General features: G+C 46.8%; 18 protein-coding genes across 18 annotated transcripts; 11 read left to right on the top strand and 7 right to left on the bottom strand.

Moving 5' to 3' along the window:
- Nucleotides 1–16,044: 16,044 nt before the first annotated feature.
- HOO65_050434 (putative importin) lies at nt 16,045–20,757 on the bottom strand (the record flags this gene model as incomplete). The annotated part of the gene is made up of 6 exons (XM_071003084.1): nt 16,045–16,196; nt 16,257–16,380; nt 16,778–16,950; nt 17,026–19,566; nt 20,423–20,501; nt 20,668–20,757. The coding sequence occupies 6 exons, from the start codon at nt 20,755–20,757 to the stop codon at nt 16,045–16,047; spliced, it is 3,159 nt and encodes a 1,052-aa protein (XP_070858493.1).
- A 1,890-nt stretch (nt 20,758–22,647) lies between these two features.
- On the bottom strand, nt 22,648–24,624 carry HOO65_050433 (uncharacterized protein; the record flags this gene model as incomplete). The annotated part of the gene is made up of 1 exon (XM_071000891.1): nt 22,648–24,624. The coding sequence occupies one exon, from the start codon at nt 24,622–24,624 to the stop codon at nt 22,648–22,650; it is 1,977 nt and encodes a 658-aa protein (XP_070858492.1).
- Nucleotides 24,625–27,769: 3,145 nt separating this feature from the next.
- Nucleotides 27,770–29,123, top strand: HOO65_050432 (mating type 1-1-2; the record flags this gene model as incomplete). The annotated part of the gene is made up of 4 exons (XM_071003388.1): nt 27,770–28,507; nt 28,576–28,668; nt 28,736–28,792; nt 28,881–29,123. 4 exons carry the CDS (start codon nt 27,770–27,772, stop codon nt 29,121–29,123), a joined length of 1,131 nt encoding a protein of 376 aa, XP_070858491.1.
- A 2,993-nt stretch (nt 29,124–32,116) lies between these two features.
- HOO65_050431 (putative mating type MAT1-2-1 protein) lies at nt 32,117–33,786 on the bottom strand (the record flags this gene model as incomplete). The annotated part of the gene is made up of 3 exons (XM_071003318.1): nt 32,117–32,295; nt 32,347–32,645; nt 32,702–33,786. 3 exons carry the CDS (start codon nt 33,784–33,786, stop codon nt 32,117–32,119), a joined length of 1,563 nt encoding a protein of 520 aa, XP_070858490.1.
- Nucleotides 33,787–35,197: 1,411 nt separating this feature from the next.
- Nucleotides 35,198–37,190, top strand: HOO65_050430 (putative mating type 1-1-1 protein; the record flags this gene model as incomplete). Its single annotated transcript, XM_071003262.1, has 3 exons — nt 35,198–35,258; nt 35,369–36,142; nt 36,208–37,190. 3 exons carry the CDS (start codon nt 35,198–35,200, stop codon nt 37,188–37,190), a joined length of 1,818 nt encoding a protein of 605 aa, XP_070858489.1.
- Nucleotides 37,191–45,396: 8,206 nt separating this feature from the next.
- Nucleotides 45,397–49,014, bottom strand: HOO65_050429 (putative cytoskeleton assembly control protein; the record flags this gene model as incomplete). The annotated part of the gene is made up of 3 exons (XM_071003124.1): nt 45,397–47,888; nt 48,257–48,741; nt 48,854–49,014. The coding sequence occupies 3 exons, from the start codon at nt 49,012–49,014 to the stop codon at nt 45,397–45,399; spliced, it is 3,138 nt and encodes a 1,045-aa protein (XP_070858488.1).
- Nucleotides 49,015–49,830: 816 nt separating this feature from the next.
- Nucleotides 49,831–52,473, top strand: HOO65_050428 (Anaphase-promoting complex subunit 5; the record flags this gene model as incomplete). Its single annotated transcript, XM_071003187.1, has 2 exons — nt 49,831–50,828; nt 50,940–52,473. 2 exons carry the CDS (start codon nt 49,831–49,833, stop codon nt 52,471–52,473), a joined length of 2,532 nt encoding a protein of 843 aa, XP_070858487.1.
- A 1,854-nt stretch (nt 52,474–54,327) lies between these two features.
- Nucleotides 54,328–56,204, bottom strand: HOO65_050427 (putative DNA lyase; the record flags this gene model as incomplete). The annotated part of the gene is made up of 3 exons (XM_071003278.1): nt 54,328–54,557; nt 54,944–55,987; nt 56,075–56,204. The coding sequence occupies 3 exons, from the start codon at nt 56,202–56,204 to the stop codon at nt 54,328–54,330; spliced, it is 1,404 nt and encodes a 467-aa protein (XP_070858486.1).
- Nucleotides 56,205–57,057: 853 nt separating this feature from the next.
- Nucleotides 57,058–57,994, top strand: HOO65_050426 (putative cytochrome C oxidase subunit VIa protein; the record flags this gene model as incomplete). Its single annotated transcript, XM_071003488.1, has 4 exons — nt 57,058–57,217; nt 57,318–57,339; nt 57,623–57,790; nt 57,949–57,994. The coding sequence occupies 4 exons, from the start codon at nt 57,058–57,060 to the stop codon at nt 57,992–57,994; spliced, it is 396 nt and encodes a 131-aa protein (XP_070858485.1).
- A 2,760-nt stretch (nt 57,995–60,754) lies between these two features.
- HOO65_050425 (uncharacterized protein) lies at nt 60,755–62,981 on the top strand (the record flags this gene model as incomplete). The annotated part of the gene is made up of 2 exons (XM_071003231.1): nt 60,755–60,848; nt 60,979–62,981. The coding sequence occupies 2 exons, from the start codon at nt 60,755–60,757 to the stop codon at nt 62,979–62,981; spliced, it is 2,097 nt and encodes a 698-aa protein (XP_070858484.1).
- Nucleotides 62,982–68,731: 5,750 nt separating this feature from the next.
- Nucleotides 68,732–70,068, top strand: HOO65_050424 (uncharacterized protein; the record flags this gene model as incomplete). Its single annotated transcript, XM_071003391.1, has 2 exons — nt 68,732–69,932; nt 69,977–70,068. The coding sequence occupies 2 exons, from the start codon at nt 68,732–68,734 to the stop codon at nt 70,066–70,068; spliced, it is 1,293 nt and encodes a 430-aa protein (XP_070858483.1).
- Nucleotides 70,069–71,888: 1,820 nt separating this feature from the next.
- On the top strand, nt 71,889–76,518 carry HOO65_050423 (Vegetative incompatibility protein HET-E-1; the record flags this gene model as incomplete). The annotated part of the gene is made up of 3 exons (XM_071003085.1): nt 71,889–72,431; nt 72,499–74,415; nt 74,476–76,518. The coding sequence occupies 3 exons, from the start codon at nt 71,889–71,891 to the stop codon at nt 76,516–76,518; spliced, it is 4,503 nt and encodes a 1,500-aa protein (XP_070858482.1).
- A 218-nt stretch (nt 76,519–76,736) lies between these two features.
- HOO65_050422 (uncharacterized protein) lies at nt 76,737–80,054 on the bottom strand (the record flags this gene model as incomplete). The annotated part of the gene is made up of 3 exons (XM_071003143.1): nt 76,737–76,748; nt 76,810–79,124; nt 79,190–80,054. 3 exons carry the CDS (start codon nt 80,052–80,054, stop codon nt 76,737–76,739), a joined length of 3,192 nt encoding a protein of 1,063 aa, XP_070858481.1.
- A 994-nt stretch (nt 80,055–81,048) lies between these two features.
- HOO65_050421 (putative double-stranded RNA/RNA-DNA hybrid binding protein) lies at nt 81,049–82,306 on the bottom strand (the record flags this gene model as incomplete). Its single annotated transcript, XM_071003412.1, has 4 exons — nt 81,049–81,082; nt 81,175–81,809; nt 81,875–81,988; nt 82,214–82,306. 4 exons carry the CDS (start codon nt 82,304–82,306, stop codon nt 81,049–81,051), a joined length of 876 nt encoding a protein of 291 aa, XP_070858480.1.
- A 1,457-nt stretch (nt 82,307–83,763) lies between these two features.
- HOO65_050420 (Vegetative incompatibility protein HET-E-1) lies at nt 83,764–87,717 on the top strand (the record flags this gene model as incomplete). Its single annotated transcript, XM_071003107.1, has 3 exons — nt 83,764–84,306; nt 84,374–86,251; nt 86,446–87,717. The coding sequence occupies 3 exons, from the start codon at nt 83,764–83,766 to the stop codon at nt 87,715–87,717; spliced, it is 3,693 nt and encodes a 1,230-aa protein (XP_070858479.1).
- Nucleotides 87,718–93,628: 5,911 nt separating this feature from the next.
- HOO65_050419 (N-acetyltransferase eso1) lies at nt 93,629–95,946 on the top strand (the record flags this gene model as incomplete). Its single annotated transcript, XM_071003219.1, has 3 exons — nt 93,629–93,819; nt 93,872–94,499; nt 94,555–95,946. 3 exons carry the CDS (start codon nt 93,629–93,631, stop codon nt 95,944–95,946), a joined length of 2,211 nt encoding a protein of 736 aa, XP_070858478.1.
- Nucleotides 95,947–102,376: 6,430 nt separating this feature from the next.
- HOO65_050418 (uncharacterized protein) lies at nt 102,377–103,970 on the top strand (the record flags this gene model as incomplete). Its single annotated transcript, XM_071003330.1, has 3 exons — nt 102,377–102,547; nt 102,697–102,759; nt 102,855–103,970. 3 exons carry the CDS (start codon nt 102,377–102,379, stop codon nt 103,968–103,970), a joined length of 1,350 nt encoding a protein of 449 aa, XP_070858477.1.
- A 4,593-nt stretch (nt 103,971–108,563) lies between these two features.
- On the top strand, nt 108,564–110,066 carry HOO65_050417 (Phospholipid diacylglycerol acyltransferase; the record flags this gene model as incomplete). Its single annotated transcript, XM_071000890.1, has 1 exon — nt 108,564–110,066. The coding sequence occupies one exon, from the start codon at nt 108,564–108,566 to the stop codon at nt 110,064–110,066; it is 1,503 nt and encodes a 500-aa protein (XP_070858476.1).
- Nucleotides 110,067–110,390: the final 324 nt, after the last annotated feature.

Here is a 110,390-nt window from a genome sequence, read left to right as displayed (position 1 = left end):
TGTTACTTCCTCAAATAACTTTTAGGTTAGCCCCAGCTGTGCCAAACTACGACCTCATCAACAGCATATTGAAGTAGCCTAGTACTGTAAAATTGGAGGGTTGATTAGATGCTCTATATAGGTGCACACAACAAGAACGCCAGGCATCCCATGATCATTCAGACCACTTGAACTAATTTTCTATAGCGTAACATTATCAGTTGAAAACAAACTTGCCTACCTAGTCTAGTATATAAACCATGCTAAACCTATGGGAAGTGCTTACATAGCACTAGATAAGCGCGTTGATAGGACAACTAAATCACAGATTTATCTAGATTCTGCCTAGGTAAATGGTGGTAGCGCCAAGTGACTAACTAGGCCGGCTTTTGGACTAGCAACCTTTTCGTAGGTGTTCAAAATTTGGAGCGTGATAATAGCATGACGCACGTTTGGATCTAAGCTCATAGGACAGCTATAGTGACTGTTATGAGGGCATTTGCAAAGCATACTTGACACAAGATCAGGATTGTCGACTTCATACAAGGATTTCAACCTCCTAGTAGGTCTTGTCAACCAACTTTGCCAATATACTAACTTGATGCTTGCAGTATTAGGGGCCATGCGTCATAAATCTTCTACCCTTCCTCGATTTCCACATAACTGAGGACTTTCACCTAATCGTATTTATATCCACGACCATGACAAAGACCTTCCAGTAATGTGGTAACAGATGTGAATTATATGACGCTTTAGTTATGTTTAAGCAAGTAAAGGCACTTGGATTTCCTGTTTAGTGTGCAAAACAGGGCTTATTATAGAGAAAGCATCTCGAGAACATGCAGCAAGCAGTTGTAAGGAAGTGTCGACAAGCGAACTAGCCATGTCCCGAAATACCTGGAAGCACTACACTACGCAACACAATTAGTAATTGCAAAACCCACCATTCACATGGTCTATTGGTAAGGAGGGTGGATGGTTCTTCGGGTTTATTCTGGTGTCCAAGTGCCCGTTTATCGAAAGCAAATGAATCAGCAGATACAGTAGTACGGGAGAACATCTAGCCAGAAGAACATGCACATAGTCAGCAAATGTGGGCAAATGAACCGTGGAAGAAGTTACACGATCATTCTGAGTAGACATCAGGTGTTCATAAAATCACGGCTTATTGGAGAAAAGGGAGTCTATATAGGCGTAGGGAATCATGCCAGCTAAATTTTATAAACTAGGGAAAAAAAGTGGTGAATGATCAGTATCAGAACATGACTAAGCTGACGTACGCTACAGATACTGTCACATGACAATAAACTCATCCTCGAATAGTCGAGATTTCTGGTGTATAGAAGAGAGGGAAAAGATCAATCAATGTAAGGACCTTCTTCCTTGTCTATAGTTTGTCTTTATTATCACTTGGAATTAAAATTTCCACATCACATGTTACATGTCCATGGGTTACGGACTTGAATGGTTGTCCAAACACTAATGATCATCACAGGGCGCGATCGCGCCATAGACGTGCACTTTATCTTTAATAGTCCAAGTAAGAGCTACTTGTTGAACACACAACACATGTATACTTGCTGTTGGATGAACTACATGGAGGATGGGTTTTGTGGGGAATCCGCCTTTTGTCGGATTAACCCTGGGTAAACTCGAGCCTGAGCACTCCATCTTAAGTGGCATGATGGAAGAACTCAACACTTTAGAAAAAGACTAGAAAAACAAGCTTCAGCAATTCGATCAATCTGTAGAGTTGATCTTAAATGTTGAATCAGTTGATTTATTAAAGGGACTACTTCTACACTACGTCCTTGGACTTCACCCCTTTTATAATGCTCATGAGGATTCATGATAGGGTGTCAACCCTATCATGGATCTTCAGCCACAAGAGGTATGAATAAGTGGGGCATGTATGGGACGCCACTTAACCTGGATAGTGCGCCACGCAGCACAATCTGTACGGTTCCACGTGCGGTTGTACAGGATCACGAGTGACTTCGTGATATAACTCAATTCAGTAGATTGTTCCGACACTTGCTACAATAAAATATTTGTTCAATGCTTCGATTTTGTTGCTTCCTAGGTTTAAAATTTTCTTTCTCACACTCGCGCCTTCTTTCTTCACATAGTTGTAAGTGTAGAAGTAAACCCTTTAATAAACCAACTGATTCAACACTTAAGATCTATTCTACAGAACATGGCCAGGGTCAATAATCCTGATAATCTAGTAGTACTAGGAAGCTCCCTCAATCATAATAATCACGCTAACGAGATGGTATTTCACAATCTTCCAAGTCTGTCATATCCCTAAATTAATCATACACCACAAATCACCAGTTAGCATACATGCGAAGCTGGTCCGCTACCCTCCCTCTTGTCTTTGGTGCTAGTTCTATCGCAGCTACTCTAAGCAGCGGTAGAAGGGGCCTAACGTTGAAGGCACTCTTGGTGTACTTGAAGGGTGGGACAATTGCGACAGGGTTGACGGAATATTCAACTGCACAGTTCCAGACGATGCCCAAGGTGAAGTTTGCCCTGAGGTCGTCTGTACATAGAAGTTCTGTCAGCCCCTCATAAAAATAGTCTTGACATGGAGATAGCTGGTCAATATTTATGACAGATAAACCTACTGTGCTGCCTGGGCTATTCCTTCATACAATCCAACATAGTGTATTAGTCAATCGTACTAGCACAACAGCATATAAAACGAGACTAGCGGTATTACCAAGTTATATCACCTGGTTAAGCTTATACAAGTATTTCATGGTAAAAGCGGACGTAAGTATGTATATCTGATGATTCGGCAGACGGAGAAATTATAAGTGTAAGCAGGGCGCTTAACCCCTAAATCCCGGATTCGGAGAAAGAGATTCTTCTTGACGGGTGCCATATGTACAACAAGGGGCCATAGCTAAGGCCATACACCCTGCCACCGGGGTTAACAATGAGTGGGGTTTAGGAAAGCGTTTTGACTATGGATGTAAGAATATGAATACTGACCGTAGGGCACTTAGATACAATGTAAACACGTGATATTTTCTTATACAGCCAATGTTGAGACACACTTTGGCTGTAGTCATCGATACTATGTAAAACGCAAATCTCCGTCCCTGGGGTATTGACAAAGTATAGTTATATCGGGTAAGATTTGCGGTAAGCAGCTGGCCTGAATCAACTAATGACTTACAGTCCGCCACGAAATATAGAAACACTAAGAGCCTAGGCAAGAGGGGATTGATAAATTACGAGATGACTCTATAATATATGACTTGCTAGAAGCCGATCTGCTTGGTGGGAGCAGGCAGGCGGGGACGGTGGGTCAGTGGTTTGTAGGTCCCTCCGTCACCGTCTTACATTCCCAACTAGACGATCTATCTAAGGCTTCCCATGAAATCATTTCATCATATTCCCTTCGAGATGGGTTGAGCGGCATCCTGCCTTGACTTTATCAAACTTGATCAATCTCTAGACTTCAAAACAAATCAGTTGTAGAGCAAGTGAGGGCAACTTGCATCGACGGGCGATGTGTTGTGATGCAAGAATAAGACGGTATGGAGTTGAGAGTATCTCATAGTCTGCTTTAACACTACGACAGGCTTGGCTGTGATCTGTGCACTACTGCATGTTCATGTTATTGCAAGGCCTTGATCTCCCAAGGCCTCAGGTGATGTTAGTGCTGCTCTGAACAGACAACTGTGACTAGTTGTGTTTGCAAGTCATGTAGATATGAGCATTATAAGTAGGGTATCTCTTGCCCTTTTTCCAGACCAACACTGATTCTCTTCATTCCACACCTTTACTTTGCTTTTAGCTTTTTTCTTTAAAGTTTTGTTTTCTAGACATCACTTTCTGGCCTTGTCTCCGTGCCAAACTCTCCTACCTCTGTTCTACATTTACTTTGTTCTTATCTACTTTCAGCGAGTCAACCAACACTTTACACTTGGAAATCATGCAGCCTTGGGCCATTACCTTCATATTCGCCTTCATTGGCAAAGGCGTTGCAAAACCGAATGACCCTGCAGATGTTCCCATTTCTATGAACGATTGTAAATGGCAAAATCATCGATGCGTCTGCCGCGGAGACGATAGAAAGTGGTACTTTACTGATGATTTCTTTTGCGAATGATCTAGAAGGTTACGGGTGTGCAGACAGACCTGTAGGCCAATAATGACGAAGACCGTCCTAACCCAGTTAATCAGAGCTTGACGGCAGCAATGAAAGCTAGTCTGCCTCATAGCTCTTTCGTTACATGGTCGCGAATAGATATGGCCCCCACAGTCTATCGTAGTCATATTGCCATTTAGCGATGTATTTGATATCATCTTTATAAAGATTTCACATCACACTTAAAGCAACTTCACTTGTGAACAATATACAGGAGGGGAGAGATAGGGCTAATGCTGAAATACTTAGACAAGTGGTAATGTAGACAGCCAGCCTGAGTAGCCAAGAGATCTGCCTTTCCATGGCCTCATAGTAAACTCGCAAACGTAACATGCTTGCAAAAGAGTAGAAGTCGCACTTTCAAGGTCCCAACACATGATAGCGGTGAAAGACTAATCTGTAGCAATTAATAGGCCCCTCTTAGATCTTGATGCAAGCTTCCCAAAACGGTCCAACTCCAAGCTACAGCAGGGCTTCATAAATATGATGTTAAAGTGCGAGAGACGCTGCCATAGTATGGCCACTAGAACCAGGTAGTGTGGTAGTGTGGGAAACTTTAGTCTTGTTAATGCGCGAGTTGGTAGTGACAGGTTCGCAATGAAGATATAGATGCTGGTAAAAGGTCAGTGATGGATGTTGATACAGTTAGCTACTTGGACCCCTTAATAGTCGCTACCCATAAAAACGCTGGCACATGATAAGAGCCTAGGGCACCCGATATAGTACGATAGCCAGCAAATGGCCCTTGAATCCTAGTTTCCATCTTACCCCCCAACACAGGCAGCTCAGTCGGAGTTTCTTCATTTTCTCCATTGCCCTCTCAAGGGGAAGGGTCTGGGGCTGGCTTGGATTTTGTTAAGCTTAAATAACGTATATGATAAGCGGGCGCCCAATATTTCTCCGAGCCACCATTGCTTATCTTTCAAGTAAATCCTTTCCGCTACAGATCATGCCATTATCAATGAATGAGGCAAATATCAATCCTGCCTATCAAGCCCTTAAAAAAGACGCTCAACTACGTCCCTATCACGCTTCAGTAATCTACAAGGCTTTTCATCGTACTCTACGATGCCGATACACTAGCATCCCTTCACAGCACGATACTATTACCAACTCGTGGAGACTATCCAACTGAAAGAAGCTGATTATTGTCCAGTTCATTCTAGACCTAGATTCGTGAGGGCCCCTCCTGTGGCTGCGTAGTATTGAAAACATGGCCAACCAACTTCTCGTTGACAGTGACATCAGTAAGCACTGGGCTTCTAACTTCGTCAAGTGACAGCCAGACCTCAAGACATATCTGAATCGTAGATATGACTATGAGAGTGCCAAATGCCAAGATCCAGCTCTTATTCACAACGGGTTTAGGTTTGTGGAAAGCACAATTGTGAAGTAAAGCAGCCTAGCTGACCTCTATAACTTTGACGAGACCAGCTTTATCATGGGCGTTATTGCAAGTGGAATGGTTGTCAGGGGAGTGGAACACATAGACTTATGAAGATGAGTCAATAACAGCTGTGTTCACTCTGATGTCAAAGCAGATAACAAAGAATGTATATGATAAGCATGTCTGCACACCTAAAATCAAACTTTACTTTCTTACATTTGATCAAGCAAACCTCAGCAATTAAATATACCTCCGCTCAATAAACAGGGCCATATACTTCGTACTCGTCAATCCCTTCACAACGACCCAAAAATAAGCCTCCAGCAGGCTGCAAAGACACGAAGTGGGCTATTATAAGTTATGTCACTGGCATAATGGTATTCAATCTTAGCATGACCAGATCCCTAAATCACAGAAACTATCTGATCTAAAAGAAAAGATTATCGATAAGTTCCTTCTCGACCTAGATTCACGAGGATTTCCTCTATGACTTTGTGGTGTTGAAGACATGACTAATAAACTGCACATAGACTGTGGCACATGGCCTGTTAGTAAGCACTGGGCTTCCTGTTGATGTGATTTTGCGTAGAGAACTTTCTATCTAGTCTATCTACATAATTTCCCAGGACCGAATATAAACTATGTGATGTAGGTCAGAGGGCAAAAAGAAACCGACTATAGAGAAGAGGGGTAATGACAGTAAGGGAAGGAAATCAAGCAATTGATCAGATAGATGTTGATACACAGGTAGTGGCTGAATCGTCGAGAAGTGGTGGTCAAGGGAGGCTGGCGCGACCGTGGTTCGGCATTGTGGCGTCTGCAGCAAGCTCGGTCATACTGGCTTTCCCCATTTCTCGATGATTCGGCTGCTACTTGTGTATTGACGTCCATTTGATTAATTACTTGATTTCCTTCCTCTACTACCATTGCCCCTCTTTTCTATAGTTGGGTTCTTTTTGCCCTCCATCACCGACTTAGCATCTCATTTGCCTGTTCAAGGTCTTCGACCCTAGCGTATAACTATCTTTGTTTCCTTAGAAAAAGAGGGCATGGCCTGTAGAATTAATTCTGGATCGCTACCTGTGTGCCTTTCAAGCACAGTCTTTAGGTTCTTTGAAACCCAAGCAGTCCAGTTCAGCCTGCTCCTAGACAGTTCTTGGAGCCTATAGCTGCACATCAAGCTTCGAGATAGCATGTTCTAGGTCAAGAGGAGTAAGTCCAGCCTCTCTGAAGGCTGACTTAATACTCTTTTCTGTTGTAGTAGCCTGAAATGCAGAGTAGAATTCCCGGGCGAGCTCCAGTCAACTATGCGTCGCCTGAGAACACATTGGCTGCTCAGAGCCGGCTCTTAGACGATGTGCCTCCTGTTCAGTCTGACTGGAACAGAGTTGATCATGGCAAAAGACCCCTAGTATTCAGCTGTAGAGAAGGGGCTTGATATTTTTTTTGTATCGCAAATTCAATTGTTTAACAATGGAAAGATCCAAAATATAGAGAAAATACACAAAAGAAATATGATCAAATTAGGCTAACATCATTGTTGGGGTTCTGATATACAAACTATATCTTCACAGATGTGAGAGGAGAGATATATATTTCACATTGAAGAAGAAAGGGAAGAACTAGCTAACATAACTAAAAGGACTGATGTTCGTAGTTTATGCCCATGTAGAATAGGGGCACAGGCTGTGAGACCTTCTGCAAGATGTAACCCCAACAATCATGAATAGTGACTGAGCTAAATAATATTGATGAGAGTGATAATAGTAGGTGAGGTTAAACAAGGCAAGAATCAAGGTAGATATGGCAGTGCTTCTGAATAAATCTACACAGAAATCCATTCCATACAATTGGCTCATGCGAACATTCGAAGTCACACCTATTCTATATATAATATAGGGTCGTTTTAAATATCGTCGTACAAGCGAACTGGGATGGACTAGCAGTGCTAAAAAATACAGACGTAGTGAGTGATGTGATAGATATAGAAATCGGTTGAGATCCGCTCTTCAATCAAGAATTACATGAACAAAAAGAACAACACCAATGATCATGTATTTTCTCTTCTTCTCATTCTAAAGAACATCCAGTGCGTCCTCCTAATATGTACTGTTGGTAAAGGCTTGCAAGGGCTATATAATAATCAAGTGGGTATAAGAGTTGCTGGACATTGGAGCGATGTGTTGAATAGATCTTAGCTGTTGCGTGGCGCATTGTACATGTTAAGTGGCATCTCACACATGCCCCACTTCTTCAAAACCAAGACCCACACCTCTTGTGGCTGAACACCCATGAAAGGGTTGACACCCTATCATGAATCCTCATGAGCACAAAACAAAAGGAATGAAGTCTAAGGACGTAGGGTAGAAGTAAAACCTTTGATGAATCAACTGGTTCAGACAATAAGATCTATTCTACAGAATCAGTTTCTATATTTTAGTTTTCCTCCACTATATCCCAAGACTTCATTCCTCGCATACTATACTCATAAGGACTTGTGGTGGCGTGTCGGGTCTTTGTTTTGGAGAAGTGGGGCATATGCCACACAACATTTTATCTAATATTAACCCTAGCGTCTGGCCCCAACTTAGCCAGGGCCCACAACCCTGGTGATGCTAACCCAGGTTACCAGGTTACGGACCAGCACTAGAAAGCTCCCACAATCATCATCATATTGACGAGATGCTGCATTTCACAGCCTTTCAAGTCTGTCATATCCCTAAACTAATCATACACCACAAATCACCAGTTAGCATACATGTGAAGCTGGTCCGCTACCCTACCTCTGGTCTTTGCTGATTACTCCAAGCGGCGCTGGATGGGGCCTAAGGCACTTTCGGTGTACTTTAAGGGTGGGACGATTGCGACAGGGTTGACGAAATACTGAAGTGCACAGTTCCACATGATGGCCCAAAATGAAGTTTGCCCTGAGGACGTCTGTATATAGAAGTTCTGCCAGCCCCTGATAAAACTAGCCTTAGCATGGAGATAGTTGTTCAATATTTGCGACAGATAAACCTACTGTGCTGCCTGGGCTATCCTTTCATACAATCCAACATAGTGTATTAGTCAATCATAGTGTGCCGTTTCACTAGAACAACAACATATAAGATGAGACTAACAGTATTACCAAGTTATATGACCTGATTAAGCTTATACAAGTATTTCATAGTAAAAGCGAGTGCAAGTATGTATATCTGATGATTCGGCAGATGGAGAAATTAGAAGAGTAAGCAGGGCGCTTAACCCCTAAATCCCGGCTTCGGAGAAACAGGTTCATCATAGTGGGCGCCATACGTACAACGAGGGCCAGTAGCTGGCCATGCACGATGCCACCGGGGTTAACAATGAGTAGCATTCGGGAAAGCGTTTTGACTATGGAAATAAGATTTGGACACTGACCGTAGACCCATGAACACAGGCTCTCAGACATAAGGACTTCCGTAAATTCAACAATGAAGCGGAAGGCGGAATTCTCCAAATCCAAGCAGAGCCCCAATCACATGCGAAGGAAGTGCGTCTACATGGGCCAAACATTATTTGAAAATGGGTGTTAGCATGAAGTCCGTAGGATGGCAACTGATATGTTGAAGGATCCCAGCCTGAACAACGTTATTCCGATCGTTGATGCTCTAGATGAGTGTGCTGTAGATCATATGCGCCTACTTGTCTTCATCCGCAAATACATTGTATCAAGCCGTAATTAGCCAGATATTGGGAAGAGTCTGAATGATGCAAAGAAAAAAGTCAAGATACCCAGTCTGTAGCAGTCGACTTTTAAATCAAACTCAAGGGGGATCAACTTGTACGAAAGAAGAATTACGATAATAAGATGAAGATTGCTAACTTGGAACATTTACAGTCACATGCCAACAACGCCTTTCTGTAGGTAGTCCAGCTTTTCTAAAAAGCTTTCCGAACGAACTAACGAAAACATCGCATCTTGGAGACACTCGAGTCGACTGCACCTGGGCTCAGCTTTTTGCACAGGCGAATGCTCTACCAGATCTACGAGTCGCCAAATACACTGCTCTACAAAGGAGTCATTGCCAAAGCCCTGGTTGTATACCGACCTCTTACTGTAGAAGAGCTACATGTCCTTGTGAAAGAACTCAAAGGCTTAGACAGGTAGGGAGTAAAAAAAGCCATCGGATCATGCGGGTCTTTCTTGACTCTTCGTAACAATCATATCTCTTTTATAAACCAATCAGTAAAAGACTACCTCCTAAATAGAGCCTTAGACCAAGTCCTACCTTCTGGCATTTCACACCAGCATCAGATGCTCCTTGGACGATCACTGGATCTCTTTGCAAAATGTTGCAACACGAGAGTGTTGGACAGAGGGGAAAAAAGATCTCAGCTTCTTGCTCTCCTTTCTTAACAAGCCGCCATAGTCCGTAAGAGTCTGCAGACACGCCCCAAAAGTCGCATCCCAGATCTTGACTCTGTTGTCCCAAGACCCTGATGCCAGTTGCTGCCCATCATGTGAGCATACCATTGATACCATGCGATGATGACAGCCCTGCAGAGTCACTACGCTGGTCGATTTTCATCACGCATGGATTCCAAGACGCTCTTCTGACTCCCGGCTTATGTGATGCCGTGAAAACACAGCTGTACGAAAGAACTAAGGTTGAAATACTTAGAACTATAGTAGACCTGTAAAATAAGTTCCATTAAAAACCTCGTACGAACACCCTCCAACGCAGTGCTTACGAAGGTTTCTGCCGATTGGGAATACGATACGGGGAAAGCCTAATGATACAAGTGAGCTTTATTAGCAATACATATTAGGAAGACGCACTGAATGTCCTAGAATGGGAAGAAGGGATAAGTGATCAATGATTTTGTTCTATAGCTGAGCTTATACAAATATCTTATAGTAAGAGCGAACCGAGGTACGGATATCTGATGATTCGGCAGATGGAGAAATTAGAAGAGTAAGCAGGGCGCTTGACCCCTAAATCCCGGCTCCGGAGAAAGAGGTTCATCATAGTGGGTGCCATGCGTACAACGAGAGCCTATAGCTAAAGCCATGAACCATGCCACCGGGGTTAACAATGAGTAACATTCGGGAAAGCGTGTTGACTATGGATGCAAGAATATGGATACTCACTGTAGGCGGGCACTTAGAACCTATGCAAACATGCGATATTTTCATGAAGAAGCTGGAAATAAAGCTAATGTTGAGACACACTTCAGCTATAGCCATCAATATCATAAAAACCGCAAATCTCTGCCTCTAGCTTATTGACGAAGTATAGCTATATCAATTGAGATTTGTGATAAGCAGCTGGTCTGAATCAACTAATGCCTTATAATCTGCCTTGAAAAAGAGGAACACTGAAGGCTAGGGCAAGGAGTGATTTATAGATCACATGATGATTCTATAACATATGACTTGGTAGAAGCGGATCTACTAGGTAGGGGGAAGTAGGGACAGTGAGTTAGTAGTTCATGGGTCTCTCCATCATCATCCTACATTCCAAACTAGACGATCTATCTAAGGCTTCCTAACAAATCATTCTATCATATTCTCTTGGAGGTGGGTTAAAGGGCATCCCACCCTAGGCTTTGTCAGACTTGAGCAGTCTTTAAACTTTGATATGCGTCAGTTGTAGAGCAGGCGAGGGCAGCGTGTATTGGTCGGTGATATGTTCCGATGCAAGAATAAGGCAGTCTGGACTTAAGAGTATCCCATAGCCTGCTTTTACACTACGGCGGGCTTAGCTATCATCTGTGCACTACTACATGGTGATGTTATTGCAACGCCTTTATTTCTCATACCCTCAGGTGATGCTGGTGCTGCTTTGAACAGACAGCTGTGGCTAGTTGTGTTTGCAAGTCATGTAGATATGAGCATTATAAGTAGGGTATCTCTTGCCCTTTTTCCAGACCAACACTGATTCTCTTCATTCCACACCTTTACTTTGCTTTTAGCTTTTTTCTTCAAAGTTTTGTTTTCTAGACATCACTTTCTGGCCTTGTCTCCGTGCCAAACTCTCCTACCTCTGCTCTACATTTACTTATCTACTTTCAGCGAGTCAACCAACACTTTACACTTGGAAATCATGCAGCCTTGGGCCATTGCTTTCATGTTCGCCTTCATTGGCAAGGGGGTTGCAGGAGGAATTGGTCCTGCAGAACCTGATACTACCGTTTTGGCGAACAATTGTCACTGGCAAGGCAATAATTGCGTCTGCTTAAGAGCAGATGGAGGAGGTTGGGAGCGTGTTGAAGATCGTTTTTGCCAGTGATCTAGAAAGTTATGGGTGTGCAGACAAACCTGCAGGCCAATAATGATCAAGATTCTCCTAACTCAGTTAACCGGAGCTTGACAGCATCAATAACAGTTAGTCCGTCTCGTACCTCTTTGGTTACATAGTCGCGAATAGTTATGCTCCCCACATTCTATCCTAGTCATACTACTATATCGCAAGGCATTTGATATTTATTATCTTTATGAATATTTCGCGTAACACTTCAAGCAACTTGTGAAAAATATACAGGATGAGAGAACTAGTGCCAATACTAGAATACTTAGATAAGTAGTAATACAGACAACCAGCCTGAGTAGCAAAGAGCTCTCTCTGCCTTTCCACGGCCTGATAGTAGGCTCGCAAACGTAACATGCTGGCAAAAGAGCAGGAGGCACACTTGCAGGGTCCCAACACATGATAGCGATGAAAGGCTAATCTGTAACAATCAATAGGCCACCGATGCAAGCTTCCCAAAACGACTTGACTCAAGCTTCAGCAGGGCTTCATAAATACGATGTTGAGGTACAAGAGACCCTGCCATAGTATGACCTCTAGAACTAGGCAGTGGGGGAAACTCTGGTCTTGTTAGTGTGTGAGGTGGTAGTGACAGGTTCGTGATTGAGATATATATGCTGGCAAAAGGCCTGTGGTAGACTTCGATACAGTCACCTACTTGGACCCTATAATAGTCGCTGCCTATAAGACCTCCGGCATATTATAGGAGCCCGGAGCACCCTATATAGTACGATGGCCAGCAAATGGCCCTTGAATCCTGGTTTCCATCTTACCCTCCGACCCGGGCGGCTCGGTCGCAGTTTCCCAATCTTCCCTATGCACTACCGTCCGTGTGTCTTTCAAAATATGATCAACTGTATCATGCATTGGCGACGGTGGGCTTCCTTGATGACAAGCCATCTGACTTTTCAAGTACTTGAAACGTGAAACAACTTTTACGGGGTCGCGTAGCTTCAAGGAAACCAGATGACCAAAGGTATCAAGGGGGCCGATGAGCTATTCAATATTGAGACTATATGCTTAGTTGCGGGAGGGAAGATACTAGTATCAAGTGGCTGGGAAAGCGAGAGATAATACAAGCTAGAACAAAGTTCCTATCCTTGCGGAACTACTCGAACTTGGCGTATTAATGACTCGCTAATCTTTAGTACTGCTCTAGTTATTCGAGACAATATGTTTCTTGAGGTGTCGAACCCAACTAAGGTCAGTCTTGCTCTATCGCTGGTAAGTTCCGTAACCTAAGAGGACGGGCAGTCGCATTTTGCACCACCATTTTCAAGGCGGTAGGTCCCTTTAACGGCAAGTAATGGTGTCTCTACATTAGCTAGAATAAGGTCAGGTCTTGAATACTAGCCAAGACTCGAAAGCCAGGCTGAGGAATTCACGATTTGCTCTGTCTAATAGCACCTTTTCTTCATAGGGGACATACGCGCTTTAGTGGTGAAGTTAAGATTCTGCAGATTTTAGTGGTTTCTGTATCATAAAAGCCCCGACAAGGACCTTGTACAGAGCCTCTGAGTTAGCTAGACACCAGAACCTTCTATCTGATGGTGTACGCTCGGCCTACATATTTGCTCTTTTCCGCTGCCAAACCCTCTCCCATAGTGTTTTTCGGAGGCTTTGTAAAGATCTTTCCAGCAGAAACCATCCAAAGCTAGCACCATTACAAATACGTCTTATATGAAGAGCACCCTATGAGAAACGGAGAGCTTGGCTGGATCTGGAAGTGTAGCTTTCGTCAAGTTTGCGTCTTCTCCTCGTGCAGTATCCTCTCCTTTTACTGTTCTTCAACCTGCACGCTCCATATCAACGGAGGATTTAGACACACAAAACGCTGATAACACAATAGAAATTGCTCCAAAATGGACGCGAAAGGGGCGAGAAAGACTCTACAGTGCATGTTGCACCAAGCCGTGTGCGCTTTGTCCAATTTCACAAGCTTTTCCGTTTGCCGTCGTGATGAGACAGGAGAAATCGTCATATGCACAGGCTAGACAACAGTGAAAATGGAGATACTACTAGGACACCAGGACGCCTAACATTGCTAGGCAGAAAAGAAGTGCATGTCTGAAAACAGCAGGCTTAGTCATATGTGAAAGCATGCTTTCGGAATGGCAGTTACTACGTGGGCATCAGGTTTTTTCTACACGGGCATTGGGATTATGTGGGCATCAGGCTTCATGCACTCCAATTGGCTGGAAATATGTCTGTTAGTGCATTCTATGCTCTGGAATTCTGCCAATGTACCTCTCTCCCCTGGCCAATTCTATAGCTGATACTTGCACAAAGAAATGTAAAAAGGAAGGGATACTCATTGTGTTGAAGACTTCACTCATTACCCTGATATATGATTTCTTTATCCTATGTTATTACTCTTAAGTACTATGATGCAGCTGCCCCTACTCAGGATAACAACCTCATGACAGCCAGTAGAGTAAGGCAGAGAATAGCTGTATAGAGGCTGAGGTCACCTGGGAGCTGGGGGATAATCCTCTCAGAATAGGAAGAAGGGGTATAGCTGACATCTAGAGAAAGAATCCTTGAGATTTGGCCCACTGTTAGTGCACATGCTTCACCGCCTTTGTGGGGCTTGTACCTGTAAGCTAGAGCCAATCAGAGTGCATGAAGCCTGATGCCCACATAAGCCCGATGCCTGTGGAGAAAAAACCTGATGCCCACGTAGTAACTGCCTTCGGAATGGCCGGGTGCTTCTGCTTACATTAGGGCTCTATGATTGTTATTGTGGGCTGCAAATATTTCACAGCTGCTGTGTTGTTGTTTGAGTTATGCATGAGAAGGAAAGCAAAGCCCTAATTCTTTAAAATAAAATGGGCCACAAGAAAAAAGGAAGCGCAAACAGAATGTACAGGGAAGGAGGTGTCAGAGGTGGTAGGACCGGCTCTAGTCCCGGCAGGAGCGCGCAATATCGGCGCCATAGCTGTAGCACTCAAGGCACTATTCCAAGCTCCGTCATCTTAGTTTTAACCGCTACTGTGAAACGGACGGACTAAAGCTGGGGAAGACAGACAGCATCAGCACAGCAGAGCAGCGTAGGACAAAACAGAAAAACGGAAAGAGAGACGATGGGGCAGGGCAAAAATATGATGCATAGACATAAATAGATAGAAGGCTACAGGGTACTCATATCTTTGTAGACACCACTGTTATCCGTATTCCAAGTTTCGCTTTTGCAAATGTGACACACAAGCAAGCCTCACTGCGAGAAGCGGTACTAAAGCGTTTTTCTACAGCTTCAACAACAGCAAGAAATGCAAAACGCCTCAAAATTAGACGCTGAGCACCGCTGCAACCCAGGGACTCATCAACTAGTCTACAGCACTCTGCAAGCTGTGGCCAGTCAGTATATTTGTCGACATGCTACTACACTATACATCTGGACTAAACGGTACTAGTTCTTCAGAACGGAGGCTTTTTGTAGCTGAAGACACCTACTCACCTGATCGAGGGCTAGATTCTGGTCTGCACAGAAGAAAACGGGCAAAACTGCACCAGTGCAAAAGTGCAAAAGTGCAAAAGCGCCAAGTCCAGTTGCTTAGAAAAGAATTTGCCGCCAACGCAGAAACGGCTATGGACAGGTGGCAAACCTATGAAGTAGAGCCCTACTTTTTACGTATTTTTGCATGTCTCTCTGCATGTCTCTGCATGTCTCTACATGTCTTTGCATGCTTTGCTCTGAATAACTGACTCAACTTATTCGTTGCCGTGTTGCTTTTCCAATCCTCCCAGATCCTTGGCAATCCCTAGGCATCCTCCATTCGCACTGCTGCACTCTTACACCACTCAACCAACTCACTCTCCCCCTCTGTCCACGGTCCACGGTCTACGGTGTTTTTGTCTTCTCAGCGGCATTACTTATTGTTGTTCTTTCATGCTGCCGCGTCGCCCCCTCACCCACTCCCACAAACACATGCCGCAGTGTGATATTAGATAGTCATCCAGTGCCACTCAATTAATACGCGCCAACCCAAGCACCTCCCCCTCACTTAGGCAGCATACAACAAGCTACATCCATCCATCACAGACAGTAAAAATGAGTAGCAAAAAAAAACAGTACAACAATTTAAACTTGGAAAAAAAAGCACTAGAGAACATACTGCATAAGCAAAACAAAAAAGACACCATCTCATCACGTCAAAGCATACTACCCCCCCTTGCTAAGCCACTAGTCTTGTCCCCTCCCCGTTTTTTGTTTCCTCTGCATTCTTTTTATCTGTCCTTTACTGTCCAGCCACGGCGCCACCGCCAATTGCAGCTGCCTCCATGGCAATCTGCTGGGCCCGGTTAACAATGTTCTGGATCTCGCCCTGGTCTTCGGCTGGGATCTGGCCAACCAGACCACTGTAGAACTCGGGCTGCTCGGTTTGAAGCTCTGTAAAAAATACATGTCAGTAGACAAGCAAAACATACCAAATCTCATCTCTTAGCTTACTATTAATAGTGACAGCAAACAACTGGTAGGGCTCAATCTTGTCCAGGGGCGACTCCAGAATAGCGCTTTCCTCGCCAAGATCTTCGTCATCGTCATCGTAGTCTTCAACGCTATACTTGCGGGCCTACAAGTTAATATCCTTTGGTTAGCCAAAACAATAATTCCTGTAGGGATAAGCATCAAACAGAGGCGAAGGGGTGCAGCAGCAAGTTGAGCGTATGCAGGTGTGTATCCAAATGTGTGTAGGTGTGGGCATGTATGTGTGCCTGTGCCTGTGCCTGTGCCTGTGCCTGTGCCTGTGTTCGTGTTTGTGCCTGTGCCTGAACCTGAGCTTGAGCCTGAGTCTGTCTGTGTTTGTGTTTGTAGCACCAAACACCTCCAGAACAGCCAAGACCGTCGCATACAAGCAATGTGCATCGGGGCACGGGAAAATCGCCCAGCGGCACAACAAAATTGTAGCACCATTGCAACCAATGCCAAAAGCCAGTCATCTTCCACAAAAACCTCAAATTCTCGCTTACCTCTTCAGCAAGGTACTCAAAGTAGGCACCAGTCGTATCAGCCACCTCCTCAACCTCCTCGGCTTCTTCATCAAGGTTCCAGTTGGTGTCGTTATCGGCCCATTCCTCACTGTCACCATAGTCGTAGTTAGACGAGTCAAAGTTGAGGTCGTCCTTTAGTGCCTCGGCACGATCTATAGAGAAAAAAAGAAAATGTTAGCCATCAGATGCTTTACTCGTCTCCTTTAGTCAGCTTCCTAGCTCCTTACTCTTCTCAGCCTGCGGCAGCGTGCGGAACAACTCAGTCACCCCCTGCAACAAACGAGGCCATCCAGTAGATACGCTCGCCGGGACGTTCTGAGGTCCGATGCTCAGCAGAGCCATGATGGCTGCAATGCACAGCTTCTTGTCGTGGACCCGTGTAAACCACGCCATCTGCGTGAACCACATCGTAAAGAATGTGTTGGTCCAGTTGCCCTGCTCCAAAATATGCAGGGCTAGGAGTGGGTTGTACTTGATCGCTCCAATCACCATCTCCATCAGGTGAACCTGATAGGTTCGCGGCCGCGATGTATTTCCGTTGCTATTGTCGGCAAGAACCCCCATTGCCATTGCCAAGAATCCGCTGACACATTCGTCAATGCTACCACCAAGGCACAGCATCATAGACTCAGCTAGCTTACATGCGCAGATGCGATCGACCCCCGTAATCTTCGGGTCAATAAACAGGTCATTCACCATCGAAAACAGTGCCTGTACATACTCCGGCTTGGTGGCCAAAAACACGGCTCCATATTGCACATAGTTGTCGAGTGCAGGCAACATGTCCTCAAGATACAACTCAGCTCCACCCTTAAAGCTAGTGTGCATAAGTTCAAATGCCTTCCACATCGTTGGCGAGATAGCCTTGGCGGCAAAAGTGCAGCTGTCAATAATTTCAAATACCTCGTTGTACAAGTCATACAGCTTGTTCTCCAGAGTAATCTGGATAATAGGCATCAAGATAGATTCGATATGCAGTAGAACATCCGGTGTGCTTTCCAGAGTCAGAATAAGTGTGCCAATTGTCTGAAGCACGCCCAGAGCAGTAATGCTCTTATCATCCGAAAACTCTAAGTACTCATCATCGCTGACAATCTTGTCGTTCTTCTCAAGCAGCTCTCGGATAATACGGAGATACGTATCCCTCAGCTGCTCGCTCAGAGCAACAGCAAATGGTGTCAGTTCTGTGGCAAATACTTCGACAAAGTCTTCCATGACATTTGCCAGAGCGTCAACATCCGCTTCGTTTGCCAGCTTCAGCAGCTGCTGCATAATAGTAGGAATGTTTTGTTGCATGTTGATGCGAATCACATCATGCCGGATCAGAGGCTGTAGGGCTAAAGCAGCCGTCACTCGGACTGGCAGGGCTGGATCCGCCATGCACTCCAGTATGTTGTGGTACACCGTGATCAAGTTGCGCTCCTCCTTAAAGTCAAGAGCCTCGAACTTCTCAACAGTATCGCAGGCACGCGAACGCAGGTAGCCTTGAGGGCTCTTGAAATCCGGAAACACGTACCGCACAATAAAGTATTCAACCTCGTTGGCGATAGGGCTCTTCTTACCCAGTAGAATGGGTGCAAGGGTGCCAATCATGCGCAGGGCGCCTTCCTTAGCCACGTGATTCTTGACTTCTGGGGCTGCTTGTTCATACTCGTTGACAACATTGTTGATGAACTTGAGAATTTCAAACGTCTGCTTGCGGCGATGCTTGGTCAAGCTGCTCAGGAAATTGGTTGCGGCAACGTCTGGAGCTGTAGTCTCTTCAAAGTAGTTGAGTGCGCGGTGCAAGTACTCTTCGGGTTCGTCTTCAAACTTTTCAATATCCTCCTCCGAAAGACAAATCACCGGAAAGACAAAGTGAGTAATGATATTCTGCAAGTGCGGCTTCAAATGGGCCCACATCTCCTTAGGCCGGACTGATTCATCTAGGAAAACGAGGGTGTACGACAAGCACGGCCGAGATAGCCAAGAGGTTTTGGCCACCCATTTCTCAATCTCTGCGAGGTAAGCCTTGAGGATCTCCGGGGCGACGTTGGTCGTAAAGTCCTGCGCAAACTGCTGCTGACTGGGATCCGAGGACTTGCTGACCGTCGAAGTGTTGCCGTGTCTAATAAACAGCCGGTTCAGGTTAAAGTAGGCCCACTTCTTGGCCTTCCACCAATGGTGCTTCTCGCGCTCGTATGGCTCGCCCTCCATCGCGGTGGCTGGGAGAGTTTTGCCGATCGTACGCAAGAAGACCGAGCACCAGCCGTGACTCTGGGCCTGGCTTCTGAGGAAATCAGAAAGCTCCAGCCATGTAGCGTGCTTGTAGCACTTGAGAGCGAGGTGCAGCATCTCGCTCGCTTCATCACTCTCTTGATCAACAAGCTCAGCACAAATTGCAAGCAACCGGGAAAACGTGCCTTCAATGATTTTATCAAGGTGATGGCGAGACTCCGAATCGCTCGTTTTGTACCGGTACGTGCGACATATGGCCAGCAGGCACTCAAGCCCCGTCAGCACACTACGCGTGTCGTTCGTGTTGAGGAGTTGGATGGCAAAGTCCAAGAATGACGGCCACTTTTCCGGGAAGTCATAGTGCAAAACACGCTGCAGGATAGAGATCATCTGCGGACGGACAAGCCCCTCTGCCGTAGCCATGATTGGGAGAATGCGCTCGCGGAACACGGCCTTTTCAGCTTCCGGGATGAGAAATTCAGTTTCTCCGCCCGCCTCGAAAACACCTGCACCCCAAGCATGGTTCACTCGGTTCTTGATGTAGATGGCGGCTACATAGTAATAGTGTTAGTAGGGTAGAACGTGAGCATCTATAAGTCTGTGTTTGTGTTTGTGTGTTTGCGTGTTTTACGTGTGCAACCTTGTGTTCGTGTGTCCACATGTATATATGCAAATATATGCACATGTGGCTATGTTTATGTGTGTTTGTGGGTGTATCTGCATCTCCGTAGGGTAGTGTCCAGTATATCACATCTACGCGTACGTGCATAGCCTGTGCCTAAACATGTGCATGTGATGTGCGAATGTGGTGAAGGTGGTAGTGGATGTGTACATGATATAGGTGATACATGTAGTGTTTGATGGATGTATGATGTGATTTGTAGGACGCAGTGCCTTGTCTGCATCGTCTAAGACGTTTAGTACATTCAGTACGTTTAGTACATGATATGTTGTTGATTCAACTGGAATGTTGGCGTCGGTGTGCAAGGAGCAAGGGAGGAGGGATCAGAGGAGTTAGAAATTAGTGGAATGGGAGGGAAGCTAGGCCTGGGAGTTGGAAAAAAAATATGGAGTGGAGAGAGTAAAATTGAAGCGTTCAGGGTTTTAAGGGTTAGACTAGGAGTTGGTAATTAGGAAAATGGCTGTTGGGAATTAGGCAAAGTAGGGGTGGAAGTTTGGTGTGGGTTGCAGAAATTTAGGAGTAGAAGTGGCAGAGAAAGGAACAGAGTGGAAGATATGGTGACAGTGGAAGACGGAAGTGGGCGACAGAGTGGCAGTGGGAGAGGTTTTCCGGGATAGTCGGAGCGGAACACGGAGTAGTGGTAATGTGATAATGTGTGTGTGGAAATCTGTATGTGTAGATGTGTATATGTCGTCCGGTCGGTCAGGTCGTGGGGGAATACGTACTGGACAGGCGGACGCTGTCAATCTGTTCAGTTTGCAAAATATCCAACAGAATGTTGAGGAAGCCAGGTTGCTCATGGAACTATAGCAAGACAGGCAAACACAGTTAGCTTAGTTTTTAGACATCCTCAACCTTAGAACACTAATCTTTGAACGCCCTCCACTTTTGGACTTTATCCATCCACCTTTGGACTTCGCCCGTCTGTGAATATCGTCAACACAGCCTCCCAGTCTAGATAGCTTCTTACCTGTTGCAGCTGAGTCTCTGCTTGCTTTCTAGTATCGGCATTGGGAGCCAGAATAGCCTCCAAAAGGCTGCGGATCTGGCCAGCATCCATGATGAGGTGGGGGGGGGGGGGGGTTATAGAAAAGAGCGACGCCAGAGAGGAGGGGACGCCGACAATGACGACAAATTTGAAACTTCACAAGATGGAGATAGGCCTCTTGGAAGTAATAATGTTAGATAGAAGGCGGATAGATAGAATTAACGCCGATCGAATCGGTTGGTCGATATTCGGATGGTCGAAGCAAAGTTCGAGGGGGAAGGATGATTTAAAAGGAGAAGAAAAAAAAAGGTCAAGCTGTTAAGAGATTTGTCGTCGTGGGATTTTCTCTTCTATTTTTTCTGCCAAAGAGGGACAACGCTGGATAGTGGTTCCTTGTGTACGTTTTTGGGGCAGAGCAACACTATGAATAGAGAAAAGAAAAACAGAAAGACAAGGAGGGTGCTCCTCCCCACACAATCAAATGAAACAAGGAAAAAAAAACATAACCAGTACGGATATGGAATAAGAAATGGAAAGGCGAATAGAAGAGTTTATATTTCTGAACTATTCTTATAGTGGCCAACTCATTATCATGATTATGTAGACTAACCTACGCAAAAAAAGAGGCTAAGAAGAAAAGACGATCAACTCGTCTTGGTCTGTGTTTTTTATTCTCGGCTTTGTGGCAGCGTAGCAATTGCCTTGTGTCGAGTTAATTGCCGGTTGTCGAGACACACAAATTGGAAAGGCAAAACGCGATTACCAGTGTTATCAGAGGCCTAAAAAAGCTGCAATTGCCTTATTTTATTCTGTCACCTTCCAGTAGATTCTGCCAGATGTGTTGTAAGCATATCACCGTTCGGGGGGGGTAAGGGGGCTCAATAGAAACATAAAAGGCTCTCAGTAAACAGGGGAGAGCTCCAGCAAACAGGAGGGACTCGCAGAAACAGGTGGGACTCTCTCAGAAGTAGAGTCAGTAAGAAATCCCCAGCCCAGCCCAGCCCCGCCCAAGAAACAAGGAAATGCAAGGGCTTCTCCAACAACAGATAGGATGAGCCCTCCAGCCAGCGCTGTACCCCCTTAGAACTCCCAAAAAAAAAAGAGGAATCAGTACATAGCCCTCTAAAAATAACAAATAGAAAGGGGCAAGTCTCTTAAATTAACGACTCTTTCCAAGAGAGACGCTGTGGTTAAACACCAAGAGACTCTATTAGAAAGCAGAATTATCGTAAAATCAGAACTGAACTCTGAAGTGTCTTTCGAAAATATAAAATAATCATGAAATAATAGGGAGGTAGGTGTCTCTACCACGAACTCCCCAGTAAACGCTCTCCAGTAAGTCAATGCCAAGTACATGTTCCTCAAAGAACTTATCAGTAGAAGGCTCCCCCCCTCTTCATCATTCCCGAACTAACTCCACCTTCCACCTGTCCAAACATGAAAGAAAATAGTGCTTCGGCTAATCCGCGGCTGATCATTAAACTGGGTCAATGTGGAAATTTGGAATTTGAAATTTGGCAGATTCGTTGCTGCATGTTGTGGGGCTTGTCACCCAACCCCGCTGTGACGTTTTAGCGGTTCCACCTTGCTGCTGCTTCACCGCCTTTTATGCCATGCCAGCTAAGCTTTACCTTCCCCTCTATCCCCCACCCTTTCTGAATCGCTGTCCATCGTCGAACCAACATTTGCTTCATCCAATAAACGCCTTAGTCCTTGTTACCATTCATCGGCAGACAAGTAACGCCACGATGAAACCTGAGACGGGCAACGTGATACAAGTCGGTAACTCCACGTCCAAATCAGGAGGAAATAGCCAATGCATGGTAAACATAAGTCACTAGTAAATCATAGGACAGGGAAACAAGAAAATGGATCATGGGCTAAACGGTTCGTGTCTTGTATTGGCTTCCAAGCCGGTTCTATCAAAGAAAAAGAAGGGGCAAAGAAAGTTTCTCTAATTCTCTAGTAAACTGTCGTAGTGATGGTAACAGTGCGACCCTTGATGTTGCATTCCTTTCCTTTGCCAAAGCCACCGTAGCCACCATAGCCGCCAGGCATGCCAGTGAACGAAGGGAAGTCAGGGAACCCCGAGAAGTCGGGGTACGGAGCGGGAGTAGTGTTGGCAGCAGAATCTGACGTGGCTGTTTCAGCAGGAGTATCGTCAACGGGATAGTCCTCGCCCGGGCCAGGGTTAACAGGAACACCCTCTGGGGCATCAGTGGGAGCAGCCGAAGGCGTCACAACCGTCTCAAATGTCGACGGCGGAGCTGCCGGAGCCTCGGGGCCAGAGGGCTCGTAGCCAGTAGGGGCGGCGGCCTCAGTAGGAATGCTGTTCTCAGTAGGAGCATTGTTCTCAGTAGGGGCAGTGTACTCAGTGGGAGTAGCACCATTGGGCGCAGCCGAAGAGGCAGTAGAAGGCGCAGCAGATGAGGCAGGAGCAGTGCTAGATCCAGTGGCAGAACCACCGCTGCTGCCACCGCCACCGCCAGAAAGGCCAATGCAGGCAAACGACATCTTAGAAGCGGACGCCTGCATAGCGTTGGCAGGGCCATCCAGCTTCCAGTCCATAGCAACGTACGGCCAGCAGATACGGCCATCAGGCATCGTCACCATGTCGCCCGCAACGAACGAGTCCATTGACTTGAGCGGCTCGCCAACCTTCTTGCCGTCGCTGCCAATCTGCTGGTAGTAGGTACCAGAGAAAGCACCCTGGCAGCCCATAGCATCGAAGTTGCACTGGGGGCTGTCAATCTGCTCCCACGTAACGAGCGCATTGGTAGCATCAAAGGTAGCCGCATGGGCGTTCTGGCAATCGGCAGAGCCATTCGTCACCCAGTTAACCTGCGAGTCGCCATCGGCAGAGCCAACGACGGAAGTAGCCTCCTCACCAACCAGAGTGTTCTTGTCCGAAAAAGTAGCAATCGCAACATTACGGGCCACAGTGCGGTTCTCAGACTTGGTGTAACCATCACCCATCCAGGTGTTGGCAGTCAGGTCAATAGCACCACGGGAAACCCAGGTGAAAATGTACGAGTTGCTGTCAGCTTTGGCACCTCCGAAGCGAGCCATGCCGCTGTAGGAACCACTCATTCCACCCATGGCCTCGTTGCTAGCACCATTGATGACATGCTCGTTGCTGACCTTGACGTTGTCGTTCATCATGCCCTGGCTTTTAGTGTTGAGCCAAAGAGCGCCCTGATCCTCAGCGCAAAGACTGGCGAAGGGGGGAGCATCGGCGGCCTCAAGAGCAATACCAGTGTTGTGACTGCAGCCCCATGAACTAGAAGCACCGGGGATATTCTCAAGCTTGCCATCAGTGGTTATGTAACGGATGGCATCACCAAAGTGGCCCGTAGCAGAGCCAGAGTATGCCGTCACTACAATGTAGGCAGCGTAGTAACCGGCCGCCTCAGAAAAGACAAGGTCACCGTTAATATCAGGAGAAGCCAAGTTGTTATCGCTGTCAATGTTAGGGCCGCCCAGGAAAGTCTTCCATGTTTGTGTGCCCGAGGCGTCGTAACGGTACAGAACTGCAACGGGTGTGTTGTCCGGGGGGGCACCGGAGGTGCCGGAAGGCAAAGCCTCGTTAGTCAAAAGCGCAAAGCCATCGTTGTGGGCAACCAAACCACCAGCTTCCTTGGCACCAGTAACAGTGACGGCAGTGCCAGTCTCCTTGAAGGTTGTGGGGTCGAGAGCCTGCACATGGACATCGGTCTCGCTGGCATCAAGGTAAGCAATGTAACCAGTCTTTCCGTCAGGAGACACGGCAAAGGGGGTGCGACGATGGTGGGGAAGACCAGTCCAGTAAGCTTCCTTGATAGGGTTGAAGGAAGACTTGAGGGTCATAGAATCCACCGACTTGGCAAGCATGGACTCGGTGATCTGGGCGGCCGCCACAGAGATCTGCACGGCCACGTTTATAATGGAGGAAAAACGCATGCTGACTGGAATGGATCAAACGAAAGACTAGACTTCACAGACGTTATTGCTAGCAGGTGTTTCTTTTTCCACGGCAAGGAAAGAAAGCGAAAAAGAGAGAGAAAAAAGAAAAAAAGAATGAAACTGAGGCCTGCCTCAAAAGAGTGTGGGTTTGTATAGAAAGAACGGAACGTCAACTGAAGTGACTTGAAGTTTAAAGAAAGACAGCTCACAGAGCGAAGAAAAAGTACAAGACACGGAAGCCGTGAGAGGGAGACGTCGAAGATCTTGATTGCAGAGAAGTCAATCTGAGCTTAGAGAGGAAAGGGAAAGGGAAAAAGAATTCGACGAGGAGAACGGGAGAAGCCCAAGTCTATATCCCTTCAAGTTACAGACCTTATCGAGCCAAGGCGCTTTATCCGGAGAGGATCAACATCTAGTCAAACAACCCTTTTGTTTTCTCCTTCACCTTCTCTTTTTCCCTCTTCGCCGCAGGGTCCTCATTTTTGCTGGCTCTTAGCTCAGGTCTGGCGATACTTGCCATGGATCATGGTAATGTTGTAAATATTGTCCGTGCATAATGTGGTACTATGTAGGTTTCAGAAGTCCATGTTAGCCGAAATCACAGGGCAGACCAGTCTCTCCTCCTTGTTTTCCTTGTTCATGCTCATGAAGGTGTTCGTTGTTGTTAGTCTGCCCAGACCAAGTAGGCTCAACAAAGTTTTCGGATGAGGAAGAAATCCCATAAGGTTACTGACCGTGGACCTTGGCAAACTCTCCCACTTTTTCTTGCGCTTTTCAGGGGCGCACAGGTGATCATTGTCATGAGACGGGATGGAGAGGGGAAGGGTTGCTTTGTCAGTGGTTCGCAGTTGCATCAGATCTTTCTCCGACACGGCCTAGAACAGCAGCTAGCACGAGACAAGAGCAAATTATTGGTACGAGGAAGCTAAAGATAGCTTCTCTAGAGATTTTCATGATCGTCGGGGCGTCTAGACTTAAGTCGATTAAGATCGGTCGCATGTTAGGAGATGGAATGAAATTGTGTTGTAATTAACTAGGAAATGGAAGATCAAAGTCACAAGCCCAAGTTTGAAGGTTATTACGGAAGTAATAAATCAGAAAATTCTTTCTTGGTCCTCCTCCAAGGGAAAGAACGGAAAATCCAACCATTCACTCATTCAACCAATGCCAACGTCGCCCTCAGTCTTCAAACATCACCAGTGTCACTTCCATTACGCGAAGTATTTGCTCGCCTCGGTCCAACTCGCCATCCAGTAACATAATTTTCCGAGGAATTTTTGCTGTTGAAGTAGAGTTAGAAGTGGAAAATTTCGGAATAAATTCTGACTGCAAATTTGAAACAAGAAAGAAAGCCTAGGCAGCAAAGTAGGCCCAGGCCAAGGTAATCCAGCCAGGCTCCCCCTATCTGTTCACAGTGTTTGTGTGCAACATCAAGACTACTTTTCTTTCTTCATATCCCTATAGCAAAGTTTGTGGCGTGGTGTATTCTAAGTAGGGGCAAATTCAATTGCTCTGTTTGGTCTGGTCTTCTGGCTGGCTACTTGAGCCGGATGGTAAGCTGCATGACAAAGTGAGAGCCCTAAAACCCTAAACCCGCAAGGGCTTGTATCGGTCTGAGACCACAGGAAAAAACAGGATTCCCCTTTACGCTGAACGGAATTAGGAATACATAGATGAACTTGGCTGTAATTTTGTCCATCGTCCGACGAAATTCTGGGCGCATGTCTTTTCATCACCCGATTGGTGGAGTTATTAACCCGATGCCCCAGACCCCAGAGGGTTTTCCAATGGCGGTGGTATCCTATAACCCTAAGTAACGGCATCAGGATATCAACGTTTCAAGAAAGAAGGTCTGCTCCCCATCCCCATCAACGGGCATGAATTGAATTGTTGCGGATCTTTTTTCAGCTATATATATTAGCCTCATGAAATATATGAACTGGAATCTTTGGTACACCATGATAGCTTAATTCAAGGTTGCTATATTCTAATCCAAACACTGAAACGTGACAGCGTGCACGCACATTTTCCTCTTCTATAAACTCTGTTTTCCCATCTTCTTCGGCTTGACTGAAATCACAGCGTAAAAAGCAGTACATGGCCACCAAATTTAGGGCTGGAGATGCAAGTATGACGCCAATTGCCTCTGACTTTTAAACTGGCACATTTGAGGTTTGACATATTGGGTGACCCATAGCCCCGATGCTAAAAATTGTTGTTGCACATTGTGTGTCTGAGTTGCCAGGCAGGTTTCCATTGTGTAGTAGTGGCACAGTCAATGTGCCATAAGTATTTTAACATTTATTATTATATGGGGCTTTCGTCACATTATTGGGTATAATTGCCATACGTGTCAAAGAAAATAGGGTAGGGTGCACGAGCAAGTAACCCTAAGAGTCTACCTAAATCTCAATTGTGCTATAAAAGGGAAAACTAAAACTTGTGTGAATGTAAATGTTACACAAGTTGAGTTGTTGTGGCAACATAACCTCCAAGAGGTTATGCTTGAGATTGGGATTTGAATGAACCTTGAGGGGAGAAATGGAAACCTTTGTATTTTAGAAAACTGCATCGACATTTCACTCAAATAAGTGCTGTGCAAACATTTCCGAGGTATGGCTTCAATGACTTTCGGGCTTGTGGGAAATGCATTTGTTTCTCTGGCAACCGTGATAACTCTGCTTGGCTACCTCAAACTCTGATTAAAATGAAAGCTTCAACTTTGGTAAGGTGCATCTATCATGCTGACAAAGTCTAGGAGAGATGGTTGATTTGCATTTTCCTCTCTCATGAACCCAGTTACAAGGACTTCTATCAACTTCAACAAACCTAGCCGCAGCAGAACAAACATTAGCTCGATGCAACATGAGCAGAGAGTTTGACAAAGTCGCGCCAGCGCGCTTAGAGCGGGAAATACCTCTCACATTATCATCACAATCTATCCAGGAACTACATTACGAAATCCTCACAGAATGCCTCCGGCGCCGTCGAAAGAATCCCATGAAATATGCCAAGTTTTTTGCAGATCACCTTAGCAAGGGTAATACCGAGCTTCCTGTGTCCTGAATGTGATATGGATCTTGCTTACAACGACTTCACTTTAGATGCGGTAAAAGAGGTGATGGTTATCATAGACCTTACTATGTATGCTAGTTCACAACCTATTGTTTCTGCGGTCCGCGCCCTAGCTGGTGGGATCAAACTTGATCACAATGGCATAGTCCACCGCCTACTACACGCATGGAACAAAGCAGCCATGCCCTTCATATTTGATGTTAAGTTGTCCCGGGGAATCTCTCTTCAGGGCTACCGAGCAATTGTCCTAACTACTAATATGTGGAAGCCAATGGCCCATTTACAAACAGCTGAGAGACATGCAATTCTAGCGGCGAACAGTGCTACGGTGGCAATTGTAGCTGCTTTGATCATAGTTAACTGGCTTCTGAGTTCCGAAATAAACCCAGCCTCGATTGATGGTATGATGGAGCCATATGGAGTCCTGGGCACCGAAGTCTTCTTACGCTTCATGTGGGACCAAGTCCTTCCACCCCTCGACATATTGAAAAATTTCCCCGGACGTGAGCTGGGCTTGAGGGCTGGTTCGTCAATCAAATTCGATGATGATTTGTCTCTACAGATTTCGGTTAAAAATATCTATGGTAGGGTAGGGTGGAGAGACCTGCCGTATCTACACCCGGCCTACAGAGTCTACGGCTCGTCTTGGTCCAAGTTCTTCCGAAACCGAGGGCAGTCCATGTTCTTCAAGGGCGACTATACGGACGCCGCGTACTGGTCAAGGCCGATTACCTTTGCCATACCGACCAAAACTCTGGAATGGATATCGAAGTTGAAAGAAGAGTATGCCCTTGCGGCAAGGAAAGTAAATTCTAATCACCCATATATTCCTCGGAACTGACTATAGCTTGACTTGATTCTGACCCGTAATAGTTGGGTGATGTCCCATTGATGTCATTTGAGACCGTGGCAGGGCTTTCGGGCGAGCCTTACCCCAACATTTCCAGCAATAAGCCTAGCGTTGAGGTGAGCTTACTTTCCAATTATTTTCTTCAGGCTTTGTAAAATGAAACAATTGCTGATGTTTTTACAGACAAAGCGTTGCGTTATCCCGCTAGAAGTTTACCAACCCGCTGGCATCGGGCAAGTTGTATGTTCCTTGGGATTCTCTTGTCTTGAGTACTACTCTGCCGTGGTCATGCTCTCACTAACTAGCTCCTTGTACACCCCTTGCATAGTGCCGATATCCAATCACAGACCTTAACGGCAACCTGACCCTCAACTTCTGCGAAACTCTGATGGCTTGTGATCCAGATGGGCCTATTGACCCCCCGCAGAATACCGACTTTCTAGCGCCGCCTTTTCTCAACCGCCCTTCAGAAGGCCTAATGCTGTTCAAATGTCGGAAGTACGAGATGCCCCGCCAACAGCCAACAACAAGTGAGTCATGGGGAGAAAGTGTTGGTAAGAGCTCACAGTAGCTGATTTTGCTGGTGCCCTGAAACAAATACATAATACCACCAGTGTTTTCGCAATACCATCACATGCAGTCTCTTTTCCTAACCAGCGTAAAAATGCCCCTTCCTCAGTGTATTTTCTGAATACTGCTATGGTGACGTTATCATTGAAATTCGGCATCTGCATGGGATGTATTTTGAATTCTTCCATAATAGCGATTTTGCAGTTGCTGCTTTCATAGCGTGTATTCCGCATGCCGCTTAGGCAATGATCTCGTGAGTGTCACTTGCTTGGTTCTCGCCACAATATTGCTTTCATGAGATATATCACCAGTTATTTTGTTGATTCTTTTGCAAGTGCTGTTTTCATAGCATACACCCTGAATGCCGCCTTGATGATATCATCGTAGGCGCTGTTTTCAAAGTGTGTATTCTGCATTGCCGCCTAAAAGATGTTTTCATAAGTGCTGTTTGACTGACGCTACTGCAAGCGCTGTCTCCATAAGGTATAGTTGAGAATTCTTTCATGATGTTACTATTTTAGGTGCTGTTTTCATAACATACAGCCTGAATGCCGCCTTGATGATATCATTATAGGCGCTGTTTTCAAAGTGTGTATTCTGCATTGCTGCCTAAAAGATGTTTTCATAAGTGCTGTTTGACTGACGCTGCTGCAAGCGCTGTCTCCATAAGGTATAGCTGAGAATTCTTTCATGATGTTACTATTTTAGGTGCTGTTTTCATAACATGCAGCCTGAATGCCACCTTGATGATATCATTATAGGCACTGTTTTCAAAGTGTGTATTCTGCATTGCCGCCTAAAAGATGTTTTCATAAGTGCTGTTTGACTGACGCTACTGCAAGCGCTGTCTCCATAAGGTATAGTTGAGAATTCTTTCATGATGTTACTATTTTAGGTGCTGTTTTCATAACATACAGCCTGAATGCCGCCTTGATGATATCATTATAGGCGCTGTTTTCAAAGTGTGTATTCTGCATTGCCGCCTAAAAGATGTTTTCATAAGTGCTGTTTGACTGACGCTGCTGCAAGTGCTGTCTCCATAAGGTATAGTTGAGAATTCTTTCATGATGTTACTATTTTAGGTGCTGTTTTCATAACATACAGCCTGAATGCCGCCTTGATGATATCATTATAGGCACTGTTTTCAAAGTGTGTATTCTGCATTGCTGCCTAAAAGATGTTTTCATAAGTGCTGCTTGACTGACACTGCCACAAGTGCTGCTTTCATAATTTATTCTCTGAATGCATGTAATTGTAGGTACTGTTCTCAGAATTTGTACCCTGAATGCTGCCTAAAGAGTGTGATTGTAAGATGATACTTGTCTGGCACTTGCCACAGATATTGTTGCTGACAAGTATATCACTGATTACTTCACCATGATTCTATCGCAAGTGTCGTTTTCGGCGTGCACTTTGAATGGCACCTTAATTATGCTATCGTACGTGCCGTTGTCGAGGAGTGTATCCTGAATGCTGCGTTGAACATGCTATCCCCATCGCTGTTTTCATAGAGGGTACTCTGAATGCTACCCGTACATGCCATTCTCATAGAATGTATTCCGAATGGTGCCTAAGAGATGCTATTGTAAGTGTTGTTTTCAGAGAGTCTATCGTGATTGCGTCTCGGGCGATGCTTTCGTAACTGCCATTTGCCTGACATTTCCACAAGTGCCGTTTTCATAGCGTGTATTTTGATTTCATTCATGATCAAGTCGTTGCAAGTGCCGTTTTCATAACGTGTATTTTGATTTCATTCATGATCAAGTCGTTGCAAGTGCCGTTTTCATAGCGTGTATTTTGATTTCATTCATGATCAAGTCGTTGCAAGTGCCGTTTTCATAACGTGTATTTTGATTTCATTCATGATCAAGTCGTTGCAAGTGCCGTTTTCATAGCGTGTATTTTGATTTCATTCATGATCAAGTCGTTGCAAGTGCCGTTTTCATATCGTGTATTCTGAATGCTGCCTAAAAGATCCCATCATTGGTGCTTTTTATCTAATACTTGCCACAAGTGTCATTCTCATGACGGATATTGCCAGTTTTTTGCATGATAATTCTATCGCGGGTGCTGTTTTCGTAGTGTATCTTGTGAATGCAACTATGATGTTATTATCACAAGTGTTATTTTGTTGACATGCCCAAAATTGCCATTTCAATAGTGTATGCTACCTCCATGGGACTTGGTCCAGCGTACCTATTACCTATCTTTTGTTTCCAATGTATACTATGCATCCCATTTTTGCATCTCCAATTTCCAGCCATGCATGTCAATCTTCCTCTAACTAAGTATTTTGCTTATTCATCTAAGGAGCAAATTTTCTATAAAAAGGTGTCGAGTCTCCCGCTTCTTGTTGCTGTCCATTTCCTTCTTTTACCTCCCATCTCAATTTGAGAAAAATATTTCCACACTATCTCTTTCTTCTGAACTCTCACTTCAGCCTTTACTTTACCTTTCTTTCAGGCTTTTTTTCTTTTATCAATCATGGATACCAGAAGCGGCAACAATGGCGAGGCTGTTGGCAAGTCCACGAGTGAAAGCGGAGGTAGTGACAAGATGGCGATTTCAAACCTCATCTGGCCACCATCACCATCTCTTCCTACTGTACATGAGCCCCGGATCTCTCCCCCTGGCTTTAGATATTTCCGTAACGAAGGACGTATCCGTCTCCGTTCTATCACCTCTTTTGAGCTTCGCAAGCTCGCCAGATATCATTCAGGTCCGCATCAATACCAGTTCTCTGTTCCAGTATGACTAGAATGCATTAGAACTTTGTTTCACGTTACATATGATGTCTTTGTAGCTACAAGTATTTCCAAAAGTCTAGCCGCTGAAACCTAAAGGCAGCAATCCTTGTAAATCATTTGGTAGAAAATGGTAAATACGAAACTCATTATATTCCATATGCAAATAAACTTCCCTAGTCAAATTGGTAAGAATGTCATCCATCGGCCCTAGCGCCGCTAATAAGCCAGGAACTCTACAAGTAGATATTCAATGTGCCGATACCGCAGTCCGTTTGGCACGGCGCTTTCGCTGGTTCGCTTTCCGGGGGCGATATTGATAGTCAGGATATGTCAACATGAACATTTCCTTGTAATCTCTGGCCGTCTTTTGGTAATGGTCCCGAATCTTCAAGGTTTCAAATTTCCACCGCTCGCCTAGCCATCTTGCTAGAAGGTTGTCAGCATTTACTCGGTCGTGGCAGGCTGGGGAAAGCTTACAAATATCATTATTGTCCATATGAGGATTCCTAGCCTTAACGCCACGATGTTTGTCTTTGCGATACAAAATGTAGGCATTGGGGGGGCGAGGAACTCGATATTCAACCTTCTTTTTCGAAACCTGCGGCGCCGGCCGCATCAGGCTTGAAGGAATGACATCGAACCACAACGGGTCTTCACATCCAGGTATGGATACAGCTGATTTCTGGTGGGTATCAAAGAGCATCTTATTACCAATGAGGAACCTATGCGGCTGTTGAAGGTCCCGGACAAGACGGACCTCAGTACCGAGTGTCAGGCTTCAGAGTGTGTTAATTAGTTATTCTAGTATCATCGGCAATAGGTCGAGACTCACGTCGTGCTTTTTAGTAGGAAATTCTTTGATTTTGGTTTCAATAATAATACCAAGTTAGCTTCAATAACGGCTACATTAACTGCGTAAAACAAAAATTGCGGAATCATCATATCAAATATTTTTCGCAAAATTACACCCTGGGTTTTGTCAGCCGCGGATGAAGTATTGGCGTTCGAATTGATATCGGATACTCTATCGGAGTCCACTCCAAGATTTGACCCAGAAACAACACTCATATCGAGTCCGGGCTGAAATTGGGCAACAGTGTTCATCTCAGGAGTAGGGCCAGACTGAGCGATAGTGTTCGTTTCGAAGTGATTTAATGAAGGGACGTAATTCATGTTGACATTAGCTTGAGGGTCAGGTTGGAAGATGCCATTCAAACCAGTGTGTAGACCAAATGAAGAGGTATTATTCATCTCAAGGGGATTTAGCTGAGGCACGTAATCCATGGCAAAATTGGCGTGAAGGTTAGCCGGAGTAACGGTGTTTATCTCAGAATAGGGGTCAAATTGAGAAAGAGTGTTGATCCCAACTTGTCGTTCGAACGGAGGGATGATGTTCATCTCAAAATGGCTCAATTGAGGCACTAGGGTCATATCAATATCAGCGTGGAGGTCAGGCTGGAAAACTGCACTGACACAAGCGTTTGGATCAAAGTGAGAGGCGGTGTTTAGGTCAAATGGCCCCAATTGAGGTATGTAATTTGTCTCAATATGAATGTGAGCATCAGGCTGAGGGATAGCGTTCATCTCAATACTCAGATCAAACCGAGGACCAGCATTCATCTCATGGGAACTCGACTGAGGTGCGGAATTAATGATGGCGTTTATATTTGAATCAGGCTGAGAAGCGGAATCTCTCTCAAAATTTGTGTTAGAACGGGAAACACCGTTCATATCAAATTGGGCAGGGGATTTGACGTTGCCATTAGTTTTAGAGCTAGGTTGAGAGGTAGCACACATTTGGGAATTATAGTTTATATCCGTATGGTTACTAATCTCTAAGCCCTGACTGATCTCAGCTTCCGAGTTGACGTCGAAGTTGGGATACATCGAGGCGTGGTGAGGCAGTGTGGTATCCATGATGCTTTTTTACGTTGCAAAATTAAAAGGGGTTGAATAAGTGCAAGTAAGGAGTTTGGATAAATAGACGAGAAGAATTGTGAGTTGGCGAATACACAATCGAGAACTGACATTCGGGGTAAACTGAGTTGAGGTGAGTGGTTTCATTAACCTTTTATAATAAAAGCTACGTCCTAGAGAGCCTGCAGAAGCAGTTCCACAAATCGCTAAACTACGTTTATTTCAGTATTTGATAGACAGAGTCAGTAGTATACACCTGGGGTGAGCTAAATAGTATCTCACAATTTTATCTTTATTTTAGAGATCTTTGAATATTTCGATAAATTTGTGCATTGATTGTTGAACCTTGGGCTGGTTGCTGGGCAGGAATAATTCTTTCAAAGTTCTACAGATCCCGTTGGAGTCCTCATAACCCCACCCTTGTGTTTAAAAGGAATCTTCTTTTTCATCTCTTTCACCCCCGAACTTTAACTCTACACCACCTCAAACTTAACACACTATTAATTCTCCACAGAATAAACTCATCCCAGAAAGAGCAACCCAGAATCAACATGTCAGCATTCACCCAAGATATCGGCCAAGATCCATGGAGTGAATTTTCCAGATACCCAGTTTGGCGCAGCCGTGCTTGGCCTAATGCTCGCGTACTATTTTGTTGTGAGTACTTGAACATAGTCCAGCGTAAAAGCCATTGCTAACAAATTTAGTGTACTATCGTCAGATGTTCGACCAAAGGGGAAAGCTCAATCCCAATGCCATCAGATATACACAACAGTTATGGCTAGCAACGAAAGAAAGACGAAAATGGGAAATGCTGGAAGAACTTGTAAAAGTCATTCACCTTATCCAAATTAAAAAAGGCGTCCCCCGAGTCCATCCCTGTGTAATTTTATATTCAGGATGCCAAATTATGAGAGTAGTCCCACCTTCTAACTATCTCAGAAGTTGTTCGCTTGAGCCCGACCCGGTCAACATAAATCTACCGATTCTTTTTAAACGGGTTGCTCTCGGCTCGTCTTTCATGGGAATAACTGGACGATATATTTTCCGATACTTCTTGACCGTATATTTCACCCGAATGCTGGGCGTTAGCCCTTTTACAGGAGACGGTGTGATGGCCTTCATCGATAAAATTGTCATGCTACGATCCCGAGCGGCTCAAAACTACTTTTTTCAACTAGGTGATCAGGTTTTCTGGGACTAGTTGTAGAGCCCTCTCTTGAGAAAGGAGACAGCGATATCATGTACATATCATAAATATCATATACGTTGTTGTAACTATTTATTAATAGATCGGCTCTAAATATACTTTGGTATCGTCACAGATAATTCTCAATCAAAGGTTTTGTTGTGTGAAGGTCAGGTGTGGTAAAACTAAAGACTTGGAGGTGCCGCCTAAAATTCCTTAATCATGGATACCAGAAGCGGCAACAATGGCGAGGCTGTTGGCAAGTCCACGAGTGAAAGCGGAGGTAGTGACAAGATGGCGATTTCAAACCTCATCTGGCCACCATCACCATCTCTTCCTACTGTACATGAGCCCCGGATCTCTCCCCTGGCTTTAGATATTTCCGTAACGAAGGACGTATCCGTCTCCGTTCTATCACCTCTTTTGAGCTTCGCAAGCTCGCCAGATATCATTCAGGTCCGCATCAATACGAGCTCTCTGTTCTAGCTCCACATGAGAAACCGGGACCTCTTCCTGTCCCAACCATCTCTTCGCCACGGCATCTTGTGCCTGACTCCGCATACATTCTGGCTAAAGTTTCAGCTCACTTGAACGTTGTCAATGATAGGCGTCCGGCTAGATCCACTGCCTCTACTGCCATCCGTGAGCGACAGGCCCAATACAAAGTCCGTCCCCGTGGCCAGGCTGAATCCACTGCCTCTACTGACATCCATGACCGACAGGCCCAATACAAAGTCCGTCCCCGTGGCCAGGCTGAATCCACTGCCTCTACTGCCATCCATGACCGACAGGCCTTCTACAATGTCCGTCCCCATGGCCAGGCTGAATCCACTGCCTCTACTGCCATCCATGACCGACAGGCCTTCTACAATGTCCGTCCCCATGGCCAGGCTGAATCCACGGCCTCTAGTGCTATCCATGAGCCACAGGCCCAATACAACTTCAGTTCCCATGGCCAGGCTGAATCTACTGCCCCCGCTACTACCCATCACTATCAGGCTCACTCCCCTGATTTCGTTTCTGATGGGCCTACCACCACTGAGCAGCAGCTTGAAGCTTCCACTGCTGCAGTAGCTGAAGGTCACCCCCCTGCACAAGAAGAAAGCTTGCCGCCCAACACTCATGGCTACATTAGACCTGCCGTAAGCTCTTACATTTGCTTCCGTGGTATGTCACAGCTGAATAAATAATTTAGAAATGGAACCAAAAATTAATATAATTTTAATATATAGTGTATTACCAGAAGTGCCTTCGCTTTATGCCCCGAAATACCGATGTCATGAAGGCTATTTCTAAACTTTGGAGGGGAGATCCCTTCAAATCTCACTGGGCTATCATTGCCCAAGCTTTCACACTTGCCCGTGATGTTGTTGGCACCAAAGCTGCTCGTCTCTCAGACTTTGTCGCCCTGGCTGCTACCCTCCTGAACCTTCCGTCTCCACAACGCTACCTTCGGGATTTGGGCTGGGTTGGCACAGAGACCAGACGTAATCGGATAAGATTTGTGCAAGATTCTAAGAAGGTCGACCACGCCAAGTTTATTTGGAATCGCGAGTCCGCAATTTTGTCCAAGAATATTCATCAGATCCCGGTGATGGATCTCGACCTTCTGAATGCTTGTCTAGCTCGTGGATATCTCGAAGGCCGCCAAATGGAAGTTTTGGTTAGAATTGCGGTCCAGTACAGCACCGTATCCACGCTTGGACCCTCCTGGATTAGATCTCTGGTTGAGAGAGAAGAGGCAACTGAGGAAGCCGCCCAAAACCTCTCGCGCCGCCGCCGCAGCAGCAGCAGCAGATCCAGTTGTCGTGTGCCCAACCAGGGAAGTCAACGCATGGCCCAGCGTAAACGCTGTTTCGAACGCATGGCCCAGCGTAAACGCTGTTTCGATATACGATTTGTTCACCTGAGTGCACAGGACATTATTACTGGACGGACATCTGCCTACACAGCTCATGGCTTAGATACTACGCATTCCCTAGCTTCTGCTCCTGTGGCCCCTGCTGCTCCTGTGGCCCCTGCTGCTCCTGTGGCCCCTGCTGCCCCCGCCCCTGTTGTTGTTAGGCTTATCCAAGGCCGCTCTTCTACTGGATATGACGGTACTCAGCCTGAGATGGTCTTTACTGAAGAACAGCGGCAAGCAATGTCACACCCGAACTTTATAGGGGGATTATTCGTGGTCAACCCGGAATTGAATCCTTGGGCTCGCATATAGAGAGGGATGATGGGATTTTTCGAGCGTCCTATAGCTAAGCGTCTGCTACGGGATTAGCGATATTCAAGTTGAGATTTGGAATGAATTAATTGTTTTACTCTTATTCTTGTTTGAAATTGGTATAAATTGTTTTAGGTTGTTTTCTCACAGGGATTAAAAAGTCATTCAGCTTGCTTGTTTTGGGGTTTTATTTTTGCAGTGTGTGATTTTGTTGAGTGTTTTCCGGGTGTTTAGTCACTGTTGACATTGTAAAATGTGATGCCACTATGGAATGTTCCTTTGGTGTGAATGTTAAATAAGCTGGGTTGAACAACCCTAATCTTTGTAACAAAAAGGATTATGATAACGCTCAGGTCAGGATAGCAGGTCAGTATGCATAGGGTGGATGGGTGGGTGGGTGGGTGGGTGGGATGCGACGCCCAGTTCGAATGGCCTAAAACAGAAAAGCCTACTGGAGATGCTACAGAATTAGGTAGATACAGGCAAAGATACAACGTATCTATGGTGCATAATTCGGAAAACATATTAATAGGATATGAGCAAATACGGAACAGATATAGAGGATATAGCAGTTAGATGTTATGTTGTTGATACAAGCAGTATACACACTTCAGTACGTTAATAGCCAGTACTACGTTTAACACAAGCAAATACAGGACATCTACGGGCACAGGTAAACAGATAGGTACAGCTACATGAGACTGTTACCGCTACACAAGCGGGGACAAAATACATGGTTGGGCGAGATCAAAGCTTAGTGGTGGGACAGTAATGAAGCATCAACCCGCGCGTAATTGACAATTTGACAAGACGATGGGTAAGGAAGCCAGGATCTGGAACATGTAAGAATATGGCTGGGTGCCTACAGGCAGGTGAGTGGGACAGGAAAGCGAGGGATATTAGGTCCTTGGTCGCCGTGGTTTGCACCATGTGCTGACTTGATGTGTTGGCTCTCAAAGAACAAAGGGGGGTTGCTGCAACGTCAAGTCAACCATAAAGCTTGCATACACGAAAAAAGAAAAGACCTAAAACAAGATGGATAAGCAAAAGCCACAGCAGTAAGCAGAAAGAAAATGAAAGAAAAATGTTGGTGGGCGTGGTTACAGGCCCGCAGAGACATGGATAGTTCGCCCAGCTTTGCTTGGGGCCTTCTCCAAATTACAAGCGGTTACTAGACTATGCAGGCCGTACAGTTCTTAGTCTTGCACAAGGGCCGGGTGGATAGATTTTGCAGCCGAGTATGCGCACACCCCTTCATGACCACGGCCTCCTTTTTTTTCTCTTCTTTTTCTTATTTTTGGCAATCCAGCTCATGAAAATCGCTATTCTGGATTCTAGCCCTCCCCTGACTCACAACCAGGCAAGGTATCAGTACCATCTTGGCCAACAAAATGAAGCTATTTGCTTTCTTTGAGAAGCGGTGGAGGTCTAGGAGGGGGCTGAAGTGTGATTATTTGTTGGCGATGTGATGTGAAAATCCTTTCTCTTACAAAATGTATGTTTTCTTTTGTGACAAGGGAGATGGAACAGGCGGAAAATATGTGGCAGTGGGGAGATGAAAAGACAGAAGCGGAAGAATGGAGAAGAGAACAACAAGCGAGCTAATCACAGTCTAGTGTCTAATGGGGCGGCCGCAAGTCGCAGGCCCCAGATTCAAGGATTGCATTCAATTCTTTTTTTTTCTCGTAGCATGAAGCGAGAAGGATCAGCACTTATGCCCAACAGAATTGAAAAGAGATGAGGGAGATTAAAAAAAAGGTAAGAAACGGGCCGGTAATCCGCCATAACGTAATGACTATCGAGAAGGAAGCTACAGCTTTGCTTGGCTGCCAAGATTCCAGGCGACGATAGCTGCCAATAGCCAACTGCATGGATGTGTGGCATAAAAGACAAAAACAGCATGGATAGCTAGCAGGGGGTCAGGTAGCAGGACAAAAACAGCAAGCGCGTAAGCATGCAGGCGTGAGGAAATGCGAAATTAGTGAGGATGCAAGAACACCAACGAAACAGACATGCAGGTATACAGTACGATAACACCCAGCAGGTAGCCATACAGCGAATAGTATACTGCATCGAGGTCACGAGCACTAATGAAAATGCAAATGCACAAACAGCGCAAATACGAAACTAGCAAGGGGTAATGCAGGGTGAGTAAGGGATAGATAGTCAAGATGCTACACGAGAACTGAAAGTAAGAACCGGCAACCCACAGGCAGCAAGTAGTAGCTATCAGCAAAAAAAGCAATGTGGCCAACTAGAGCAGCAGAAGGCTACAGCCAAGTCAGGTGTCCAAGTAGCAGGCATGCATAGCACGATAAGCTCCAAATGTCTTGCTGAGCAACGTGCAGCACAGTTCCACCATCTCATGCCCATGTTGATGTCCATCTCTTGCCAGTTTCTGCTACATGCATGCTCATGTCTATGCTTTAGTGCACTACCATTTCTATTCCGTGTTCTCTGGTATCTCTTGCTAATCTAATCTCCCTTCACTTGCCTGTACATTCCATCCCTTACGCTTGCTTTCATCCTGTAGGCGTGGCTCAAGTCTCAGGAGCTTGCAACTCGAAAGCTAGAGCAAATTCAATGCGGTTCTAGGTAGCACCGCCTTGGTTATTCGTGTCTTTGCATTAGCGGGCAAAGCCTCAGTCCTTCTAAATCTAATGGTGGGCGCTAAAATTGGTGTGGAGGGAGAGATAAAGACAAGGAGGCACATTGGTGTTTGGTGCGGAAGTGCGATTATTGTTGGGATGGCAAATGCCAGACAAGAAAATAGGATGGCATCAGTGCCACCTGTTCCAGATCGTTACTCTCTTTTTCCTCTGCCATTCGTGTGATTTTGTATCCCTTTTGGTTCCAAGCACCTGGATGCATGGTACTTTGCGATGTTTGGATTCCACGTATTTACACATTACTCTTGCATGTGACTCTACCTTGCACGTCTTACGTACGTGTCAAAAGAACTTATCCACAGGTGAAGGTTGTGTTGTTGCTTTTGAGTTGCAACTATTGACTATAGTAACGGGAAAATGTGGGACGAGGGGGTGGGGTGGCCCGCGGGGCACAAGGATACAAGGATGGCTATGACAAAAAGGAGCACGGGGAAAGCTCAGGTTGGGTCTAAAGCGGGGCAGACGGGAAAGACGACAGGGATAATAGTGTAGGGAAGGAAATACAGGACATGAGAGACAACACACAGCATGAAAGAGTGGGATTAGGTCGAAAAGTAAGCCACAAGTACAAAACAAACAGAAATGGAGAAAGGATGGCATGATATGCACCTGGACTAATGAAGATGGAAGTGTGCGTTCTTTTTTTTTTTTTCGCCCCCCTACATGTGGCTGTTGCTACTTGCTTATCTCTAGGCTTTGACCCCTGCTGCTGATATCATGTGTTTGCGATGTGATGTGCTGCCTTATATCAGCGGAGCACAAATAAAAATGGAAGCGAGGTAAGACTAGCTATGCAAGCTAACAGAAGCTGATGATCCTTGAAACTTGCATGAAAGAAAACCTCCAAAAAAAAGGAACTAAGGTGCCAAGATGCAAGCAAAATTAGTCTCAGATGGGGGGGGGGTGAAGTCTCTTTCTTGGAGAGAAATAAAAAGTGAAAGAATGGAAGAGAAGCAAGGGTGGGGGTTGCGGGCAATAAGGGAAATAAGCAAGACAGCCAGGGATTGAGAAAAATAGAGATAAGGGAGCAGTCTGACTTGGAGAAGCATCAAAGGGATATCTAAAGACAGGGGTATCAAGGCATCAAAGAATCAAAGAGACATGCGGTATGTAGTAAGATGGGAATATCAAAGAAAGACCAAAGAGTGAGACAAGATAGAAGACAGGGCGATACATGATACAACAGTAGTATGGAAGGGCATGTTATGGAATTGGGGAAGCAAATACAGAGAGACATTGCAAGGGGGTGATCACGATTTTGGGGCTGATGCCAGCCGCAGCCCCGAGCCAAGCTAGATGGTATTGCGCCTGTCACAATTGTCACATTTTTGTCTAAGTCGCCCTGTCTTGCTGGCTCGAGCCTGGTCTCGGACAATGTTCATCGTATCATGTCTGATAATGAGTGGCATTTGCCAAGACCAAGACATGTGTTTTCTTTTTTGTTTGATCCATCGCTCCTTCTTTGGTCTAGACCGGACATGTTTCTGCTTTGGCTCTTCTTGACTCCTGACCGGCTTCCTGTTTGCTCTTTGTTGGCTTTGGTCTAGACCGGACATGCTTCTGCTTTGGCTCTTCTTGACTCCTGACTGGCTTCTTGTTTGCTCTTTGTTGGCTTTGGTCTACCTGCTGTGCCGTTTGTCCGCCTGCGAGGTCGTATTGCAGGTGGGTGGGCGTTTACAGGGAATTAAACTCGATAAATGTCTCGAGCCAGTGAATACGTGTTCTATGATGTATGGGTCTTACTTACCCCCTCTGAAGCTGAAAGACAACGGCATAATGCAACATTACAAACAGATACACCTCGGTATGTATACACACATTCCAGCTAGTGTTGTGTGGCGGTAAGCTCTTTGATGGTAATTTCCGTGCAATCAGCCCTTGGATCAACGAGACCAACGGCTGAGCAAGACCATGCTTGTTTCGAGAACGAGGAATAGCGACCTTTTCCTCCCAAAAAGAAATAAATATTGTGGGTGTGAGCCTAGCAAGACAGTGGTCCATGTTGAGATCCTCCTCCTTGTCACACCCGCCACTAACAACTCCAAATAGTATTGAAAGAAGAAGGGATTATCGCTACAAAAACGGCAAAAGGTGTGGATCTTGGCTTTGACGAAATGGGGTCACTTAACATGTATAGTGCGCCACGCAACAGTATGAAAGAAAATGCACTTTGAGGAGCTCAAATCATGGCTTCAGTCAGGATTTTCATTCCCCCTCCCTGCAACTGCTTTCTTTTTTCCATGTTTCTTTTGAGCCTGCCTAGGAGGAGAAAGTTTCTCACCGCTCTTTGCGTGATCCACCTCAGATGCATTATCCGGACATGCTTCTTTCACTTCTTGTTAATTTAGCCTAAGTGATCATGTGTTGAGGGATTGCCCAGCCACCGTGATTGATGGAATTAGCGGGAAACAGCCCCGTCTAGCCCGGGCTGATGTGATCTGACGCATGCTCCTTCTTGTTGTTCTCCTTCCTCCTCGCTCCTCGCTTCTCGCTTGCTTTGTAGTGCCCGCAAGTAGTCTCCACTCTTTGCTCTTTGCTCCTCCCTCCCTTCTCCCTCTGCTCCTACGCGCCGCCGCCAGAGCCCAACCCTCTCTTCCCGTCCCCGTTCTCCTTGTCTCTTGTTTTTTCTTGATTTTCTTCCCTTTGACATTGACCCTGTCCTTGCTCCTCTTTCTCCCTCCTCTTCCTTAGCTCAGCCTTGGGCTATCCAAGGTCCAAGCCAATCCCTTTTGTTCCATTTCTTTCTTCTTGATCCAACCGGAATGTCGCGATCTTGAACTCGGAAATGAGAGATGAATCCCTTCCCGAGGAAAAGCACACTATTTGCTTTCTAGATAATTAGTGCCTTGTACTCCGTAGCACAGCATACCGAGCAGTACAGTGACTTCGGGGTAGAAATGGTAGTACTAGAAAAACAGACGGCAGCGCCACTAAAAGTGCATTACTAGAGGTATGAGACTCTGCTCAATTCACAGCAGCAGTGGTTTTGGTGAGCCGTGTGAGTCCTCGCTTTTTTACATGCTTCACACGGTAAAGGCCTCCAAAGCCTTGGCATGCCGGAATGAACAGGCCTGAAAACAGAGGCCTGAAAACAGCGGCCTGAAAACAGCGGCCTTAGCTGCATCTGTTGGGGGTTTTTTTAGTTCAACCTGCATGCTTTTGACCAACAGAATAAGCGAGAGAGGGCCGCATTTTGCTTAGGGCCAATAAAGTCTTTGACACGACTCTCGTGATGTGATAAGATTGCTAGAACACAAGGCGTGCGATCAAAAGCTAGGAGTTTCTCGCGTCTCTCGGGCAACACAGAAGACGGAAAAAGAACTGTTGAGTCAGATAGGCAAAAAAAGTGAAAGAACTGAAACAGATCCTGCTCCCTCATGCTCCTCCTGAAAGAAAAAAAATACTGGATAAAGTGGGGGGGCCGCCTGTTGAAGGGCGGCTGGCAGGAAGATTTGCAACAAAGAAAAGTAAATTGATCAACAAGCAGCCAAGTCTCAAAAAGCTGAGGCTAACTGCAAGCAAGACTACGAGCTAACTGTTATCTCCAAACGGCAAAAACCCTCGGGGGTGCAAAAGAAAAACTCCCCCAAGAAATAGAATAGGCCACTCAAGACTGGAGCCTGCCTTATCTTTGGCTATTTCCTTACATCATGAACCCCACTTTGAACTTTTGTAGTAGCCGATGTCTCCGCATCTCAGCCCCACTTTTGTGTTGTCTTGCTCTAGACCATCCAGGTGCTGCTGAAGCGCCCTGCCTCAAAGAACGCACAAGGAGAAACCGCACGCCCACCTGCATTTAGCAATAGGCCCAAATGAAGGCAAGATTTTGCAGTGGCTGTCTCTGCTGTCTTGGTCTAGCAATACCCCGCATGTTAGGGTTGGTGGCTTTGTCGTTTCCACCAACATCTGGTCTGTTGCTGTGCTGAAGTCATGGCACCTACACCTTCCCTTTGCCTGCGTAAGAATTTGGTCTTTTCATTGCTGTAACTAGTCCACATGTGTAAACCTCTCCATCAAAGCTTGCTGTAGCAACGGCTTTGTGCTGATTTCTTCCGGCGCCATTGCAAGACTTGCAAAGGTGTCTTTGGAGGTTCTCCAAACGCAGAATGCGCCCCCAAGATCAACAAGTAGCTAGCTAAACATAGGTGAGAAGTGATCCCATAGCACTCCCCCATATGCCTCTTTCTTTTAGGCTGTAACTGCTGCCTAGCATACTGAAATTTCTGTGTTTGTCTGTTGAGCCATGGTATCACTGTCTGAAAGATGGAAAAGCCACAGGCTATTTTGCTACCCTGAACGCTTAGCAGGAACATAGTAGATAGCCACTGCTCCCCATCACCTACTCAAGCCCACAGGACTGATGCAAGCCTAGGCGTCTTAGTAGTCTTGCCATCTTTCAGCACAATAGTTCCTCCCTTTCTAGGCCTTTCTAATTAGGAGAAAAGAAAGCTCTCACTCAGTTAGCTTCTTTGAAGCCCCCGTCAGCTCCTGGTTGCAAGATTCCCTGAAAGCTCTTTCACACATTAGTGTAAAATTGCGGTGGCTCTTTCAACTCCAAGTGGGTGTGCTCAAGCCCTCTACTTTGCCACAAAGCCCCGGCTAGCTATCAGGGTGAGGGGTAGAGAGGCCTAGATTAGCTAGGAACAAAAGCTGGCGTGGTGATCAGGGAGTTCCGTCCGTCCCTAAAAGCCCAAGTCTATTGCCTGCACTGTTGTTGCCACGGCACACAGTGCTCAGTGCCCCAGTGCTGGGCGTTTGGCACTTGGTACTTGTCGCTCAGCGCTCGTAGCAGCCTCATACCAGTCCGTCCAGCCTTGCTGTGAAAGCTATGACAGGATCGTGACTCTTGACTGTTGTGATTGTGATGGCCATGACGGGATCGTGACGTGCACAATTAGTAGCCCTATCAAGGCGCCTCATTAAGCCTCGTAAAGAAGATACTTAGTCCGGCCTTGCCAATAGCATCTTATCAAGTCACATCACAATGTCTCTTTCCCTACAGACCCATGGCTCTGCTGCAGCGCCGGAAATAGTAGTATCATAGCCTCGTTCTTGAGTTATGGCCATTGTAGACTTGGCTGCTTAGAACCTCAGCCGTGCTAGTCCTCATAATCGCTGGCGAGTCTCCTATGACTAAAGTGTTACTTGGGATTTTGCACAAGGCGAACAACTTTCAACATATACAATCTTGCTCTCAATTAATAATATAGTTCAAGATTAAGGTCGCAGTCCCCATAAGCTCTTGGCTATCGGTCCTCAACCTCAACCGTTTGAGCCTTGAGTCCCAGATTTCAGACATCAAAATTACCCCTCCAACCCAAAAAGCCAAAGCCTCAGATCCAAGCCCCTCGAAGCTTTGGAATCCGAGATCGCAGAACCGAGACTTGAGGCCAAAAACGCCAAACATGAAGCCTCAGCCCATGCTCAAGGTTATGGCCTCAAGTCGTATAGTCGACCACTATCTTCACCGCCACCCTGAGCTTGATCTCAACAGTGACTTAAACCTTGATCCACGCCTGCCCTCTCTAGCCGATATTCTACTCCTCCTGGTATGAAATCTTGCGCATTTCGCCCAGCCGGTGTCTCGCAGCAGCCAGCGAATTCTCCAGCTGCAGGATCTCTACCTGTTGTTCCATCTCGCGCACCTTGAATTCATGGGCCCCTAATTTACTGTAATCCACAGCCTCGTCATCTTGCGAGTTGCGCTCTTTGATAATCGCTTGCACCTGTCGCACCAGGCTTCGGCATGCTGCACCAACCGCCTTACTAGCCGTCTCTAGGTGCTCCTGAGACTTGCTCATGAAACCAGCCTTGACGCGCGACGCAGCTACTAGCTGCGCCGTTGATGCAGCCACATCGTTAGAGGCTACAATCAACTGCTCGGGGGAGTTTCGGTTCGACAGAACACCATCAGCTGTTTCAATTAGTGTGTTGGTTGAAGATGCTACGGCTTTGGCTGCCGAAATTAGACCCTCGGTCCAGCGGTTGTTTTTCTTGTAAAATGCCGTCTTGGAAGAAGATCCGCGGCCGGCTTGCACAATTTCCTGCTGGGTCACCGTGGCAGCCTTGATTAGCTGGGAAATAGCTGTAGTCACGGCTGACGCAGCATCTAGGATCGAATCATGAACTTTGAGTTCGTACGTTGAGAAGCCATCACGCGGCTTGTTCTTCAGCTTGGCCAAGCGAGCGGCAGCGGCAGCAATAGCATCTGCAGCTTTGCTAAGCTCCTGATCGACCAGATCGCCCAAGTCTCCCTTGCCAATCAGCTTGCTGAAGCTAGGGGCGAAGCTATCGACCAACTTGGTTAGCTTCTGTAGGCTAATCTGCACATCGTTGTTACTGTTGATCACCACATCAGTCTTCTGCAGCGGGTCCATGCCCTCGAGCCGGAAACTAAGCAGCCCGCGGAAACACTGTACCGTAGTCTGTGCTGCCTGTCGCGAGCCTGACAACAACGCGTCGCCCTTCTTGTCGTCAGTAGCGAGACGAAGAAGACCCTTGGTGTTGGAACACACGTCAGCAACGGCACCTGAGAACACGGCAATGGCCCTGATAAGGTCGCTGTGTTCGGCAGCAGGTCCGTCAGCAATGAACCCGTTGAAGGCTGTCGCAAATTCCATGGCGCTAGAGGAGGCCTTCTCGACCTGTGAGAGGACAAAAGTTGGCGAAGCGTTCTGGTTACCAGCCTGCATGGTTGAATCAAGCTCATAAATGGCGTCGTCAACACGCTGCACACCGACTTGGAGCACTGAGTCAATAATGGCGTTTATCTTGTCCTGATTGGCCTCGACGACAGCCTTGATGCCTTCATCAAACATGGCATCGCCATTGGAGCCGTTGTTCTTTAGCTCACTCAGCTCAACAAGGGCCTGGTCCATGCCAGCCTTGTAGACCTCAAGCTCTTCTTCCTTGTCACGCAGAAGCCTTTCGAGGTCGGAGTTGCCGCTGCGCACATTGGACTGGGCATCTTCGAGATCGCGTGTCTTATTACGCAGTGCCTCTTCGAGGTCAGCCATTTCACGGTTGTACTTGGCTAGCATAGTTGACAGTTCGTTGCCCTTTTGTCGCTCAAGATTATCGGCTTTGTCCAGAGCTAAGCGTAGCTCGCGGCGAAGTTTATCAATCTCATCCTTGCCAGAGCCAGATGCGCGATCCTTGTCATGAAGGGCCTTGTCTCGCTCGCGAATCATATCAGCGAGCTCGAGGTTCTTGGTCTTAATTTCGCGCTCAAGCTTCTCGCGCTTCTCATTTGCCTCTTGTGCTGAGGCGGCCTTGAGCTGCACGTTCTTGAATTTGGTGAGGAGATCAAGGTGCTCGTGGCGTAGCTGCGAATACAGCTTAGCAAGAGCTTCGTATTTACTACGCCAAGTATTAACCTGTTCCTGCAGAGCACGAATTTGGTCATCTTTGCTAGTAATCTGCTGGCCATAGTTACCCTGTAGCGAATTGAGCTCGCTCTCTAGGGACTTGACACGTGCGTCGAACTGCTGTAACATAAGCTGGTCCTGTTCGTACTGAGCACGGGCACTTAGGTTTTCGCGCTCAAGCTCGGCGAGGCGACCCTGGGTCTGCCACTGAGCTTGTTGAGCGAGGAGGGCCTCCTGCTCACGCTGCTGCTGTTCCAGGAGACGCCTTTGCTGTTCTTCAAATTCGCGTTGGGCTTGAAGCTGGGCCTGCTGCTGGGCCAAGACGGCAGCCTGCTGCTGGGCCTCAAGCTGACGCTGTTGTTCTTCGTACTCGCGATTTTGTTGATCGATTTGAGATTTCCAAAAATCAGACATCTCATCGGGACCTTCATCCTTACTAGGAACGGGGGGAGATGGTGTCTTCTCTTTAGGTCTAGAGGGCAGGTCGGGTGCATCTTCATCCTCTTCGAACAGGTTGGGGGGTTCAGCACTCAAATTGGGAATAGCAATGAGACTAGTGAGATACAGCAGGTTGGAACACTCGTAATAGAACTTAACAAGACGGTAGTGTTGCGCATTGAATCGCTCACGTAGGGGTGCTAGAAGTTCGATCTCGCCAGTAGCTATAATAGGAGGGAGAGAACCAATTTGTTAGTATAGCAGTAATTAGGATATATGGAGGAATGGATGGTGAGGATAGTGGTCCATGTATGAAAAGAAAAAAATTAATAGATCCTGATGCGCAAAGTTTGCTAGCACTTGACGCTTAGGGGCAATACTTTGGCTGGGCGTGGATGTCGTGCAACAGGCGGTTACAGTAGTGACAAAGGAAAAAAGAAGTAGCGGGCAAGGGATGTAAGGGACGGGGAGATGGAGGCGCAGGCGCCAAGGATGCGGATAAAGATGTAGATAGGATGGAGAGGGGGGGGGGGGGTAAAGGGGCAGAGGACTAAGAAGATAGAGACACTGCAAAATAGAGGTAAGTACGTACTAGAGTGCATTGCGCGCAGCATGCTCTTGATAAACTTGTAAATTCCGTTACTTTCAGCAACTAAGGGCACCAAGGCGGATATGCGGCATTCGTTTCTGCCGACATTGCGGAAATGCGAAAAGATGAGCTTCTGGAATTGATCAATCTTGTCCTGCAAGACCATGAGATCGAGGATAGTTTCGTAGCCCTCATTGGGATCGTTGATGGACTTGAGACTGATGTACTCTTCGTATTCAAAGGTGCCATTGAACTCGGGATGTTGCTGGTGGAAGCCTAGCTTCGCTAGCAAATAATGCACGTATTCGCGAATCAAAGGCGCATAACCGCGAATTCCCTCGCCGCTAGAGACACCACGAGCTAAACTCTCAATCCAGCCACGGTTGGCCATGGCCTCGCGTAGGGCGCTCGAGTGGCCCTCCTGGAGAACCTTGTGGATTGTGATAAGAGCTTTGAAGGTCTGGACTTCATCGGCGAGAATTGGTTGCCTGTTTTAGGGGTGGGGGAGAGCAACAGTCAGAGACAGATATCAATGGGGCGGGCTGAACAGGCAGGGAGTCGCATATGGTGAGGTTTAAGTAGAAGAATGGGTAGACCTACACCTTGATGCCAATCCAAAAGGACTGGGACGACCGGTGGTCCCATGTGTATACGATACAAGCACGCACATGCTTGCGCTTAGGCGCGGTTTCCTCGGGGTTAGTGGCTTTTTTGATGTTGACGGCCAGTTCCTGGTCCGTTTTCGTGTGGTTGACAGACATGGCGTGAGTAAAATAATGGCACAGGAGCGGCTTGCTATGGTATAGAGGTGTCTTGTCGTGTTGATAGACGTATCGTGACTTGTGTTAGGTGGATATAAATTGTAGAGGGGGGGGGGGGTATTGTCGAGGAGATTAGGTGTTTTAGAAGTGACGCTGCGCAATGAAACGACAATGACAGTTCCGCGGCGCCTACATGGATATGCCGATATCACAAGAGGTGAATGCGTCAAAGTAGTCGTAGAACTGCCGCGATAACCGTTTAACGAGGTATGCTTTGTTTCTGTGAGGTTGTCTTTGTTTATGTGAGGCTAAAACAGCTATGTCAGTTTTGCTGGGTTTCGTCAACCTAACTGAGCCACCTTAGGATGGCGTATGCCTGCCAAAGCCCAGAAGCTTGGAGCCTTGCTTATTGCTGTAATGTCACGTGCCACCCTATACCCATATAACCCTAATGGTTAGTATTTTGACTGCGCAACATCACAGAATAAACAATGAGAGCAAGCCTGCGAATGACAAGTCGCGATATATAAAATAGCATGACAAAGCAATCATCCTAACAGAACGAGCTTCTTTTCATGCCATCGAGTTTGAAGTTCTCATGAATCGCGCTGTAGCTGCACTATAGCGCAGATAAATTGTTCCGAATCGGCCTTTTTTTATTTCTTCCGTCAGCTTGATTATAATTTGGTCAGGCTCTGTCCATCTACTATTTTTTACTATTACACTCCAAAGGGACCTCCCCCTCTCAAGCACACCCATTTCAGACCCTTCGCCTACGTATTATCCGGGTCTTCTCTTAGGCCTCCCTTGTCCGTCATGCGCTACCTCACTCCGGCCAAGATCGGCCTCCTCGTCCTTATCGACATGTACGTTAATGACGAGGTCCCCAATGAGTCCCATCGTACCATTCTAGACTTCTTGACCCTCCACATTATGGGCATTGACCTGCCCCAATTGCAGCACAAGGTCTCGCCCAAACGGTTTTACTCAGAGTTTGGTCGAATCTGCTTCGTCGACGCCACCGTCGACCTGCTAGCTAGCATGACGGCATTCCAGAATCTTCTCAGTCCGCTGCCTAGCAAACTCGAAGAACACTGTCTCTGGAACGTTTTCATTTGCAAAATGTGGTCAATTGATTCCCTGAACGAGATTAATGTTTTCGTTTTGACGTGTTCCCGGTGGTTGATGACTAAGTTCACGGATACAATGTTGAGTGAGCTCACGTCTGATGGAGAGGGCGTATACGAAGATGAAGAGCAGGGGGAGGATGAAGAAGAGGAAGAAGAAGAAGAAGAAGAAGAAGAAGAAGAAGAAAACGGAGAAGATGGCGAGGATGAAACGAAAAAAGTGCCGCGGCTCGACACCCCCCGAAAGAAATTACGCATCACCCAATGCTCCCCTATCGGCGTATTCATCCGTCAATGCAGATCTGAGATGCTAAAGTATAACTTTGCGAAGACTGCTCGGCTATGGAAATCATTCATCTGTTACAGACAGCCTACACTATCTTATATGCGAACTCTTCACCCAAACATAGGAAAATACAGCTTCGACGACATTCTAAGCAGTGAGTCTGAAACCTGGTGTCCAGAAGACATTAGCACACTTGCGGGAGTAGCCTACGGCGATATGCTCGCTACGGGGGAAGCCGCAGATGGAATTCCTATCAGCATGTACGACCTGGAAAGATTGGTGGCTCGAGTTAGGCAAGCCATGGTGGAGACTCGGGGTAAAGTACCGCTTGAGGTGCGGCACCAACTTGAAGATTTACTTAGGGACGCTAAAGTTCTGCCAAAAGGGATTCATCACTTGAGGTTAGTATAGTAGTCAAGCATGGTGGCTTGATAGCTTCTTAGTTTGGCAGTCCCATGTCTAGCTTTTCTTTTTTCTCTTGTTTGGGAGCTAATAATAACGGCCCCCCCTAGATATATCGAAGCCTCGCAATCTCGCGACTATACCTCCGCATTCGACCAACTTCACCGATTTTGCGACTACAGCCCGTCCAACAAAGACCGCCAAGCCTACCAGTGCTCCTTGATGACCCTGGCCCAAACGAACTCGGACTTTGGCTGTTTTAGCGAGGCTGCGACTGCCATGTCTGAGGCAATCTCAACTGCTCGTGAAAACGGCGACACACAGACACTTATCCACTGCTTGAACTGGATGTACAACTTTAGTATAACGCATCCTGCTCTCTTACGTGAGATGGAAGATGAAACTGTGTTGGTTGATCATCGCGAGACACTTTCATACCTTAAGTTAAAATCAGCCGAGGTTGGTCTGCCACCCAGCATGGCTGGAGCCTATTTCCTAGAAGCCAACCTTGGCCTCCAAACAGGCACTAGCATGGCTTCTGTAGCAGAATCCGCGACCCGAGCCAGCCACCTCGTTGGGTCCAACGGGCTTGCTTCCATGCTTGGCTTGAACGTTGGGACAAAGGCGAGAATCTGGGTGCGTATGGGCGTTGCCTCTCTTGCGCTGATGGAGCAGGAAGTATTCCTCAAATCCGGCATCGTTTTTGCCGATCTAGCTATCCTAGCTGATTCCATGGCTTACTTAGCGGCCACATATTCAGTTATCGGGAGATGCAAGGAGGCCCTTTCTATACTTGACGATTTTCGAAGCCATTTTGGGCCAAATCTTGTGCCCATCATGACCGAAAAGATTCTTAAGAGTCGGGGCGTTATTCGCTTTAGACAGGACCTGAACAAGGGGAATTTCGACGGTGCTCAGGAAATCCTCCGTCAGCTGTTGCAGAAGTCAGACGGTATTCCTTATGAAAGCTCATTCAACACCCTACTTCAGCTAGAATATCTGTACCACTCCAATCAGCTTCCCCAAGCTCTGCAGCTAATTGAAGATATGGCTAAGATTCTTGACGGGAGCAAGTATGAAGCCTCTACACACATTAAGCTACTGATCATGAAGGCGCGTATTTTTAACAAATGCCAAATGCCTCTTCGCGGATTTAGCATTGCGGCCCGCGCAGCAAAACTAGCCATGGAAACGCTCTCAGTGGAAAGCATATGTGAAGCTATGGGGGTACTAGCAAATATTTTAAACAGCCTGGGAAATTTTGGGGCGGCCTTGGAGCTCCTAAACGCAACACTACCCCGAGCTTTGGAAACGGCCAGCGTGGCTATAATGGGCGAGACCTACCTATGCCTGGCAGATACATACATGGGCATGGCTGGTGAATTAGGGAGGGACTTGCAGGCTGGGCCTTTTGCACAAACCCCTCCTTCGAACCTGGCTGTAAAGCAGGCAAACGCTAGGAAAGCTAACATGGAGAAAGCAGTAAAGTCATTGGACCAGGCTTTTGAGCAGTTTCAAGCTATGGACTATCATGAGGGCCAATGCAACGTCTTGGCGAAGAAAGCCACTATCTTCCACATTTTGGGCGAGAGTGATCTTGCAGAAAAAACAGCAGGTCAATTTCTAGACATCAGGAATAGGTAGAAGATGCATTAGCGGCAAGTACATAGAAAGGAAAAGAAACGACAGCAAGGTTGGCCAAGTGTAAATGATTGTTCGTAGTTGAGCAGGCGAGTCTAGAAATCGTAAGATCAGTTTGTTGTATGGTCCTCCACCTCCATGTGCCGACATTTTTTTTTATTTAGTGTTTAACACTAGACACTGCCTGCCACACTGCCTTGGATTTCTCGTGTGCCTATTGCCAGATTTGCCGTCATGCATACACACTTATTTCCTGATCTGCTCTCTCACTGGCTGGGAGACTTGCTAGAGTTTCTCCGAAAATACACACACTGCAGCACGTATTCCGTGATAAGCTTTGAAACGCAAAAAAAGGAAAAAAACAAGGTGGCATACATGCTCATGTCTATACAATGCCTAATCTTATGTCAAGCTGTCTCCACTCTCTCCCATCCCCACTTTTCTCTTTTTTTCTTTTTTTTTTCTTTTTACGATCTCGTGCCCAGCTTTTCGCCATACTACTTCTTCTTCCTCTTCATTGCTTTGAACGAATGTGCTACATGGCGCTCGTTGATGAGCGAAATGGTGAGATAGTTCGACGCTTATTAATACGGATATCATTACCCTTTTTGTGCTCTCCTGCTAAAACTGGCTATCTGGTGCCATCTGCTCTTTTGCTTTCTCCAAGTATGGTCTCTCGCCCCATTTTTCTTTTGGTCCTTCACATAATTGCGACCTCGTGCGAAGTTTTGAGGATGAACGCATTTAGCGGTACTTTTTATGAACATGCATATCCATTAACTCATTCGTTATCGTCCCCTCGGCCCAAACCCCCAAAGTTCATCCATTTTGCTGTGTGTTGCTTACTTCCCCGCCCGCCCTCGCTCCCTTGATCGAGTGTGTTTACCCCCCTTCCATCTCTAAATTGGCGCTGCTTTTATCGATTGCCCATCTCAGGTCTTGACTCTATTAGCTCTGGATAAATAAACAACATGAGGGCTCCTGCCAGAATGGAGAAGGGGGAGGGGGGGGGGTTGACCTGGAAGGCAGATTAAGTAAGATATTAGACAAAGATAAAATGGGAGATAAAATAAGTGATGTGCAGCCATCAATATGGTATAAGCCAGCCAGTGTTAATGTTGAACAATGAGAGCTGCGAAGACCCCAGCCCCCGACCTGATCTCTTGTTCCTTGCCATTGTTTCTCATTGTTCTGTCTGACCCTAGCCTAGCCACTACAAAAAAAGATTGTCCTCACTACAGGCGAGACGAGGACCTATTCCACTCTGAGCTCCAGATAAACGTTCCACATCGCCATTCCGTGCCACTTTCCTTGTCGCCCGATGGGCCAAGAGGTCGAGCGCACATGAAAAAAGACCGGCCTGGAACATTGCAAATGGAAGAAGGAGGGAATAGCAAACGGGTTAGCTTAGATGCTTACTCAACAATAAAGACACTCAACAACAAATGACAAATTCAAAGGAAAAGAAAACAAGGGAAGAGGGGAGGGGGAAATGATAAAAGGAGGTAAATTGGGTTGCAGTCAATATACGTACCACAATTCATGCCTGGTTTCTTCGTTTTGAGGCTTACGCATGCTTCATTGTGCTCGCATAACGGGGGTCTGCGATTCCCCAATAGGCCTGACCAAGACTCTTTGACTTCAATTGGGTCGTAGACACGCTCTTCGTCCACGGCTGTCGCAGCATGGGAAGAGACTCCGACTCTGACTGTTGGTGTTGGTTGTATTACAACCATAGTTTCGCTCACAGCGTTAGTCACGCCCCCACTCGCAGCTGATATTGCTGCAGCTTCTGTTTGTACCGCTCCTTTCGCTACTGCCACTGAAGCCTCCACTGCAGGAATATTTTGGCCTTGTTCAAGGCTTGGCGGGCAAAACTGCGGCGTGCATAGTCCAAGTGAGGTATTTGTTGCTAATGTTGGCGGTATTGGTGCTGGTGCTGATGATGTCGCATTCGCTAATGTTACATCTGTTGTTCTTTTCGTCGCCGTTGTCTTCGCTGCCGCCGGCGCTATCGTTGTTGTTGGTTCTATCTCCTTGCAAATGTTTGACGCTGGGCATGAGGAGCTCCCACCCTTGGCTTTCGCCTGGAAAAAGCCACTAATCTTGCTCTGTTTGTGGTCGGATGCGCTGGCTTTCCCTCCTGCCCTCCCTCCCTCTGCCTCGCCCCTCTTCTTCCCCATCGAGATATTCCTTCTTTTCCTTGAATCAAACAGTGCTGTAGCCGGGGAGGGGGGAAAAGAAGAGGGGTCTGCAGCCGGAGCTGGTCGCTTAGCTGTACTAGACACGGAGATAGGCATGTTTTTAGTAATCGGCCGTTGGGGCAGCAGAGTGCTGCAAGATTCAAACGGTTCTAATGCACTTGGCGACGGTGGCGACATTTGCGATTCCGCCCTTCGTGAGTCTGCCTTTGGCGATGATGCCAAGCTGTTGGTCTCGAGCGGCTGTGCAAAACAACGCCCTTCAGTCATACCCTTTTGCAAGTCAACCGGACTTTCACATGTGCTCATCGTGATTCCAGACTCTTTCAATGCGTCTACTACCACCTGGCCCTCCTTGCATGGGCCCATAGCAGTTTTACGCCCGTGAGATTGATGTCGTTTAAACATGCTCTTAATGCTCACACGGCCTGAAAACTGCGGCATCAAACGAGCTGACTGGGCGAGACAGTCTGCTGTAGACCACTGCTTTAAGCGTACACCCTGGGAAAAGACGCCTTCAGGGTTCATGAGGTCGAGCAGGTTATGAGTCACGCCCTTCTCTGTGAGTGTGTCTGACATATCCGCATAAACTGGACAGTGATCACTCCCCATCAAGCCTGGCTGGATGTCTGCACCAACAATCCACTTCCAAAGGCCTTCGCTACAGAGCACGTAGTCTATTCGAGATCCGTTATTCGCTGGTCGGGTATTCCTTCGTGTGTCCCAACAAGTAAACATGTCTGGTCTTTCGGGGTGAAACTCCCTACACAAATCCCGCAGCACAGGCTCTTGGCGCTCTGCATCTCTGCTACCGCAAACCTGCCCACCAAAGACTTGCTGATTGAATATGCGGCGAAGATCGTCATTCATATACTCCTCGATTTTAATGTCTGCCTTGGCTAGCGCGCTGACTATGCCACAGGAGTCTCGAATATCACGGCTCACGTTTAAATCGCCAGCAACGATGACTTGCTTGCCCAAGGCCACAAGATTGCGAATTCGCAGGTCCAAGGCATGGAAAAAAGACAAACGAAAACCCGCGCGGTCCTGGTCGCAGCTTGCAGGGGAGTAAATACCAAAAAGAACAAACGCAGGAAACTCCAAGACCATGCAACGCCCTTCTGAGTCCAGCGTGGCCTCGTCAAACCCACTAAGAAGTTGGCTGCGAGAAGGGTACCCGCCAATTTGCTGAGACTTTGGTAAATCTCGATACGAGATAGCGGAGCCAGGAGGGCATAGCACACCCGAGATCCCTTCTTCTGCCCGAATAGGTGTGCAGGTAGCTGTCTTTGTGTAGATAGCCACACCCGAGTAGCCTGCACCCAACAACTGTTAAAATAATCAAGAGCAAATTTAGAGGGCCTGGGAATTTGACAAGACAATAGTCTGCCTCGTATACAAACCTTTTTTGTGCCTAGGCAAGCTAAAGTACGCGTCCCAGCCCGGAACTAGGACCATATCATCGGTCATGTCCTTTTTCTGAATCTTACACTCTTGCATAATTATAATATCCGCATCAAGTGTAGCAAACATGTCTTGATACCTGCGCTTCTCGCACCACGGGTGATACCCGAATGGATTTCTATGAACAAGGTTGGGGGTTGTTAGCAAGCGTATGTCACGCTAATTATACTAGCAGTCTTGCGTATTCCATCACTAATTCATAGCAAAGTAGAAAAAGTATGCCTTAGCTTTTCAGATATTATCCAGGCGTCATTACCTAATTCCATTCACTACAAATTAGTAGTCTAATTAGCGCTATACTCAAGGTATCGAAGAAAAGAAAAACCACACATCGTCTCGTCATACCGTTCCACGTTGTTATTCGAAACACCATCGTGTAAAGTCAAGATTTCCAAAATATATCGTTAGTATAACGTGTAGCCATGTGACAGCACTGTGATTCTACTAAAATGTAAAGCCGATCTAATCTGTGACACGGACGTTATGGATAGGATAGAGGAGGATACTCCTGAGTTAAAATTTCGTGTCAAGTAATGTTTACGATGTTTACTTTAGATACATCACGTGATTCACTACAATACCCATGTCTTATCTAACCCTAACAACTATATCTACCTTTAGAAATGATCACCCAGGTATTTCTTTTCCTGTTCTCCTAACCCTAGATCATGGAAAGGCACGCCTTATAGGCCTGAAAACTCAGGCACAAAGACCCACCAGCTGCAAATACCATGATATGATTGGTCAGGGTGGAGAACTTGGATCCAGCAACTCCTCACGAATTTTTGTCTTCTCTCGGCTTGAATCGCATGAACAGCAAATCAAGTGACCCCTCTCCACTCTATCTCTCCTTTGTTGAAGTACAATTTACTATATCTCTTTTGGAATAAAATCTCCTAGGGAACATCCCTCGTCACCGACAATGTTTTCTCAAGTTTCTCGCGCCACGGCCTCGCGCATTGCCCAGGTCTCTGGCCGTCGTTTTGCTAGCTCGGCCTCAGCCTCGGCCTCAGCCTCGGCCAAGGCTAACGCTTTCAACACCGAGCGCGAGTCGATCAAGAAGCACGCTGCTGAGACTACAAGTAAGTTGATGCGACCCATTTTTCCGACCCTAATACGTGACGATATAGTGCATGAAGCGTACTGACAACCTGTGCGAATTGCTTTCCACTGTTTTTGTAGAGCTCTGGCTGAAGATTTCTCTGTATGGATTTTCCCGATTCCCCCAAGAGCTTATTTCACGATGACAAATGCCGAGTTCTCCACGGAAACTTAGAGGCCACTCATACCGAGATATCCTATATCAACGCCTTCTATCATTTGCACGAAAGTCGTCTACGTCAGGGCCTGTTCTACCAAGTTCAAGATTTAGCTCTTGTTAACCACCTGCAATTGCGATTTGATTTCGATATTACACAAGCCAGTTCGGTTTTTCTGGTCGAGCTGTTAGGCTACTGAAACTAACAATTATTCCTGTTATTCTCCAGGGCCTGCCTCCCCGTCATCGGTCTCACCAGCATCAACTGCTACCGCCTCTGGAACGAGCATTGGGAGCACTGGAGCCACCTCCCTCCTCTGGAGGAGCGCACCGAGTATCCTTACCAGAATATCCGCACCAAGAACTTCCCTTGGGGCAATGGTGATCAGACCCTGTTGTAAGTGTTATTTACTGGCTCTATCTACTACACCTGTGCCCGTTTTGCCTGCTTCGTTTGCTTCTTCTATTTTATACTATCTACCAAAAGAACTCATTGATGTTCATATTGTGTATCTTGCTAACAGAAAGACCTAATAACCCTTGGTCGATCTATAGTTGGAACCCTACCGTCAACTACCACAACAAGAACAAGGTCAAATAAGCGACTGCTTGGCATGACTATTTCACTAGATTGTTATATGGCTAGGTAGGCAACATTAACTAGCCATACGTTTAACAACTCCAGCGAATGGGAATAAGGGCTCAACCTGGACGGAATATATTAAGTTGCAGACGAATTGCATGAGTCACTGTTATGTCTTGTGACTTGTATGTGGTATGAGTAAAGGCTGTATACAGGATTTCCAAACTGTACGTGTACGGGCTGCGGGCCACCTATGTGTGAGCTGTGTACTGTATATGTGTGTATGTTTGTGTGGGAGCCATAGGGTGCATTTCAAGGCTCATGCTGTGTATGTAGGCTATATGTAGGCCGTACGTACGTATAGCTCATAGGATGTATGTGTGCTATTTGTGGGCAGGCTATGATCTGTAATGTGTTATCTGTGTAGTATATCGTGTAATATAACTGGTGTCTTATATTGCCTATCTCGCGCTAGGTATAGCTCTTACCATATTTCTATTCTATGTTGAGGAAGAATGGCAGAAGAGAAGATGGAAGAGAGGGTGGAATAGAGGGTGGAAGAAAGGGTGGAAGAGAGGGAGGATGAAGGAGGAATGTGGAATGATAGAATGAGAGACGGATAACTATACCATCAGAATGGTAGAAGAGGAAGAGCGGATGAAGGAGAAGAGTTGGGAAAGAAAGGTGGGAGACGAAGAGTGGAGAGTAGAGGAGGAGGAGAGTGAGGTAAAGCAAAAAGAGAAGAAGAAAGGAAAGAGGGAAATGGAAACGAAGACAGAGAGTGGGAGAGGCGTAGTGTCGGAAAAAAAAAGCCAGAATGTCCATGATCTCTCGACCTCTCATGCTTCTTCCCATCCGTTTGTTCGTTTGTCCTCTCTTGTTGTTCTCTTTTCCCTCTCCCCCCCACACCCTTGTTCCTGCCCTTGCCCTCGCCCTTGCCCTTACCTCGCTTCCTCCTCATCTTCCTCTCTCTCGTCCTTAGGTATTGCTCGATTTTCTCACCTACACCAATTTGACTCCTCTACGTACCTCCACCTCTTTTGCTTTTTTTTTTTTTTCCGCTTTTCCGGCCTCAATCACCCCCTCTCTGTTTAACACGGCGCTATACAGTACGCCTTGTGTATGCAACCGGCAAGGGGGCGGTGAAATACTACCCTGATGTTGACATTTTGTTTGTTCATGCATGGCGACCCATTTTCAAAGTGGGTTATTGGTAAATGCTGCCAATGATGTCTTTGGTAATACCGCGGTGAGAAGTATACAAACAGTAGAGTATGATGGAAGGAGAAGCTCCACTTCTCACGAACAACTTCGTAGCTTGCGGCATCCTGTAATCGTCTTCTCCAAATATGACCTTGCGATAAGCACCAACGAGAACAGCCTGAATACTTTCTTTTTATCAGTTAAGATGGGGGAGGGTGTTTTGATAAGTTGAGTGCTACCCCACTATAGGATTTCAAACTGGATATCATCATTGAAGCCTAAACAAACAAATGAAATGACTGGCAAGAGGGTGCTTGTTGGTTTGGAATTCTGCACACGCCCCCCCCTTCTTCTCTCAGCTTCACCGTCCAACATTGCCAATCTTGCCAACGTCCTAGAATACTTGTGCAGAATAGTAGAACAGGGTAGAGGGGTATAAGAATCAAAGCAGCATACGCCGGGGGGGTGGGGGAGACAGGAAGGAGGGCGGGGGAGGGCAGACAGGAGGCAGGAGGACAGGAGGGTAGAAGGGCAAGAGGGCAGGAGGGGAGAAGGGGTAAGAGGTAACATGGCTTGTTTTTACGAAAATCGATTAATTGTCATTTTAGCTACTACCTTGAGTATGGCCATGGCCATGGTTATGGCTACGGCCGTGCCACTTTCCCACCTGTTTGTCTCTGTCTCGCCTGGCCGTGGGCTGTCTGCCTGCCATTGATCTGCTGCATTATGTTGTGTTGGCCATGATGCTGGCGGAAAACACACGCCCACCCTTGGTACTTGGAAGTGTATTGATCACACCTCTCTTCTCTAGACTTGCTACCTGGTAGCACAGGGCTTTGATATATGAGATAATCAAATTGCATGTTGAACAGAAGTACAGTACATGCAACAAAACTGCCCCAAATGAACGCGCATACTAGCCCCTCTTTTAATCATTCCTCCTGCAGCTCTCATGTAGCGTTCATGGTGCGAGTATCATGTCTTACTCCGTATTGCGTTTGCTTTCTCTCGATCTTGTTTGTTTGTGTGTCTGGGCTCTCCTCTTGGCTTTGGCTGCTGCCCTCAGATTGAACAAAGTAATAGCAGAAACAAGAAAGCTGCACAATTTGAGGAAAGAGCTTTCATAAGTACCTATCCTAGATGATGTTTACAAATATAAAAGGGGACCCCAAGTCTCTAGAACATGGACACTAACGAGGAAGGCACTGGCAACTCAAGCTTCCCACCACCATCACATTTGCACTTTCCCAAGTATCGCATTTGCGTTTTCCTTCCATTTTCACCAACGGCAATATCCCAACACTTGTCCTTTCTGGCTTTGGCTGTGGGCTATATATTGCTCGCCATCCCCCGCATCATTGTCCCGTTGGTCTTTGTTTTTAACAACATTCTTCTTTTTCTTTACTCCCCACACTCTTGTTTCACTACTCTCTGTCTTCTAAAGACTTTTTTTATTACTTTCTATCTTCTGCAGTCTTATTTTATCATTTTCCGTCTTTATAAGTCCCGTCTCGTTGTTGTATTTTGCAGTTCCATTCTTTTACTCAATTTTTAACCTTCAACCGGATCCTCACGATGGCCCCCAAAAGAAACAACAACAACAAAAACGGCGATGGCCATAAAAAAAATGGCGAAAATGGGGATGAGAAGCATCGCGTTTCGAAACCACGTAAGCTCCCTCCAACTAACCCTCCTGCCTAATTTCATCCTGACCTATCTATCCGGCGGAACTCTTGCCCACCAGTTACTTGTGTGTACTAACCTAAGCCTCAATCATGACTTGTTGCATCGTGCTTTAGACTCGCGTAAAAAGGTTAAGGGTAAATCTTCGCTTATTGGAGCACAGGGCACCTGTGCTAGTGAGTCCACGGATAGAGACTCCAATTCTAGTGGAGGCTCTGAGAAGACTGGCGTTGTGTACTACACGGCTTTTAGTCGGTATCGGAATGCCTTCCCCTATCTGGATGAAAACGGAGTCCTCCGTCCCCCAAAATCCCCTATCCTCGAGTTCTCATCTAGCTCTGGTACTGCAGGCCAGTCTGAACAGCTGGCTAATACCGCCTCGCCCACAGATCCCTTACAGGAGCGACGTGCACAGGCGCAACAGGGTCAGGCACAGGCTCCACAGGAAGCCTTGAGCCAAGAATCGCAGTCTTTGCACATGGCTGCTCCTGCCGTTAGCTCCCATACTTCTAGTGAAGAGCAGCACCAGCACCAGCACCAGCACCAGCACGAGCACCAGCACGAGCACCAGCAGCAGCACCAGCACGAGCACCAGCACGAGCACCAGCACCAGCACCAGCACCAGCACCAGCACGAGCACCAGCACGAGCACCAGCAGCAGCACCAGCACGAGCACCAGCAGCAGCACCAGCACCGGCACCAGCAGCACCAGCAGCGTGGGCTGCCGCGGTCTTCTAGTGGAACTGCTTCTACCACTGACCCTCGTACCCGCCACTCCAACTACCGTCAGTATCATAAACAGCAGAGTGGGTCGTCGTGGCCTATTCGTGCGACTGATTCTGCTTCTACTGCTGAACCCAGTAGTGATCACGCTGGTCAGCAGGAGCAGCAGCAGCATGACTCGCCACGGCCTTTTAGTGGAACTGCCTCAACTACCGGCCCCCATGCTCTCCACACTCGCCATCAGCAGCACCCCGAGGAGGTCCACTTTGGAAGGAACACTTCTGTCGCTGGTTCCAGTCAGCCCTCTAGCCAGCAGCAGCCAAGACCAGGCTTTTCAGCAGGTGGCTACCAGCAGCCTTCTGATTCCCAGCAGCCTGCTGGCAGTCGGCAGCGAACTGGAAATCAGGAGCCTTTGGGTCGTACGTTTGTTTCCGAGAATGAGCAGCCCACTAGCCGGCAACAAAACCCTGCTCTTCAGCATCGCCAGTACCCGGACTACCATCAACCACAGCAATCTTCGGGTGCCATTAATGCTGCTGAAAGGCATGGCCACCATATTACCACTATTCAGCAGTTACATCGAACATTGTGGACTCCCGATGTGGCGTCTCATACAGTTAGCATTCACCACGGCCACCCCAGCCATAATCAGGAGACGCAAACCCCCCCCCAGAGCGCTCACCTTGCTTCTGATGGTCACTACCAAGCGCCACATAGCGGCTCGTATGTTTCAAGAGCGCCCCCTCTTTCCCCTGGTGGTTCACAGGCGTCGGGCGCGGGCCATTTTCCTCCCGGTGGCCACCACCAGGTGATACATACCACTTCGTATGTTTCGAGACCGCCCCCTCTATTCTCTAGTGGCCACCACCAGCCGAGTACTTTGCAGGCGTCGGGCGCGGGCCCCCTCCCTCATGGCAGCTATCATCAAGCTACTGCGAATGATGCTCAGCAACAGCAAGTGCAGACTGTGAGCACAGTCTCTGCGTCTTTCTGCGCCCATCCCCCTACCCAACAGCATGAGCAGCAGCATCCTAGACTTCAGGATGAACAATTGCAGCTCCCAACGCCAGCTCCTCTTGCCGGAAGTGGCGACGACCAGAATACTCAACCACAACATAACCAACGCCCGAGCGCCCAGAACGCTAGGGAGCCTACTCCGACTTCCACTTTGTTCCCGAGCTTAACGGATATCTACCCACCTCAACCCTCGGTTGGGGTGCAGACCGGATCTCCCCACAGCTATGTTTACCATCAGGTGCGGTTGCAAAGTATGTTTGCTCCTTCGCAGGAAGAGAGCCAGCGCCAAGGCGGGCATAGAGACCCTCGCCGGCGCACCGGCCAGGGTCCTAACCAAAGCCTAAATCACGGTCCGAGCCAAAACCCGAGACAGAATTAGGATGAGGGGCACCAGCCAGTATAACTGCGCGCTACAAATTTTCCCAACTAGCTAACTGTGGTGGACCATTGAAACTAGCCTGGTGTTTTAAAGGAGCCTGTAATGCGACATACCGCCAACTTGGAACTTATGAGGATTTGTGGCGCATTAGCTATATATTTGTTATTGGGGGTAAAGATGATGCTAAGCAGGAAATTCTTTGTTGTGGATGGGCATGATGTTCATTATTTTTTATGGTTTGGGATGCCTTTTTCGATGTTTGTTTGAGTCTGAGGACATGGCTTTGGCTGTCCAAGTTTTTTTTTCATGCAAGTTTATTAGTTATTATTCTTACCGTTGGTTAAATGAAGTACGTGGTTTTTTGCTTTCCTAGAATTTGCTGCAAAGGTTTTAAAGTGACTGTTTTGGTCAGTGTGAGGTGCGACAGGCGTTGGACTGGGTGCGGGATGGATCTATGGAATGTACTTATATTTCGATGGTTTAACACGCCCAGTGTCAGTCCCTTCTTACCTTTTGTCTCATACATGTTCAATGGCCGAGCATGAGCAGCATGCATCTTTGGCTCAGGCATTATCCAGGCATGATATTCTAGATTAATTTTGGTATGAAAAATGACCAAGGATATCCACCTCTATACCTAACTTTGCTATCACCTATATCACACACGCTCAACATTGCAATGCCCTCCTGAGCAGGCAATGCAAGTAATAGCCAAGATGCACTCTTGTAAGGCGCTGGTGTAATGCTAGAGATAAAGAATTCATAGTCAGGGGACGAGGCTTCCTATGAAATCTAGCTGGATGGGATGAGCTAGAAATACAGTTGAACCTGAGCTGATAAGGCTTGGAGTAGTGACTGATATTGCCATGAGTATAGTTTAAATATAGGTATATACACACTGTATTTGCCAATTGCTGTGATGAGTTTCGTTGTGCTAAAGTGACATATTTTCCTTTCCTCTCAACCACTAATTTTAATATCCCCTCCCCCTTTTGTAGATCTTTAGCCACAAGTTGTTGTTAGCTTTCATGCATGGAGCGTGTGTTACTAGTAGGCTACGCAACCTAGATTAAATATAAAGCACCACTGATATCTTGTGCACCTTCTCCGACACCTGTGCTCTGTATTTTTCTCAATCGTTTTTAGAATCTTTCCCTGGGTAATGTATCAGCTCCCCATATCATCAGCGGTCGCCTTCAGGGGCTATAAGAACATGTATTGTATGGGATGTATACTGGAGCTTGAATGAAATATACCTCTGTTCCGAAGACCAGCTGTTCAGCAGATTGTCCTTTCTACTTGATTGCTTAGTTGTTGGTGTTGGTGTGAATATGGGGTAGTATGTATATTGTTGTTGTTTACACCGAAAAAGGGAAAGCATTGAAGTTACAAATGCAAAGCAGAGAGAAAGGCTAGGGGACTTTGACACTAATATGATATCATATTCGCATCATGTTTTTCTGCAGATAGCATTTTCCCTTTTTCACCCATCATCGTCTAGTGAAGTTACTGAGGCTTCGAAGCAAGATGCACTGGGCATAGGGATGGCAGGAGAGGAGAACCAAGAGCCCTGTGTAGAATCTAATAGCAGTGCTAAGAAATACAGCTTCGGCTCTATCTAGCGATATACATAGCTTTGATATAAGACCGCAAGTTTCTCCGCGTGACTGGCGCGTTCACTGTTGCGTGTACTGACTGTTTTTTATATTTCCAGAAACTCCGCGGTGGGGCAAAAACGGCGAAGCCCGGGAGCTCCGGGAAATTAATGGGCAGATCTTACGTTGATGGTATAGGGTTTGTTTAACGTGCAGCTATTGGAAAAGCTGATAGTTTTGTCGTCCCCTGCACAAAGCCACGAAAACACGACTAACATACACGGGAATAGGAATAACGAGCCGACTGGGCTATGCCGCTCACCTCGTTCAGGACAATATTAGTGTTATTCTATTTTAACAATAGATCTACGATTTGCTGGACTTTTTTTCCGGTACATCTCAGCTGATAGCATAACACGAAGCAAACTTGGTTGTTCTTTGGTTTTTCTATCTTCAGTCATCCTATCCCTTGCTTCATCCAACCTTGGCATCTACCCTACCTCCTCAACCACAATGCAAAGCTCTGATGATTCTAGTAGAAGACCATGTCCCCCAAACTTCTAGAAAGAAATCTGTTTTTTTGCCTTGAACCAGACATCAGCTACATCATTCATTCCTTGCAGATAGGACTAATTTTCGTTACAATTCAAAGTGGTGATGCCCCTCGCTACTATAATGAGTTTGGATCATCTTTTCAGCCCGTTTTAATCACTTCGTGAAACTGTGAAAGCATGGCGTATGTCATCTTGATGGCTCGCGTACATTCGCTAGTTGCAGTTTCCCAGCTATATTGAGGCAGAACGGGCGTTTCGGTAGAGAGACATTGTGTAGCAGCCATGTGATGAACAAAGCTTTAAACCTGAGCTTTGGCATATTTTATTTCGAAACCCTGGAGCTGGTGCCAACCATTTTATCTCCCTTGCCTCTCTTGATCTACCTAGCATGGCAATTCAAATATTCGTCTTTTACTACCAAAATGGCTGATAATCTCACAAATCAAGAACGGTGTTGTATTAGAATAAACATACGTTGTTGGCGAAACGCCAGGGCTAGGCTACATGGCTGCAGCCACAGGACTTCTACAAGGGGTATGGGGGCTAAGGGCAGTAGTCCTGGAAGCAAGCGGTCGGAATTGAAGCTTAGGGCACTCTACGAGGAAAGAGCATATGAATCTGCGCATCAAAAACTTGGGTGAATTAAGGAGCAAAGGAGAGAATCAGGCACTCTGCAGCTGAAGGAGGTTAAGATCCAACACACCTTCTATAGCAGTGGAAAAAGTCAGGTAAGAAGGTGAGCGCTAGAAAACCTTACCAACAGGTTAAACTTTACCTTAGAAAATGCATGGCTTTCATGATCAATTATCCATGACTGAATTTTCACCACCAGTCTTGAGACTGAGCTAGCCAACTCCGATACTAACTCAAATGACTCAAAAGGACTCAGCACCATACAGACTTTTAGCATTATAGAGAACTATCCAGCGACAAGAAAAAAACACACATGTTGAATCAACATGTCTAGGCAGATTGTTTATTCTTTGTAAGGCACTAGAAGTTGTCAAGTATCTTCGTGCATAGAGAATGACTCAGAATTAAGACAGCTAGCCCAGTGGGAAGTTTAAAGCTTGACGGTAGAAGTAATCAAGAGAAAAAGCAAATGGGCAAATTGGCTAATTTCTAGGGGACAAGGTGTACATCTATGGGGGTGGGACGTGATGTAATGGCACTATTATTTGCGGGAATGTTCCCGAAAGCTTGATGGCTGTTTTATCATTCAGGCTATCCCTCCACATGCTTAGCCCGTTTCAATACCGGCTCTACGTCTGTTATAGAGGCTATTTTATCATCGCCTATTTGCCCATGATGGTGATTACCTTACCAGTAAAACATCGGCTAGACACAAACCCTGACTTGTAGCATCACGACGTCATCAAATCCTTTTTACCCCAAAATGTCTTATGTTGAAATGCCGCACAAACTTTTGTCAATATATCATTGTCACACTGTTTCTACACGCAAAGAAGCTCTTGCAAGAGATCCTCTTGGCCTTCTGTTAAAATTGATACTCGATTCTTTTCTATTTGCGAGAATATTGCTCGGTATTTCCATTTAAGTTTTCTTAGATTCTCTCCTCCTGTATCCAAGGTTCGGCTAACGTAAGTTACAAGTGAGCGCCTAATCCAAGTGAGTGCCTAATTTTTTTACCACCTACATTGTAGATTCTTTTATAAAAACACAATAAAGCATCTTATCAATTAAAACTAAGTGTTATTCTCTTCTCTAGATATCTCAGAAGCAATGTGACATGTTCTTGAGTTATGACTGGCTTTACTATAAATTCCACACTGCCTTTCCCTCACCAGCCCTGACCTTCCCTGACCACCACTTCTGGATGATTCTGTCATCACCTGCACATCAACATCTTTCTGATCAATTTCATCTCTTCCCTCACCTGCAGTGACCTTTCCTCCATCTGATAACCAGGTCCTTTTTGCTCTACACTGCTTACTAACAGTCATGTTTGCCTGTCAAAGCATCTGGTTCTCAGACTTCAATAAGGCATTCCAATGAATTATTTCCATTATTCCCTTTGAAAATGACCTAAGTGTCTCATGAATTCATGAGGGAGAGTTACTTCAATCATGCCTCACTTGTCTTTTGAGGTATTCAGATTTTTAGCTGGCCTCAAGCACTGTCTTTGGGGTCTTTGAGACCCAAGGGTCCAGGAGGCCGGCCTCCTCCATAGCCAGTGTTGGAGTCTGTAGCTGCACAATTTGAATACCTCGAAAGATGAGTGAGGTGGCATCAAAGAAGCTCCTTCATCAATTCTTAGGGCATTTAAGTAACTTTCAAAGGGAACAAAGGCAATAATGCATGACAATGCCTTATTGAAATCTGAGAACCAGATTCATCAACAGGCAAATGTGACTGTTAGTAAGCAGTGTAGAGCAAAAAGGACCTGGCTACAGAATGGAGGAAAGCTCACTGCAGGTGAGGGAAGAGATGAAATTGATCAGAAAGATGTTGATGTGCAGGTGATGACAGAATCATCCAGAAGTGGTGGTCAGGGAAGGTCAGGGCTGGTGAGGGAAAGGCAGTGTGGAATTTATAGTAAAGCCAGTCATAACTCAAGAACATGTCACATTGCTTCTGAGATATCTAGAGAAGAGAATAACACTTAGTTTTAATTGATAAGATGCTTTATTGTGTTTTTATAAAAGAATCTACAATGTAGGTGGTAAAAAAATTAGGCACTCACTTGGATTAGGCGCTCACTTGTAACTTACGTTACCCTTCTTTCGTTATATGCTGGCCTTTTAGATAAGAACTGCATATTATGAGTGTAGCCGGACTTCATCCGGACTTCTCCCAAGGGTCTCAGTGCCTAAATCTTTACACTGTTCCAAGTTATTCACTTTCTAACACAACCCCTTACTTCCTACTCTTTATACCTACCTCCTCTTTTCTGTGATATGCTAGGTTCTTATCAACTCACCTGAGGCTTATCCGAACCACTCACAAAGGTTCTCTCAATACCTAATATTTCAACTTGCACTTGCAATAGCACATCGCAGCAAAAACGAAGCCTATAAGGAAGGCCCTTGTCTAATTCAGGCGGGGGCTGGGAGAAAAAAATAACGTAAATCGCAAGTGAGAGCCCAAAACAAGCGAGCGCCCAATTTTTTACCAACTACATTACAGATTCTATTATAGAAAAGCAATAAAGCCTGTTGACGTAACGTGCGTGTTAAGTGAGTGGGACACTTAAGTGAGTGAGTTAATAATCTTGACTAACGTAAGTGCATAGGATGTCGCAAATATAAGGAAATCGGAAAAAAATCCCACAACTCCCTTTACTTTCCCTTTTTCAACAATTTCTCAACCACCAAGTATGCCACAGTTGAATAAAGAAAGAAATATAATTCTCGCCCTTCAGGCCCTTTGAAATGACCCAAAATTACGCATTTATCGCGCTGCAAAGATATACAAAGTCCCGCCTAGTACCCTCTATGATCGATATCACGGCAAGCCTTCTCGAAGCGATATTGTCCCTAAATCGCGCAAACTATCTGATCTAGAGGAACAGGTTATTGTTGAATACATTATCAACCTAGGGTCTTGAGGATTCCCCCCTCGGCTTCGTGGTGTGGAAGAAATGGCCAACCGACTGCTCGCCGACCGCGACGCGTCACCCGTTGGCAAACGTTGGGCTTCTAACTTCATCAAGCGACAACCAGACCTCAAGACGTGTTTTAATCGTAGATATGACTATGAGAGGGCTAAATGCGAAGATCCAGTCCTTATTCGCGATTGGTTTAGGCTCGTGGAAAGCACAATTGCGAAGTATGGTATCAACACAGCTGACATCTATAATTTTGATAAGACTGGCTTTACCATGGGCGTTATTGCAAGCGGAATGGTCGTCACAGCCGTGGAAAGACATGGAAAAGCGAAATCAGTGCAGCCAGGAAACCGAGAATGGGTTACTGTCATCCAGGCGATCAATGCTGAAGGCTGGGCAATCACGCCGTTCATCGTGGTTGCAGGCCAATATCACCTTGCCAGCTGGTATCGAGAAAGCAACCTCCCAGACGATTGGGTTATTGCGACAACCCATAATGGTTGGTCTGATAATGAGACAGGTCTTGAGTGGCTAAGGCACTTTGACCAACATACCAAGGGCCGATCAACCGGTCACTATCGCCTTCTGATCCTCGATGGGCATGAAAGCCACCATTCAGTCGATTTTGAGCAATATTGTGAAGACAACCACATAATCACACTCTGTATGCCAGCTCATTCATCTCATCTACTTCAGCCTCTTGATGTCGGGTGCTTTGGTCCACTTAAAAAGGCCTATGGTCGAGAAATTGAGCATCTAATCAAGTGCTCAATAACCCACGTTTCCAAGGCTGATTTCTTTCCAGCCTTTTATGCCGCCCACCAAGCAGCTATGACACAAAGTAATATCAAGGGGGGTTTTAAAGGGGCTGGACTTGTTCCATTGGATGGAGAAAGTGTGATATCAAAGCTTGATGTGCAGTTACGAACTCCAACACCGATCGAGGAGGAGGCTGGCCTCCCTGACCCTTGGATTCCTAGGACCCCAAAGACAGTAATTGAAGCTAGCTCTCAGTTTGAATACCTTAAAAGGCGAATCAACAGGCATAAGAGCAGCTCGCCTGCATCTATCCTTGAGGCACTCACGTCATTAACCAAGGGAACAAAAGCAGTAATGCATCGGAACAGCTTGTTAGAGTCTGAGGTTCAGGACCTTCGACAGGCAAATGAGATCCTCAGCAAGCGGCGCAGAGCCAAAAGAACCCGATTACAAGATAGAGGGAGGATGACTTTAGGTGAGGGGAAAGATAATATTAACCAGGAAAATGTTGATGCACAGGTGAGGGCGGAATTATCGAGAGTTCAGGGTTCGGGAAGCTCGGCAGCAGCGAGGGAAAGGCGATGTGGAAGATGTGGTACAGGTGGCCATAGTTCAAGAACATGTCAAATTGCTGTTGAAATGTCTGGAGAACAGAATAGTAATTAATTTCAATTGATTTATGTGTTTTTTTTAATTTTATGTAGAATCTTGTCCAGAGGGTGCCGATTTCCTTCCGACTTTCTTATTTTTGCGACATCCTATGCACTTACGTTATGAAGTTTTAAATCGCAATAAAACCACAGCCAACTATCTGATGAATTAAACTACTCACTATACTCTTGCCCGGCCTTGCTGCATACACCACCACTCCGTCTACCCGGTTGCTCTGACCTTCCTCGACCACCACTTCTCGATGATTCCGCAACTACCTGCACATCAACATCCATCTGATCAATTGCCTATGATGCTTCCTCTAGAGTCATTGTACCTCCTTTCTGTAGTCTAGTCCTTTTTGCTCTTTTGCGCTGGCTTAGTATCTGATTTGCGTTCCGAAGGTTTCGGGCCTCACTCTTCAATAAGATAACCTCATGAATAACTGCCTTTGTTGCTTTAGTATTAGACCTTAAAGCCTCAATAGTCGACTCTGGGGAGCTGCTTTTATGCCTTCTGATTCGCTTCTCGAGATATTCGGATTGATATTGGGCCTCAGGTGATGTCGTTGGGGTCTTTGAAGTCCAGAGGGTCGAGGGTTCAGTAACCTCGTCGGGAAGCGTCGGAGTCCATAGCTGCACATCCAGCTTCGAGATCACACTTCCCGGGCCAGAGCGAGCAATCCCGACGCCTTTAAACCCTACCCAGATCTTGCTTTCACTGGAAGTAGCTTTAAAAGCAGCGTAAAATGCGGAAAAGAACTCGATCTTCAAAATGCGGGGTATAGAGCATCTGATCGGATACTTTATTTGTCGACCATACGCCTTTTGAAGGGCTGAAAAGCACCCAACATCAAGAGGCTGAAGTAGATGAGATGCATGAGCCGGCATACAAAGAGTTAATCTTGTTCTCGTCACAAAATCTCTCAAAATCAGCGGAGTTGGTGGCTTTCGTGACCATTAAGGATCAGAAGACAATAGGGACCAGTTGATCGGTTGGTTGCAGACCAGTCAAAGTGCGTTAGCCACTCGAGACTTAACTGGTTATCTGTCCATCCATCTTTGCTGTTTGCAATAACCTAATCGCCCTCTGGTAGTCATAGTTGCGAAATAAACGCGTCTTCAGCTCTGGTTGTCGCTTCACAGAGTTATGAGCTCAGCGCTTGTCGACGGGTGACACATCGCAGTCAGCTAGCAAAGAATTGGCCATTTCTTCCACAAAACACATTTGCGAGGGAAATCCTTGCGAATCTAGGTCTAGAATGAATTGGATTGCTATGTTTTCGTCTAGATCAGATAGTCTTCCTGACTTTGGGATAGTTTCGCATCGCGATTGGATGCCGTGGTGGCGGCGATGTAACGTCTCGAAGGGGACCTGGTATACAGTTTCTGTGCGTTGGAGACTTGATTTTGGGGTTATTTTGAAGAGATTGAAGTGCAAGAAGTACTGTAGGCTCATTTGAAGTCGGCGACATATTGGGTGGTTATAAAGAATCAAATCAAATAGAAATGTTGTAGGGTGAGGGTTTTTGGCTCACTCACTTGACTGACCCACTATCTCATCAAGCACGTTATGCTAGGGTCACAACGAAATTGAGGATGCTTCTTGTCGAACAAATACTCAGCCGCAGGGCGGCAACACAGTTTTCCCCGCATCTGGTATCAAGGATTCTATGGTGCAGACAAAAGAACCGCATTTTCAACTTGTCCATTGTCCATTGTCCATTGTCCAAGTTTATCCTTTTTTACTATTGCAAAACACGCTCCTAAGAGTCGAAATTATGGGGATTTTCAGCAAATTCAAACGTCACCCCCAAAAGGGGAAAGTGCCCATCGCAAGGGCAGGCCGAGCGACGTCGCCCACCATCCTTCCACATGTCCCAGTACAGCCAGAATCTGGGCCAGCTTCATCGCCAATCCAGGCCGCAACCTCTCCACCGCCACCCCAGCCCGAGCCGATAGCACTGTCCACTCTCCAAGAGAGAACTTGGGAAAATGCGTATGAAAGTTCAAGAAAGAAGGAGCCAAAGTTGGTAGAGGTATTCGAGAAAATCATCTTATCTGATCCCCTCGACGACGGGACAAGTGTGGAACCCACCGATCGAATCGAAGACAAGGCGACAACGGATCTGAAGGTCACATCATGTCAAATGAGACAGTTTGCTGAGAGGGGGATCGAAAGAACAAAGAAGGAGGCTTCCCTAAAGCAAGGAATCGATGATGGTTTGCGAGCAGTGCAGGCTATCATGGGAATCATGGATAGAGCCCTCCGTGCCGCCCCGGAAGCGGCTGTTATATGGGCAACTGTTTGCCTTGGACTAGAGGTATGTGGTTGCGATTTGATGGCGGAATAGGACACAAAGCGTGCTGTTGTTAGCTAACAGTACATAGGTCTTGAAAAACCCCATCACCGAAGCACTTGAAAATCGCCAAGGCATCCAGTACGTGTTGGGCAGAACAGAGTGGTATTGGGACCTGACTAGTTTGCTTCTTGACGAAAATAAGGGGCATACAACTACAGTTGCACTACGAGACACATTGGAGAAGAACATCACGCAGCTCTTTGAAAAGCTCCTCTTGTATCAAATCAGAAGCATCTGTCTCTACCATCGCAGTCAGGCTATCACTGCTTTGAGGGATACGTTTTTGATCGATGACTGGGCAGGCCAGCTCAGTGACATCAAGGAAGCCGAAAAGGCTGTGCTGTATGACATGGAGCAGTACAATGCTCAAGAGATTCAAACGCAGATGCATCAACTCAACAACACAACATCTGCTTTGCAAGTTAGTCTAGGAAACATTTACGCAGCGGTGCAGAGTCAAGCAGTGCAACAGGCAAAGAGGCATCACGACGACAAGGACAATGAATGTCTGAGAGACCTTTACACAACCGATCCCCGAACGGACAAGAAGGACATCCAAGATAAGAAAGGTGGCTTACTGAAAGATTCCTACAAATGGATTCTCGAACACAAGGACTTCCAGAAGTTTAGAAACGAAACGGAAAGCCAAATCCTCTGGATCAAAGGGGACGCCGGCAAAGGCAAAACCATGCTCCTTTGTGGCATCATCGATGAACTGGAGCTAGATCAGTCAACATCACCCTACTATTTCTTTTGCCAGGCAACGGGTGGTGATCGACTGAGCACCGCCACATCTGTGCTACGGGGCCTGATTTATCACCTTGCATGTTGCAATCCACAGCTCATCAGGCACGTGCGAAGAAAGTACGATCGCACAGGGAAAAAGCTATTTGAAAATGGGTCTACTTGGCATGAGGTCCGTGAGATAGCGACTGATATGTTGAAGGACCCAAGCCTGAAAAATGCCATTCTGATCGTCGATGCCCTGGATGAGTGTACTGTGGATCGGAAGCGCCTACTTGACTTCATCACTGAGTCTTCAACCACCAAATGGATTGTATCAAGCCGTAATTGGCCAGATATTGAGGAGCGTCTGAATGATGCAAAGCAAAAAGTCAAGATACACCTTGAAATAAACCAGCATTCGGTCTCTGCAGCAGTCGACTCGTATATCAAATTCAAGGTAGACCAGCTTGCGCGGGACAGAAAATACGACGATGACACGAAGATCGCTGTTTTGCAACATCTGCAGTCAAATGCCCATGGCACCTTTCTGTGGGTAGCTCTGGTTTGCCAAGAGCTTTCTAGTGAAGAAACACGAAAACGCCACACCCTAGCTAAGCTAAAGTCTTTTCCACCTGGACTGAATGCTTTATACGAACTGATGTTGGAACATATCTCCAAGTCGCAAGATGAGAAACTCTACAAGGATATCATTGCCAACACTCTAGTTGTATACCGACCCATCACCCTGGAAGAGCTACATGTCCTTGTTGAACCACTGAAAGATATGGACACGGGGGAGGTGAGAGAAATCATCGCCTCATGCGGGTCTTTCTTGACTCTTCATAACAATACTATATCTTTTGTGCACCAATCAGCAAAGGACTACTTCCTAGGCAAAGCCTTAGACCAAGTCCTACCCTCCGGCATTGCGCGCCAACACCAAATGGTCTTTGTACGATCGTTGGATCTTCTATGCCAAACTCTAGAACGCGATATTTACCAGCTGCAGGCTCCAGGGTCTCTGATCGATGAGGTTACTACCCCTGACCCTGACCCATTGGCTGCTATTCAATACTCTTGCATATTTTGGGTTGATCATCTTCATGACTCTCCGGTAAATGCAAGAGCTAGTGAACACGATAGGATCTTGGCCCTCTTCACGAAGAAATATCTTCAATGGCTAGAAGCCCTTAGTCTTTTACGAAGCGTCTATATTGGAGTACGAGCAATTTGGAAATTAGAAACTTGTCTGGTAAGTGCCTACGCATGGGATGAATAGGTTATGGAAAAGCCAGGTTTTAACATCGCACAGCAGGAAAAAGCATCAAATCACCTTCAAGAAATTGTCCAAGAAGCTCGCCGATTTCTTCTCGCCTATACGAAAGTTATTGAGATTGCCCCTCTACAAGTTTACGAGTCAGTCCTAATATTCAGCCCTACCAATAGCCTGATAAGGCAGATATTTAGTGATGAAGAGCCAGGCTGGATTAAGGTGAAGCCAAGGGTTGAGGCAGATTGGGATGCTTGCCTGCAGACTCTTGAGGGCCATGGTAGTTTTGTGACATCAGTGATGTTCTCAAAGGATGGGCAGCGGCTGGCATCAGCGTCTTGGGACAATACAATCAAGATCTGGGATGCGACGTCTGGTGTGTGTCTGCAAACTCTTGAGGGCCATGATAGAGGGGTGACATCAGTGGTGTTCTCAAACGATGGACAGCAACTGGCGTCAGGGTCGAGGGACAACACAGTCAAGATTTGGGATGCGACTTCTGATGCCTGTCTGCAAACCTTCAGGGACCATGATGACGAAGTGACGTCAGTGGTCTTCTCCAATGATGGACAGCGATTGGCATCAGCGTCTTCAGACACGACAGTCAAGATCCGGGATGCGACTTCTGGTGCGTGTCTGCAGGCTCTCGAGGGCCATGATAGAGAGGTGATGTCAGTAGTTTACTCAAATGATGGCCAGCGGCTGGCATCAGGGTCTTGGGACAACACAGTCAAGATTTGGGATACGACTTCCGGTGCGTGTCTACAGACTCTCGAAGGCCATGGTTGGAATGTGACATCAGTGGTCTTCTCAAATGATGGGCAACGACTGGCATCAGGGTCTTCAGACAACACAGCCAAGATCTGGGATGCGACTTCTGGAGAGTGTCTGCAGACTCTTGAGGGTCATAGTAGTTTTGTGATGTCAGTAGTGTTCTCAAACGATGGACAGCGGCTGGCATCAGGGTCTTGGGACAACACAATCAAGATCTGGGATGCAACTTCTGGTTCGGTTCTGCAGACTCTCGAGGGCCATGATAGAGGGGTGACATCAGTGGTGTTCTCGAACGATGGACAGCAACTGGCATCAGGGTCTTGGGACAAGACAGTCAAGATCTGGGATACGACTTCTCGTGCGTTTGTACAGACTCTCGAGGGCCATGATAGAGGGGTGACATCAATGGTGTTCTCGAACGATGGACAGCGACTGGCATCAGGGTCTTATGACAAGACAGTCAAGATCTGGGATGCGACTTCTGGTGCCTGCCTGAAAACTCTCGACGGCCATGGTTGGAATGTGACATCAGTAGTCTTCTCAAATGATGGACAGCGACTGGCATCGGGGTCAGACGATAAGACAGTCAAGATCTGGGATGCGACTTCTGGTGCGTGTCTGACAACTCTTGGGGGCCATGATGAATGGGTGACATCAGTGGTGTTCTCAAACGATGGGCAACAACTGGCATCAGGTTCAGATGACAAGACAGTCAAGATCTGGGATGCGGCTTCTGGTGCGTGTCTGAAGACTCTTGAGGGCCATTATGATTATGTGACATCAGTGGTCTACTCAAATGATGGGCAGCGGCTAGCATCAGGGTCTTGGGACAAGACAGTCAAGATCTGGGATGCAACTTCTGGTGTGTGTCTGCAAACTCTTGAGGGCCATGATAGAGGGGTGACATCAGTGGTTTTCTCAAACGATGGACAGCAACTGGCATCAGGGTCAGGGGACAAGACAGTCAAGATCTGGGACGCGACTTCCGGAGCGTGTCTGCAGACTCTCGAGGACCATGGCAGCAGCGTGACGCCAGTGGTGTTCGCAAATAACGGACAGCGAATACCACCAGGGCCATCAGCCAGTCAAGCTTCTTGGCCTCACTCTAGATCCTATATGTATGGTCTCAGCAATTACCAGGACTGGATTATTGAGAATGGGCAAAGGGTCCTTTGGCTGCCACCATCGTGTCGTTCCCAGACATTTGCAGTGGCCCACGGAAGATTTGGGTTAGGTACTTCCTCTGGCCGTATTATCATCATGGAGTTTAGGTCCTAGAAGAGGGTTTGGCATTGCACAATGGATTTTTGTCAGTAACCTAAGTCAGGGTTACCAAGATTGCTGACCCTGATCCAGTTCGCCCCAACGTTAGGGTTAGCATCAGACATCAAGGGTCTTCTTTATGTAGTTAATGGTACTATTATTTGCGGGAATGTTCCCGAAAGCTTGACAGCCGTTTTATCATTCAGGCTACCCCTCTACATGCTTGGCTCGTTTCAATACCGGCTCTACATCCGTTATAGAGGTCATTTTATCATCACATACTTGCCCATGATAGTGATTACCTACCATACTCCTTTTCTTACTGGCACTTGAGCCTCCCAAACAGCCCTCAATGGCCTTTAACTTTGCCTCATAAACGTCCATGTCCAAAACACAGTGGTCGAAATCAATCTTCATCACACTTTGGGTTTCCTCACACCATGTCGCATTGCATACATCGTGGTCCCGGTCATTCAGCCCCCAATCTTGCAACTTCTTGTAGGTATCTTCAACTTCCTGGTTCAGATCACGGCCCAGTTCCTGACTCTGCTGATCTAAGGACGGCCCGTAGTGAAGTGCCTTGCCTGTATATGACATAAGCATCAGGTGTGAAAGTGTTGTAAACTTTGCCATGAACGGATATGGAGAGAGCAGTTTGACTAGACCAAGGTGGACAGGAATCAGGGTGCCTTGTTGTTGGCGCAGGTGGCTGTAAATGCGCGTCTCTCGCTTCAGCCGACGCGCATTGTGTGACTCAACACCTTTGGCAACAAACGTGTAACCATAGCCATTGATTGAAAGCTTGAACAAACATCCAATCGCGCCGTAAAGACCTTCATTATAGAGAAGAGTGCAGTTGTTTTCAGGATGGATCGCGATCTGCTCCTGGATAAGTCTGCAGACATCAGTCCCATGAATAGGATGTTTTTGATGTTCTCCTTGTGGCTTAGCACAAGATGACTGTAGTAGTGCACTTTTGTGGATGTGGTAGTTAGGACATGAAGCGTCAAAAGGTAGACCACGAACAAGGCCAAGCAGACATGCTTGTGTACAATATGGAAGCATTGCCTTCTCTTTGACGGCCTTGATACCTACGGCAGCTAAATCTGGCTGATGATTTCTAGAGGTATCGTGACGTTGAGTATTATCCCCAGGTGCTTGGTGTGATTGCCAAAGAGGAGACGCTGCCCGTTCATTGCTGTCATGGACTCTATGCATAGTGGAACGATGAGCAAGTCTCCGACTACCAGAGTTGCCATCACTTCCATCATCACTCCCAGTCTCATCATCACTATCATTCCGCAGTCTTATGCCAAGAGATGACGTCGTTATACGACTGTAACCTTTGGGGAGATTTGGGAACTCAGCCAGCAGTTCTAGTGTGTTATTTACCCATTTCACTGGCCTAACAGCCGATGTAGAAGCCATTATACACAATGAACACAACTGTGAGACAGCCAGCTCGGCTAAGATGTCATCTCCAACCTGAGATACATCCTGTTGATTTACTGATGCTGTCACATGGCTTGGATAGACAGGATCTCCATCCGACTTTGGTAGATCTTTCGGATCCACAGCTGGGAAAAAGGATGTATAGTACAGGAGCGTGGCCGGATCTTCTAGTGGGATGCGAAGAAATGTCAGAGTTTCTCCTGTCGCAAGATAGCCATACTCTAGGCCAGACATGATCATATAGTGATATGTCTGAGCTAAAGCAGACGCAAAGAACCGGAGCTTATGTGGAATGTTGGATAGTACGATAGGAGAGCCAGAAGGAGAAAACACTGCGCTGTCTGATTGTTGATGCCCGACCCTCTGGCCCTTCCTGCCCTTGCCTACTTGGCTTTTGCTAGCAATAGCCATGCGTATCAAACAGTCTTCAGGAAGTGTAGGGTTATTCTGAAAATCCCTTGCACGTAATGAATGACATGGCTTGTGCTCACCAATAGTAAGACGATATGGCTCTGGCTTAGGGACTGAGCGATCGACCCATTCATCTTTGACAAATACCACGCAGTCTGGCATTGTTTTCCTGGGAGGTAGTTTTGGTGCAACAGTATCAGACACATCAACTGTGTCAGGCCCAGAACTAGTATCACCACTCTCACCCTGGGAGACATTTTCACTAGGACCTACAATAGACCTTACTCCAGTCCTCTTGTTATCAAAGAACACCTCTTTCTTATTACCAGTAATTGTAAAATGTCCTTCCAGCATGTTTGAGCATGGCTGCTCAATGGCACAATCTAAAAACACGGATGTGCGTGAATGGTTCAGGAACCAGTTTGATTTCAAAAACGCTATAGGGATACTCTCTTGCATCGTTTCCTCTAGGTATTCCACCTTCTTGCGTGGAGGGAAAAGGCTGGAATCCTGCAGTTGTTCTCGAAGCGAAGAAAACACTTTGTCATGGTCTTGTGGGAACTCAATCCATTGTCGTACTCGGAGTGGGTAGACCTTTTTTGTTATGGATGTTTGGCCGGAGGTTGTTGTTGGGGCATTGGAATCGTTGCTAGTGCCTAGACTCAATGGTCGACTGGATTGGGACTGAAACGGCAGTAAGCGACTTGTGTAGAGGTGCAAATGGCGAATTTGGTTCAGGTAGTTTCGTAGGTTTTGAGCTTTTTGCCATGTTAGCTGTATTTTATACTGCTATTATACTGTATTTTTTGTCTTGGTAACTCACGGTCTACGACCTCACTCCTCATATCGTCGAGCTGGCGCTGAATATGGGCGGCGAAGGCCTCTGCATCCCGACGGGATTCACTCTCTCTATCGGCCCGGCGGTTTGCCTCTCGACGCGCTGCCGCCTCGCTATTAGCTCGCTGGCTTTCTTCTTCCGCTCGGCGGTTTGCCTCGCGACGCGCTGCCGCCTCGTTATTAGCTCGCTGGCTTTCTTCTTCCGCTCGGCGGTTTGCCTCGCGACGCGCTGCCGCCTCGTTATTAGCTCGCTGGCTTTCTTCTTCCGCTCGGCGGTTTGCCTCGCGACGCGCTGCCGCCTCGTTATTAGCTCGCTGGCTTTCTTCTTCCGCTCGGCGGTTTGCCTCGCGACGCGCTGCCGCCTCGTTATTAGCTCGCTGGCTTTCTTCTTCCGCTCGGCGGTTTGCCTCGCGACGCGCTGCCGCCTCGTTATTAGCTCGCTGGCTTTCTTCTTCCGCTCGGCGGTTTGCCTCGCGACGCGCTGCCGCCTCGTTATTAGCTCGCTGGCTTTCTTCTTCCGCTCGGCGGTTTGCCTCGCGACGCGCTGCCGCCTCGTTATTAGCTCGCTGGCTTTCTTCTTCCGCTCGGCGGTTTGCCTCGCGACGCGCTGCCGCCTCGTTATTAGCTCGCTGGCTTTCTTCTTCCGCTCGGCGGTTTGCCTCGCGACGCGCTGCCGCCTCGTTATTAGCTCGCTGGCTTTCTTCTTCCGCTCGGCGGTTTGCCTCGCGACGCGCTGCCGCCTCGTTATTAGCTCGCTGGCTTTCTTCTTCCGCTCGGCGGTTTGCCTCGCGACGCGCTGCCGCCTCGCTATTAAGCAGACGCTCTAGTTCAGCTATACGATTTTCTGACATTTCGATTCAATAGCAAGATGAGAATCTTTAATCACAACAATTATACCTAAATTAGATTGCGTATAGATTTCACATTCAGACAAATATGTTGAGCGACAATGTTGTGATCAGGCACAGGGCAGAAGCTGTGGTACCGGTAAGTCATCGGTTAAACATAAACCCTTGGCTCTGGTATCACGAGGTCATGAAATCCTTTCTACCCTAAAATGTCTTATGCTTACATGCCACATTCAAGTACTCAGGATGTGCAGTACACAAATTTTTTGCCAATAGATTATTATCACACCGTTTCTACGCGTGAAGAGGCTCTTGCAAGAGATCCTCTTAGCCTTATGTTAAAATCGATTCTCAATTCTTTTCTTCATTTGCGAGAATGTTGCTCTAGTGTTTCCATTTTATGTTTTCTTGGATTCTCTCCTCCTGTATCCAAAGTTCGGCCAGCCCTTCTTCTCTTATATGCTAGACTTCTAGATAAGAACAGCGTTTGATGGGTTTATCCGGACTTCATCCGGACTTCACCCAGATGTCTGCTTTGACCAGCTCAGTAGCCAAATCTCTACACTATTCTAAGTTTTTCACTATCTTACTCTTTATACTCACCTCCTTTTGTCTCTCATAAGTTAGGTTGCCTGTCGAAGGATCTTGAACTTGAACTTCAATATATTTAACGTCCACGGGAATCACAGAGATCAAACGACGCTGGACTTGGCTACTGGACAGAATTAACCCTATTCAGGGTTCATTATAGAGTTTTGCCGAGCGAAGCGCAATTGCTCCTGAATTAACTTGTTGCTCATTTCTGCTCTGCCGTGGTTTGAAGTACTTGAGGGCAAAAAAAAAGAATGAACGAAAACAAGCAAACATCAAACAACGAACTAAACAGTGACCAGAGCGCCGTAGAACGAATAGTAAAGAAAAGTACCAAAGAAAAGCAAATTTGTGGCTCGCCACTCCCACTCCGGAGAAAGCCCCCTTCTCGCTGTGCCGTCCCCTTTCACGTCCCAATGCGGAACACCCTCCACTTGCAACTATGAGAAACTTTCGTACAAATCTCGTAGATAGTTTCTTCTCGTTGCCTTGACACTCCCACGGATGGCAGAAGGTCTTGGGTTGGTCATACCCTGAGACTAGGCACTGCATTTCTGCATTCGCGTGGTTGAGCCGCACGTGATACTCTTCGAAGTCGCCATGTCCGGAACGCGCTGCTAGGATCCGGGCGACTGTGCCTCTGTGTAGCCCCTTCATCCAGCCGATGTCATATGGTCTCGGCCAGTTCAGCGCTCCGCCGAGGTGCTTGATCTTTGGGCAGTTTTCTTTCATCCAGTTTCGGAAGTCTGCTTTAAAGGCTTCATTCCTCCACCTTCTTGCTGCCGTTAGTGACATTGTGGCCTTTGGGACCAGAAGGTCTTCGCTCTTGCAACCCGCTTTGGCCAGCTGGTCGACTGCTTCATTGCCCGGGACTTCGCAGTGTCCTGGGACCCAGTGCACCTTGCCAACCGGCTCTTCCAGGGCCAGGTTGTCTGATCCGCCTTGCCATCTTGCGAGGGTGCGGCGGATCTCGTCTATCGCAAGCTGCGAAGTGCCCGGTTTCTGCATCCTCCGGCTGATCCTTTTTACCACTCCCAAATTGTCGACACATAGGTTCAGGCCTTCTGCTTGTGAGGGGGCGACTTCGGCGGCAGCTCTAACTGCCTTGAGGGCAGCAATCGCTTCCGCATCCGCCACTCCTCTGTATCTGCCGCATGATCCATTGCCCTGTGCGAGTATTTTGCCTCGGAAGTAAACAGCTCAGCCTGCTCCAGTGTCTCCATCACTGTTACGTGAGCCGTGTAGGCCCACATCGTCTTATGTGACTCCTTGCTGAGCAGGTCCAGATGAGCCTTGGCTGCCTCTTCTTTGCTCAGTTTCTCTGCCAGCGACTCGGCTGGACCTTCCTATTCTGGCCGGAGTTTCGTCGAGTCCCTTATCGGGTGTGGTAACAGGGCCTTTGCCTCATCGATGCTCCCGTCAATCGTCGTCCAGTGCAGAGGGTGGTCTGCATTGCATGTTGATGCCCGTATTCCTCCCGTCCGCAGCATGTCCTGGCAGATGATTGTCATGTTCGGGAACGCTGCGAATCTGTAGAGGCACTTTTTGCTTGTCGTTTTGAAGACAGTTACAGCGGCTCGCAAGCCTTCTCTGAGAACCTTCTCCAAAATGTCCATGCTGGTCTTGCTGGCTCTGGGGAACCAGGTGGTGGCCGCATACGTCATCTATGGTAGCATGCATGCTCTCACTGCCTGCATTACTGAATTCGGGGGCGGTCTTACTCCTCACTGAGGTATCTATTTGGTATTGTCAATGAACATTTGATGCATTATGTTAACCCTAGCTGCTAGGGTCTTTATTTTCCTGCCCATAATAAACGCCTAATCTCTTGAACTTGAACTTGAATATATTTAACGTCTACGGGAATCACAGAGATCAAATGACGCCGGACTGGTTACCGGACAGAAATTAACCCTCTGCCAGGTTCACTATAGAGTTTTGGCGAGCGAAGCGCAATTGCTCCCAAGTTACCTTGTTGCTCGTTTCCACTCTACCGTGGTTAAGCACGCCTAATCTCACCAGCCAACTTCTAGATATCCTCACCGTCCAGGCCTCACCGTCCAGGTTGATACTAGCATAATGCTCAAACATCAAGCCTAGCTTACTTGGTGTCTATGCTAAGCTCACTGCTCATCTCCCCAAATATACAGTCAGTATCGAGTGGCGGATGCACTGTAGCTTACCATTCATTTGTGAGAAGGTGAAGACATACATTTTGGTCGACATCTAGGCTATGTAGGGATGAATTATCTGCTCAAACACTATCTTTCTAACGCTTGGTATCTCTCGGCGCCTAACTACACTAAGATCATCTTGATGCTAATTTATCGTTTTCTCAACACCCATAATCAGATGTCGAAAGCGCTATTACCAGGTAGCACGGTTCATGACTGTCCCCAAGCTAGTCCGCAGGCCGTGCTAGTAAAACCAGTACCACGTGGTAGAGGGCGACATACGAGTGACGTGGCAGGCTTTGGGGAAATCTGGGGATATCGCAATCATGAGAACCAATGGTAATATCTAAAGGTTAGGGTAGACTGGAAGTCTTCTTACCGCGGAACTTGAGTCCGCGCCACTCTAATAGCTGTGGCCCATTGCGGTTCACGGTATCTCGAAAGCCTATTGAATAGATAGTGCGAAATAAACACAGGACATCGGATTGGTGGTCTTACGTAACAAGCTATTTAGCAGCTGATATTGCAGTGCCTTGTAGTTGTGTGTAGTTGATTGTAAATACAGTCGTATCTAGCAGTGTTCATTTACTTTGGTGCACATGGAGGAAAGGCGAGGTGGTGATTGGAGCAATACGCCTGAATTCCAAAGCCCCTTTTTGAAGGAGAGCGTCTTTTATCCGTTTTTCATTATCGTATATCTCCAGGCGGGCGCAATGTATGTTACATATTATGCATCGCTTAACAGCCATGCATATGCTAGGGTCGAAACGAAATTGATATGATGTTTCGTGTTTAACCAATACGCAGCTGGGCGGTAACATAGTTTTCCCTGCATCTAGTGTCAAGAATTCTATAGTACAGACAAAGGGATTGCATTTTCAACTTGTTCATTGTCCAAGTTTATCTTTTTTTCGCTATTGCAAAACACGCCCCTAAGAGTCGCAATTATGGGAATTTTCAGCAAATTCAAACGTCGCCTCCAAAAGAGAAAAGCGCCCATTGCAAAGGCAGGCCAAGATACGTCGCCCACCGCCGTCACACATGTTCCAGAACAGCCAGAATCTGGGCCAGCTTCATCGCCAATCCAGGCCGCAACCTCTCCACCACCACCCCAGCCCGAGCCGATAGCACTGTCCACTCTCGAAGAGAGAATTTGGGAAAATGCGTATGAAAGTTCAAGAAAGAAGGAGCCAAAGTTGGTAGAGGTGTTCGAGAAAATCATCTTATCTGATCCCCTCCACGACGGGACAAGTGTGGAACCCACCGATCGAATCGAAGACAAGACGACAACGGATCTGAAGGTCACATCATGTCAAATGAGACAGTTTGCTGAGAGGGGGATCGAAAGAACAAAGAAGGAGGCTTCCCTAACGCAAGGAATCGATGATGGTTTGCGAGCAGTGCAGGCTATCATGGGAATCATGGATGAAGCTCTCCGTGCCGCCCCGGAAGCGGCTGTTATATGGGCAACTGTTTGCCTTGGACTAGAGGTATGTACTTGCAATTTGTTCGCAGAATAGGACACAAAGCGTGCTGTTGTTGGCTAACATTGCCTAGGTCCTGAGAAACCCCATCTCTGAAGCACTTGAAAATCGCAAAGGCATCCAGTATGTTTTAGGCAGAACACAGTGGTATTGGGACCTGACCAGTTTGCTTCTTGACGAAAATAAGGGGGATACGACTACGGTCGCGCTACGAGATACACTGGAGAAGAACATCACGCAGCTCTTTGAAAAGCTCCTCTTGTATCAAATCAGAAGCGTCTGTCTCTACCATCGCAGTCAGGCTATCAGTGCTTTGAGGGATACGTTTTTGATCGACGACTGGGCAGGCCAGCTCAGTGACATCAAGGAAGCCGAAAAGGCTGTGCTGTATGACATGGAGCAGTACAATGCCCAAGAGATCCAAAACCAAATGCATCAGCTCAACAACACGACATCTGATTTGCAAGCCAGTCTAGGAAACATTTACGCAGCGGTGCAGAGTCAAGCTGTGCAGAGTCAAGCGGTGCAGAGTCAAGCGGTGCAGAGTCAAGCGGTGCAGAGTCAAGCGGCACAACAGGAAAAGAGGCATCACGACGACAAGGACAATGAATGTCTCAGAGACCTTTACACGACCGATCCCCGAACGGACAAGAAGGACATCCAGGATAAAAAAGGCGGTTTACTGAAAGACTCCTACAAATGGATTCTCGAACACAAGGACTTCCAGAAGTTTAGAAACGAACCGGAAAGCCAAATCCTCTGGATCAAAGGGGACGCCGGCAAAGGCAAAACCATGCTCCTTTGTGGCATCATCGATGAGCTGGAGCTAGACCAGTCAACATCACCCTACTATTTCTTTTGCCAAGCCACAGGTGGTGATCGACTGAGCACCGCCACATCTGTGCTACGCGGCCTGATTTATCACCTTGCATGTTGCAATCCACAGCTCATCAGGCACGTGCGAAGAAAGTACGATCGCACAGGGGAAAAGCTATTTGAAAATGGGGGTACTTGGCATGAGGTCCGTGAGATAGCGACCGATATGTTGAAGGATCCATGCCTGAAGAATGCCATTCTGATCGTCGATGCCCTGGATGAGTGTACTGTGGATCGGAACTGCCTACTTGACTTCATCACTGAGTCTTCAGCCACCAAATGGATTGTATCAAGCCGCAATTGGCCAGATATTGAGGAAGGTCTGAATGATGCGAAGCAGAAAGTCAAGATACACCTTGAAACAAACCAGCATTCAGTGTCTGCAGCAGTCGACTCTTATATCAAATTCAAGGTAGACCAGCTTGCACAGGACAGAAAATACGACGATGATACGAAGATTGCTGTTTTGCAACATCTACAGTCAAATGCCCATGGCACCTTTCTGTGGGTAGCTCTGGTTTGCCAAGAGCTTTCCAGCGAAGAAACACGCAAACGCCACATTCTTGCTAAACTAAAGTCTTTTCCGCCTGGGCTTGATGCTTTATACGGACAGATGCTAGAACAGATCGCCAAATCACAAGATGCGCAACTCTACAAGGATATCATTGCCAACACTCTGGTTGTATACCGACCCATCACCTTGGAAGAGCTACATGTCCTTGTTGAGCCACTGAAAGACGTGGACACAGAGGAGGTAAGAGAAATCATCGCCTCATGCGGGTCTTTCTTGACTCTTCATAACAATACTATCTCCTTTGTGCACCAATCAGCAAAGGACTACATCCTGGATAAAGCATTAGATCAAGTCCTACCTTCTGGCATTGCGCACCGACACCAAATGGTCTTTGTGCGATCCTTGGATCTTTTAGGTGAAATTCTAGAACGCGACATTTACCACCTGCAAGCCCCAGGGTCTCTCATCGATGAGGTTGCTACCCCTGACCCTGACCCATTGGCTGCCATTCGATATTCTTGCATATTTTGGATTGATCACTTTCATGGCTCTCTAGTGAATGTAAGAGCTAGTGAAAATGATAGGATATTAGCCTTCTTTACAAAGAAATATCTTCAATGGTTAGAAGCTCTTAGTCTTTTACGAAGCGTCTATACTGGAGTACAAGCAATTGGAAAATTAGAATCTTGCCTAGTAAGTATTTATTCACGCAGGAGATGAATTTTGGAAAAGCAATGTTTAACATTCCACAACAGGAAAACCCATCAAAGCACCTTCAAGATATTGTCAAAGATGCTCGCCGATTTCTTCTATCCCATACGAGAGGCATTGAGATTGCCCCCTTGCAAGTTTACGAATCAGCCCTCATATTCAGCCCCACAGGCAGCTTGATAGGACAGACGTTTAAACATGAAGAGCCAAACTGGACTAAGATGAAGCCAAGAGTTGAGACAGATCAGAATGCTTGTCTGCAGAATTTCGAGGGCCATGACAAAGAGGTGACGTCAGTCGTGTTCTCAACTGATGCACAGCGACTGGCATCCGGGTCTTGGGACAAGACAGTCAAGATCTGGGATGCGACTTCTGGTGCGTGTCTACAGACTCTCGAGGGCCATGACGAAGAGGTGACGTCAGTGATCTTCTCAACTGATGGACAGCGACTGGCATCAGGTTCTTGGGACAAGACAGTCAAGATCTGGGATGCGACTTCTGGTTCGTGTCTGCAGACTCTCAAGGGCCATGATGATTGGGTGAGCTCAGTCGTGTTCTCAATTGATGGACAGCGACTGGCATCAGGCGCAGATGACAGCACAGTCAAGATCTGGGATGCGACTTCTGGTGCGTGTCTGCAGACTCTCAAGGGCCATGGTCATTATGTGACATCAGTGATCTTCTCAACTGATGGACAGCGACTTGCATCAGCGTCAAGGGACAAGACAGTCAAGATCTGGGATGCGACTTCTGGTGCGTGTCTACAGACTCTCGAGGGCCATGACAAAGAGGTGACGTCAGTGATCTTCTCAACTGGTGGACAGCGACTGGCATCAGGGTCTTTAGACAAGACAGTCAAGATCTGGGATGCGACTTCTGGTACGTGTCTGAAGACTCTCGAGGGCCATGATGGTGACGTGACGTCGGTGATCTTCTCAACTGATGGACAGCAACTGGCATCAGGGTCAAGGGACAAGACAGTCAAGATCTGGGATGCGACTTCTGGTGCGTGTCTACAGACTCTCGAGGGCCATGACAAAGAGGTGACGTCAGTGACCTTCTCAACTGGTGGACAGCGACTGGCATCAGGGTCTTCAGACAAGACAGTCAAGATCTGGGATACGACTTCTGGTGTGTGTCTGCAGACTCTCGAGGGCCATAGCAGCGGCGTGACACCAGCGGTGGTCACAAACAACGGACATCAATTGTCATCAGGGCCATCAGCTAGTCAAGTTTCTTTACCTCGCTCTAGATCCTACATGTACGGTATCAAATTCCGTCCGACAACTAGCTTAAATGCCATACTCCTAGGATAGAGTTTGGCATTCTCTTATAGACTCCTTTCGTACACTTTGCATAATCATGGACTATTTCCTTAAACAAGACTCTTCATTTCTCAAGCGCATAGAGGCCATGGCTCATGATGTTCTTTCCTGCAAGAAATCAAACCTATGGTCCATTAACCATTTTACCATGCATCTAACTAATTATCCTAAATAATAAGTTAGTCAAGCTTGAATTTTCGGCCCTTGAAAAGTGAGTTACATGTGACATGTACATTTATTCCAACAAATGCGAACCAATCCAACATCTAGAGGGAGTGTGGAGGTACGAGTCTCGTTTTCTTTGCTACTTTTCTTTTGCATTCTTTCTACGCTTTGTTCACGGTTTTGTTTCTCTGTTGGATGATTGGTGTTTGATTTTGTTTTCGTTCTTTCCTTCCTTTCTTTGTTTTCGATTTTTTTTTTTTTGCCTTTTGTACTTTAACCACGGTAGAGTGGGAAACGAGCAACAAGGTAACTTGAGAGCAATTGCGCTTCGCTCGCCAAAACTCTATAGTGAACCTTGCAGAGGGTTAATTTCTGTCTGGTAACCAGTCCGGCGTCGTTTGATCTCTGTGATTCCCGTAGACGTTAAATATATTCAAGTTCAAGTTCAAGTTCATGTTCATGTTCAATCCAACATCTATCCTGATGGTAATAGAGAAAGAGATTAGGGCATTGTTGTAGAAAAGGCTTGTGCAGACTCTGGAAAGATTTGCAATGATGACATGCCCCTTCTCCCCATGTAGATATCTTCAAACCCCATCCCCTACCTATTTATACCGTCCAAATGATTCCATTTCTCAAGAAACACGCTACAGGCAAATACACAACGTCTTCTCGCGATTGAAATCGCTCTTGCCATCTAATTTCATAGGGAGATTTTCCAAGTTTGTATCGCCAAGATATCGCCAATCTATATGCTATCCTTGGCGATAAACTCTTGTCCTTATGTTGAGCAGGCAAATATTGATGACAAGCAAAGCATCAATAATAAATGTCCCCTTTACAGTAGGTAGCATGCTACAATATTCTATGCAAGAGCCTTTAGAGACACTTTCGCTGGCATTGCCGATTACTGGCTCAATACCGAGTTAAAAGGGGTGGAAGACACAAAGCTTTACCTAAACGCATTTTATGTTGACGTGTTTTCTAGTCTGAACTTAGTCATTCTGATGTCAAGACTTCAAGACTTCAAGCAGTGTACACCCTCATGACCTCATGACCGAAGCAGTAGGGGCTGAATTGGAGACCTAGTTACACTAATTTCCGCGTCAAATTCCCAAAAGCTTCATCTACCAGAGGGAAGATCTTAGCTCGTTTTCTAGTTTGCCTGCTGGTACTAGAGAAGCATGTGCCAGCAAAGTTCGGTCACTAGGTTGCAAGGCTGAACCGGATAATACCTGTGTCGGGATCATGGATAGCCTTCTAAGGCCAGAAAAAGTTAGGTATAAACCTTGTTCCACACACTTCCAGTTTAAGCCCAAGGATAACTACTACTAGATTGAATGGCAATATGTTTCTAGCGCAGAAGTTTCATGGACGCCGGTGAGGGAAGAAGTAGAAGTATTGGGCGAGTTAAAAGGTCTGCTAAGGCTGCTCTCATCTAAACCTGCGATGACATGAATGTTATTGACCTTTCTTAGGAGCTTGGCCATTATTTTACTCTACACTAACTGCATAAAAAAGCCTTAGAACCTTGAACTTGAATATATTTAACGTCTACGGCAATCACAGAGATCAAACGACGCCGGACTGGTTACCGGACAGAAATTAACCCTCTGCCAGGTTCACTATAGAGTTTTGGCGAGCGAAGCGCAATTTGCTCCCAAGCTACCTTGTTGCTCGTTTCCACTCTACCGTGGTTAAAGTACAATAGGCAGAAAAAAAGAAAAAAAAGGAAAACAAAGGAAGGAAGGAAGGAACGAACGAACGAAAACAAAACCAAACACCAATCATCAAGCAAAGAAACTAGGCAGTGAACAGAGCGTAGAACGAATGCAAAAGAAAAGTAGCAAAGAAAACGAGACTCGTACCTCCACACTCCCTCTCCCGACAGATCACCTTCTCCCACACCGTCCTCTCTCACGTCCCAATGCGGAAGCATTTCTGTCTTGGGGGACATAAAACCTGTGTTGTTTGGCGCCAAAAAAAAAAAGTGCTCAAGCAAAATAGCAAGGAGTTTTCTGGATGCCTCTATGGAAGAAATACAGTAACAATCGATGGGGGATCGATGTCTGGGGGTGGTTGTAGTGGGAGTTGTTGCACTTGATGTGGTCTGGTGTCGATGTTTGCTGTAGAGGATGCGCTTTCCGAAACCCACGGCATTTTTATGGCACGTTTTCTATATTTGTTGAAACTTGTATTCTGAGTTCAGCCCTTTTATGATCAAGGATTTTATGTTGCCACGCCTCAAGCTCTTTTGCTATCTAGAGTGAAAGCGCTGGGCTTTTATATCGTGAGCTTATTCGATATTCTCCTAGATCTTTCGGAAAGGGGTTCTCTACAATAGTCATCATGTTTATTCTGAATGCGGTAGCTAAAGCCAAGACTCGGTCACATGCTCAAGCAACTTCAGTTTCCATGGCTAAAAGCAGCATCTCCAGCCTTGTTAGTTAATGGGTATTAAAGTCTTTTTTGTTTATTCTCTGTAAATCTTACGCTTCTAAGGCCTGTAGTAATACCAATATTGTTGGAAACAAAGCTGGATCCCATTTCTGCCAGTTTGCTTGTCTTGGGTAAGCTTGCACCAAAAAAGAGTATAGAGGATTGCATTGGATGTAGTAGTTGGCCAGACAATTAAACCAGCATTACTCGTCTGTTTGGCCGCACGATGACCAAACGCCACTGGCTTAGAATAGCCAACTATGAGTGATGATATTGCCAGTCACTACTAACACGCATGATGGATGGTGACACTACAAAGTACAAGGCCCCAGGCCTCCCTTATATCACTCTATGTACATTCATAGCGACTTTTCTTTTAATATGGCTAAATATACAGAAAAAAAGCAGGTGCAAAGGCATGCATGGTCAACAGAAGACGGGCGCCCTGCATAAAAGCCATATGCTCTTGGATGTGATGCGGCCTTTAGCCCCCCTCACCAATACAACTCAGTCCAATCAGCCCTCTTGTCGCTCTAGTTTGCGTGCTGACTCCCTTGTTGTCGTGCATTTCGATGGAAGATTCTGTATTGTCCCTGAGTAAAGTGCGTGGTGTGGCCTGCAGTCCAGGGCAAGCCGTATACTGTGCACCCCCAGAGCTTTCTCTTCAGTACTGGAATCTGGGTCGGGCTGTGGCTTTTCAGGACTTAAGTATCAGGGGAGACTATTTGATGCGCTCAAGATTGTCCGCGCCCAAATGGCTGACTGATTATAGGCCAGCTGTTGGATGAAATGTTGGATGAACTACATGGAGGATGGGTATTGTGGGGAATCTGCCTTTTGTCGGATTATCCCTGGGTAACCCCGAGCCTGAATACTCCAGCTTAAGTGTGCATGATGGAAGAACTTAACTATGCAGAGAAGCAAAGAAGGTTCTAAGGAGATCTCTGTGATTCCCGTAGACGTTAAATATATTCAAGTTCAAGTTCAAGACAGAAATGCGCTAGCTTTGATAAATCATTAACGTCGAGAGAAAACAGGCGGCAGCAGAAGTGAAGCGGACAAGGCTGAGAAAACGGGCTTATCAAGAAGGAGTAACCGCGCCACATAGTCCTAATGTCAGATCTAGCCGATCGCGATGCTTATATGCCTTGCTCCATAACAAGGCCCTAAGCTATCGCTCGTTGCACAACGGGATCCAGCGCCATCACTCCTTCCGCATGAGGGTCCAAGTCTAGTTGCAATGCGAAAAGCCAGTCACAACAAGATGGAAGTCCACCAGCTGATCGTGGCGTGGCAGCTATGGCGTTGACGCACCGCAAAATACCACAGTTTCTGGCACGCAACAATTTCCCCACGGTAATATAACTTCTACCACGGGGAGAATTACGCAGACCAAGACCAATGGTCAGAATCAGGATCAGGCGTACAGTTTCTAGCACGCAACAATTTCCCCACGGCAATATGACTTCTACCACGGGGAGAATCACGCAGACCAAGACCAATGGTCAGAATCAGGATCAGGCGTAAGATTAAGTCAGACAACAAGCCCGGCTAACCAAGCCAGAAATATCTCTATATTTTACTAGCAAATGCCTCACCGGGCTTGTTAATGGGACTGAGATGGACCCCTATTACCTAAGTTGTTCTCACCACACCGGTTGGCAACAGTCCAGTGACATAGATTTGACAGGCAGCGGAGGTGACAAGTTGCGTATTAGGTGTAAGTGTAGAGAGAAACGTAGGTGTTTATATCCAGTGGGCTACACTGCCTGGCTTTCTCTTATGCAATCGCCGCACCGTCCAAGTTTTGTCCAAGGCTATACACCCCTAGGCCTTCTAGTGTCGTCTGGGGTCTTGTCCCACCTGACACTCATTGAGTATGGCTAAACCTGTGTAGCAAGAGGGACGGCCGAGGGAGTTGTCGGAAAATTGCAGCGTGAGGAGGAGGCATACCAACGCCCAAAGTCTATTCAGGGATATATCTAGATTCTGTGGACCTGTGATGTCTTGATACGACGGCGTTCTGGGACTTTAGTGCTGACCTTTTTTATCTGGCTCTTCTTTCAAATAGAAACATGGGGCTTAGGCAACTCCGAGAGACAGAGCAAAAGAGCAAGGTCAAAAACTACACGGGGAAACCCGAGTCTCTATAAGCCAACAGATTGTCGATGGGTCTCAAAGCTTCATGACCTCAAAGCTGCGCATACCGACGTGTAGGACACAAACATCTTGGCAGATAATACGGGCGATACCATGTTGATTGACTTCAAGGAGGCCCTACTGTTACCGTATTCGCTACAAACATATCGGCAGAAACTCAGGATGCTAGAGTTGCACACCCTACAGAGTCGCAGACTTGGCAGGGCCAAGACGCCGGCAGCCGCCGCCTAAAACGGAGCGGGCATACGCGTCGGCAAAGCAAATGTTCATGTCAAGATGGCTGGCGGAGAGTCAAGTAGGTGTTTCCGGTGCCGACAGTTTATGGCACAAGGTTTTGCGTCAAGTCAGATAGGCTTCTTTCTCTACGCCAGGCGTGTCTCATCCTTTTTTCTTTCTGTTTTATGCTTCCATTTTTATACACCAGTCTTGCTCTTCATTTTCCACTTTCGCACCTGTGTTTTCTTTTTTCCCAGATTCAGTTCTTCGTAATTTCTTAGTTGTGTTGTTTTGTTTTCTCTTTTTCAGACATCTAGAAACTTACGCTCCGCCCCCTGTTAGCCTCTATCAACCCATCGCCGCTTCTCTTTGCTACTTTTAGTCGCATTCTTAGAACATTCCCAATCTGAATAAAACCAGGGCTACTAATAGCATAAACTATAGGAAGCGAAACTGAAGACTGCTGGGCTGGATCAGAAACCATGACGTGCGCTTTGTCCATTTTGGAATAGCAAACAACATCTTTTCCGTTCCACTTCCCCGCTGCCTTAAACTTGACTCCGAATCAGATCCTTCAAGTGCTCTAAAACATTGGGACCAGCAACTTGCCGCTCTCCTGTCTTGTGTTCCAAGTCCCCGGTGCCTTTAGCCAGACCCTAGCTAATAATGCCCTACAAATTTCCAGCTGTGGAGACGCGCCAAACATCCCTTTGCCTCCTCTCCAGACTAGCCTCTTTAAACGCGTTTTTCTTATGCTCGGTCTGACGATATAGCCTCAACTACTTGAACTTGAATATATTTAACGGATAGCCTCAACTACCTGTCTAAATCTACAGTATAATTCCCTGTTTACTGTCGTATTCACACCCCCAGTCTCATCCCAATTACTTTTCTACCTCTTTCAGATAATAGACCTTTAAAAATGGAGCCGCCATCATCACCGCCGTCAGGCCTTTCCCGCTTCACAGCTAGACATCTCATGCATATGGGAAACTACACCACTTCAACACCCCTAAGGATCATTGCACATATCGATCTAGATGCGTTCTATGCTCAATGTGAGATGGTGAGGCTGGACATCCCCCGCGACAAGCCTCTTGGTGTGCGACAATGGTACGCTGATCTTCGCCGGCAAACATGAACAGGCAAATTAACTCGTGTATAGGCACGGCCTCATTGCCATCAACTACCCTGCACGAGAGTTTGGCATCAAGCGCCACACAACAGTGGCCGATGCTCGTAAATTGTGTCCTCATATGATATTCCAGCACGTCGCAACATGGCGAGAAGGCGATACCAAGTGGGCATATCGGCCTGACTCCGCGCGGAACGTAGCAAGTGACAAAGTGTCGCTGGATCCGTACCGCCTAGAGTCGCGCAAGATCATGAAGCTGATCACGGAAAACCTGCCTCCGGGTAATATGCAAAAGGTTGAAAAGGCCTCGATTGACGAGGTTTTTATAGATCTATCGGCCCAAATCCAAGCCGAGCTTCTCCGCAACCACCCCGAACTGCAACAAGCTCTTGAGACAGGACAACAGCAGCTGTCCCTCCCCAACTCCGAGGACATCGCCCTAGACTGGGCCGAGGACGAAGTAATCCCTCTTTCGGAGGAAGACGAACAGCAGGCTATTGATTGGGACGACGTTGCTCTGTGCATTGGTGCGCGTATAGTGCGCGAGCTGCGGCTCAAAATCTTTCAAGAACTAAAGTATACGTGTTCGGGCGGGGTATCTGTCAACAAACTACTGAGCAAGCTGGGATCTGGCCACAAAAAGCCCAACGCGCAAACCGTGATCCGGTCTCGCGCCGTGGGGGCTCTTTTTAGCAGAACTAAAGTTCACCAAGCTACGTAATCTCGGCGGCAAGCTGGGCGAAAAAGTAGCGTCAGAGTTCGGCACCGAGGATATCGCCCAGATTATGGGTGTCTCGCTGGGCCAGCTAAATGCCCGCTTGGGCCCTGAGACTGGCACCTGGGTGTACAACACTGTGCGGGGGGTTGACACATCAGAAGTCACCCCCCGAACCCAGATCAAGTCGATGCTCTCAGCAAAGCAGTTTAGGCCAGCAATCTCGTCCAAAAAACAAGCTACATCATGGTTCCATATTTTCTCAGCAGACATCTTTGCGCGGATGGTGGATCTCGGAGTGTCAGAAAACAAAATACGGCCCAGAACGCTGGCACTGCACTATACAGGCGGCAGCGGGAACAAATCCAAGCCCAAGTCCAAGTCCAAGAGCGCAAACATCCCCCAGGGCAAAGCAATGTCGGTAGAGCTGCTGGTAGACACCTGTGAGGCTCTGTTTGCATCTCTCTTTTCGGAGGGGTACACCTGGCCTTGCGAACATTTGAGCGTTTCGGTGTCGGGCTTTGAGGAAGGGGTCACGGGGAACATGGGGATAGGCGGGTTCTTGGTTCGAGGGGCCAAGGCTACGGCTACAGCTGCGTCCACTAGAGCCGCTATCATTAGTACTAGTACTACCGCTGCCACTGCAAAAATAACATCTCCAGAGCCAGAAAAGGAGCCAAAAAGGCGGCGCATCGACCAGGCAATCTTACAGATGAAGGACATGTCTAGCTCACTAGGTTCTCTGGGGGGCAGCCTTGGTGTTACAGCGGAAGATAGAAACAAGGCAGATGAAAAGCCCAAGCATGGAGATGGTGAAGATACGGTTGCATCTCGGAGTACGCCGCAGGATGGTGAGGCTCTCTTCTTTTGCCCTCATTGCACTGACGTACCGTTCGGCTGTGCAGCTGAGCTTCAAAGCCACCTTGACTGGCACTTTGCTCTGTCATTGCAAGAGGCTGAGAACAAGCAGGGCAGCCAACAAAAACACAATAGGGGTAGTAACAGCGGGGGCTTTTTCGGAAAGTTTAGTGACCTTGAGGCCAATGGAAATTCCGCCTCTGCTGCGTCTGGCTCTGCGTCTGCGTCTGGCTCTGCCTCCTCTGCTTATGCATCTACCTCTGCCCCTGCCTCTGCCTCCGCGCCTTCTACTTCTGCTTTTGCTTCTACTTCTGCTTTTGCTTTTGCTTCTACTTCTGCTATTGCTTCTGCTTCTACTTCTGCTTCTGCTTCTACTTCTGCTTCTGCTTCTGCTTCTGCTTCTGCTTCTGCTTCTGCTTCTACTTCTACTTCTGCTTTTGCTTCTACCTCCCGGAATAATCGCGGAAAACGCAACACAAACCCTAAGCCAGCCAAACTAGAAGCAGGCCAACGTAGACTGCACTTTGGCTGAAAAACACCCGACTTTACAAGGTTAAAACAAAATTAATCCACTACAAAACAGAGATAAACAGTGAGCCTAGCCTATAGCAGCGCATACTCGGTGCTAATAATCTAGAGATCAGCGCTATTGCTAATATCCTGACGTTCAAGCTGACGACTTCAAGATTGCCCCCGTCTTCGTCCCACGCCAAGCCGTAGCACGGCAGCAGGGAAACAAACAATGGAAGCATAGCATTACTGTAATCATGTCTGTGCTGTTGCTGCGCTGCTGCGCTACTGCGCTAACTGCTTCCACTGCTGGTACTGCCGCTGCTGGCCTTGTCCGTGCTTCTCATGCTGTTGCACTGTTTTTTTTTTTTCGTTTCTGGTTGGGCATCAAGGAAGCTCGCTCACCCTTGCCCAGTATCGACGCCTAATTGGAGAAAGTAATTCTTCCTACGTTGTTTAATTATGTATGTCCCGCCTCAATTATTCGAGTCTGCTGTTGAGTTCTATAAGACAACACGTGATAAGGCGGACATCACATTGTATGCATCCACTGCATTAGCTCGCTCACTGTGAGTCGTGTGAAGGGAGGAGTAGAGAGGGAGTATCACAATCATAGATCAAAACGAAGCGAGAAAGCGACAGTAAGCTAAGAGTTCACAAGTTCACAGCCCACTTGGCCGGTAATATCGCCTGGAAAGAAAAGCAAAGAAGGAAAAGGAAAGAGGCGCCAGTGGTAGTGAGGCACTATTTTATTGTCTATTTTTTTTTTGTTCGTCTTGATGATAGCTAGGGGCAGGAAAAAAATAGCAGCATTTACTGCTTTCTCGTCTGATGTTCATGTGCTTGATCTCTCCCTTCCCTACTCGCACAAGAAGGGCTGGCCTGGCTGGCTCTGCGTCTTTTTTTTTTTTTTTTTTTTTTTTTACTTCTTTTTTCTCTCTGATAATAAACGGATCGAACAAATTTTGGTCCGCGTGGAGGGTCTGGAGGGGTCGGCGGCTGCAGTGCTGTAATATTTCCATTATGTTCCCTTGTCTCTGGCCTTCACCGCTGCTTTCTCATGTATGCATTGTCGAGTTATACGATGTGTTTTTTTCTTTCTCTTCTTTTTCTTCAAACTTCTTCCATTTTCTCCTCGCACAATTTGGTGCCATAATTGATTGAGTTTTTTCCACCTGAACCTGGTCCGCGAGGCGACTTGAATTCGTCCAAGCCGAGATGAAAGGAAAAAAAAAAAAAGAAATTGCACACCACCACCACCACCACCACCACCAACGCTCGTTGTATACGGATAAATATAAATATATCCGGCCTCTTTTGAATGCTATCAAGTTAGTAGTAGCGTAACGTAATTTGACTTAACTTGCATTATCGAACCTAAGCCTTCTTGTCAAATCTATCGGTGATGCAGACTTGGCTAAGTTTGCACGGGGTGTGCGCACACCACACACACACACACACACATTGATAGACTCCTGCAGCCGGTACGCACGCATGTGCAAGAGACAAGAAGGCAGCCAAAGAGCAGGGTTACATCCATCCCTATCTCGAGATTACATTGTCATCCAACACCTGTCTGGTTGCAGCACATTGTGAAGGAAGACTCGAAATTTATGAAATGCAAGCAAAGACACCAAACCAACGTCATGAACTGCCTCCTCGCGTTAGCCGGTCGGTCGGTGCAAGGCCGTATTGCTTCAAATTCCGCCTCTCGCCTCCGAACCTCTGCAACAATGACGGCAGTAAAAAAAAGCTACTAAAAATGAATTACAAAAGGGCGATGAGAGGCAAAAAAGCCACACTAAGCAAACCAACAGTGGGCTCGGATTTTGGTCTAGCGACATGGCATGGCTCGTTGGGCATAAACAAGAGCCAACAGGCAAAATAAGAGGGGGGGTGTGGTGGTTTTCGTTGGGCCTCCAAGTCATGTCAGCCTCTTTTCTCTTTCTTTCCTTTTCTTTGCCTTCTTTTGGCTTACCCAGCTGGTCTAATCCTTGAACAAGAGCTTGTAGGCAGTGAAAAAAAAAAGAAAAAAAAAAAAAGGAAAAAAACAAAGTCAGAGAAGCAACAGAATCCCATTCCGATTGATGCCCAACGTAACCCCACTTTGTCGCTCAAATTGTCTAGAGCTCCTCGCCGCCAGCCACTAGCGACCCAGAGGAAGTCAGTCACAAAAGCAAGCAGTACGAGTACAAGAAGTGAGCGGTAAAGGCCAGCAAGACAGGTGCGGAAGACACTAGTCGAGCACATAATGTGTGTACAACAAGCGGGCAAGGTGTTGACAAAGCGCATGGTCGTCTGCCCCGGCTTGCCATTTGGCTGGCTTTGGTCTACTACTCACACTTCGCATCTACTCATCTACTCATGCGCTTCCTAGGATCGATAAGTTGATCTGTGCCCCATCATCCTTCCTATTCCAAGCAAAAGTCGGTATATGCCATATAACTGAGATAAGAAAAATATAAGAAAAATAAAAGAAAAAAAGAAGAAAAAAAAGATTCGAGACGCCGTACCGCACCACGTTTTTGCACACTCTGTCGTTATTTGCCTTGCCCTCTCTGCTAACATGCCCGTCTCCTTTTTCTATGCATGAGAATGGAACGGAACAAGAACACTCAAACCAAGACACTGTACCATACCCTACTAAAACACTACAGAAACAGCCGTGTCCAAGAACAGACAAGTAGGTGGTCTGTTGCATCTTCCATCTCGGTTTTATGACCACCATGTCCCGGCGTCTACGGCTCCGGCTTACCGGTCATGCTCGAGGGCCAGGCCAGGTCGTTAGAGAAAACGGCCGCTGATAGCCTGTCAAAGGGCCAGCAAATCTTCATTGAAGAGAAGATGTATGTAGCCACCCGAGTGCCTGATCTACGGGAAGGAAGGGGGAGAAAGAAGGGAAAGAACATTGAAGGGTAGCCGCCTTTCGTTAATCAGAATCTTGATCTTGTTGATGTCTACTCTAATCTTCTTTTCACGACACGAATAGTTATATGACCTCGCAGAGGGGTTAGTAACAAGCACTAATACATCGCCATAGCATCCCATCATCCCATCAATAAAAACCTTGTTATTTTGCTGTTCCTCTTCATCACGTTAAATATATTCAAGTTCAAGTTCCTCTTCATCCTTGCCTCAATCTACAACCCCCTCGCCTATTTTTTTTTTTTTCTTTCTTTCCTTTCTTTTCTCTTCATGCTCAACTACTGCTCCCTGGCCCGAGTCTTGACAACAAGACTGTATCAACGCCTAAAACAAGCCAGGGGACCCCCGGAATGCCAGTGCTGTTTTGTATTATCGTCACTTGCTAATAGAGGTTTAGTTTTTTTCTTTCCCCTCTTTTTGCCTGCTGCTACTGATGACGTGCCTCCCCCTGCCTCAATCCCCAGCCTTTTCAAAAATAAGAGCCCAGGCGCTCATGTTCTTGCGTATATTCCTTGCAGGGGCAACTTTTCTGCCTTGTGATCTTGGTGAAACTCGATCAAGCCACTGCCATACGGTTGCAGGCAGGATATAGGCGAGACCTTTCGCACTCGCATGAATAGGCCCTCCGAATGAACTGAGTGGTTACTTCCGAATAATGGGTCATAGACAGAGGCCTTTGCCAATAGCTGGTGCCTGTAAACATGCAGGACAAAGAGAGAGCTGGGAAAGGGGAAGGGGGAGAGGGGCGGAAGGTGCATATAGCATTGTAGAACTAAGTAGGTGTATTAAGTAGAAGTAGATATATGAAGTGGACCCCCCCCCCCCCCCCCCTCATGCTGATCTATAAGATATAGACCGCTCATCCGCAGGACTTATGAGGAAAATGAGACATACAGCCACAACTATATCACAGACTTTGCGGGTCCCATTCCATTGTGCCGTACTGTTGGAGACAAGCTCGTAGTCATGTCATGTCCTCTTTTTTTATGTTTGTGTTTTCATTTATTCTCCTCTGCACACAAGTTTCTGGTGCAGAAAAGCCATGTCTGGCCGCGTCAAAAGGCCTCCTTTCAAAACTGCCTAGCCACCGGTACCGCTACTCCTCGAATACTACGTCCAGTCAGCCTCTCTTACTCAGTGTGATCAGGGGAGGCGAAAAGAAGAGAACAGGTGTAAAGATTGCTCTTCCACATGCTGCCTCCTTGTGGTCGATTTCCCTGCACCAAGCAAGTATCTATGCGATGCTGCTGCAGGACACCCTCGAGGGGGCGCGGCTAACCCTAGTGCAGAGAACGGGCGTAAAATTGAACATTGCTGGTTTGTAACCCTAGCTGGTGGGACGGGCGAAGGGCAAAGAGCTAGTGCGCCTTGTTTACATTGCAACCTTCCCGTAGACGTTAAATATGTTCAAGTTCAAGTACATTACGACTTTCTCGTACACGTTAAATATATTCAAGTTCAAGTACATTACAACCTTCTCGTACACATTAAATATATTCAAGTTCAAGTACATTAAAACCTTCCCGTAGACGTTAAAAATATTCAAGTTCAAGTACATTACAACCTTCTCGTACACGTTAAAAATATTCAAGTTCAAGTACATTACAACCTTCCCGTACACGTTAAACATATTCAAGTTCATGTGCATTACAACCTTCCCGTACATGTTAAATATATTCAAGTTCAAGCACATTACAACCTTGGTTTTAGTGTCCAAGGGTCCGTTTAGACAAGCGTGCAGGCCAAGATGGTCCGCCAAAGACCAAACATGGGGCTTTGTGCTAGAGGGCCAGAGCTTCTCTGGCTTCTCTGGCTTCTCTGGCCTATGCTGACAGGACACACAGCATCACGAAGGAAGATCAAAGCTAAATGAAGAAAAAGGGTGGGTGGGAGAAAGAGGTCACAAGGATTCAAAAACAAACACTACTGCGAATTAGGAAAGAAATAATAGACAAGCTATCAGATTATAGCCCCACTATGTCTCATGGGTCGTTGACCTTGAGGAACCCCCCCCCTGCCTTGCTCACACTATGTTGCTCTAAGTCAACCCCTCCTTATCCCCTCCCACGGCCCTCTCTTTTCGTCGTTCTCTGCCTTTGCACTTCACCCCTAAAGCAAACACGGCCTGTATCTCGCCAGCACTACGATATCGTGCTTCTCCTTTTGCGTCGTTTGATGTCTGTGATTCCCGTAGACGTTAAATATAATCAAGTTCAAGTGCTTCTCCTTTTGCGTCGTTTGATCTTTGTGATTCCCGTAGACGTTAAATATATTCAAGCTCAAGTGCTTCTCCTTTTGCGTCGTTTGATCTCTGTGATTCCCGTAGACGTTAAATATATTCAAGTTCAAGTTCAAGTGCTTCTCCTTGCTCGTCTCTATCTCCCTCTGTCATTGATTCGCTCTCGAATATAGCTTCGCACACGGAGTGCACGCATGCACTTAAAAACGAGCACACGCGCGTTCGAGTAAGAGAAAACAGGTAAAACGACGGCAAGCCAACATGTTTGTTTATATATTGCCAGGCACGTTATGGTGTGCGGAAGTCAGATATCAGAGTCATCCATGCTGATGATATCCCTCAGCTCACTGCTCGTTTCACTCTTCTCACATTTGCTGTACGCATATTTGCTGGCCTTCTGCCTCGAGTAACGCCTTGAACTTGAATATATTTAACGTCTACGGGAATCACAGGGATCAAACGACGCAAACATGAAAGCTCCCCAACTGTCGAGTAACGCCTTGGTTCCTGACTGACTATGACTATATACACACATTTGAAACATTGATTAGACAATAGATCTAGAAAACGGATAACAGGCCTGCTTGTATGCATATCACCTTATTCGTAATCTTGGTGTACATTTAAATATAACAAATTCATCCAGCCTTTCACCTGCCTGCTTGCTATCTATCTTTCCCATGTAATTTAGTAATCGTAATGTCACTCAGATTTATGCCCTCGTATTTAGCTTGAGCAAAAAGAACAGGAGAAGCCTGGTATCCGCTCTCGCCATGGCCTACGCCTTTCTGCCTTTTCTTTGACCTCCTTCTCTCTCTTGCTTTCGAGTCCTCCTGCTTCCTTCAAGCAGCTCCCTTGCTCTTGCTTCCTATACTTGACTGCCTCCCTCTCCTATAATGAAGGTGTCCTTTCTGCCTCTGCTTTTTGTCTTGGCTCTAAGCTTGTTTACCCTTTGACCCTGCTCGCTTTTTTCTCCTCTTTTTTTTTCTTCTCTTTTCCCCTACTGCCTCCTCCCTTTTTTATTCATCTTCTTTTCCTTTCCTTCCCTTTCTCTTCTTTTTCTTTTCTTCTTTCCCTTTCTCTTGCAGCTCTCGCCGGTGACGTCTGTACATTTACTTTTCTTTTTTTTTTTTTATTCTTTTTTTTTTTTTTTTTTTTATACATCCCCCCCTTCGATTGCGTCCGCTTCTATCTTGCTTGCGTCCTCATAACAACCTCTAAACCGAAGCCCTTCTGATCCGGACTACACCAAAGCACCTGCTTACGCTCAACATAGCCTGTCTTCGTGATGGCTCACACTGCTACTCGTGCTCCAGCGACTATGACTATTCAGTCAAATGTACCCACTAGACATAATGAATACTTTATCGACCGTGACGGCATCGACCGCGAGGTTATCACCGCTGATATCTGCCGCTACCTCGGAAATGATGCACTTGTGAGGCCCGGCGTATTTGAGGTAAAGGCCTTTTCTTTCTCCTTCTCTCCCTATTTCTTCCCTTCTGTCTTTTCCCCTTTACCTTTCTCTCTTTCCCTCCCTCTCTGCAATAACAAATGGCCTTACATCGACCTTGCATTTACATGGACTAACGAGCAACCCGCCATCAGGACCCTAGCAATGGACAGCAGCGCCAAGGATACTTCATTACCGCCTACCGCAACTTGACCACTGTAAGTTAACGTTCCGTGGCGAAATTCCCACTATCTGCCTCCGCCCGCCCTCCCTGTTACACTAACTTACTCAATGAACTCTCCCGCTGCCGTAGGCCATGATTGAAGATCTTAAAAACGACTCGATACGATGGGAAAGGGAAAAAGAGCGCGCCAACATGGCTTCTCGCAAAGGCTATAGAAATCTCGGATCTCCTGTGCATGGAGCTAACGGCAGTAACAACGCCGGTGGCAACAATAACAACAGCAACAACCCCAGCAATAACAGCAACAATAATGGCAGTGCCAATGGCGGCGTTGCTAATGGCGGAAGCTTCAAAGGCCACTCCCTCAACAACGCGAATACCAACATCCACAACGGCCCACGGAGGTCGAATTCACCCAAGACAAATTCCATTGCAGCGCCTCCTCCTCACCCGCCACAAACCCCCCATGGTAGTAGCTACCAGAGCTCTAGCACATATAGCCAAAGGCCAGAAATGCCTCCCCCCATGAACAATGGCGGCATGCCTCCACACGACTATCCCGACCGAAGAGACGCTCATGATGCTCCGAGATATTCTGGCCACCACCCGCAGCAATACCCCGGGAGCGCCCCTCCGAGTGGCTATGGCCACCCGCCTCCACCGCCGCCCCCTAATGGCTACACGCCACAAGCTGACCAGTCCTACCCGGGTGGCCCCTACCCTCCGCCGCCGCCGCCGCCGCCGTCCATGTCTTCATACAGCGCCCCTCCTACGCAAGCTCCTTATGGAGCTCCTCCGGCCCCAATGCCGGAATACGGCCAGCAGCCACCCTACATCCCACCGGGACCTAATCACCCGGCTAATCACCCGGCTAATCACCCGGCCAATGTCTATCCTCATGATCGCATGGGAGCTTCGGCCCCCCCTCCTCAAAGCGGCTACGCCGCGGGCCAGCCTCCAAGCTACCCACCAGCCCCGTCAGGGTACCAACCTCCGTATCCTCCACCAGCTGGCCCTAACGGCGGCCCTTCACACTACGATGCTATGAAGCCCCCGCCGCCCATGGACCCCATGTACTCTCGCAACAGCTACCAGGACCGCACTAACTCTCCTCCGTCCAACAACGGGCCCGCCCCCATTCCAGGCGATCGTCAAGCCCCTCCCATGCCGTCCAAGTCCCCCCAAAACTATCATAACCCGTACGCCGACGCAAGGGGCCCCTACAGCCAGCCGTCACGTGCTTGAGTCGACCATACACACATGGTGTTTTTCTTGCTCGCCTTGCGAATTTACTCGACAGTCTCTGTATCCACCGGAGCCACAAATGTGACGTCCACAAACTCACTCACCTTTCATCTAGATTCCCTTCCAGTCTTTTGCTTGTTACGAATTAGCCATTTAGGATTTATTTCCTTGTTTGGGCGCAACTCCTGTCATGAAGAAAAATCCATTGCCTTACTCCCTCAGGACCTCTAACCTTGTTTATACACTATTTTGTTGCATTGATGCTCAGGAGTTGTTCTATTGTTTTCTCTATTCTTTTTGTTGATGTGATCATCTGGCCACGCATGGCCGGGCCACTTGAGACAACAAAAAAAGCAAGCATTACACATGGGCAGCAAATCTTGAGAACACTGAAGAGTTGGAGAGTAGTGTTTGTGTTGGATACTTTGCTGCCTGCATCGGTCTAACCATCGGCAGCTTTCTCTCCCGTGTCTCCCTGTCCTTCTCAAAATCAAAGATATTGGTTTTGCACACAAGTTTTGTCCTCCTCTTGGCGCCAACTCCTTCCTGGATTCTTCTCTAGCCGAAAATAACATTCAGCCCGTGGAAATTAACCTAAACATCCGACCGGATCTGGACCCCAAACTTGGACCGTTTATTTCTCTTCTGCTTCTGGCCTCTCTCCATTTCGTTGTTCGCCCGTTTGCTTGCTCACGTTTTATTTTCATTTTCGCCTTCGTTTTCTTACTGCTTAGCTCCGTATACCGCCATGCGTCGGTGCTACTGATCCAGCATTGTATGCCTTGGCTTTCATTGTTACACCTGCGCTTTTTTGCATATTGTCGATGCTGTTTTCTCTGCTTCGCCCTCGCTTCCATTCACATCGAGTAACATTTGTTTCTGATATATCGTCGATTTTTGCCGCCCGCTCGAATTCCAAGGGCTCATTTCGGTACTGGTTATTCTGCGATTCTTCTACCTTGGAGGAGTTTTTTTCTTTTGTATATGGGCTTTATTTGCGTTTGATTTTTTGTACTGGGTCGGACTTGTGATTTCTTGTTACTATTTTATATGCAGTTTGGGGATCTCTTTTTTTTTTTTTTTTTTTCTTTTCTTTTTATTTTCTTTTTCTTATTGAAAGAGCAGCCGCTGATCATACGAAATGGCTGCTTCTTGTTGTGTACGAGTGTTTCTATATTATCATCTTGCTTATATAAATGGTGTCGTTCATATTCATGTCAAACCAGAGCCCTTTCTTGTTGTGGCATGCTATCTACGGTACATGGATTCACCACAACCTGTTTCTTGTCATGAGGGGGGACAAGAATAAAGGATTTTAGAGGGTTAAAAATGGCACCTTTCGGAGAGTAAATTGAATGTATGTTGGTGTTGAGGTTGAGTGCAGAATTTCAAGAACCTAACCTAGCCCGATCGTACCGCAATGTGGATTCAAAATGAAACGTTTTTCGTCAAATTCGCACAAACGCTGTAGAGGTAGGTGTTTTAGCAAAATGCTTCTCCTGGATGAAACACATGCAAATGAATCATTGAGTAACGGCTGTCAATATGGTCTTGCTTTGCATTCTTTCTTTTTCGGGGGAGCTAGACAAACCTCTATCCGGAAATTTAGTCAGGTAAAAGAGTACAAGCCGAGCAGATGTCGCGTCCTGGGTCCAACCAGTTTCGCCACTTCCTTGTCTTTTATCAGTCGCACGAATGCTGGTTTTGTGCTCAGTCGTCATGGCTCAGCTGCTCTGTGTCGATAGAGAGGATCATGAAGAAGACCTCGGTTGGGAAAAAGACTAAACTCGAGATCTGACAGAACATTCGTTCTGGGGCTGATTTTGCACGACGTGATAGAAAGAGGCCTGCCACCCGGTCCTACTCGGCTTCTACCTGGCGACCTTTGCTCTCTTTCTGTGGCAGTCTTTGCTAGCTAGCTGCTCATGTCATCAGAATGAGGTGTTACAAGCACTGCTCTAAAAGAGAGTCATGCGTTCTTGTGTATTGCATCCACTGGGTAGCATATTTGGTGATGCCGCCTTATTAGTAAGCCTGGAGCAGGCTAAAAAGCCATGAATCTCTACATACACGACATAAACTGGAGCAATCGCTTCACAGATCGTCGCCCAGAGTTCGGCAAGCTTCCGCTTTCGGGACCGCTCATCGCCAACACGGCCAGACAATCGCGGCAACAAGGCTCTTTAAAGTAAGCCAAGAATGCATTGGGCCTCGATTGAAGACGAAGCTTTGTTCTATGCCGATTGTCTCCCGCCTGAAAGCGAATATGAATCTCGAGAGCCCCTTTGACAATCAATCAATTCTTACGCACCAGATCGTAGTGATGCCTTTGTCACGGGCAGACCTACTAGGGAGCAATCCGACCGATTGGCAGTTACATATATATACCTCTGGTGCTTTGAATACTACTCGGGGTACCGTTCTCAATAATGGCAAAACGGTCTCTCGATAAGGATATTGAAGAACAGCAGCAGATACCCTTCTGTATTATAGTCAACTCGCAATAGAATATATTGCTATAGCTTGGACGTCCGACTGTTCGCAGTACTGTACTTCATTATTGTGATGCGTGAGCGATCCCGAAAGCGGAAGCTTACCGAACTCCCACGGGTACCTCCCCTCCTTGGAAGGGAATCAACTTGAATAATAATACATTACATTTATGTGTTTCTATTTAAACTACTCAGTGCGTTTATATTTCATAGTAGCTTCGGCTGTTGAATAGCCTTGCGCAGCTTGATTAAACCGACTTACAAATGCAAGTATCATATCACGTGACCGCAAGGCTACGGCCTCACATCACTGGAAATCAATATTCGCGCCATCATGTATGCACCTCGATCTACATAGCGGCGGTGAAACGCAGAAAACAATAACAGCACTCGGCACTAGCTAAAAATATGCGCACACAGCCTGCATTTGCTAGACAGGTGCCTGCGAAATTGTTTCCTAAACCCTCGTAGGCGTATAATCATTCGGGGCAAACTCCCACATGCCCGGCCCGGCCCGGCCCGGCCCTGCGTCCACCCTTCCCAAAGGCTCTAACTTCCAGCCTTTGCGTAAAAATGCTTACCTACCGCCTGGAAAAGAACAAGGAATCCTTGGATGGCAAAATATCCAAAGTAAGAACGCCTATAGATCCTCTCAGAGCGAAAAACAAAATGATACTAGTGCTAGGCCCGGCCTGGCTGATATCTGCTTCGCAGCTGGCTGGCTTGCTCAATGCTGAGGTTAGGGTCATGCTATATCGTCTTGCTATTGGCCAGCACAACCTATGCCATTCATTGCCTAGAACAACTCTACGCTCCCGAAAGTCTGCTGAATCGGATCTAGATGCGTGAGCCGCAAAACCTAGAAATCTAAACACCCACAGCTAGCCCATACTACCATGCAATGCCCACCGGCCTCCAAGTCCCTGGCACGACAAGCCTATCTATCAATCCTTCTCGTACAGAGTCGGTCGGACAAGAGTAATGAATCGAGATAATCGGGGCTAGCTTGCTTTTCTGACGCCCGTGCGATCCGCCCCAGCCTTGGCGCTAGACAGCTTGGATGGTAGGAAGCAAAGCCTTGTCTCCGCCGGAGAACCTCCTCTTCAGCGCCGCTCGCTACTATAAAAAGCCCACAGCTTACCTCGACATGTGAAGCCAAGCGCCACATTTAACTATCGACAGAGAAATCTGGAGGAAAACCACTGGCACAAGCGCAAGTGCTAAGCCACCAAAAGTAATGCTTACTCTCAGCCTTCGGACGATTCCACAGACTGTCCTGTCCGACCCTGGGTTGTCGGTGTCACAAGGGTTTTCCAACCTAGTTCTCTCAATTTTGCCTTCATAGTCTGCCTGAAGGGTTGAAATTAAAATACAGACTGCCAAAATTGCAACTCCTCCTTGCTTATGAAAACCGGTTGATTTTCCGCCGTCCAGCTTTGTCGGGATAAACGTTGCTCTAAATTCTCCGGTACCTACGGATATCACGTGATGATAATCGCCAGGGTGCTTTCTTGATCTTCACGACTACAGATAGAGACAATCCCTTCATTAACCCTCTTCTCAGCTACACCCGCACTTGTGTGCTGCACATCTCCCCACTTAACAACTTGCTGGCTGTTTTTTTTTCTTACTTTTCCGGATAACCCGCAACAGACAGTTGTTTTTTCTTTTCCTCTGCCCCTACAACACCAAGAGGAGCCCATCATCACCTCACCTCACCTGTCTGGAAACGCCGGATTTCGTCAATTCCGAATAGGCGTGCTGGAAATGTTTTGCCAACTTTGGAAGCATAATACCTTCACCCTGCTCTTGGGATGCCTGCTTGGCATTGTTACTGCCGGCGTCTTTGCCAGGAATAGTGAACTCATTGACCCCAAGTCGTTTGGCGATCTCAGCATTGAAAGCCTATATGAGGCAATCCAATCCGACTTACCCGCCAGTCTTGCCAGCGATATTAGAGACTTGCTCGTAAGTGTGAATTCTATACTTCGCTTGTCCGCGGAAACCTTGGCTGACTGACTTCATCTCCTTCTCTTCCTGCGTGCAGAATGGGGAAAAGCAAGTAGTCGATAGCTCTGAGTCCTTTGCTATCGGACTCAAAATGGCATCCGAGGGCTACAAAGCCCACCACCCTCTAGTAATGATCCCTGGTGTCATTTCCACTGGCCTTGAATCCTGGGGCACTTCAAACAGCTCACGCGCATACTTCCGCAAGAGATTGTGGGGTAGCTGGACCATGATGCGTGCGCTGGTCCTTGACAAAGACGTGTGGAAAAAGCACATCATGCTGGATACCAAGACCGGCCTTGACCCTCCTGATATCAAGATTCGCGCCGCACAAGGATTTGACGCAGCTGATTTCTTCATCACCGGCTACTGGCTTTGGAGCAAGATTATCGAGAACCTGGCTTCTATTGGATACGATCCCACCAACTCGCACACGGCTGCCTATGATTGGCGTTTGTCCTATGCCAACCTCGAAGTCCGAGACCGCTACTTCAGCCACCTCAAGGCCCACATCGAAACTTCCGTCAACACTCAGGGAAAGAAGGCCACTCTTATTTCTCATAGCATGGGCAGCCAAGTTCTGTTTTACTTCTTCCACTGGGTTGCTTCCGACCAAGGCGGCAAAGGCGGCGATGGTTGGGTTGAAAAGTACATCGATTCTTGGGTCAATGTCAGTGGCTGCATGCTGGGTGCTATCAAGGGCGCTCCTGCCGTTCTCTCGGGCGAGATGCGTGACACCGCGCAACTCAATGCGATTGCTGGTTATGGCCTGGAAAAGTTCCTCAGCAAGGGCGACCGTGCCGACATTTTCCGTGCTATGCCTGGAGTTTCGTCCATGTTCCCCATCGGCGGCACAGCCATCTGGGGAGACCTCGAATCCGCACCCGACGATCTGCCCGGACAAGGCTTTACCTTTGGCTCGGTTTTGAACTTTAGGGATAATGTGAACCCTAGCGGCGAACCTAAAAACTTTACCATTGATGATACTATGGACTATCTTTACAGCACAACCGAGGAATGGTATAGAAATATGGCGAAGAATTCGTACTCGAAGGGGGTTGCCTACAGCGCCGATGAGGTCAATGCCAACGAAAATGACCCTAGCAAGTGGATCAACCCTCTGGAGACCCGTCTGCCCCTTGCTCCAAGCCTCAAAATCTACTGCTTCTACGGAGTTGGCAAAGCCACAGAGCGTGCTTACTATTACAAGAAGTCTAATTCCATCCTCAACTCCCAGCCCAATATTACTATTGACACAAGTGTCACTGAAAACCACATCGACCACGGCGTTATCATGGGCGAGGGAGATGGCACTGTTAACCTATTGAGTACTGGATACATGTGCAACAAGGGCTGGAAGATGCCGCGATACAACCCCACTGGGGCCAAGGTCACGGTTGTGGAGCTGCCGCACAATCCTGAGACTTTTAACCTTCGCGGCGGTTCAACAACTGCCGATCACGTTGATATCCTGGGTAGTCAGCCTCTGAATAAGCTTCTTCTTAGAGTAGCGGCTGGCAAAGGAGACGAGATCCAAGAGTCAGTCATCAGCAATATTATGATGTATGCTAAAAAAGTCCGCATTCCCAACAACTAAAGTGGTGGGTTGGAGTAGTGTGGGGGGATGGGTGGGGGGGGGTGAGAATGTGTTGTTTTTTTTTGGTTGTTTTAGTACATACACCATTAGGAGCGAGAGGGGCATTTGATTTGGCGATTCCTTTTTTTACTTTCTTTCTTTCTTTTCTCCATCTGCACTTACTATTTATTTCTAGCATATGTACATATTATACCTCCATGTTCCCATAACTCGATCCAGCTCAATTTCATCACTTTGGTAGACTTGTTCTTCTTCTGTATGCTAGCCTCGGCTAAAAGTCAGTTCAAGAGAAGCAATGACTTGTTCTTGATGGCCTTGAGCGAC

This window comes from Ceratocystis lukuohia, assembly GCF_044167205.1.
Source record: "Ceratocystis lukuohia strain C4212 chromosome Unknown Supercontig5_pilon, whole genome shotgun sequence".
Classification (NCBI taxonomy): Eukaryota; Fungi; Ascomycota; class Sordariomycetes; order Microascales; family Ceratocystidaceae; genus Ceratocystis; species Ceratocystis lukuohia.
This window is presented reverse-complemented; position numbering and strand designations above follow the sequence as displayed.